Source organism: Lacerta agilis, chromosome 9 (genome assembly GCF_009819535.1).
Source record: "Lacerta agilis isolate rLacAgi1 chromosome 9, rLacAgi1.pri, whole genome shotgun sequence".
Taxonomy (NCBI): Eukaryota; Metazoa; Chordata; class Lepidosauria; order Squamata; family Lacertidae; genus Lacerta; species Lacerta agilis.
Window position 1 is genome coordinate 48,949,642 of NC_046320.1, and position 144,179 is coordinate 49,093,820.

General features: G+C 42.3%; 2 protein-coding genes across 22 annotated transcripts in view; both read left to right on the forward strand.

Moving 5' to 3' along the window:
* Positions 1 to 40,774: 40,774 nt before the first annotated feature.
* Positions 40,775 to 75,391, forward strand: ARSJ (arylsulfatase family member J). Its single transcript, XM_033160497.1, has 2 exons — positions 40,775 to 41,141; positions 73,961 to 75,391. Exons 1-2 carry the CDS (start codon positions 40,819 to 40,821, stop codon positions 75,351 to 75,353), a joined length of 1,716 nt encoding a protein of 571 aa, XP_033016388.1. The 5' UTR covers positions 40,775 to 40,818; the 3' UTR covers positions 75,354 to 75,391.
* Positions 75,392 to 105,065: 29,674 nt separating this feature from the next.
* Positions 105,066 to 144,179, forward strand: part of CAMK2D (calcium/calmodulin dependent protein kinase II delta) — a 184,494-nt gene continuing 145,380 nt past the window's right edge. For 4 of the 21 annotated variants that reach the window (XM_033160037.1, XM_033160017.1, XM_033160018.1 and 1 more), the window contains exons 1-2: positions 105,072 to 105,611; positions 107,178 to 107,272. In XM_033160037.1, the coding sequence (XP_033015928.1) occupies positions 105,547 to 105,611; positions 107,178 to 107,272 (160 nt within the window). In that variant the 5' untranslated portion in view covers positions 105,072 to 105,546. Of the gene's footprint in view, positions 105,612 to 106,473; positions 106,496 to 107,177; positions 107,273 to 144,179 lie in introns of those variants that run through there. The other 17 variants (XM_033160015.1, XM_033160031.1, XR_004427321.1 and 14 more) reach the window with 14 other exon arrangements.

Genomic DNA, 144,179 nt, shown 5'->3' on the forward strand with positions numbered 1-144,179 from the left:
GCTTGCAAGCAATGTCTTCTTGCCCTAATAATGATTGCAACATTATTTTTGTCAGCTGCATGCTGTGAGTATGCTTAGGCTTCCCAGAAAACGTTGTCACCCTTTTTACTTGGCAATTCGGTGGTCTCTAACAATGCCAGATTTCATCTGCCAGGGCTGCAGTTCTATCTTTATCCATGGAACAGTCGGCAGCAGCACAAGTCTTCTTGCTCTTTCCACTCTGCCAGGAACAAGTGATACACGAGTACAGCGCTAGAATAAGCAGACAGATGTGCCTCCACATTTACAACAGTCTCCTTTGTGAATACCGGCAAATGTACAATTCTTCACGCTAGTTTATGGAATGAACAGTTCTTTGTATTAATTTAATTTGGGGGAAGCTCACAACTCTGTGGCAGAGTATCTGCTTTACATGCAGAAGGTCATAGGTTCAACTCCTGGTATCTCCAAGTAAGGCTGGGAGAAACTCCAGTCTGAAACCGTGGAGAGCTGCTGAAGTCAACATAGACACGGCTGAGCTTGATGGACCAGTGCTCTGACTCAATAGAAGGCAGCTTCCTATGTTTTCAAAAGTAGGGGGTCCATGGCTTGGCTTTTGAAAAACAAGGTATCCACAGTACTTAGCTAATTGGGAACAGCTGTTCTGTGGCATGGACACACTCTAAAAACTTAACTGCAGAGAGACAGTGTTTAAACATAAAAAAGGACTTATGTAGGTTGCAGATCTAAGCATCCTTACTTTGAAATAAGTTCCATTGTACTTCATGAGACTTCCTTATCTCCAAGCAATTCTAGTTCCAGCATTTGGATGAGATGCTGTCAGCGCATTTTCTCAATGGTTGAGACTGAAATAACTCCTTTAGGCTTGGCCATGCCCTATGAGATTGCTTATAGAATAGCTCAGTTGGTTAGAGTATGGTGCTGATAATGCCAAGGGTAAAGGTTTGATCCCCGTATGGTCCAGCTGCATATTCCTGCATTACAAGGGGGTGGGCTAGATGATCCTCAGGATCCCTTCCAACTCTACAATTCTTTGATTCTATGAATAATAACAAATTATTTGTCTTTTGCATAGTAGACACCCATGCCATATCACAAACTGTTCTTAAAAAGCCTCTTGATTTTGAAAGTTATTTGCTATATGTGCCATAGGATGCCGTTGTTTGAGCAACAAAAGCTGAAAAAGCACCATTGGCTGTGTGAAATGAATTGTACACTTCTTTGCAGTGCTATAGGCCAAGATCGAGACAAGTTGCAACAACAAGCCACCAATGTGAACACACCTTTTCTTTTATTAAACTTCTTAAATTATTCAAAAGGTATTTTATCAGTAATGTTCTGTTTATGCAAAGTGTACATTCCATATAACTAAAGCCATAATAAAGCTGTTTTTGAAATCTTCAGCATAATCTCGTATTTTGGCATATGTCAAAATACACACACAGATGGTTCTTTATCCATGCAAGTGGCAATTCTTTAAAACAAAGATTAATCCTTTAAAGAACTGGTATGTGGCCTAAGAGTGTTTATTTTCATGCTTAAGCAATGACTTCATGTCAAGATTTTATTGCATAGTCTGGGAATTAAAAAGAAAGGACCAATATTAGAAAGTAATGTGAAAAACAGGTCTATAACTGTTTTGGTGTCTTGATCTCAAGACAGTTTCAACCTTTTACAGGCAACATCTTTGGACAGGATTATCAGCTACTCTGTGTACTGCTGCGTGTGAGAATTTTGATTGTGTGTAGAATAACATTTTTAACACTCCATGTAAGGGCTTAAATAAGCAATGGTTGCAAATGATCATATCCATGTGAGATAGCAAAGGCTTAGGCTGTGTTTGGTTAGAAATGAATTTGGCTCAATTTATGCCCTCTAGAAAACAACTGAAATAATATTTTCAAGGGGAATTCACATTTCCTGTAGACAATGAAGCATTACACCACAAGAGACAGGCAGAAATTCTTGCCCATTTTTCAACATTTAATTTATTTAAAATATCCCCTATAATCAGAAAGAATTTATTGCTGTGTTTGTTTTACTCAGGACCACAGCAGAAAAACATCGCAGAGAGATAGTTGTAGTCTCCAGAGTTCATTCCTGTTAGCTATCTAGGATCTACTGAAAAGTTCCAGGATGTTCCATTCTGCCAAAGGCAAAGCCCCAGAGCAGACATCGGAAAACTATCTGGAAATAATTTTGAATTAAGATTGAGATCAATGTGTTGACTTGTGTCTCCCTTGAAACATACAGCTGTGTGCTGCAATTATTTCCTTAAGTGTGCCATTTAGGGCCCAATTCAAATTGCTGGTTTTCATCTATAAAGCCTTAAACGGCTCAGGGCCACGATACCTCAAGGACCACATCTCCTCATATGAACCAACCCAGACCTGGTGATCATAATCCGAGACCTATCTTTGTGTGCTTTCTCCACATGAGGTCTGAGGGGCAACAACTTGAGAATGGGCCTTTTCTGCATCGGTTCCCCAGGGAGGTTTGCCTGGCATCTTCATTATGCACCTTTAAGCTCCAGGTGAAAACATTCTTCTTCAACCAGGCTTTTGGCTGATTAACATTCTATGTCCTTTTAAATGTTTATTTGACTTTGTTCTTGTGTATTGTTGTGCTTTTATTTTGTATTTTTAAGATGTGAACTGCCCTGAGATTTTTCGGAAGAAGGGTGGTATACAAATTTAATAACAGTAATATTATTATTTGTATGCCACTTTCCCATAGTTCAAACCGTGCTCAACGCATCTTACAACATAAAACATACATAATTACAACATAACAAAAGTAGTCATAAACCATAAAGAAAACATCAAAGAATACACAGCCAAAGTGAACAATTTGCACATAAATTATAATAGGATACAAAATAGGGGGGGGAATAATGTCAATAACTGCAACCCCTAAACAATATCCCGACAAAGAGTCTGTTCAGCAGTCTCAGCTTTTTGTAGCTGTAGTCAGTCAGGGCTCCATCCTCCCAGACAGGGTGGGGAAAGGCCAGCAAGTCAGGGATCACGTTTTCCTGGACTCACAGCCAAGATCACTGCAGCTCAACTGGACAAAGATGGCATGAGACTGGGTGATGGTGAAATCAGGGCTGTACTGGTGCACCAACAGAACTAATCCAGTGCCCCCAATAGTGTGCCTGTGCATCGCTGCCCCATACCCATCCAGGTAAACTGCAGAGATGTTCATGTTGGGAGGGTGGCTCTACAGCCGTGCCCCACCACATGGGCTGCTATTGGATAGAACATTGTTTGAAATGTCTTTCTCAGCCCTTCTCAAGATGCTACCTGTTGTCTGACTAGCTGCCTCTGATATGTCTCATAACACTGTTCTTTATGGCCAGATGTGGCGGTGCTATCAAAGCCTAGCTGCTTGCTTGCAACAGATATATAGTTTAGTTTTAAACTGTCAGCACAATATGTAGAAATTGTTATTCACACCCACCCGTGGTGTAAAACTGAGACTCAGAAGTAACATTGGCATTTCCCAGCAAGCTGTTGAAACACAGCTGCAGCAATATCTAAGAGAGTGTCTCTTTTTTGTGGGGGAATGTTTTGAGGTCTGTTGAGGAATGTGGTGGTGATCATGATTTGTGTATTACCATTGGATTATCGAAACAAAATAAAAAAATTCCTTCCAGTAGCACCTTAGAGACCAACTAAGTTTGTTATTGGTATGAGCTTTCGTGTACATGCACACTTCTTCGGATGCATTGAAACAGAAGTCACCAGACCCTTATATATAGTGAGAGAGTGGGGAGGGGTATTACTCAGAAGGGTGGTGAGAATGGGTGATTGGCTGATAGGTGTGGTAAACCTGTTGATGACTGTTAACGACTGCGATTGCTCTTACAGGAAAAAGCAAGGGGTGAGATGTCTAAAAATAGCTTTATAATGTATAATGAGATAAGAATCCAATGTCTTTATTCAGACCAGGTGTCTCCAATGACTTTTTCCTGTAAGACCAATTGCAATCGTTAACAGTCATCAACACTCATGTACCATTTTGTGGTATTATGGGGACAGCACAAGATCTACTGGATCTGGTGCAGGCCCTGCTGCTGTCATGTGATGCCAGTAGGCCTGATCTGGGCTTCTTTGCAGCACCAGCCTTGGAGCTGCTGTAGTGAAGGGGCTTGCCTTACAGACCTCCCACCATCTGCTCTGGCTGGTGTGAACACCAGGGCTGTTGATGCAGTGCCAGTGCCTGTGAAGCAGCTAAATGCAGGGATAGGAAGTCACGGAAAAAGAGGAGGAATGTGCTATTTTATTCAGGTGTAGTTAACTGTGGACATCTGCATTGTACTAAAATTTTATTTCGTTGGTATTTTGGATCAAGATGCTATATTCTACAAGCTATATCCCTGAAGTCAGGTGCCTCTGTTGACACTGAGCTGCTGCCATTTTCCACATTTCCACACTTCATTGCCTCCTGAATAGTGAGAGAGAAAGAGACTTCCTGTACAGTTCAGTGTAGAAAAGAGAAGTTGGCAGGTGTGGATTGTCATGTTATTGTGCTACAGGAGTGGGGGGAAAGCTATACCCTCTGAAATTCCTTTTTCTAATGAACTAAATGCAGAACTGTGTCCTCCTGGCTGCCTCTGATTTCACTACCGCATGAATAGGGAACTCCTTCCAGGATGGGGGCCACATTTTCTTGTGGGGAATCTTCTGGGTATTGCATGCTGGCAATGGTCAGGACTTGAGGTCATAGGACATAGAGCAATGGATGCGACTCTTACTTTTGTATAGTAGTGTACATTCCTGGCATTCAAAAACCAGAGGGTTCTACACACATATACATACCCCTCGATTCATGGAAGCAAGAAGCATTGTCACAGTCCAAGGACACATTTCAACCAGGTATAAGAGGAAAATGCAGAATAGACCTCTGAGGAGGGGGAATGCCCTATGGAGGATCCTACAGGCCAGATACAGAGGCCGGGGGGAGGGCAGCATTATGCCCCACGGCCTGTGGTTCCCCACACTTCACTTCTTCACTTCACTTTTAATTTGTATATTGCCTTTCTACATTACTAGACACAAGGTGGTTTGCAAACTGAAGAAACAAAAATATATACAGCAAAGATCACACACCTTATAACAATCTGATCCAGTACAAAAAAGTCATAATAAAAGCATAATTTTAAAATAAACAACTTATATCAAATAAACTAATATTCCTATTAGAATATAAGAGTACAGTACACAATAAAGTATCAGTAATAAGAATTAAACAGAAAATCACTATTAACCATTACTGAACTATAATCAATAAAAATAACAGCAAGTCACAATGCCTTAAACTCCACAATATGTACCAAACCATATAAAAGGGTCAAATTGTGAAACAAAGACACACACCCTACACATCTTCCCACCCTGGAAATGTCATTTTCCATCATGATATGTTCTTCCTCCCATATCAGTTGTTTCCTTGCAACTGAAACCTCAGATTCCCACTTCTGCCAAGGCTTTCTTACCATTACTGCTTCTGCTTCTTCTGCTGGCCTTCTTGGTGCTGCTGCAGCTGCTCTCTGCTCATTGACTACTACAAAGAAGCACAGTAAAGTGTGGTAGATGGGAATATCTCATGTAGCACACAACACTTGGTAAAGGTGTACAGAGGCACAGGACATGGCAGCATCACTGGATAATGGTGGTGTGCAGTACATATTTGAAAGTCACCAAAAAGTTCAAGAGTGGGAGCAACTGAAGAGTGAAACTACTATGCATTTTGGCAAGGGTTGGAGCCCAGCAGTACTACTACTGGGAAGTGCACCCACAAGTGTTAGATAGTAAGGGTTGTTGTTGTGGTGGTGGTGGTGGTTGTTCAGTCATTCAGTCGTGTCCGACTGTTCGTGACCCCATGAACCAGAGCACACCAGGCACCCCTATCCTCCAATGCCTCCCGCAATTTGGCCAAACTCATGCCAGTCACTTCGAGAACACTGTCCAACCATCTCATCCTCTGACGTCTCCTCCTTGTGCCCTCCATCTTTCCCAACATCAGGGTTTTTTCTAGGGAGTCTTCTCTTCTCATGAGGTGGCCAAAGTACTGGAGCCTCAACTTCAGGATCTGACCTTCCAGTGAGCACTTGGGGCTGATTTCTTTAAGAATGGATAGGTTTGATCTTCTTGCAGTCCATGGGACTCTCAAGAGTCTCCTCCAGCACCATAATTCAAAAGCATCAATTCTTCGGCGATCAGTCTTCTTTCAGAGAGTAAGGGAGGTGGCTGCAAAAATAACTAGAGAAATAAGCATTTGTGGAGCAAACAATTCCAAAATAATGTGGTGGGGTGAAATTGGGGTGGCCACAGCACTAAGTCATTCATGAAGTATCATAAAAACTCCATAATGTCACTAAGACTTGGAGAATGCAGTCTGCTACAATTCATTTGTCTCCACTCCCTTGTCAATTGATATAAGGAGAGCTAAAGGCTAGTTGAATTTACCTGGAAGTACAAATAAACTGAGAGGACCAGAGTAGCTGGACAGCTCATGCAACTTGTGGCAAAAGTTGCAACCAAATCGATTCCAGAGACCTTAGTGGCTGCCATTCTTGTGAAGTTAGCCAATAATGCCAAAAGAAGACTCAAATGCTATCTCCAGATCACTGTTCAGGTATTTGCAGACAATCACAACGAGGGTGCCTTTGTCCTTGCTTTCATCTTGAGAAGCAGTGCACAGCTAACATCTTAGGGGGACCAACATGTGCTTGGTAAGGGGCAAAATGGACGCTTGAGACCAGTTTCAACACAGCCTTAGATTACATCCATGTTTGTCTTGGAATCATTTTGCATGAAAAAAAAGGTGGGCAGATGATCTTTGCTTTACACTTTCACCGGTGTTTACTTGCAAGTGTTCAATATGTTTTTTAATATAGCAGGAGAATACAGTGGTGCTTTTCCTAACACTGTAATTAAGATTGCATCGACTTTTCCATTATATAAAACACTTTTTGTGAGGTTTCAGACTCAGCTGTAAAAATTCATTCCAGTTTGAGACTTGGCAAAGGAAGCCTAGGCATGGGGTGTGCTTCTTTTTATAAAATATGATAAAAATGTACTTGGTCGTGTTTATAATTTTACAGGCCATGTAAAACACTACAGGTTAGGCTTTTAGGAACACTGTATGCTTTGAAAGTCAGACTTTGAAAGTCCTAATGGACCACCAGATGAACTGGAAATCTGGATGGTCTGTGTGCTTTAAAAACCAAACCCTGAACAAACCATGAACAAAATTGACATTTACTATTACTAAAAAGTTCATTAATTTATATCAATGTTGCACAGAAGCTGGCTATATTCAGTCTTCTTGTCCTCTGAGGAAGGAAGGGGGAAAATGGTTCTGTGATTCAGATACACTGAGCACTGAACAAAGATAGTATTGAGAAAGTTGCCTTGTTTGCATGACATGGTGAATCAAACAATAACTTACTGGGGTTGTGCAAATGTGCAGGTTCCAAGAGAGAAGCTGACAGCAACTTTCCTCCTTTTTTATAATTGCAGTGCCATTCTGAGCTAAGCCAAAGTTGGACTCCCTGCAGCTCATTTTCCCAACTTCTTGAGCTGAATATTAGGGGGAAGCACTTGGAGAGTTGAAGGAAAGTGATAGGTGGACAAAGGTTCTTCACTCCTCACCCATGTCCCACCACATCACGTGTTTTCTGTTCCATTGAGATACTTCCATTCTTAATCAACAGAATGGCCCTGGTGGGCTGCAAGGCATAGTCCCCAGGGGCCAAGACCTACCATGAGAATACTGGTAGCATATTCATGAGAGAGTTTTCTGGAACCAACACTTAAGAATACAGGTCTTGTTTCACTGGCACAAGCTCCCAGTATCACATTGTTTTAGTTGAAGCAAATAACTTTTTAATCATAGTTCACCACAGAGTTATCTGTCTTTAAGTCTACATATTTGGCCACGGATGGGACTTAACTTAAGTAATGTTCATAAACATAACAACTCCCGTGAAGCACAGGACTGCCAACTTTAGAAGCAAAAGTTTCTGAACAGAAACAAACATGCATGCACAGCTGGTGTGTGATCCAAACAGTCACTTAGTGTGGAATGACAATCTGCTGGGTAACATTAGAATATTATAAGCTCATTAGAAACAACACACTTGTCCTATATTTGCTCCCATAGCATGTTGTTGTTGTTGTTCAGTTGTTCAGTCGTGTCTGACTCTTCGTGACCCCATGGACCAGAGCACGCCAGGCACCCCTATCCTCCACTGCCTCCCGCAGTTTGGACAAACTCATGCTAGTCGCCTCGAGGACACTGCCAACCATCTCATCCTTTGTCGTCCCCTTCTCACTGCACTGCTATCACAAGCAAAGAGCAGTCAATGTTTCTAGTAGGCTATAGGAACATAGGAAGTTACCTTATACCAACTGCCTTATACGAGTCAGGAGCTGCCTTTTACCATATCAAGCCATTGGCCCATCTCCCTCAGTATTGTCAACACTGACTATCAGCAGCTCTCCAGAGTTTCAGACAATGAATCTTTCCCAGCTCTACCTGGATATGCTGGGGACTGAACATGCAGAGCACATACTCTACCACTGAACTATGGTTCAGGACAAAAATAGAGTCATCAAGGTGGCTTTCAGGAACAAAGGAAGCCATCTTGTCCCAACTCAATCCATGGGTTCATCTACCTCAGTATTATCAACAAAGTAGTATTCTACTACTGAGCTACATTTCTTCCTTTACCACCAAATTGTCTTGTCTCTCAGGGTTGGTTGCGGTAACTATTATTATTATTAGTGATGCCACTAAATTTCATAGTTCCAGGATTAGAAATAAGAATCTCATAGTGCTCACCACAAATAGCATTGTGGTCCCTAAATGTATTCCATGGCTCAGGTTTTAGCCCAAGACAGAGAAAGTTCACCTTCCCTGCTTCCATCCTACTAATATGGCAGGGCACAAATACTTCTGTTTTCCACCTGATTTCTTAGTCTACTGAGAGTGATTTATCCCTTCTGAGTAGGATTTTCTTACAGAAGTCTTTAATGTTTTTGTTGTCCTGTGTTAGGTTTATTGCCAATTTTGTTTTTGTTTTTAAAATATTTTATTAAAGATTTTCAAAGTAGTACAATGTCTCTCTCAAATTTTTCCATATAACATTTTTATAAGTCAGTGTGGTGAGACATTAGAAAAGAAGGGAAAAGGGGGGGGAAGTGGGTGGGACGGGGAGGTAGGTAGGGTGGGGTGATGATGTTTCTTTTTACTTGATATGAGTAGGGTTTGGTGTCAGTATTGTTTATGTAGGTTCTCCGTTGTTTGCTTGTGCTCCGTTGGGCGGTGAGAGAGGTCAGAGTTGGCATGGGATGTGGTTGTTCGTTTGTGGTTGGCTGTGGTGATCTTGGTTTCCTGTGTGAGTGGGGTTGGTGGGTATTTTGGGTCAGGTTAGCCATATTGATTTGTATGCTGTCAGTAGATTTTTGTCATTGTCTTGTTGGGCTGTGTGTGTGATGAAGGGGAACCATACTGGGGTGAAGGTGTCTTCTTCTGTTTGTCCCTGTGTCAGTTTCAGTTTACTGGTTAGTTTTTCTAGTAGGGCTGTTTCCCATACTACTTGGTACCATTGGTCCATGTTTACTCCTGACAGGTCTTTCCGATGTCTGGTTATGATGTTTCTGGATGTTGAGAGTAGATGGATTATGAGTTCTTTGTGTTGTAAGTGGGCATTATTGTCTTGGAAGATGTTTAGTAAGACCAATTCTGGGGTGATTTCTAACACTTGCTTGGTTATTTTACATATTGTATATTACATATATTACAGAATGTTTGGATTTTGGGGCACTCCCACCACATGTGGGAGTATGTGCCTGTGGAGGTGCACCCTCTCCAGCATTTTGGTGAGGTTCCTGGGCGTATCAGCACTAATTTTCTAGGCGTTAGATACCACCTGTAGGTTAGTTTTAGGGTATTGCCAATTTTGTTTTGTTTTGTATTCTATTAGCTGCATATTTTAAATTCTGCAAGCCTTCTCTGAGTGCCTTTTGGTAGACTGGAATAAAAAATATCTAGAAAGAATAAATATAACTCATCATGCATGTGTATCAAGACTTGAGAAGACGGCAAAGTTCTAAAAATGCTAGATTCCTTTAGAAATCTGAGAGTTTGCTACTCTGTTGTGGAATCAAGAAATAAGTGATAGAAAACAGAACATAACCTCCACAAAGAAAGCAGCAATGGAAAAAGAGAATGAGTACAGAGCATCAAGTGTAGATAGGAAATCATGTCTGCCTTCTGTTTGTACAACTGCCCTTTGGTGAGAGCTCATACATTGTCATGCACATGGTGGACAATGGAAAAGCCACTTCTGGAACTATAGTGGAATACAGTGCAAGTTTAGTACTCATTTCTGTGTTAGTTGCTTTCAGGGGGGGGATCCAATTGCAAATAATATGTAAATGTGTGCTAAACTTGCACTATAGCAGTGTTTTTCAACCACTGTTCCGTGGCACACTAGTGTGCCGCGAGATGTTGCCTGGTGTGCCGTGGGAAAAATTGAAAAATTCAAGAGAATTACTTTATATATAGTCAATATAGGCACAGAGTTAATTTTTTTAACATTTTCTAATGGTGGTGTGCCTCGTGATTTTTTTCATGAAACAAGTGTGCCTTTGCCCAAAAAGGTTGAAAAACACTGCACTTAGTTTCCAGAAGTGACTTTTCCACCGTGTGAAAGCTCAAATATATTGTAGAAATGAACAGCTGGGGAGGGTGAAAGGTTGTTTTCTGCTGCTCCAAGAGAAGCGGACACGGGGCAATGGATTCAAACTACAGTACAAGAAAGAAGATTCCACCTAAACATTAGGGAAGACTTCCTTACAGTGAGAGCTGTTTGGCAGTGGAATTTGCTACCAAGGAGTGGTGGTGGAGTCTCCTTCTTTGGAGGTCTTTAAGCGGAGGCTTAACAGCCATCTGTCAGGAATGCTTTGGTGGTGTTTCCTGCTGGCAGGGGGTTGGACTGGATGGCCCTTGTGGTCTCTCTTCCAACTCTATGATTCTATGTTGGGGAAATGCAATGACTGCCATGTGAATGCAACCAGAGTGACTCAAGAGGGGAATGTGCACACGTACTCAATGCTGTCATTTGATAATATGGCAGATACACAGGGCAAGTCATGCTTTGTTATATACGAGTAGCATGGAGAACCCATTAAACATTTATTTCAGCTGGCATCCACATTGCTGGAGTGATGTGTAAAGTCAGCACTAAGTGGCAGACAAAGAGGAATTATTGGCTATGGGTCTGATAGCTTTGGTCTCATAATTGATTCCATCTTCCATCACTTCTTATTATAAAAATAACTGATATTTTAAAAATAATTAAGTATGGCATTAGCTGCATGCAGCTGGGGTGGGGTGGAATAGAAGTAGTTTTTTAATAACTCGCCTTCTGTGTTGCAGGTGGGTTTTTCATTTAAGACTTCTTCAGTCCTTTGGTGATATCCCACAACGAAACCATAAAATTGTACTTTTGATAACACTGCCTGTTGCTATGGAAATAATAATAATCATTCTTTGCCTTCATTTGGGAATCCAAATATATCCATATGCACTGAACAAACATGAATTAATTTGGTCTCGCATCAGCCATGGGCAGGAGGCTAGGATTTTGCAGATGGGAAGTATTAAGCACAGAGGAAGTTTGTAGCAGAGCAGGGAATAGAATCACAGTGGTCTGTCTCTCAGCCCTCTTCTGTAAGCACCAGACTTATTGCTTTGCCTTACCCTATGAACGTAAAACTGTCATGTTAGTACAGGCTGAGCGTGAGGTTTCACTTGGTTTACCATCTCCAAATGGCTAAAAATCAACGGCCCAGGTCATTTGTAAAAGATGTGCTCCAACTGCTCTTACCAGGGGCATCTCCTATTTTTTGTCCCTGGTAAATCTCACCCCTATGTGCCTTTCAGAGTTTGTTCATTTTCACACCGATGTGCTAAATTATTCACGTTTCCCTTATTCAGGGAGTTCAGCGCAATGTAAAGGAACCCACAGGATTGCTGGATTGGCTTGTTGGGTGTTTGCACTGCACTGACCTCTCCACCACCTTGCTCCTCCCATTCCAATAGCAGCAGCAATTCAACTGCTGGGAGGTCAGGCGAGTGCTGTTGCCCCACAGTGTGTCTGCTACTGCTACGAACAGAGGAAGAAGCCTTTTACAAAGTCATACCATTGGTTCACCCTAGTATTGCCTACACTGACTTGCAGTGTTCCCCAAGAATTCGGGCAGGTAGTCTCTTCCAGCCCTATCTGGAGATGCTGGGGATTGAACCAGGGACCATCTGTACGCAAAGCAGATACTCTACCACTGAGCTACAGCCCTTCCTGAATGCAAAACATGTGCTCTGTTTTTGAGCTATCCCCACCCCACCCCTGGGAGAAGAGTAGGTGCATCTTGACTGCAATATGTATGACTTTGTATATAGACTCATAGCTGCAACAATTCGGTGCACGGCTTCCCTTCTATCACCTCCCTCCCATCTTCTGTCTAGATTGAAAATGTTGTTAAATGGTGTAAGTAAAATCACATGCTTTTAAACGTTATTGTAGTCATCTTCTCCATGTCCTTCTGCAATCTGGAGTCAGAGGACAGTAGGGATGGTTGTTTTAAATGGATTTATACAAGGAATTCAGCAATTTTGACCAGAGTTTTGATCACATCAGACTGCCTCTTGTATCAAACAGCTGTTTATGTCTAGTTCACTTGTGCATTATTGCCTTTTTAAAAATCCCAACTAACCATGTGCAATATGTGTAATATGGGGAAGGGAGCTGTGCCCCATGCCATGTTATATTTTTACAGCATAATTTTATGGATATTAATGCATACATATTTTATATAGTTGCAAACACTCTTATATTAATCTGTTAATTTCTGGTAACTTTGGGAAACTTGGAATGTATATGCATATGGTATTATAGGTATAATGAAGAGTATACTAAGGGTTGTTTTTGTTGTGAGAGGATCTGGTCAGAGAAAAATCTCACTTCTTGCTGGGATTAAGGAATGATGCGGGAATCTTTTTTAAACAAAAAACAAAAACCTATGTGAATAAGTTATTTCTTTTTTATATTTTGATTTTATTCTGTGAACCACCCTGAAACCTGTGGGTATACCCACAGGTTTCAGGGTGGTAATTAATTAATTAATTATCCATCCTTACGGTGAGGGTCTTTTCAACTGTGGCAATGGGTCAATGTTTCACCCGGCACCAGGCATAAAAGAGTTAATTTCTTCTTTTCATGTTTTATCTAGATTTTGAGGGTTGCGGCTCCTTTTGCTAAGAGAGATGGGGGGAATAGCTGTACACATGCTTTTTAATGATTTTAATGATTACACAGACTTTGTGCAAAAAAGACAGCAGTCTTGGGTCCGTAAAGATTTTGGGTCCTTCCAAAATTGAACAATTTAAACACACACACACACACAATAAAAAGGTAACTCCAAAATGTCTAGGCATTTTACATCTCTGATATGACATTAAGTATTGTACAGTGAATGTGCCTAGCTGAATTTCATTAGCAGGCACCATATGGATTCCAAATGACTGATAAGCTTTAGTACGGCACGTTTTTCCATCCCACACCTTATACAGGATATTCATGTGGCCATTCTGAACATTAAATTGTCTAATAAAATAACAGATGAGGAAGGAGGATTTGCTGGTAGGAAGGATGGTTGCTTCTATAAGCTGTTTTAACGTAAGAAGAGCTTGCTGGATCATTGTGCAGCATCCTGCTCTCACGGTGACCAATCAGATGCCCGTAGAAAACCTGGAAGCAGGACCTGAGCACAAGAAAGAGCAGTCTTCCTCACTGTAGCATCCAGCAACTGGAATTCAGAAGCATTGCTGCTTCCTAAGCTTACTCAGGAGTTGTTGGTTAAGTACTTTGTCAACTGCTTTTTGACCGTCCACACATACTATGTCAGCTAGTCCACCTTTATATGCCTGTTGACATGCTCAAATAACTCTAAGAGAAGTTCTGCTCCAGGAAGGCTTGTATTTGTATATGCTTGTCTATTTTATATTTAACAATACTTTCCATTAGTTTACCTGGGGAAGACATTAATCACCTGGACTGCACTTTCCCATTCCTCAGGTATGGAAGCTGATTCTAGGGACAAGTTACTGGAGAAGTTTGTTACTACTCTGTGCAAGCTCCCTGGTCTCATCAGAAATAAAGTTAATTAACCATTAACTCAGCTTGTAGTTAGTTTCTACATAAACAGCTGAAGACAGCACAAAATGGGGTATGAAAAGGGTGATATTCAACATTAGTCTGCTAGCAATTCTAGAATACTATGAATATCCTCCCAGAATGGAGTGGAGAGAAGAGGATTGAGACTGAATGAAGTGCTGGGAGAGTAATAATTTCATTCTGCATATCATGTCTAAAGTCTGAAGATGGTGTGTAAATGTCTGTAAGGGGAAAAAACTCTTCTAGGAGAGATCACAGTTTACAATGACCTCATCCAGGAGAAATCTAAGTGCCATATGTTCTGCTGGCCTGGTTTTAATTCAATGAATGCTGTTCAAATGCTAATATTCTTGGAGGAACAAACTTTTTCGTAAAGCAAGAATGCCTCCTCCTATGTCTTGTTTTGCTTGTGCTAATTTTTAATCAGCTCCAGATGCTGGGATCCACACACGGTAGTCCTACATTTAAAGAAAGAGAGCACACAGTTACATAACTTGCTCTTATTCGGCCAACACAACAGATCTAATGGGAAGCCAGAGATGGGAAATGGATAAGTATCAAGACACCTGTGTTCTTTAAGAATCCAAGAATTGGACAATACTGAAAACAAATCCCCTGAGATGTTCAAATTAGGCTGTATGCAATCTTTGGCAATCTGGACAGAATCCCTACTATTTTCATTATGTTGCTTTTCATACTCACTTGAGTCATCGGGACTTCTTTTTGTGTGGACAGGCAGAGTCCCCCAAACCCCAGGCGACCCCTGAGCGGAATAATGACACAAGACAACGTGCTATGGGATTAAAATTGTAGGGAGACCTTGCCTAGGCATTGGGCATTTATCCTTCCCAGCCCCCAGCCGGGGATCTGGGAAACTTCAGGGTTATCCAGAATGTGTGGGGATTGGGCTGGCTCTGGAGAACATATGTTCAGGCAGAGAGCCCATCCCCCCATTCACCGTCGCTGGAGGGGGAGGGCAATGACAACCTCTTGGCATATGGTCAATGCCTCCCCCCCCAGACCCCTTTAACGGGGAACCCTGGTATCGCCGCCTCCCCATTTAGGAGAATGACTAAAGCCTTCTATTGTGTGGGCTGGGTGGTCCTTCCTCTTACCTGGCCAATCCCCCTAGCAACGTTTCCCCCAGGTGGGATTGGACACTGGCTGAGGTAGGCAGGGACCACAGGTATCCAGCCTGGGGAAGGCGACGCCAGCCCGAACTGGCAGGAGCCGCTCTGGGATCCCACACAAAAGCCACTCCCCATTTAATGTGGGAAACGGTCATTTTCTACTTTGACACCTTAGACTTAATGGACCCGGTTCTCTTCTGTCTCTGCTTTGGCACCAAGGTGGGATTTAGGGTGGAGTTAATCATAAGGGAGCAATGGTGTAGAGGATCCACATCACTTGCTATAAATCTTGGTCTTTTTTATGCAGCTGTTTAACAAGTCAGACAATTTGCAATACTATTTTTTAAAAAGATTGATAAACTACTAAATCTCAGGTCATGAAAGAAAGTATGAACAAATATGAAATCTATTTTAAAATATGCAAGTAAAAGAACCCTGTTTCTCCCCTGCATGCTACCAGAGGTGACTCAGACTTTACTTGAGTCTATGAGGAAACATAAAGAAACAAACTGATTCTAAGGTATATAAAGAGGCCAACCTATTCATAATCCATGCTATCTGGCCCTAAAGGATTACACTATTGTTGTTGTTTTATCCCTCTGTATGTAGTTTTCTGGTGTGGAATTAATAGAGGGCATAGTTCAGATAGAAAGGCATTCCATTCCATTCCATTATACTCACAGGCCTTATCAAAGGTAAACTGAAGCTGGGGAACCCAACATCTACTTTCCATGTGCGTCTGTTATTGTGAACAGTTTCCCATAGTTACCTCCGTTTTCTATAGACAAAGAATATTCTTATATCCAGGCTTTCTACCTTAGAGATTCTTTCGCCTTATAAGCTCTAGCATTCCATACTGGAGACTTTCCAATAGTGTGTTGTGTTTTATACATGTTGCTCTGGGCATAACTTTAAAAATGGGAGTAATTATAGTCTGTATGGTCATGCATGTAGAGCAGTTTTATCCACTGAAGAAAGGGAGGTGTTTGTTTGTTTTTCAGGTTGTTCCAGAAACTTAAATCCTTGGTTGATAAGAACGTAAGAAGAGCCTACTGGAGCTGCTGCATGGCTCATGTAGTCTAGCATCCTGTTCTCACAGTGGTCAACCAGATACCTGTGGGGAACCTGCAAGCAGGATTTGAGCACAACAGCACTCTTCCCTTTTGTGGTTTCCAGCAACTGGTTTTCAGAAGCAGTGGCGGAGTAAGGCTCCGCGGTACCCGGGGCGGCAAAGGAAACGCCCCGGGGGCGGGGCATCGTGACATCACATTGTGACGTCATGACGCTCCGCCCCCAGGGCGTTTCCGGGAGTGCCAGCGCCGCTTCTGCAGCCCTCTTTTAAGCCGAAGAGCTCGCTTTTAAGCTCTCCGGCTGAAAAGGAGGCTGTGGAAGCGGCGATCCGACGACAGAGTGCACCTGCGCATGCAGGCGCACTCCGTCGTCGGGCCGTGCGCTGCCGCTCCCAGGGTGACGGAGGGAGCGGCAGCGCGTGGGAATGGTGGGAGGGGCTGCCTCTTGTCACCCCCACGTGCCGCCGTTCGCTCCGTTGCCCCAGGAGCAGCAGCACCGCACACACCGTGCGCTGCTGCTCCCGGGTGGACAGAGCGAGTGGCGGCGCGTGGGGGTGACAAGCGACGGCCCCTCCTGCCACTCCCCACGCTGCCGGTCACCTCAGGAGCAGCAGCGCTGCACGGACAGGGTGCTCGCTCGGCCGTGCGCTGTTGCTCCTTGGGTGACGGAGGGAGCGGCAGTGCTTGGGAATGGCGGGAGGGGCTGCCGCTTGTCACCCCCACGCGCCGCCGCTCGCTCCGTCGCCCCAGGAGCAACAGCGCACGGCCGAGGGAGCACCCCGTCCGTGCAGCGCTGCTGCTCCCAGGGTGACCGGCGTTGCCTGGGGAGTGGCGGGAGGGGCGCCGCTTGTCACCCCCACCCGCCGTTTGTTGCCCCCGCCCGCCGCTTGTCGCCCCTGTCGCCCGGGGGCGTACCGCCCCCACCGCACCCCCCTAGCGACGCCCCTGTTCAGAAGCATTACTGCCTCCAGCTGTGGACTAATGGTATAACAAGAAGAGGACCACTTTGAAGATGGGGTGGTGGGTGCCAGGTAGATAGGAGAGAAAGAAAAAGTAAGTTTGTTCTTAAAGGGCAAACTAACCCAATCTGCACTTTCTAAAACAAGATGTAAACTGAAACACAGCCATCCTTCGAAAGCTGCGCTCAATTATGCAAGGTTGTTCTCAAGCTATGTGTATTGCATAAGTTAGGGTAAAGTGTGTGTGTGTGTGTGTGTGTGTGTGTGTGTGTACAAACACATACACACATAAGTTAATTAAAATACAGTGAGCCCACGACTTAGGTGTATTTAACTTGTGCACATTCAGCTTTGCACATGTGGCAAAAGGAGTGGTGGTGGAAAGGGTGCAAGGTTCTGGGGGGAAATGACTTTGGCAATCCCATTCACCTTCTGTTGGAGGACAGAGTTGAGTTTGTTTTGTATTTTGTCCTGCACCACCATCACCAGCCCACTGTCCTCAGATGTGGAGGACACTCTCTTGTGGCTGGTTACTGAGATAAGCCTCAGGTACCTGTCCAGTTGGCTTCTCTTCATGGAATGGGAGGCGAAGCTATATGTCTTTCACCTCAAGTGGCAAAATGTATTGGGAAAGAAGAGTTTGCCCTTCCAGAAATGGCTGCGGAGAGCAGCTTCTCAGGAGACCTTTGGAGATCAGATGACTGTTGAGGAACCTTACATCTGCCGCAGTTGGGTAGTGGTGGTCTCTGACTGCTGCTGTCATTTATGTGTTGTTTTATTACGCTGTGGGGATTGTGAGAGCTGTTGTTTTGATAGCTTTCAATTGCTTTGTTGTTGGCTGTTCTGAGCCCTTGATTTGAGGAAAACTGGATATATATTGTTTTCATATATATATATATATATATATATATATATATATATATATATATATAATCTCCTCAGTTTCTGCTTAGTTTCAGGATTGGCAAGAGTGTCCCTGTTTTGCATTTTTCGTTACTGCAGTTTGCCTACAGCTTCCCCACTTTTCATTTAAATTCTACTTCCTTCCTCTCTTATAATCTTGGACAAGAAATTAAAGCAGGGTGTGGCTCATCATTTCTCATTTGGCAAAAGACAGAGAGAATGAGTACCTGCCTAGGAGCTGTTGGCTGCAAGGAGCTGTTGGCTGCCAGATGGAGGAGAACTCAAGGATCTTAGCTGCATTCCTGATTGTCAACCCATCTCAGCAGGTACAAAGGGGCAGGCAGTAAGAAAAAAACGCAGAGAACTGGCAAGGAGTGAGATTGCAACCAGCAGTTTTATTCACCTAAGCTTTGATCTGAGTTAGACCCTTGAAACGAATGGATCTAACTATGTTGTGTCCATTAATTTCAGTGGGTCTAACTTGAGTAAAACTTACTTGAGTACCACCCCTAGGTATTCTCTCTCTTCTTAACAAATGGGCAGTTCAAAAGTTTCTGCTCCTTGTCCGTCCATTTTGCCCACCCACCCAGCCTCCCTGCCTGCTCTAGGGCATAAGGAATTATTAACCCTGTTGGATCAGACCAAAAGCCTAACCTTTTTTTCCAGTCTGAGAGCCACATTCATTTCTGGGCAACTTCCAAAGGACTACATGCCAGTGGTGCGTGGGGCAAGAAACAAAATTGGGCTGAGTAGCGAATTCACATTTTAGTTCTGTATAGTAGGCTACACCTCTGTCTCTACTCTCCATCCAGGCAAGCAAGAAGCATTGTCAGAGTTTAAGGACATATTCCAGCCAGCCAAAGAGACACTCAAGCAGGCAAAGCAGGGCTGGCAAGCAGTGTGGTTTGGGAGGGTGTGTAGCCTCGGGAGAGTCCCAAGGGCCACATTTGGCCCCCAGGCTTGAGGTTCCCCACCCCTGGCCTGGGATGCTAACCGAGCATCATCCTGTTTCCCACAGTGACCATGCAGGTGCCTATGGGAAGTCCATAAGCTGGACATGAGGGTGATGTTGCTTTCCTGCTGTCGTCTATCAGCTGCTCCCAGAGGCATGCAAAGCGAGACTTGTATTTTCTTGTAGCAGCTGAGAAGGAAGTGTGTGTAAAAAGCCTGCAGGGTGGGCATTGTGAGAGGAGCTGTAGATTCTTAGCGATTTTAAAACTTCACTGATATTCCTCTTTTTCAGGACAAGAGTTGGGGGTCCACTAACAACCCCTTATGTAGGTTTATGATTATATTGTGCTGGTGGCAAGGCATCACCAAATAACAGCACAATTAGCAAACCCTTTCTCTGTTCCTCAGTTGTTACTAGTACTAGTACAAGTACTAGTACTAGTACTACTACTCCTTTATGTAAATGCCCTGTGGGAGTCAGTGGGTGTGCTCCAGAAGAAATTCTGAAGGTTTTAGTTTTTGAAAAGAATGCAGCCTACTGAAAGGGGTTATTCAGTAAGCAATGCCAACAGTAGTAATTTCTGAAGTAGCTGAATTTTATGAGAGGCTTACAGGATGTTTGTGGTCGCTCGGACAGACAGTAAGTTACAGCATACAGGGCTGCTGCTTCCTTTCAGTGGCCTAAATCTCAGCAGCTATTTATATTCACCAGCAATCTCACGTAAATGTTATCTGACATACCTGTAGCACCTACCAGCAAAGGGAACTTTGCCATTGTTCTGGCTGTTGGGCAACATTCTTTCAACCTTGTAAACTACCTCCACTGGAATTACTTCTGGCCATGACTGAATCTAACAGGATTTTTGCTCCTGAGCTCTGCAACTTCATACTTTGTGGAAACTGCTTCAACAGGTAAAATGCCCTAAGAAACATGCAAGATCTGGCCTGTTCCTTGGTCGAGCTGTTAAGACTCCAGACTCCCCAACTCTGCTCCAACAAAAGCATTTAGCTTGGGCCTTTGAACATTCAAGGCACAATTCACGTCTTCCACTAACAGCTTGGGCTTGTGTTTCTTTAAATACAAATATATATGTAGTGCCCACTCATATAAAATACCAATGCAATACACAGTAATATGTAAAGATGCAATGGAATGTAAAATGCCATTACAAAAATACAGAATAATTTCTAATATGCAGGAAGGTGAAGTCTCTAATATCCTTCGTCTGCCAGTATGACTCTGTGTGTCATTAAAAACAAGCATGTGAGAGATGTTTGGATTTGAAATGCTGTGTTCTGGTCAACTCATGTAAAAAAAGAAGAAGATGTTGTAGAGTTGCAAAAGGTTCAGTAAAGGGCAACCAAAATTATCAATGGGTGGAGCAACTCATGTATGAAAAAAGGCTGCAGCCTTTTTAGTTTTGAGAACAGGGCAGTAAGAGATGACATGACAGACGTTTATAACATTGTGCATGGAGAAAGTCGATAGAGAAGCATTTTTTCTCCCTCGTAACACTACAACTCATGGATACCCAATGAAGCTGAATGTTGGAGGATTGTGGCAGATAAAGGAAAGCACTTCTTCACACAACACATAGGGCTTTCCATACTTACGGTACATTTAGCCCAGCTATTTCCAGGCACAGGTCAGTGCTGAAAAATGCCATGCCTGAGTGTCATTGTTTTTCACCTCAGAACTTTCCCTGTGTAAACCTGCTCTTTAATGCTCAGTCACAGCAAATACTAATTCAGGCTTTAAGTGGATTGCCATTTGCTCCAATTGAGCACTAAAGAGTGGGTTTTCACGGGGAAAGTTCCAGAGCAAAAGAAAAAGGAAGCTTGGAAACAAAGTTTTAAAGTTCAGGATGTTTCTGGAAAGAACAGAGGAAAGGTAAGTGTGCATAAGCCCTTAGTTAAACTATAGAACTCACATTGTTGTTCTGCAATAGAAGTCTTGAAGTCTTAAGGCAATATTCCAGGATTACTCAAGTATAAGTTATTCGTAGAATGCAGTGCAAATTACATTCCTTGAAGCTTCATGGAAACAGCTATGTAAAGTTGTCACAATCTTGTTGTAAGCACATATATGTGCAAGATTTTGACTCATCCTTAATTGATGGCAGAATTCAAATGTACCTGTACAGACTGCAAAGGTAATGCAGGCCAAAGAGTAAGAGGTCTTTCTTCTAAACTGTGAGTCCTATCAAAAGAAAATGAAACTATTGCCTGTGTAAACAGGAGCTCGTTTCTAACAATGAAAGCTTTGAAAATTTTGCCTCATACCCCCTGCTTCCTCTGCACAGGATAGGTGCCCACGCCCCAACACAACACACAGTGTTAGGAATACCAGAAAATGCATTTTGCAGCATAAAAGTATCACTGTTCAGAGTGTAAAAGGATTTGTCCCTGGTGGCGCTGAGCTTAATGACACTGTCAGTAACACAGAGTTGGCAGTGAAGTATCTACGTGGGTAATTCATCCCAAATGGGGAAAGGAGGCTACATGAGGTTTTCATTTCAATTACTGCCTATCCATACTGAAGGAAATACTAGCCCGCCTGAGAAGACTGTGTGATTTTATTGCATGACCGTGTCTATCCAAACCCCTCCTGGGGGAATCAGCTTGTACAAAAATAACTATTCTGTAGTGCCAAATTTGTTTGCGGTGGTGGTGGGAGAGTATTTAATAGAGTATTGATAAGAATTAAAGCGTGCTATGGGTGGGAAGGGGGCAACAGACCTCTATTGATTAATCCCAAAATTATCTACCTGGGATGAAAAAAGGTGTGGATTTGTATGAAATTCAGTCGGAGATGCTCTGCCCTCTGTACCTTCAATGTAAGATTACAAGGGGAGAAACATCTGCCACCTCAAGCAGGACAGCATGGCACAACCCTTTAAAAATGCTTTCTGGGCACCTTTTGAGGGAATAGTCCTGAGGAGATAAAGCCAGTAGGGGCCTCAGTGTGCAAGGAGGGAATACATGTCGTCATAATTACTGCTAGAGAAAAGAAAAAGTTTTAGCCGAAATAATGGATTTTATTTTAGAAGTACTTCAAGTCCAAAGGCTTACATAGTGGTTTTACATACAGCCAGGGCTCATCCAGACTTCCCTTTGCCCATCCGCTTTCCTCCAGGGAAACCCAATCTTTATCAATGAATGAGAGGGAACGCCAATTGGGTTTTATCCAGATTGGTGTTTGCTCTGCTTTATCACCAAAGAGCAGGTTTCCCCAGGGAAAGGGGTGGGGAAAGGGCACAACCGTTCAGACCCATGCTTTCTAGGCACGGGACAAGTGCAAGTCTGGATGCGCCTTCAGTTAAAACAAGACCATCCCTGCCCACAGGCTGCTTCACACAACACACAAGGGGATAGGGGGGAAATCAAACTCTGGTGCCAGTTCTTAAATAGTAGTTTTTATAATGACCAGCTGGCATAGAAGCAGCTCAGGAGCCGGAAGGGTCTGGTGGATGGTGTTTTGGCAAAGCTGGTGGAATGAGCCCTGCTTCTCATTTCCCCCACTGAGACACCCCGATGGAGTGGCTGCTTCCAGGTGAGAGCTGAAGGAGAGGAGGCCTGATGGAGCTGGTCTTCCAGCACACGATGGAATGAGCCCTGCTGCTTACCATCTCTATAAGCCAATGTATAGGCTGTGGAAGCTGACAGAGCAAAGTGATAACTTGGGAGTGGCAGTGTGGAAATTCTACTCTGCCCACTTCCAAGTCCCACTCTTTAACTCTTTGCTAGAATGCTAATAAAGACTCAGTTCATTGTATCTGCTTAGCCAGCACCAGGAAGGGAACAAACAGGAAACTCAGGCAACCCCCATTTACGCGGGGGTTACGTTCTGAAGCACCGCGTGTTTTAGGGAAGTCGCATATATTCGGAACACTATTGGAAAAACCTGCAGACACCACAGTCACTCCCTCCAAACCTCCGTTCTCAAACTCCAACTCTCCACAGGCCGCAAAGGTCAGTGCAAGAGCTCCTGGATTGCTAGATGCTGTTTTCTTGTTTTTTTGCCCCTTTTTTGTGTCACTGCTGGGTTTGCGGTGATACAGGCAGGCGTGGTCATGCATGCCTTGAACACATGTAAATGGGGAGTTGCCTGTATTAAATTAGCTCTGTTCTCACTCAGCTCCACTCTCCAGCTTTAACCAGGGGCCAGATTTTTTAAAATCAAAAGCTAGATAGGCTAGGTATCGCTGATACAAGATCGTCTTTAAGGAGTACTGTCTGCATGTACCTGTAAACCAAGCGATTCTGTTGTCACATTCTGTACCCCCTCCCCCGCATTGGAATTTCATTTCAACCACAACTATGTCCGCAAGCTGCTGCCTCATATAATTTATGAAATATTGCATAAAAAAATAACAATCCACCACTTGGCAAACACTTATGGGGTGTAGGCAAGGTGGAGAAGGGAGGTGGAATGAAACCAAGTAAAGAAACATGTTACTGTACATGTATTGTCTTGAAGCTATGTGCTGCTATAAGAGGCCCCAAGACATCTCTGACTTACTACTGATACTTACACAGCTGACGTAGTTGGTTATCGCCACCTTGAACAGAGACCCAGTGGTCGTATTTCATTTTTAGAATAATTTATGGCACATGTCCCTCCTTTAAAAAAAGAAAAAAGCCTAAGCCTTTGGAACATATAGCTGCATACAAATTTCATATCTATGTGAGACAACTGTATTTTCTTGCAGCCTAAATCTGAGGCACAGTGTCAGCTCTGTTATTCATTTATTTTGATGCTTAGTCCACCTTGTTCGGAGGATTCCAGATGGGTAGCAGCAAACTGTCATTTGCATCCTTTGTGAGGCGCCCAGAAAACTCCTGTTATATAGAAATGTAGTGGGTTAATAAATAAGAGCTTGCCTATAAAGTTGGTGACCTTCCCTCCACCTCCAAGTTTTGATTTTTTTTCTTTTTCTTTTCTTTGCATGGCTGCTTTTAACCTTTGGTTACTTAAGAAAAGAACACTCCGATTTGTTTTAGAAAGCATAGCCACTGCCGTGTTCAGTACATCTGTCTTGCATTTTGAGCTGAATGGCAAACTGTATTCTGTTCACAATCGTCTTCCTGTGAAATGTTCTGTCTTGCACACCTCCACTCCCACTCCCATTCCCATTCCCATTATGAGCCACTTTGCAGGGAAGGGTGGGGCATGATTACTTTTCAACCCTGGTTGATTTTAAATAGCTCTCTGGACAGTTGAATAAGAGCTAGGAATGAGATAAGTGCTGGCAAAAATACAAAGTTTTTCTTTTACACAATAGGCTTGTTTATTTTATATGTTGATCCATCTTTTAGTCAATTCCACTGGGTCATAGTTCATTACTTTGTGGCAAAAGACCTTTGTACCCCACAACCCCCAAATTTAATTCTTCTTGTATCATATTCTGCATGGTCTACTAACCTCTCCATTTTAATCATGTTTGTACACTAACTCAAATTCACTGAATTTTCTTTCTTCGTAACATACAGAAAGGTGTTTTTTTTAAAAAAAAATTAAAAGCCAAGGTTACAATCCAACATAGTCCAAGATAAACTGAAATCAGTAGAGATTTATACTGTAATGCGCAAAGCTCTCCCCTATCCATTTAAATTTTTCTTGCCTATATTTGCTATTAACAATCTTGCATCTCATCAGTTGCCCTGCTGCTAGTGTGGGGCTGGTGGGCCTTCAAAGCAGCGAGAGAGCTAACCAGGGCGAGCTTTCCCAAAATTGCTTCCACAGTTATCATTATTTGCGTACAGCCTTAGTTTCTCTTCGCTGACTGCCACTACAGCTAAAAGGGAGGTACTCTCCTCTTAATGAAGGAAATTGTGCTGGCTGGTATAATTAATATTCCTTCAGTAAACAGAACAACATGTGCATACAGATAAGACAGGGAAGCCTGCCTCTGGGTAATTAGTTATCACAAACCAGTAATCAGCAGCTAATTAGTTTTATTTCTGTTCTTCCAATACACTGGATGGCTCATTCCCTGTCTGCTTCCCACTCTCTATTTATGTAAAGAATCTAAACTGGAATCTCTTTCTCACCTTTTGCTAAACATGGGAGCTTTACATATTTCTGTTTGATCTTTCAAAAAAAGGCCTTTAATGTGCCCCCTTCTCCCTTTCCATTATACTCACTGCACTGTTAGCATTCCAGTAATGTCTCCAGCAGATTATATTATTGATGGAATTGGTACTTTTGCAATTGTGGTTGCCTCACCTCTAAAGTTGGAAAAGGTTCAGATAAGGGCAGTGCTTTTTTCTGGGGGGACGCAGGGGGATGCATACCCATAACATAGCTGTCAACTTTCCCTTTTTTTGAGGGAAATTCCCTTATTCCAGCGCTGTTTCCCACTGCAAAAAAAAGGAAGGTTGACAGCTATGACCCCTAAACATATTGTGAATCTAAGAGGGGCAGTCTTTCAATATGAGTAGGAAAAGGAGAGTACCCCTAAACCTTTTTTTAGAAAAAAAAGCACTGGATAAGGGCAACCAGAAACATAGAATTGTAGAGTTGGAAGGGACACTGGTGATCGTTTAGTCCAATTGTGCACAGTATTCCAAATGTCGTTGCACCATATATTTTCATTATGGCATTATGATATTGGCAGTTTTGTTTTCCATTCCTTTCCTAATGAGCCCTAGCATGGAGTTTTCCTTTTTCATGATTACCACACACTGGGTCAATACCTTCATTGAGCTATCTACTATGACCCCAAGGCCTCATTCCTGGTCAGTCACCTCCAATTCAGACTCCATGTATGTATATGTGAAATTAACATGTGTTTATTGGCCCACCATGCCTCCTCGCTTTACACTTGTTTACATTGAACTGCATTTACCATTTTACTGCCCATTTACTCAGTTTGGAGAGATCCTTTTGGAGCTCTTCACAATCTCTTTTAGTTTTAACGACTCTGAACAATTTAGTATCATCGGCAAACTTGGCCACTTCACTGTTCCAGCCTAACTTTAGATTGTATATTTTAAACACTAATGAACTTTCATGGACTATTAAAAAACAAATCACAAAGTGATTTGTTTTGTGAGTGGTACAATGTGGCAAGCTGAGTTTAAGATTATAAAAATGAGCAATTGTCCATCCCTACTTCAGTATTTCTGGAAATAACTCTCAATAGTTAAATTGTTGCAGAGAAGTAGTACCAGTGTTTTCTTGGAAGCACTTCACTCATCAGACCCAGTGGGAGCCTTTATTTTGACTGCTGTCAAAAGTCAACGGTGCCATTACTTGAACAAGGGTATTCAATTTATTTTTGGGGAGCTAAACCAGTTTCCCATTATCATTTGTGAGTCTAAACCAGTGTAATGGAAAGCAAAGGAGCTCAAGTGTCTTGCAGATGAGATCTTTAAAGCTCCCTGATTATATAGTTTTGGAATAAGATACTGAACAGGGACCATATATAAAGAATGCTGTACTAAAGCAAAAACCTGTCATGCATGGACATAAAGAAATTAAGGTACCAGGAAGCAAATCAGTAGGTTTACTGGGAGATGAAAAGAAGGTTTCCCAAATTCCCATACTAAATTCCCTTCCCTGTAGTCATCAATTTTAATTTAACATAAGCCATGATAATAAATACATTTTATTGCCTCTCTCATCCCTTTCTTATGGGATCTGCAGATGCAGACTCTCTGCTAATGCTTTTGACTGAATTTAGTTCATGTTACTATAATCATCACAGGTAAAATATAAGTATTAGTGTTTTTAAATTAATGAACTCTCTTCTTGTTGGCACACAACTTGAAATGTTGTTGCACTTAATTCCAGATAGATCCTGGGGATATTTTTTATCAAGCCAGGCAGATGCTTGATTTTTTTATTAAGTGTCTTTTTTTCTAACACAAAACATTCAAAAAGTTGCTTTTTGTACTATTTCTTTATTAAGGTTTTATTGGTGCTACAATTTTTAATGGAGAGATTACTGGGTGCAAAGAATATATCACACAATAATTTTCATATTTAAAATTTCCAAAAGCTTTTTATTCTGTGCAAAATGACACCTGGGGTTGCAGCGGTTGGTTCCTAGAGAGAGAGCATTTCACACAGGAGATAAAGGGATACAATGGTGTAAAGAATTACCATGTTTCATCAACAACTTTTGATTCATAAGTGAATTTTTCCAGTAAGGCCACATTCCACCCATGGTTATATTAGCTCTCTAAAGAGCCAGGGTTAAGATAAAGGTAAAGGGACCCCTGACCGTTAGGTCCAGTCGCGAACGACTCTGGGGTTGCGGCGCTCATCTCACTTTATTGGCCGAGGGAGCCGGCGTACAGCTTCCGGGTCATATAGCCAGCATGACTAAGCTGCTTCTGGCGAACCAGAGCAGCGCATGGAAATGGCGTTTACCACCCCACCAGAGCGGTACCTATTTATCTACTTGCACTTTGATGTGCTTTCGAATTGCTAGGTTGGCAGGACCAGGGACTGAGCAACGGGAGCTCACCCTGTCACAGGGATTCAAACCACTGACCTTCTGATCGGCAAGCTCCAGGCTCTGTGGTTTAGACCACAGCACCACTTGCGTCAATGCTAATTAAGCTGTGGCTGTCAAGAAGATTATCAGATCTTTTCAAAGAATGTTATACTTGTCAGCCAATAACATTAACAGTGCTAATCTGGGATCGTGTTCAGTAATTTGCTTCTCTCCACCCTCACCCCCATCTTATTTACTTATTTTGTTGCATCTGGGTAGGCTTGTCTAAACAGGAATGTTTTTAGCAGGTGCCGAAAAGAGTGAAGGTGTCTGCTTGATCTCAATATGCAGGGAGTTTCAAAGTGTAGGTGCTGCCACACTAAACGATCGAGTTCTTACAAATGTGGAACGGGTATTACATGGCACCTGTAAAAGTGCCAATTCCGTCAATCAAAACAGTCAAGTTACTTGCTAAGTTCTGCAGTCTTACACCCTAGCAACAAAGCAGACACACTCCTCTATTCATATGATGCAGTCCTGCAGGCATTAAATATCAACTGTCTGCATTTTAAAAAGCTGACTCTTTTCTATTTGCTGAAGCAGTGCACATTCTCCACTTATTCCAGTCACTAACTGGAACAGGGTCACAGAGATCCACCTTCCACACAGCTGACTTGACTGTTGTTGTTGTTGTTCAGTCGTGTCTGACTCTTCGTGACCCCATGGACCAGAGCACGCCAGGCACCCGTATCCTCCACTGCCTCCCGCAGTTTGGCCAAACTCATGCTAGTTGCTTCGAGAACACTGTCCAACCATCTCATCCTCTGTCGTCCCCTTCTCCTTGTGCCCTCCCCTTGTGCCCTTCTCCCCTTCTCCTTGTGCCCTCTCAGCAAATAGCAAAGAGAAAGATTTTGACGTTAAGACAATACTCACATTTTTAGAGGTAAGCATTCTAAACTAGCCTTCTTCAACCTTGGGTCACCTGATGTTGTTGGACTACAATGCTCATCATCCATAACCATGGATTAAAATGGCAGCGGATGATGGGAGTTATAGTCCAACAGCATCTGGGGACACAAGCTTCAACAACTCTGTTCTAAACTGAAAGGAAGGAGGTGGGAGAAGAGAAGAGTGGGGCTGCACTCCTGGCTAATGGCATCAAAATGTCTGCATGAAAGTTTTAGCTAGTGATTTAGAAGTGTTCAGCTGTTCCTCACTTGCAGGCCCCTTTTAATGCTGAAATCGGATCCTGCACCCCTCACTGTATGCATGCACAAGACAGTGTTGGGCTTCCATGGGTAGGGGTATGTCAAAGGCAGTGTGCCCATGACCCAGACCGTTCCCTTCCATCACACAAATAGCCGTAACCACTGGGTTGTTCAATTCATAATTGTTTATTAGCAGCAGTGTGTTCCTTCGCACTCTTTTTATCTGTTGAATATCTGCTGGTGAGGGGTAGCGTAAGGCTGCACTTTTAACCTGCTACTCCCTGAGCTCCTTCCCAGCACCTTCTTCCTGCTAGGCTTTGGCTCAGCTGGAACTCAAATCAAGCCATCTCTACCCCTTCCCTTCTTTTCCACTTCACTTATAAGGAACTGAGACCTCACTGTCATCAACCGTTCCTTCTCTGTCTTCTCAGACCCCACTGCAATGAAGATAAGTGGCATGTGTTGCCTGGCTGTAGTCTTGCTGCCCAGTGATCCTCCACAATGTGGGGCAGTAGGGCACTCCCTGGCAGTCTTCCACAGGCAGGCATGCTATTAACCCAACAAGACAGTCATGGCCTCATCTAGTTTGGACCTGAAAGCATGAGATTGGCTGGGCTGGGCTCTGTGGTGGTTTGAAATGTGAAACTGGATTTTGGTTCTCTTTTGCAAAGTCTTTGGTAAAATCAAACAAGGGATTTGTTGCTGTGAGGAGCTTTTATGGCTTGTGCTGAGGATTTCTGAAAATTCATCTGTTTTTATTGCTGAGAGTGCAAATAGTAGAAACACACAATGAACATGCAATTCTGGAAATGGTGGCATATAAAGTTTCCGCATATGGCATGAAGTTCCGACTTGGTATGGTACAGATGGCTTTCGATGGTGTTTGTAATATTTAACACCTCCTAAAAATATGTTCATCTTTAACAGCAGTAAAACAGCACTATTTTAGATATTATTTCATATATTCCAGTCTCAGTCACAGAGCGAAAGAGCAGGCAGGAAAGGCTAAGCTGAAGGCAAGGCTAGTAAGTTAGTGTTCCTCTAGAGGAGGAAGGTTCTTTCTTAATAATTTTTTTTCTAGGAGAAGAGTAGGGCTTATTCACTGCTCTCAATCCCTGCTCGAGACTGAAGCCAGCAGTCTTTTCTTTTTCCTCACAGACATTCACACGCTCCCCCTGCTCAGTTCCTAGGTAGCTGGTAAAGGAAGGGTGTTTTGCATACTGCTCAACAGTCCCAGTTGAAGCAGGGCATCCTGGAATTACAGGAGCCATTCCGGGCTTCTGATTGGATCCTGGAATGTCCCATTGCACCGGACTAAAAGGCATTCAATATGTCCCCCTCAAAGTGGGACGATTGGCAGGTATGAGTTTATTCACATGGATTTTTCTTCTCATTCTACTGGTAGTCTTGCTCTCTGACCTCAGTGAAAAGTGAGTTAAAAAAGGAACCATTATTGCTTATTATATGCATGTTATGCATTATTACAAACATTATTATGCACATTATATGCATATAATAATTATGTGGTTTTAATTGGTTGAGTAGCTTGTTTGCCACTCCGGGAAACCTTTCATGCTGAAGAGAGGGAGAAGCATTAATTAATTCTTAATCATCCTACTGCAGATGTAGCCAGCCAACGTCATAGCAGGCTAAAGTTAGATTTTTATTCTTAGGGTCCTCATAAGCTTTAATTTACAGTTCAATTCAAACTAGCAGAGCTGATCATTTCTACTATGGGTATATAGAGCGTGCCACTGCAGTTTTTACGTGTTTCTAATACCTTTCTCAAGACAAAAAATTGCCCCTGTTTTTTTTTGTTTTGCTCCGGGTTTGTAGGTGCCCTGATTTCCCTGGGTTGTGGATGCCCTTACTTCCTCTGGATTCCTGGGTTTGATCAGTGCTTTAAGAATTAAGAGGAGTCGACTGGCATTTGAGTCAGCAGTGTAAAGATGCTTTTTTCAGACCAGGGCATCACCAGGAGATAAGATTAAGGGTAACAAAGGCTGATGATGGCCATCCATCAACTCATCAGGGAAGTCATCAATAGGGTTAAGCCTATGTGAGACAGGGGAGGTGTGGGGCTCCTCCTCCAGCTGTGTGTGTTAGTGGGCAGGGAATGAAAAAGTTCAGGGTTTCAGCTTGGATGATATATGCTGAAGGAAAATTTGGTGTTCTGCAAGAGGTTTGAAAACAGGGGAGAAGGAGGACCAGCAGAACCCTTGGCCTGCTGGCTAGAACAGGCTGTAACAAAGAGACCAGCAGCATGGCTGATTCCCCTGTATGTAGATCTGTGCTGCTCCTAAGAAAGAAGCAAAGAATCATCCTGAGATGTGAATGCTCTGAACCCTTTTTTTCCAGTGTAGACTCAGGTTGTATATATGTGTAAATAAACCATATACCATAAAGACACTATAGTTTCCACTACGCCTAATTTTGGAAGGAAACCCAAACCCTGGGTAAGCGCCAAGACCTCTGGAATCTCACACCACTCAGGGATTGGGGTGACATGTAACAGTTTGTTGAAAAGTAAGGTGATAATATTTCTGATTACAGTACGTTTTGACCAGCACAGAGCTGCTAGAAAAACCTGTTTACATGTTTTTGTATTCTTTTGTATTTAAGTACAAAGTACTGTTATATGTACTTTGGGTTATTTTGAACTAATTTCTGCTCAGAGTTAATGAAATCAATGGACCTAAATTAGTCATATGTATTTGCTTCAATTGATCTACTCTGAGTAGGACTAGCATTGGACATAACCCTTTGTTTTAAATAATTCTGCACATTTTTAAATAAAAAAGTACTGCATGAAATGAGATGGTCATGTCCTGAATATTGGTTATGTGCTAAATGAGCACATACCAAATTGTACCTGATCCTTTGACCCCGGCTGCAAGTAAGCTGGGAACAGGATTACCACCTAAATAGCAAAATAAACAGGAAAATCTACATTTTGACTAAGTTTTTGAGTTGTAAAATAGAGGCAATCCAAAAGATTCATATTAAGTCCCTCTAGATTTACGCCCTTCAGTGATGCTTACATCAAAATCTGGCCTTGTGCCTATAAACTCCCATAGAGGTTTGAAGAAAAATGCAATATAATATTAAACAAAATAACAGACATAGCATGGCTTATGTCATAAACCACAGAGCAATTCACTGGTGGAAGCTGGTAGTTCATGAATATTTCTTCTATGAATTAATTACCAGGCTTCACCAATGACAGCAAAAAGAATGAAGTCACTCCCATGAATCATCAGATTTTTATTCATACTCGTAACACACTGCTTCCTGCAATGATGGTCTGGCAGAAAACCTAACATCCACTTGGGAAATGGGACTTCTTGCTGAATTTACTTGGGTACAATTTCTATTTCCATGTAAAGTAAGATCAAAGTGAAATGGTGTGTAGCAATTACAAAAGGTTAGCAGAAAATGAAGCAAAGAGAAATGACCCCAGTATTCCTCAATCTTTTCTAATTCCTGAGTAAGATTCACTAAGTGCTATTCCTGCATGCCTATTCATTTTAATAAGAAAGATGAGTGACCTGAAGTTGAAAGCCCAGAGGAACTCGGTCTGATGAACTGCACGCTGAGAGCTTTCAAACCTAGAACACGTCCACCCGAGTTATAAAATAGTCCACTTTACTAAAGCTGTTGTTTGACAAATCAAAGCTGAAGATGTCAATCATGCACTCCATCAGTACTCTGAAATAACTATTGTGCATGGCAACCTGATATGCAAAAAAAGTGTTTTGAGCTATTCAGTTCCTACTAATACAAATTCCTTTTAAAAATGGTTTCAATTTTGTGTTTTGAAATGACAATTCTACCATGTGAGGGTTTTTTTTTTTATCTAACTCACTAAATTTTCATATTCATCTCAACAGATGTGATCCAGAATAGATGACATCCTCCATCTGTTCTCATCACTTACCGGTACATTATCAAGCATCTCTGAGAACTAGATTGAGGGTAGCCAATGTTCAGATGCTGAATACTTCTGGGAGCTCTAGTTCAAGGGTTTTGTGAATTGTTAGAAGACTATAGTTCCCAGGTCATTTAACAATCAATTCCTCTTCATTGGGAACTCTGGGAACTGTACCTCTGTGAGTTGAATAGGGGCCTCTTAACAACTCTCAGTGCCCCTAAACTACAGTTCCCAGAATTCTTTGGGGGGAAGCCCCAGAGTAGGGTTAATGTTGGGGCTGTTGAGAGTTGGAACCCAACAGAATGAGGGCCACAGGTTCTCCAGCCCTGTTTTAAGGAAGGCCTTTTGTCTTTTAGGGAGTCCTTAGTTCTGCTCATCAAACATATTAGCAACCTCTTTGTTTTGATTTGTCAATGTTTTATTTCCAAAGTTAACCATATTCCACTGATTTTCTCTGTTCTGCTAGGTTTCTTGATATGCCTCTTGTATCTGTGTTCTTATAAAAAGTATTAAATACTTAATTTCTCTCAACTAACGTAGCAGGAAATGTAGTAAGTTCTATGAACTTTTTCAGCAAAAGTCTTTTTTAAGGGAAAGTTTTCTTACCTTTCTTAATAAAATCTATTTGTCATGCTGGGTTTATTTCATAAATCATTCTTTAGCAGGTGACAGCTGCATTTTTTTATTATTGAAACATATATATTAACTTATTTCTCTCATATCAAGGCTATGGTATTGCCACATTGACAAACCTGTTTTCTTTTGTAAAAAACACTGGGAGCAGGTTGATCAAATATAATGAGAAATGGCAGCCAAGTTGTTGTAGGACCTCCATGGAATGTTTCCAAGGCTATGAAGTACTAATGGAGCCACTATGATAATGCAAGACAAGAAGAATGCTAGGTGTAATCTCCTGTCTGTCAGTGTTTCCATAATCACTAAATCAAATGATAAAATGCCACCAGTAGAAAATAAGGATGGACTCTTTATTGAAATGTGTTATCATAAACCGTGCTTCCTCTGAATCTCAGGAGTGACATATGGGTTGGATTTCTTTTATTTAAAAAAAGGATACAAAATATTGTTGAAACTCTTACTGCATTCATTCCACTAACAGTTTGAGATGAAGGTCATTTCACCTTAATGTTCATCTATCAGCATTCAAGAACTCCAGCTGTTGTACTGACTCATGTATCATGACCCTCTGGTCCGCTTGGCACACAGCATCGACATCCTCCCTCGGGAAAAACCTAAAATCAATGCATAATAATAGCAGAGGGAAGGCAATCATTCCTCCTCTACCACTTATTCTGTTAAAATACTTATTTATACTGCTGTTGTGGTCAAAATCTTAAGTTCTGCATGGTTGCGTATATTCAACTCCCAAGCATATCTGAGGATTTATTGAGGTTTTAGGGGCTATGTTACAAACTCAGGCCACAATCAATGGAGGAAAGGATGGCCATGCATCATGTGAGCACAGCTGTGTTTGTGGATACAGCCATAAACGGGAGACTCCAAACTACCAAATGACATTTACTTGGCCTAAAACTTTTCATTGAGAATTTTATAGGGGCAGTCATATTGTTCATTAAAGTCTGTCTTTAATGAACGAAAGTTTTGTATCTTGCAAAAGTTGATCCAGAACTAAATAGATATTAGTAAATAATGCCAACCACCCCTGGACTGACCCTAGTTCATAGTACAATGCATACATTTTAGTTTGCGAATACTTCCTGCAATATTTGCCAAAGTAATAATTCCTGTTTTGTTTTTCTTCTGAAGTTCAACATACATTTTCCAGCTTTTTTCCTCTCTCTAATATTCCAGCAAATAAGCACATGTGCATACTTTGGAAACTTCCCTAGTTGTCTATGTATTAGTTTCTTTTGTTTTCCTGTAAAATAACTACAATTAAAGGAAGGAGCTCCAATAATCTTTGGTATGTTTGCAGTATATTGTTGATGAGTGGTTAGCAGACACCATATTTAAATATGATAATAAATAAAAGTGCACAATTTATCTTAAAAGGATGGGCATAGAGCATAGGAAGCTACCTTGTATCACATCAGATTATTGTCCAGGTATTGTCTGCTCTGATTAGCAGAGGCTTTCACAGGCCTCAGGCAGACCTCAAGTTTCACATCGCCCGCTGCCTGATACTTTTTCACCTGGAGATGCTGGAGTTTGAATCTGGACCTTCTCCAGAAAAAGCCTGTGCTCTGTCACTGAACTGTGATTCTTCCTTCACGGTATGGGGTGGATTTACGGTATTCATTTTGGAGAAGTAGCACCTTTGTAAAATAATGAAAAGGTTAGTTCCTAATAGAATATAAATACAATTCCAGCAAAAGTGCTACTCAACTCACCCACTGAGAAAGAAAATGCAGTAAGATAATGAGCCTATCATTATTTCAGAACGTGGTGATTTTGGATGCTGTTTTATCACCCTCATGCATAGTATTTATATAGCGCATTCCCTAAGTCAGCAGTGAAGAATCTCCAGTCCACAGGCTTAATTAGGCCTGCCAGGGCATCCTGGCCAAGCCATGCACATCGTGATCAGCTTATCAGCAAAGGTTTACACATAGTGCCCTGCCTGGCTTTTTGCAATCAGCTGACCACCAGGGCTTCAAAGTATTAACTCTCTGCAAGCACTAGCGGATCAACTGGTGCTTACGGAGAGCAGCGCATATGCTTTGAAGCCCCAACAATCACTGATTGTTGGGGCTTCAAAGAGTAGTGCACTGAGAAGGATGAAAATGGGTCGCCTGGCTTCACTGTGATGGCAGGTGAGTGGCCATTGGCTCATTGTGGGTGGCGAAGATAAGGATCCAGCCCACCAACCAGATCCAGTTCCTCACACCTTTGCTAAATGATCAGCCTGGTAGTCCATAAAAGCTTATGCCACTATAAAACTTAAGTTTTCAAGACTTCACAGTTCTCTGATATTTTTGCTCCAACAAACTAATCCTTACACCAGCTCTTTCAGAAAGATGGAGGCTAATTATTATCTGTATATGAGAGCCTGGCTGCTTAATCTGAGAGACAGTGACTTGCCTAGAGATAGACAGTAGACATGGCTGACCTCAGATTTCAACCAGAGATTTCCATATCATAACTCAAGCTCTTAACTTCTCCTATATGATCAGTTAAGAAGGAAAGGCTGCAGCGAAGAGATTTAGAAAATGTGGTGTATAAGATCGATCAGGTCCAATCAAGGCCATTTGATTACATGGAAGAGCACTTCAGCTCAACGAAATAGTATTGATGTATACATACATTTCTAAGAAACCAAGTTGCTAATATTTTAAAGTTACATTTTCCAGGCATATTCTTCAATGGCACCAGAATGGGCGGCAGCAAATCAAGCCGGTCTGTGGTTGAAAATAGATCCTGTGCTTTCATATTTTCCAGGTTTTGCGGTGGTATTTGAAATACTGCAAACAATATTTTTGCAAAGAAAGAAACCTCTACAAAGAGATGCTAAAATGGCCTGTCAAGAGACATGGCACCAGCAATGTGAACCAAGTAAACTAAAGAAAAATAACACCGTGTTTGTAAGGGCATGGCTATGGAGATAAAATAAATTGTAACTCTATGGCTTGGAACATGGGCATGGCCAACAAAATTAAGAATAACGGGGGGGGGGGACATTTTTTAAAATTGCAGACATATGTGGAGCACAATCCTACGCATGTTTCCCTTGGAAATAAGTATATATTTCATAAGTTGGGGTGGGGAAGAAATATAATGCAATCCGCATTTAAAGGTGAAGCTACCTAATTCATGCTTTCCCAAAAAATAGATGAAGCAAAACACAGGCATCCTTCAAAATTTGCATTTGCCCAAGTTTTGCAATGCAGGTCCCCAGCCAAATAATTTGTACAAAAAATGCATATACTAGGGTAAAGTGTGCATAAAATGCATATATTTGTGAAAATGATATACAAAAATGCATTAAATTAGAAACTATTGCCTTACAGAAATGTGTATATTAGGCAAAAATTGATACGAAACTCTGTATATTAGGAGAAAATCATGGATGAATTTTCATGAGGACTTAAAAAAATCACAAGCTGATGTGGAAATGTGAAGTACTGAACTTGAGATTGTAAAAAGGAGAAATAAGAGAAACCAAAATTGACAGATTCACCCATCCTACTCATAAATCAAGGAAGGATGATTTCTGTAAACAATGGACAAGAGGTGTTAAAAGGCTTGTAAAATCATGTCAATATCTACATGTAGAAGGGGAAGGGACATCAATGGTGATTCAGTTGTTCGGAATGTCAACAGGCTGCATTGGATATAGAGCTATGCAACCATGGAGTCAAAAGGGTGATACAATCTGAGAACAGCAGAAGCACAAGGAAAGAATGGTGATGAACAAACTGGATGACTCCCCTGGCTTGGGGAGGCAACATGAGATCACCTTAAATCTGATCTTAAACCAGTGGTGGCCAAACTTGGCCCTCCAGCTGTTTTTGGATTACAATTCCCATCTTCCCTTACCACTGGTCCTGTTAGTTAGTTTGGCCACCACTGTCTTAAACCAAAGGTTTTCTTGAGCACTGAATATCTATACAAAGTGACCCAACCAATACATTGCCAGCGCACTTTACAGCACAGATAAAAAGTTAAAGGACCCCTGGATGGCTAAGTCCAGTCAAGGGCGACTAAGGGGTTGTGGCGCTCATTTCGCTTTTAGGCCGAGGGAGCCGGCATTTGTCCACAGACAGCTTTCCAGGTCATGTGACCAGCATGACGAAACCGCTTCTGGCGCAATGGAACATCGTGACGGAAACCAGAGCACATGGAAACTGCTGCAGCGGTACCTATTTATATACTTGCACTGGTGTGCTTTCGAACTGCTAGGTTGGCAGGAGCTGGGATAGAGCAACGAGAACTCACCCCATCACAGGGATTTGAACCACTGACCTTCTGATTGGCAAGCCCAAGAGGCTCAGTGGCTTACAAAAATTGGCTTTTATGATATTGCTGCTGAAACAGACATATGGTAAAATGAAACGAAAAAAAATGTTTTATTGCCAATTTGCGAGCTTGAGACTGTTGTGCAATTAACCTGTAGGATTTTCTTCTACATTTGCCATTTACTGGTGTGAGTAGCTGCAGAATTGTAGCAATTGAATAGCGATTTGTGATTTTAGCGATTGTACAGTAACTTTTGCGGGCTTGCAAGATCAAAGTCTTAAATTGGCTCAGTTACAATTCTACCAACCGCAGCGATTTGCAGCCTATAACCCAATTTTAAGGGAGCGGCTTATATTCGGGTACAGTGGTACCTTGGATTACATACGCTTCAGGATACATACTCCGCTAACCCAGAAATAACGCTTCAGGTTAAGAACTTTGCTTCAGGATAAGAACAGAAATCGTGCTCTGGCGGCGCAGCGGCAGCAGGAGGTCCCATTAGCTAAAGTGGTGCTTCAGGTTAAGAACAGTTTCAGGTTAAGAACGGACCTCCGGAACGAATTAAGTACGTAACCAGAGGTACCACTGTCAGGGGCGTAGCAAAGTAAATTGGTACCCAGGGGCAATTTTTTTTTGTCAACCCCCCCCCCCCCGGCATGGGAAGATCAGGTGGTACCCGGTGCGGAAAATTTCTTGTCAACCCCCCATTGATCCCCCCCCCCGCCGCAAAAATGGTTTTACGTTATTTCATATTTTCTTACAAAGGAATAATAACAAGTAATAATAAAAAAACCCTTTTATTTATATCCCACCCTCCCCGGCCAAAGTCGGGCTCAGGGTGGCTAACATCAGATAAATAACATTGGTATAAAATCAAACAATAATTAAATTACCTCCTAAAAACATTTCAAAATCAAATTAAAGTCTAATTAGATGGCTTTCCACAGGGTTAGGGTTGGCAACAGTAAGTGTTCTCAGAACTGAAATTTCAGCCTTCATGACATAGGAAAACAGCCAAGTGAACAGCTATTTTGGTGGAGGAGGGTCAAGATATTAACCGATATGCATGAAATTTCATATATAGCTATATAATCCCTAGTATAGTAAGATAAGACCTTCGGAGCAGGCATTTTCAAAAAAAAAATCAACTTTTTTTTCAACCCCCCCCCCAAAAAAATTGTTCCTTGATAATTTGTCAGCCCCTCCATTATGGAACATGGGGCGGACCGCCCCCCTTGCTACGCCCCTGACCACTGTATTGCCTCCCCCCCCCCCGAATGTTAAAAGTGTGGCTTTATTTGCGGGTGGGGCTTATATTCGGGCCAATACGGTAACTGATACTTAAAGCTCCTACTGGCTGCCCACATGCTACCAGGTCAGGTTCTCTACAAGGCCCTTAACAACACCTATCCTGGATACCTTAAGGACCACTAGATTCCTTATATTTCTGTCCAATCACTGAAGTCTGGGAAGTGTGGGAATCACTATTTGTGGTTCCTATGGCTTGGATGGACGGCTGGTATCCACCAGGAGCTGTGTGTTCAGTTGTGGGCCCAATTCTGTGAAATTCCCTCTTAGCTGAGAGTAGATGGTCTCCTTCCTTATTAAACTTCCAGCACCTAGTGATTTCTTTTTTTCTTTCAGCTGATGTTATGGTTAATTACAACTGTTTTACCTGACTGTACACTGCTTAGTGAATAGCCCAATTTTTGGACTTCTGTAAATTTAATCCTTCATTATTGTGTTTGCTGTTTATGATAGATGCATTCCCATGTGCTATCATTTTATTTTTTGGATTCCTCTAGCTCATCTTATTCCCTCCACCACTAGCACACCCCATAGTAAATATGACTTCCTTTTATTTTGCAGTTTTATATGCTCCTACACACAGCCTCCTGCTGTCTTGTGGTTCCATCCCCACTGGTTTAAATGATTGTTTTGCAGCTATTCTTCCAGCGTGCATATGGTATTCCGACATATATCTATTTTTCCCTTCAGGGTGGCCTTATGCATAAAACAAAAACAGTTTTCTTTAAACTTTCAGGACTGGATAAAATAAGGATTTTTTCCGACTTCTGGAAGGACTCTGTTGAAGCCACGCCCTTTATTACCGGATCACGACAGATTCCAGAACTTTATTTCTGGTTCCGGTACTGAATTTATTTCAGGCCTGCTCAGAAGTGTCCTCCTGTGATCTTAAAGTCCTCAGATCCGTCTTGGAAGGAAACACAGAGACAAGAGGGCCGGGTGCATTCTGTACTTTCTCAGAGGCGCCCTTTACTTTATTACTTGGTACGCTCCAAGGCTGGGGCTAAACTTTCCCTTCTCCTAAGCAAAACAGCTGTGGGAACGGCAAAAAAAGGAAGCAGGGAGAGCCCATTCAGCTCGCCCTCCCCTCGGGGCTGGCCCAGTGCCTTCCTCGCCGGTCAATTCCAGCGGGAGGCGCGCGCGCGTGCGCCTGGGCTGAGGCGGGCCGGCGTTTTGTTTGGCTTTGCTCGCCCGGGATGGGTGGGGGCGAGGGAGGCGGCAGGAGGGAGGGAAAGGGAGCGGAGCGAGAGTTGCTCGCCGGCGCTCCTGCAGCGAGGGAAGGAGGGCGTCCTGTGGGCTCGCCCCTTCGCGCCCAGCCAGGCGCCCTTTTCGGGGAGACGGCTCCCGCTGCGGGAGACGCAGCAGATGGAGCTCCCCGCGCCTCCCTCCCGACAGCAGCGTTGGCGCCGCCTGTGCCCGCTCGCCTAGACGGGGGCCGTGCCTCTTCTAGGGTTAGGATGGAGTAGCGGGCAGCGGTCGGCGTCGCTGGCTGGAGGTTGCCCGGCCACCTGGGGATGCTTGGAGACGCCTAAGGCTGACCCGACGGCAGCTCTCCCCTCAGACGCTGACCTCGTCTGTCAGCATGGGCTCGCCCTGCCGCCGCTGCAGCAGCAGCAGCGGAGGGACCCCTTGACAGCTTGCCTCTTCGTGGACCTTTGCCTCCCCCCGGGAGGGGCGGGGAGGGGGCGTACGGTGCAGCTCTTGGCCCGGCTCTGCCGAGGGAAAATGCTAGCCGGGGGTTTGCTGGCCGGTTTCTCCGTGCTCAGCCTGCTCACCTACGGCTATTTGGCTTCGGACGCGGCTGGCGACCCCGAGAGCGCGGGCGCGACGGCCAAGTTGGAAGAAGGACCCGAAGCGGAGCCCGCCCCTTCTCCGCCACACCTCATCTTCATCCTGGCGGACGACCAGGGGTTCAGGGACGTGGGCTACCATGGCTCGGAGATCAGGACGCCCACCTTGGATAAGTTGGCGGCGGAAGGGGTGAAGTTGGAGAACTACTACGTCCAGCCCATGTGCACCCCGTCCAGGAGTCAATTCATCACGGGAAGGTAAGACGTTGGCGCCAAGGTTTTTTTTTTAGAGGGTGGGTGTCAATTTCAATAACCCTTGAAAACTGAAATTGGTGAGTTTCTGCGCCTGTCTTACCTCGCAAGATGCCTCTTCTAAAATCTCTCTTGCACAAGTATGGTAAATACGAACGGAGTTACTGTGGCATAAACTTTTGTGGACTAGGGTATTTGATGAAATAGGTCTGTTTGGCTTTAAAAGTGCCTGTCTGTCTGGATGTGCTATTGCAGACTTAGCACAGATACCCTCCTCCTCCTGGAACATCTGACATTTGACTTCGCTTGGAAATTTTGTCCTTAGCTGAGGTTTAGGAAAGTAGTGTGTTAATGAATGAACTAAAATCAGAACTTGTGCTTTGTTAACTAAGCGTTTGGCAACTGAGAGCTACCCACTTCATAATATTATGATAACAGATGATTTGCATGGATATACGGTGCATAAAAGCCTCTTGTCACTCCATTCATGTGGAAGCTGCCAGCAACTAGTGAGCATCATTTGAGTTCTGTTTTTATTAACACAGCTTTAGGGAGGGGGGGGTAGAATCAGGAGCTTTGAGCCAGCAGGAGAGCCTTATCTGGAGAGTCAAACAAAAGTTCCAAGGGAATGAATGAAAGCTCAAGTTGTCCCAGTTTGTTGTCATATGCAAGTCCCCATTCTTATTGCAAGAGCCAATCACTCAGACAGTCATTGGCCAATGCAAAAGATGTCCATTGAAACCTCAGTCCAATGAGAAAGCCAATTTGAGTTTAAAGCCATAGTAAGCACTTTGGCAAGAACTTCTTAAAGAATTTAACCACTGCATTGTTGACACTGCTCAATATTGTCTGCATCTTCAGCTGTTAATGTCATAGCATGATGTGTCCGCTGTTTCTCCCATTTCATACCATATTATTCCAATTCACAAGCTTGTATTTTAAAAGGCCATATTCTAGGATGAAAAATATGCTAATTGAATCACTTGTTGACATACTGTATTCCCATAGTATAATTCCTCCTTGTAGAAAGTTAGAAATGTGTTTTCAAGTATCACCAAAGCAGCTGAAAACAAATTTGTTATTTATAACACTTTAGATGTGCAGTCCATTTCACAACCTTTATCATTCATTCTGATAACTGTGTACAATAGTTTCGCCGTTACTGTAGTTTTATCATTGCCCACTCATCTTGGTTTTAAGCTTAGGTCTTTTAAGATCATGCCTGATATGGTGTCTGCTGCTGGCTGTCAGCTTCTGCTGGTCATGATTATATGCAGTGTTGTGATAACTGGCTACAGACAATGTATTCACATCTAAGATGCAAGTTTCTTTTTTCCTTGTCTGTTACTTTTATTGTGGCTACCATCATTCTACGTATATTACAAAAATTATAAGACACAAGTGTACTCACAGATATACAGTCTAATAAAACATGGCATATGAAGGAACCTTTTCCTGTTGTGGACCATTTCCAAGTAAATTGTTCTCTTATCCATAAATGAAACCTCCCACCTGGTGGCTGCTTCGGTAATTACGTATATTTCAGGGCTGAATCCACACATTTGTGCCCTGGGTGTGCAGGCATGTCTGAAGCAGGGTGGGTACCAAAATATTATTCCACAGAAAACGGAAATGATAACTTTGTGTGCCTGTATGTGTGGTGGTGTATGAAGAATCACAAAAGTTAGCATGGCGCATGAATGCAGGCAGTGGGGAAGCACCCTCCTTTCACTCATGTTAGTATCAGGAAGGTTGTTTTAATAAAATGGAAACTGTTTTTACTTCCGTTGGAACAGCTGGAAACAAAGTGAGAGCCAGAGTTATGGAGCCACCAGTGAATGCTCTGCAGAAAAGACCTGCGGTTCACAGTCTGTTAGGCAGTCTGTTCTGGCTGCATGAAAGTCATTTGTTCATCTGGCTATGGAGTGTTTCTGTCCAGGTGATGACCTGTCCCTGTTAAGTATAGAGCAACTGGAACATGACTCCGAACAGAACAAACCAAATCCAAAGGATCTTGGATTACCAATCTGAATTGCTAACTATAAACCACATACTGTTTAAATTAGGCAAGGAGCGAACTAAAACAAATAGATTGGGAGGAGGCTGAGGCTGCAGTTTTTTAAGTGGAATGTTGTGAAAAATTATTCTGAAAATCCAGTTACTGTATTTTTTGAAGTGGTTTTAGGAAAACTAAGATTTTTCATGTACTTCCTTCTGATTTTCTTTACAGTCTGCCAGACTGTAGTCTACAACAAAAGTAACAAAAATAAGAAATAGAGTAAGGATGTGACTGCAGAAGGGTTTGTCCAGAGTGGAATTAAGAGTACATAATATAGTTATTTCTCCTTTGTATGAATGCCAGAGATCGATTGTTGGAATTCTCCATTTGCTACTTCCATAATAAAAATAAATTCAGATTAAAATAGTGTGGTTTTTGCATTATGTGACTATCTGGTCTTTGTTGTTGTTGTTTAGTCATTTAGTCGTGTCCGACTCTTCGTGACCCCATGGACCAGAGCAGGCCAGGCACTCCTGTCTTCCACTGCCGCCTGCAGTTTGGTCAGACTCATGTTGGTAGCTTCAAGAACACTGTCCAACCATCTCGTCCTCTGTTGTCCCCTTCTCCTTGTGCCCTCCATCTTTCCCAACATCAGGGTCTTTTCCAAGGAGTCTTCTCTTCTCATGAGGTGGCCAAAGTATTGGAGCCTCAGCTTCAGGATCTGTCATTCCAGTGAGCACTCAGACCTGATTTCCTTAAGAATGGGTAGGTTTGATCTTCTTGCAGTCCATGGAACTCTCAAGAGTCTCCTCCAGCACCATAATTCAAAAGCATCAATTCTTCGGCAATCAACCTTCTTTATGGTCCAGCTCTCACTTCCATACATTACTACTGGGAAAACAATAGCTTTAACTATACGGACTTTTGTCGGCAAGGTGACGTCTCTGCTTTTTAAGATGCTGTCTAAGTTTGTCATTGCTTTTCTCCCAAGAAGCAGGCGTATTCTAATTTCGTGGCTGCTGTCACCATCTGCAGTGATCATGGAATGCAAGAAAGTAAAATCTCTCACTGCCCCCATTTCTTCCCCTTCTATTTGCCAGGAGGTGATGGGCCCAGTGGCCATGATCTTAGTTTTTTTGATGTTGAGCTTCAGACCATATTTTGCGCTCTCCTCTTTCACCCTCATTAAAAGGTTCTTTAATTCCTCCTCACTTTCTGCCATCGAGGTTGTGTCATCAGCATATCTGAGGTTGTTTATATTTCTTCCGGCAATCTTAATTCCGGCTTCTACAGTAAGTTAAATTCACACATAAAATATTCAGCAAAAACATGGTAAACTTGTGATATAATTGATCTCAAGTTTAAAGGCCCTTAATAACAGTTTCAGTTTTTGAGCTTGCTGTTTAAAGTCCTTGCTGTTTAAAGATGCCTCATGCATAGTAAACCCAGGATGGTTGTCTCAGTTACCAAGATTATTATGGAAGATGGGGAACAAGGGCTATGCATGTGGTCTTAAAGGCAGTAATTATTTTAGAAATTAGAATTGGCATCTTTAGACTTTGAAGGGATCCAATATTTTTGTATCCAATATTTTTGTAATGTGCTAAGATCCATCTGAACCTCATAAACAGTTAGCTAAGGCCCTGAGGGATAGTTCAGTTGGTAGAGCATGAGACTCCTAATCTAAGGGTTGTGGGTTCAAGCCCCACGTTGGGCGAAAGATTCCTGCATTGCAGGGGGTTGGACTAGATGATCCCTGTGTTCCAGATCTACAGTTCTATGCAATCATACACCAAACATATTAGTCGTCTTGAGGCTACGTGTATGGCAGAGGTAAAGTGCAAACCCTGAAAAAGTAGAGTTGCAGCCTTTTCATCAGATGGTGTTGGTGTAAACCATCCCTAGGCCTATTTGCAACTTGAAATTCCTGGAACAGCACTTGGACTCAGGAGCACCATTGAGTTGCAGAACTTTGTCACTGCAGAACTTTGCCATCAGTGACAAGAAACTGATAATAATAATCAGGGATAAAGGCTCCTCTTCCCCAAGTTGTAATTACTTCATGGATATCCGGATTCAACTTGAATTCACTTGCTCACACAACCATTTTCTGTTCAACACCAGAATAAATGAATGCTGTGTGAGACCTGGTTAATGAAAAGGAAAGATAAAATAGCTACTCCATGTGGTGAATTTCTGTTCTGGGCCACTGAAGCTCAACTGGGAGCATTTATTTTTCTGAATATTCCAAAATTGCAAGCATGTCCCGCTTTATCTTTTCCACCCTCTCCCTCCAGATCAAACCAATCCAGCTTCTTTAGCCTTCTCTCAAATGATGTTATAGACTCTTTCCCATGGCATGTACGTAATTAAAGCAAATTAATGTAAAAAAAATGTTTCTGGGATAAAACAAAATGGTCTTGTGTGGCAAAGTTGTCAGAAGGCATTGTGTGCCATGGAAAACAAGCATTTATGAGAGCCATAAAAGATTTAATAAGAAAGCTAACTTCAGTATTTTATATGATCTGTCCCACATGTCTATGCACATGTTTGGAGAGTGGTCGTATTTCATATTTTTATTTATTATTATTAATACTAAGTTTCATATAGAACATAAAACTGAGTTCTCCTGATTAGTGGTTGGATGTATTTTCAGCTGAGTAAATGGGAACGTTCAGAGACCATAGAACTATGCTTCCTGGATTACATTATTATCATTAATAATGATGATGATAAATTTATTACCTTTTCCTCAACAGCAGGTCCCAGGGTGAATTTAAAATTCAGATTTAAAGACAGTTAAAACAAATTGCAGTCACAGGTATAGAAATAAGAATACCAAAAATGTTATTATATTTAGAAGAAAAGCATTAATAAAAGTAGCCCAGATATATCACTAGATTTCTTGTATGATGTAATGGATTTCTGCTGATACCAGGCAGCAGTGTCACTGAAGATTGGGAATATAGATTTCTTCATCTCATAATGCTCATGAATCAAGCATCATTTCCGCAAGGAGATTTTCAGTTAGGTTGGAGTTTCAACTAAGCTTCAGAATATGCAGAAGTCAGCAAGGCATCCTCTAGGACATGTCTTTCCCCCAAAGAATCCTGGGAAATGTAGTTTACCCCTCACAGAGATACAATTTCCAGCACTCCTAACAAACTACAAAACCCAGGATTCTTTTTGGGAAACTGTAAGGTCCTCTAGTCGTTGCTCATGAATAAGCAGGCAAAACTCTGAGTTTCCTCTAATAGTTTTATTGTGCAAACTATGTACAGTGCAGAGCTAATAAGTTCATGTCTGTATCAAGCGTCGTCAGAATCCGGGAATGGCCCCTTCCGGTTCTGACCCCAGCAAAAGAGCTTCAGTATACAGAAATCTCACTTCCCATCCTTTCGTTTCACCCCTCAACGCCTTTGGGGCACCGGAAGCTGCGTGTCTCTTTCCTCGCCCCTTGAGCGAGAGGAGTGCGAGGTCTCTCCAGCATCCTCAGAGCCCTTTCCCTCTATACCCTGAAAAGCCTGCCCCTCCCCACTGGAAGCCTCGCTGCTCCCTCTGCTGCCAGAGGAGGTGCTGCTGGTCAGGTGGGACCGGGGCTCTCTGTAGCATCCCAAGAGCCCTTCCACCACCTTGCGCTGTGCCGGGGACAGTTCCCTGACAGAAACCATGTGCTTTAAATGTATGGGGTTCTATTCAGGTAAGTCCTATGCAGCTTCAACCCATTTAAATGAATGAACCTAAGTCCATTAACTTGAGTAGGTCAGTTCTAAGTAGGACTAGTGCAGAATACCACCTACGGTGTGGATGCGACCTAGGGTTTCCTAATTACCTTAGGAAAAAGACATGCCAAATTCTTATTTTTGTGGCAAGTTATAGGGAACAAGATCTTACAATGAATTTTTGTTTGGGATGGGTAGGATGTGTTTGATTCATTTAAGTTCCATTAATTTCAGTGGGACTTAATACTGTAATCCTATTGCTAGTGACCCAAGGCACTCATTTCAGAGTGGATAATGACTGTTGGTGATCTATTCCACTTGACTTGTGAGCTCTATTCAGATGTTTTAAGAAGATTCCGAACAGCACGGGTTTAGTAGGATGTCCTAAACCTGTGCCTTGTTCAAAAGCCCCTCACAATGCCAATGTTCCATCAGGGGATAGAAAGGTATTATTGGGCTGAAATTTTACCTAGCCTCCCATGAATGGCGTATCTTAAATATCCCTCTTGTTATGCATCTTGGGAGTTGCCTACACTGTAATCTGATATGTGGGCCTTCCTCATAATTCCACCTACAGCCCTAGTATGTGGAATATATTCCAGTTCCATACTTTGCTTCAAACTGCATGTGAGTAATGCATTTTGTTATAATTGTTAAAAATTATAGCTGTACACTTCCTTGACATTCCCAAGGAGCTGACTGTTGATTTATTTAGAGGTTGATTTTCTTTATTCGGGATGATTTAAACGAACCACAGATCTTTATTTGGCTGCACTGTACTTCTATATTTCCATGTTGACACAATTTGAACTGTATCTGTTCACAGCAAGCAGCTCAGAACTCTCTTCATTTCTTTCAAATGACAAATGCAACACACATGTAAATAGGGGAGACCTTGTGTAGTTATTATACAGCTGGACAGCTTTTGATAAAGTCCCATGGCAAAGATACCAGAGAAAAATGGAGTAAGAGGACACATTCTCTGATAGGGAATGTTTTTTTGTTTGTTTTTTTAAAGGAAGCCGAAGATAGGGATAAACGAACAGGTCTCATAATGGAGATCTGTGCTGGAACTGGTGCTAGGCAAGGCAAGTACTTTATTACGGTCGACGACCAGCACACACACACACAAAAAGACACATACAGAATCAATAATAAATGCAATTTAAAATTGATCTGAGATTTGATCTAAAAGGGGTTGGCCGTATTAAAATTAAAGTACATTAAAATTAATAATTATTGCTTTAAAAGAATAAATTTAGAAATTAATTAAAAAATCAACAATTCAGATTATTATAATACTTAAATCAAAAGAAGGATCAGGAGCCACCTAATTGTGCGGACCGAAGCTTAATAGCGACAGCACAGAACTTTGCCACCGCAGCTGTAACCTTAGGGTTGGCATCTGAGAGGAGCCAATGAGCGTAGAGGAGACTCACATAATAGCGGAGAGATAAGTTCATTCCGTGAAGCCCTATAAAAGCAGCAACGGAGAAGTACGTGGTCTGTAGTCTCTACTTCTCCGGAGTCGCATGGAAAGAGTCTGTCGCCCCAAGGAACCCCCCTATATCTCCCATCCAATACGGCAGATGGCAGGACATGATTTCGGGCCAGTGTGAACGCCCTTCTGTGGGATGGGACCTCAAGCTGAGTAAAATACCTAGCTGGGAGTTGTAAGTATCTCCGCTTCTCTGGGGTTAAAAAAAGAGGGACTTTACTTAAGTCATGTACTGTGTTCATCAATACTTTGAGGTCAAGGTCAGCAGTGATGTAGACAAATGTGCAGGTGCCACCTAAGTATTCAGGATGGTGAAATCCAAAGCATAGTGTAAAAAGCTGCAGTACAGTGAGTCAAAACCGAGTACAGCAAAATGGCAGACGAGGTCCATTGTTAGAAAATGCAAAATGGCACACAGTGGGACAAAATCAACAAACAGCCCTGCCTATAAGCTTATGGGATTCAAATGGTGCCCATGAGGGATATTAGGATCATGATAGGTGGCTTACTATAAACATTTATGACAGTAACTAGAACATTGGATGGTGGTAGTAGGGAGCAAATCACACTCTTTTCTTGCCCCAGCCTGGTGGGATTTTACAGTATGGCAGGGCCACTGCTACAGCCATAGCTCTGCTACAGTGGCGGCTGGGGCCACAGGCAGTGACCAGCAGTTGGCCAACAGAGGCCAGTAGGGCTGGCAGAGGAACACCACTGCCCCATGTAGGCCTAGTGTTTTGCAACAGTAAAAGAGGGAATAGAGGCAAATTTAAATATTTTAAGATAAGAAAGGAAAATTCACATCCTGTTTAAAAGGACAATTTTGAATTAAGCAAAACAAGAAAAGTAAGTGCTTTGAATAATTAATTTAATAATGTATCCTAAGCTTGTGGGGGTTTTTTGTATTGTATTTGCTGCTAAAAATAAAGTTGTGAATATTGTGTAGGAATACATCAGCCCAAACTCCTTAACAATTATGAAGTAAGTAGGTGTTAGACAAATATGTCATTTTTATGCTGCATAATATTACAATTTAAGGAGATGATAAATATTCCAGATAATATGACTTGGCAGTGTTGCCTTTCTTCTTCCGGATGAAATTTCATTTTATGTCATTTGGCAGAACTCATTTGGTCCCACCAGGACACCATAAAAGTGCACCAAGAGCTTGGGGTGCTTATTTATTCCAAGTCTGCACCCATATGACAACTGTTCTATAACTGCAAATTAATATATTTCCCATTTATTTAGCAGAGCTTTTGGCAGTTTGTGACAGTACTCCTTCTGCGTCAAATCAGAGGTCCGTCTAGCCCAGTTATCCTGTCCTAAATCATAGTCTGATCCAGCTTTTCAAGGGCGCCTATATAATAACACAACACAGAAAGTTTTCCTGGATAACATCAGAAATATCCGCTCATCTAGAGACTCGTGAGGGCGGGGGAATTTGCTGCATGGTGTGGCCATGGCTGGTCCAGGCAGGGGGACCACCTTCTTCCCACGCAGCTGGAGAAGAGGAAGGTTACTTGGCACCACCCTCCTCCAGTGCTCTGGACCACTGGTGTGGGTGGGCACTGGCCCGCAAACTAATTAGGCACAGGAGCGTAGGGTCGGACTGGGCCAACCCCTACTGTACTGTATTTAGATGGCTTGCCCGTGTTTTTTGCTGTTGTTGTTCCACTTGTATTCTTAACTGGCAGGCTTTGGGTTTGAAGTCTGGTTTCCCACACACGCCACTCAACCTTTTCAGTGCCAGGCTGTACAAAAGCAATTCTCCTGTGAAAAGTTACCAAGTAAAAAAAAATAAAAAAATTCTTATTCCACTAATCTGCTTCCAGTGTTCGATGAGTCATCTCTACTCATCATAGTAACAAAGAAAAGCCCAAAACAAACTAGCTGACTTCTTCCATGGGAATAACGTAGCAAAGCAAGAAAAATGAAGTATTTATGTTTTTCTACATCTGATGGAAACCACTGAATGTAAAGAAAGGGTCTGTTTAAATGGTACTTTATGGTGCTGACGGTTATAAACTAAAATTGAGCTGAGGACAATTAACACATTTCCCCACCTCCCTCTAAGAGATACAAGAGTTCACTGCAGTTTCCAGCAACCTTAAAAACTCTGGCAGGACAGATGAGTGTTCCACTGGTTCTTTGCATCTGGATGTGCCCACACATGGCTGGTGCACATCCAGACACGAATCTGCATCCAATCTGCACAGCTCCCACTCCACCAAAGGAATCTGCTGATGGAAGTTTGATTGAGTGCAACAGCTGATACAGTATCCATGTGTTATCACTTCATGTATTACATACTTTTTCCATGTTGTATAAGCACAAAGACCGTGCAGATCAGGAAAATAAGGAACCAAATTAGGTATATGTTTCAGGTAGGATTGGTTTTAGCTGAACAGAAAAGCAAAAGGAAGAGCTGATTTGTAAGCAGGTATCAAAAGACAAGGCCCCATCTGCACTGTACATTATAAAGCAGTATCATAGGATCATAGAATTTTGGAGTTGAAAGGGACCCCAAATGTTATCCAGTCCACTCTTGCAATGCAGGAATCTCAACTAAAGCATCCATGACAGATGGCCATTCAACCTCTGCTTAAAACCTCCAAGGAAGGAGAGTCCACCACACTCTGAGGGAGTCTGTTCCATTGTCAGACAGCTCTTACCACCAGGAAGTTCTTCCTGATGTTTCGTTGGAATCTCCTTTCATGTAACTTTAATCCATTGGTTCAAGTCCTACTCCTCGAGCAGGAGAGAACAAGCTGCCACATGTAACAGTCCTTTAGCTATTTGAAAATGGCTACCATCTCTCTTCTCAGTCTCCTCTTTTCCAGGCTAAACATAAACCAGATCCCTCAGCTGTTCCTCATAAGAACTTGATTTTCCAGACCCTTGATCTCTTGGTTGCCCTTCTCTGCACATTCTCCAGCTTGTCAATATCCTTCTTAAATTGTGGTGCCCAGAACTAGACACAGTATCCAGGTGTGGTCTGAGCAGGTAGAATAGAGTGGTACTTTTTTGCTGCTACACCACACTGTTGATATTCTTGCAACACCTAACACAGCCCAACTAGCTACATTTATATGCGAGAGCAGCCTGAGGTGTTTCAGCACCTGACACAAAATGTCCTGCTGTCGCCCTTGTTATAGGAGTCAAACTCCATAAGGGGTCTTACCTCCTCCATAAGGAGTCTTACCTGCCAGGAGGTGGATGGGACAATCCTTTTGGGTCCTCACACTTGCCAGTGGGGCTTGCATCAGCTATTCCCTTCAGCAGAAGCCAGTGCAAAGTCCCAGCACACCATGGGGTGGGAGGAGCAGGGGAGATCTCTCTCCCCCCCAGCAGCAAAGCTGGGTGACAGAGTACCTTCCCTCTCGCTGACTCGACAAGAGGGGAGGCGTTGCGCAGAGCTTTGCCACCAGTCCCTCTCTGCCCCTAGAGGTTGGAGAGACTGGCAGCAGAGCTGGGTGGTAGAATGGGCCATTCCACCCCTGGGAGGATGCCGGCCTGAGGCAGCCACCTCACCCACATCATGGGTGGGCTGGCTCTGTTTATATGGGAATGGGACAAATTGTTCAGAACATGCTGACTTTGTACAATGATCTCTTCTATAAGTTCCATTGTTTCTTTCCTCTAAGTTCAGTTAAAAAGGTGGCAGAAAGAAAGGGGCACCTTCTGCTATCTTTAATAAACCTTGAAATATGCAATTACCCCCAGACACCTGGAAAACGTTCAGAGGTATCTAATCAAATAAATATTGAGAGTGGGGATATAAAAATTAATCTGTCTTATGGGCTGCACTGCCAGATGAGGTTACCCAGTTGGGTTCACCTTTTCTTCAAATCAATCCATGCTTGGCTGATTACTACAGTCCTGGAATTCACTTCTTTGGTTACTGCAAGCTTGTCCTCCGCCATAAAAGTGTAATCCAGTACCCATTGCTCTGCAACTCGATATGAGATGAGAATGAGGTGTTTCTAGGGAAGCAGATGTTTGATTCACATGTATAGAATCCTAGATCCAAATCTTTCTAAACAATGGGTAGATTTGTTGAACTTGGCTTGTTCGACATGGCCAGGGGTTCCATTAAGCAGGGTGGAACATGTCAGTTTGACGGCAAGGTAGCCATTTGAGCATACCATGGAACTCCTTTGTGTAACAATCCCTGCACTTGTGTGTTTGCTGCTGTTAAAAAAAAAAAAACAAAAACAACCCTGCAGTACGGAAGAGAAAAAAAGTGTATGTGTTAGGATATGAGCCAACAATACTGAGCCTTTAGGATAAAGTCTTTCTGGAATGTATTACTTTATTTCCATTAGTATTTCACACTTTCCCAAAGGCCCAAGGCAAACCATAAGATGTGTTAAACACAATTACAGCATACTAATAGAAAACATAAAAACCAATGACTTATAATAACCCGATCCTTGCTTAGCCTGTATAAGTGGTGGCGCTGCAGGAAATGGGGGAGGGGAAATGTAGGACAAAATAGATTGTGGGGGTAAGCTCTGTTTTACATGTATTAATAAAGCTCTTGGAGGGGAGTACAGTAAACTCATCTGCTTGTTCAGCACCTGCAGTTTGAATGCTGTCCAGCCTTCGGTGGATTGTGTGAGTAATTAGGATGTATGCATCCTCCACACTTCTTCTGCTACTGTCTTAAGGCACAGGTGAAACACTGTGCTCTAACAGAAGAACAATCTGAAGAAGTGTGCATGCACACGAAAGCTCATACCAAGAACAAACTCAGTTGGTCTCTAAGGTGCTACTGGAAAGAATTTCCTATTTTGTTTCCTATTTTGTTTCGACTATGGCAGACCAACACGGCTACCCACCTGTAACTGTAACAGAAGAACAGTCATGCTAGATCTGACCGAAAGGCCCATCTTGTCCCACAGTGGCCAACCAGATGCCTGTGGGAAGCCCTCAATAGGATAGGAGTGCATCAGCCCTTTCATTCTGTTGTTCCTCTGCAGCTGGTATTCAGAGACATACTGCCTCTAGATCTATTAATTTGTCTAATCAGCTTTGGAATCTACCAGGGTTCGTGGACATTACTACTACATCTTGTGGTAGTGAATTGCGTGATTTAGCTATGCACTGTGTGAAGAAGCACGTCCTTTCCTCCTGAATCTTCCACTGTTCAGCTTCATTGGGTGACCTCCAGTCCTATTATTCTTGAGAGAGATAGAAAAAGTTCTCACTATCCACTTTTTCCATGTCTTGCATCATTTTATAAACTTCTGTCATGTTTCCCCTTACTTTTCTTTCCCACCTTAAAATTAAAAAATCCCCAAGCATTGTAACCTTCCTTTATGGAAGAGTTGCCCCTGAAAAAAATATGGAGTCTAGTTCTCTGACGTGCTTTGTTTTCCATTTTTTTGAGATGTCTAGAACCAAATTGTACACAATAATGAACGGCCTTTGAAGAGAGAGGTTAATCTTCAAGAGTGGGCAAATTCTCAGGACATGAAGGAAGGTGGGGACTAATGGGCTTGCCATTAAAGATGAGGTGGTTGAGGATTGCTCTCCAACTCCTTTAACATAGAGTATCTCTATCATCTCTATCTCTATCTCTATCATCTCTATCTCAACTGCCCTCAGCAACCTAGTGACATTCCCTTTTCATTTAGGATAAAATGCCCTATGGAAGCATCACTCCATCGTGATGTAGCATTGCTTCAAGGGCAGTGTTGTTTGGGGTTTTGGGGGGGGGGTGCGGTGGGATAGGAAATAGCTTCCTCCATTTCCCAATGGGTACATGATTTCATTACAAGCCTTCCTGGTTTAATATTGTGCATTGAGAAGGGAGAAGGAAAGGTGCAGGTGGTTGAATGTCATGTACAAGCCATTGGCTGGGACTGATGGAAATGGAGTCTGAAGAACATTGTGGAGGGCACCATGTTGACTAGTCTCTTAATGATGGCTATTATAACATTGATGGGCATTTCACAGGTTGAGGGGTGGATGATTTTGTATGGAAGCTCCAGCTCCTTCCACTTCTATTGCTGCCACTTTCAGACTTCCCCCTGAATCCACCCTGTTGCTACTGTTTAGCTGTCACTTTAGCCAAGAGTCCTAATTTATTTGTTGTTGTTTTTGAATGTTGGTATTGCTCCACCTTGGGCAATTTGGTGGAGAGGCAGCATCTAAGATAGACAGGGAGTTTAAAGTCTCTGTGTAGCCTAGCACTGCAGATTGGCATGTAAGACACGTTGAATTAACAAGCTAATTTGATCCTGTTTTCCTTAGGAGCTGTTAATTTGTGGTCTGCATATTTCTTAATCTGTGGCTATCCCAGAGGAAAAATGGCAACTATTACTGCAACTGCAAAGCTATCTATGACAGTTGGTGCTGATATAATACCAGCCAGGGAACAGTGGAATTAAAATATTTCAAATAGGCCTAGTGCTGTTTGCTTATCAGCTGCTAATACCAGGCATAAAATTATGTAGGTTATGTTGAGCCAAACTAAAACGATTTCCTTATATAAACTGTTTTTATTACCAAATTAATCTTTTGGGCACTTTCAACTTATAAAAGCCAACTTTAAGTCTCCTCACATTACTGGAAAGCCACAGAGGCAGACATTATGTTGCCCGGTACCCTTTACCAGCCACATTTTTGGGGCATCTGAGGCAGACAACCCCACAAGCACTTCTTTCCCCTCTCCTCCCTGGTAGTAAAAATACTACAACAATAAATTAAATAGCTAACCATTTTTGCCCTTTCATGACACCCAAATTATCTGCTTGAGGTGGCCTTCCACTCTACCTAATAGTAGGGCTGGCACTGCAAGGGGGCAAATATGCTCACATTTACACCAAGTGTGATCACAAAGCACTTCTGCCAAATAGTTACAGAGCGATCCTGTAGATCGCAGGAGGCATTCCGGTGGAGAAGTAGGATTATGTGGTTTGTGGAATAAACTACATATTTCCTGCTGCAACAAACAGCCGATATTTGGATGGAAGGCATGATTTTGCCCTGCGATAAGCAGTACTTGGGTGCAAAATAGTCATATATGGGGTGATGCTGAAAAACACTTGTTTGGGGGACTTAAGCAACCCCACTCTCTCCAGCTTCAGTCCCTCATTCCCAATATGCAATAAGGGGAATAATACTGGCTGGCTTACCTTTCACCATTGGCCTGATCCAGCAGGCTGTTCTCCTGTTCTTAATGGTGGGGAACCTGCAGCCTTCCAGATATTGTGGACTCCAACTCCCATCAACCCCAGCCAGCCTGCTGGCCAATGCTGGGGATGGTGGGAATTAGACTCCAGCAACATAAGAGGGACATAGAGGTTCCTTGTGCCACCCTTACAGGGTTGTTGTAGGAATTGCAACTACATAATGCATTTGAAGTGCTTTTAATACCAGGAATGATATACAAATACCACTGGCAAGATCAAGTACCTGGTAATAAAATTAATACTCATGCATTGTAGATGTACCAAAACAATACTGTGGCCCAAGATTTTCTAAGTTAGAAGAAAACAACAACACATCATGTATAGTTTATGGATTGTAAAATTAAAAATCATGTTACAGACTATTAAAATATATGATAGATATAAAATGACATGCTTCAGAACTTAATGCATTTCATAAAAATCTCTGCAAATTTTGCGTGCCCTGCTAATCTAAATCTCCTGGGGAAAGGGAAGGCAGTCCTGTTTGGAGCTGGGAACTATATTTTTAGGGGGGGTTCACCGCATAAACCCCTTCATGGATCACTGCCTTGTCGTGGCGAAGGGGCTTGAATTACTCAGGGAAGCTATGGACAGGTCAAGAAGGACAGGTCATAGTGGAGAGTTTGGACCAAACGTGATCCACCTGGAGAAGGAACTGGCAAGCCACTCCAGTATCCCTGCAAGAAAACTCCATGGACAAAGACAACAGGCATATAAAAGATATGACGCTGGAAGATGAGCCCCTCAGGTCGGAAGGCGTCCAACATGCTACTGGGGAAGAGCGGAGGACAAGTACAAGTAGATCCAGAGCTGATGAAGCGGCTGGGCCAAAGCCGAAAGGACGTTCAGTTGCTGATATGCCTGGAAGTGAAAGGAAAGTCCAATGCTGTAAAGAAAAGTATTGCATAGGAACCTGGAATGTAAGAACCATGAACCTTGGAAAGCTGGATGTGGTAAAAAATGAGATGGCAAGAATAAACATTGACATCCTAGGCATCAGTGAACTAAATGGACGGGAATGGGCGAATTCAGTTCAGATGACTATCATATCTACTACTGTGGGCAGGAATCCCGTAAAAGAAATGGAGTGGCCCTCATAGTCAACAAAAGAGTGGCGAAAGCTGTACTGGGATGCAATTTCAAAAATGATAGAATGATCTCGATACGAATCCAAGGCAGACCTTTTAACATCACAGTAATCCAAGTTTATGCACCAACTACCAGTGCTGAAGAAACTGAAATTGATCAGTTCTATGAAGACTTACAACACCTTATAGAAATGACACCAAAGAAGGATGTTCTTCTCATTATAGGGGATTGGAATGCTAAAGTAGGGAGTCAAGAGATAAAAGGAACAACTGGCAAGTTTGGCCTTGGAGTTCAAAATGAAGCAGGGCAAAGGCTAATAGAGTTCTGTCAAGAGAACAAGCTGGTCATCACAAACACTCTTTTCCAACAACACAAGAGACGACTCTACACATGGACATCACCAGATGGGCAACATCGAAATCAGATTGATTATATTCTCTGCAGCCAAAGATGGAGAAGCTCTATACACTCAGCAAAAACAAGACCTGGAGCTGACTGTGGCTCAGATCACCAGCTTCTTATAGCAAAATTCCAGCTTAAACTGAAGAAAGTAGGAAAAACCACTGGGCCAGTAAGATTCAATCTAAATCAAATCCCTTATGAATACACAGTTGAAGTGAAGAACAGGTTTAAGGATTTAGATTTGGTGGATAGAGTGCCTGAAGAACTGTGGATGGAGGCTCGTAACATTATACAGGAGACAGCAACGAAAACCATCCCAATGAAAAAGAAATGCAAGAAAGCAAAGTGGCTGTCCAATGAGGCCTTACAAATAGCGGGGGAGAGAAGGCAAGCAAAATGCGAGGGAGATCGTGAAAGATACAGGAAATTGAATGCAGATTTCCAAAGAATAGCAAGGAGAGACAAGAGGGCCTTTCTAAACGAGCAATGCAAAGAAATAGAGGAAAATAACAGAATGGGGGAAAACCAGAGATTTGTTCAAGAAAATTGGAGATATGAAAGGAAGATTTCGTACAAAGATTACCACAATTAAGGACAAAAGTGGAAAGGACCTAACAGAAGCAGAAGACATCAAGAAGAGGTGGCAAGAATACACAGAGGAATTATACCAGAAAGATATGGAGGTCTCATACACCCCAGGTAATGTGGTTGCTGACCTTGAGCCAGACATCCTGGAGAGTGAAGTCAAATGGGCCTTAGAAAGCCTGGCTAACAACAAGGCCAGTGGAAGTGATGATATTCCAGCTGAACTATTTAAAATTTTAAAAGATGATGCTGTTAAGGTGCTACACTCAATATGCCAGCAAGTTTGGAAAACTCAGCAGTGGCCAGAGGATTGGAGAAGATCAGTCTACATCCCAATCCCAAAGAAGGGCAGTGCCAAAGAATGCTCCAACTACCGCACAATTGCACTCATTTCACACGCTAGCAAGGTTATGCTTAAAATTCTACAAGGCAGGCTTAAGCAGTATGTGGACCGAGAACTCCCAGAAATGCAAGCTGGATTTCGAAGGGGCAGAGGAACCAGAGACCAAATTGCAAACATGCGCTGGATTATGGAGAAAGCTAGAGAGTTCCAGAAAAACATCTACTTCTGCTTCATTGACTACACAAAAGCATTTGACTGTGTCGACCACAACAAACTATGGCAAGTTCTTAAAGAAATGGGAGTGCCGGATCACCTCATTTGTCTCTTGAGAAATCTCTATGTGGGACAAGAAGCTACAGTTAGAACTGGATATGGAACAACTGATTGGTTCAAAATTGGGAAAGGAGTACGACAAGGCTGTATATTGTCTCCCTGCTTATTTAACATATGCAGAATTTCATCATGCGAAAGGCTGGACTGGATGAATCCCAAACCGGAATTAAGATTGCCGGAAAAAAATATCAACAACCTCAGATATGCTGATGACACTACCTTGATGGCAGAAAGTGAGGAGGAATTAAAGAACCTTTTAATGAGGGTGAAAGAGGAGAGCGCAAAATATGGTCTGAAGCTCAACATCAAAAAAACTAAGATCATGGCCACTGGTCCCATCACCTCCTGGCAAATAGAAGGGGAAGAATGGAGGCAGTGAGAGATTTCACTTTTTTGGGTTCCACGATCACTGCAGATGGTGACAGCAGTCACGAAATTAGAAGACGCCTGCTTCTTGGGAGAAAAGCAATGACAAACCTAGACAGCATCTTAAAAAGCAAAGACATCACCTTGCCGACAAAGGTCCGTATAGTTAAGCTATGGTTTTCCCAGTAGTAATGTACGGAAGTGAGAGCTGGAGCATAAAGAAGGCTGATCGCCGAAGAATTGATGCTTTTGAATTATGGTGCTGGAGGAGACTCTTGAGAGTCCCATGGACTGCAAGAAGATCAAACCTATCCATTCTCAAAGAAATCAGCCCTGAGTGCTCACTAGAAGGACAGATCCTGAAGTTGAGGCTCCAGTACTTTGGCCACCTCATGAGAAGAGAAGACTCCCTGGAAAAGACCCTGATGTTGGGAAAGATGGAGGGCACAAGGAGAAGGGGACGACAGAGGATGAGATGGTTGGACAGTGTTCTCGAAGCTACTAACATGAGTTTTGGCCAAACTGCGAGAGGCAGTGAAGGATAGGCGTGCCTGGCGTGCTCTGGTCCATGGGGTCACGAAGAGTCGGACACGACTGAACGACTGAACAACAACAACAACACCGCATAAAAATACAAAATAAAAACACAAAACACATAATAAAAACAAGACAACCAACAATGCCCCCCCCAAAAACCACACATTTAAAATGACATAGAATGTTAATCAGCCAAAGGCCTGGTTGAAGAGGAACATTTTTGCCTGGCGCCTAAAGGTGCATAATGATGAACCTCCCTGGGGAGAGCATTCCACAAATGGGGAGCCACTGCAGAAAGGCCTGTTCTTGTGTTGCTGCCCTCCAGACCTCTCATGCAGAAGTCACATGAAAAAGACCCATCCTAATAGATCCCCCACCTCTGCAGAGGGATAAAGATGCCGAAAGCATAAATCTCAACAGGAAATGATCTGACTATGACAAGGGCAGACTACAAACAGTGGAATTCCCAGCAAGAAATTGATGCTACACGTGCTCTGCACAGCATCATGGACTTAAGAGTCTCTGTCTATAATGGGCTTGACTCCCTACCAGAGCCTGTCTAGAAGAAAAAAATGTTGGTCTTTAGGAAAAGAAGCATATGCAAAGACAGGCACTTCTCAAGCACTCTTGAGGCTTGCAAGTGCTTGTTGGAATGTGTGCAAAGCTTCAAGCCCTTTCAGGATGAAAGGGATGGCAGTGACCCATCCCCATTACAACCTGGCAGAGAGAACTCTTGGAAAACAAATAAGGTTTCCCCTCCTTATGCAGTCAGCATGAAAGCTCATAATAATCAAGTTTACTTAACAACTGAGCCAAGGTTAGTTTGACCTTCACTAGCTTTTGGAGCAATTGACTCCTGCCTCTCTGTAAAGATGCTTAGGTAATTTCAAAGAAGCTCAGTAAAAGGAATTATAGGGCACAGATATTGCACCCATGTGGACAGCAAGATCTGGATGTGCAAGGGCAAAAAAGGGCACATTGTATTCCAAAATAGCCACTCTTTGTGGATAATGCACAACAGTGTTTTACACACCTTTTCTTCTACAAAGTGTGTTCATTTACCGTTAGTTAGGTGAATCACCCCAAATCTCTTTATGTTATGTCTTCTTAATTGTAAGTTTTCACGACCAGTCTTATGTGAAAGTGGTGCATCTACATGGTAGTTTGTTGCAGAATTGATGTTGGCAATGCAACAGCAAGGATCACTCTGTGTCTTAATTAAAGGCTAATTCTGTTATCAATAGTCAGCTAACAAAGAGGGAGGTGGTAGTCTTGTTTAGCAACCAGGCAGAATGGTGTGAACTCTACTGAGGTAGCATATTTTTAATTGGCTGTGTAGTTCGGTGATACTTTCCCCTCTATATGTTTCATTGAATGTCTCCCTACAAGGCCTGAACTAAGAAAGACAAAGCCTCTTTATAGCTTTCCCCTCAAATTATACACTGTTTTAATTCAGCTTGCTCAGTAAAGTGTTATCAGGTCTTTTCTCTCTCCTGGACTCCATTTGTGTTAATTAGGTGACTCTGCTAGCACTTGGTATTGCTTATGTATGCAATTTTCCCACAGGATCCACACAATGTTTTAATCAAAATGGCATCCCTTTCCCTCCTGCGCTGCCTGGATATAATACAGATTTACTATTCTATGGGGTCTTTTTCCTTACCAGATTTTCATGGAAGCAATATATCCTAACTGAATGGAAAAATAATACGAGACAGCATTTTTATTTTGGTGGCATCATGTGGACAAGGCACATCAGCAGCACCAAATTCGCAATAAACCCAAGGAGCCTCAGTCCCAAGTTGTACTGACTTGTTGATATTTCTACCTTAGAATCATGGGCAGAGCCATGGAGAAGCAGCTCCCACCCGAATTAACAACTGAAAGCAAGAAATAAAAACTATTATATTTTGGAAGAGGGCGCACTGTTTTATAAGAAATTTCTCTTTAATATGGGGCAGGAACACAGCTCCCCCCCCCTTTTTTGCATTTTGCACAAAGTTATATAGATATTCTGTTTTATCTCTATATTCGTAGCCTACCATCATAACACTATTCAGTGATGGCTTCAGGTGATGATTCATTTATAGCCTTTAAACACTGTTTATAAAGCAACTGGAAGAGACTGCCATAATTGGAAAGAGTTTGACCTTGTGTTTCCAAGAAGTCATATAAGCACATTCCTCAAGAGCTATGTAGGAGGAAGCATTTGTCTGGGAACAGCGAAAGAGTTTACGCAAACAAGATACTGCGCTTTTTGAAAAACTGAGCTCTTTTGTGTGGCAACCCTTGCTCACCACGATAATGAACCATTTTTAGAGGTGCTCTTCATTTCAGCAAGCAACATGCTCTGTGATTCCTACCTGTTCACATATGTTCTTTTGTTTCCAGAGGCATTTCGTGTTGTAGATTTCCATCACCATCTCATGAACACATGCTAAAAATCATGCATACATTTTAAAATGTTCTTAGGGAACATTTTGCACTTCACGCCAGTATTATCATGCCAAAAACACCTATATAAGCACAATTCATTTTGCAGCAATAAATCTCCATAATTTGTACTTCAAGTCTGGAAAAGATATGCTGTCAGGACAAGAGGGATGTCCTGATAAGAAAAGGCTTGTAAACATATATGAACATACATACATACATACACGTACACATATGAATCATTATAATTGTGTGTGTTTTACACCTGCGTTCTGGTTTGATGTTACTTTTCAAATGCACTATGAAAGGGAATGTGTCACAGATATGCCCCCTCCCCCAATAGAAAGCAAAACAGTATCATCTTTATCAGAGATCTTGAATTTGAGAATTCAATTAGACGTCTGGTCAAGTCAAATGTTCATTATGAACAGAGGTGAGTTGGGGAAGGCAGATGGGCAGAGGAGATACATAAAAGTCCAAGCCACATTCCATATCCAGTTTAGAAAGTAACATCAGATCTGGCACTGTGTTTAGGAGAAGAGTTTTTATAGATGTATTTCTGTCATATTTAAAAAAAGGCATTCAGGTTCCTCTAATTTAGCTGTTAGATTTTGAATGCAGTTGGAACTTTTCTGCCTTGTGGAGATGCAAAATGCTCTGCTGTTGCCACATGAAATTTACCACATGAATGGAAGAATGGGATTCAGGAGCTTAATTACTGTATACACCTTCTGCTAGCCGGACAAGATATGAAATGCAGAGATAAAGGCCTGGAAACCTTATGGAGGGCACCTGTCAGGAAAGTCTTTTGAATCTATGTCTATTTATCAAAAATACTTTATTTAGAATAGAGTATTTACATCTCACTTCATAGCCTTCAAAGGCTCCAAGTGGCTTACTAAATATTTGCACAGTACAAGTTATTGTATTACAATAATATTTTAATAGAAATCTAGGTGCATTTTTCCTAGAAGAACAAACTAGAAGACAACCTTTTCAATTTATGAACTTGATTATGATGGAGATGGGATACCTGTGGGTTAGGTTGGACAAACTTGTTTCAGATAGCAGAAAAGGAAAGAAAACCACTTAAAACACCAGTAAAGGAACACATAGCATGCATGTTATATACTGTATGAAAGGAAGGGTCTGTTGTGAAGTTGGCGGTAAAGACCACAAATCCATGATTGCCCAGGCTAGGAATCAAAGGAAAGCACTCAAGAAGTTTAGCAACATTCTAAAATTGCCCATGTTTTTAAGTGACGTTTGTTCCTTTTTCCACTGTAAAGTTGGTCAGGCTGAAACAAGCTCATCCAACTGAGCCCATGGTAACCTCTTCCAGCCATAATAAAGCCCCTAAACTGAAAATCTCTGGCTTTAGCTTGCCTATTTGATTGTTGAAATCAAACACCATTACTGGTCCCAACAACATCAAACACACCATCTCAGGACTATTTAATTGCTCATCTTCCAACATTGTGTATGCAATCAAATGCCAACAGTGCCCTTCAGCTCTCTATATTGGACAAACAGGCCAAACCCTACGCCAAAGGATAAATGGACATAAATCTGATATCAGGAATCACAAGACAGAGAAACCAGTAGGAGAACACTTCAATCTCCCAGGACATTCTATAAAAGATCTCAAAGTAGCTGTCTTAATACAAAGAAATTTCAGAAATAGACTGGAAAGAGAAGTGGCTGAATTGCAACTAATCACCAAACTTAAAACCATGGAGAAACCTGGTTTGAACAAAGACATTGGATTCTTATCTCATTATACATAACAAAGCCATCTTTAGCCATCTCACCCCTTGCCCTTCCCTGCAAGACTAATTGCAGCCGTTTAGAGTCGTCAACAGGTTTTCCACACTTATCAGCCTATCACCCATTCCCACCACCCTTCTGAGTAATACCCCTCCCCACTATATTTAAGGATCTGGTGACTTCTGTTTCAGTGTATCTGAAGAAGTGTGCATGCACACGAAAGCTCATACCAGAAACAAACTCAGTTGGTCTCTAAGGTGCTACTAGAAAGAATTTTCGATTTTGTTTTGATTGTTGAAAGACTGTTCTGGTTATTCGGCAAGCCCCGTGAGAAATGCAGACTTACGTTGCACCAGATCTTTATAGTCCACAGCAGTAGCGCTGCTGGCTGTCTCTAGATTGCTTGCCGTGCTCCAACTCTGGCTTCTCCCTGGGGACCTGATTTAACTGGCCTTCTTTCTTATGTGCTTCCCTGACCTGGAGGGCTAGAACTGTGTCCAGTAGACTGCCTGTAGTTCCAGTCTTGGCTTGTTTCAGCATATGTTCTTTGGTGCATCGTTCTACAGAAACCATTGGGAATCTAGTTTGATTTGCTTTAGGCTTTCTTCCTGGCTCTGGCTCCAGAGCTGTCTTGCCAGCATGGTGCTGACAGCCCTCAAGTGGCAGATCTCAACTTTAAGCCTTTGTCAGCAGACACAGTGCAATATCTGCATGGTAGATCCGTCTTAATGCTGCTTTATCTTGACAATGCCAAGTATGGCATTTGCTGTTCTGTTCTTCAATGTGAGCCATGGGGTTGGATTTCTTTTTGCTGCTTCTTGGTTTTGTGTGTGTGTGTGTGTGATTACTCTTTGTTGACTCTAGAAGATATAATGAGTCTGTAATAACACAAGAGACATAACCCTGGAAGGAGAAAGCCTAGATTCATCCCATGGATCAGTGATGTATAATTCCCAAAATATTTATGTACTGCTGTATAAATAAAGGGGGAAATGGAAGCTTATGAGACTTAGCAGAAAACTGACATGTCAGCATCAAGTGTTCCCATAACCAAATTCAGTATACATTTTTCAGGAACAAGGATATTCTTTCCCCCTCTTTATATTTTTGAACTTATTTCGGAATATACTATATTTCTCAATATACTAATGACAACACATCCCTTTGGAACTGCTTCCTTGTCCCTACACCATGTAAATGAAACCAATGTGGTACCTGGCGTTCCCTGCCTCTGATGCAGTCAACAAACGGTAACAAAGAAAAGGCAGCTATTGGCAGTCCACCTTCTAGCATTCTTAAATATCTCTGGACCACATCTAGGCAATTACCGAAATAATAAAATGTTCAAAGGTCATGAAAAGAAGAGGCCTTTTATTTAACATCAGGTATACAGTGACCCTAGTCAGTGTGCTGTGTCATCACTTCTAAATTAATTTGATGATAATTTACATTTCGCCTTGCATAAATCTGTTTGAATGCCTAAGAGGTATATTTAAAAAAAATTGTCAGGCAGAACCAAATGCCAATGTGCTCTCTTAAAAAACCCCAACAACAACAGAGAAGTAGCTTTATTAATAAGGACACCTGGAAAAATCTGGGAAGGGAAGGTTAATTGATGGCCAAAGTTAATGTCAGTTGAATTCATTGCAACTAGGTTGTCTTGTATTCCTTTGATGTTTCTGGGATCCCCAACTGTTGCTTGCTGAAGGTGCTTGCTTTTTGCTCACCTTGTGACAAAGAGCTTTTCATCCAGAAAGACTTGCACTGAGTTTAGTTAAAGGCTGTCAAGTGATATATTGGTGATGGTTTTGGGTTGCAGTTTATGTTCTCAGTGAGCCTGAGTTGGATAGCTGGAACTAAAATTTTTACAATTGTGACTGACCCTAAGATTGGTTAATCTGCCTGGGTGTTTCCAGCTTTTAAAGCAGCAGTTGCTCCCATTTTTCTATCTCTCTCCCAGCTGCTAAAATATAAAACTTAGTTTCCAGAATGTTTGCAGCTCAAGGCAAGGAATCTGAAGGGACTTTCCAAATCACTTGTTATGTCAGTCTAGCCCCTGAAAAATTTGGACTGCTCATTCCTTGACGTTGTTTGAAATGAGCACCACTGTGGGCCATCCTGTAGGTAAATTAATTGATAATGGATGGAGAAGCACATTTTCTGAGAATTTGCTCCTAAGACTACCCAATGAAACTTAGAATATTGTACCTCCTGACTAGCAGCCAACCTTTTGTTACGAAGCACTCTGCCCTTCCCCTAGCCCTAGCCTTAATCTTACCACCTTTTTCCTTGGGTATCTCGTCCCCTCAGGAAATAAAGTCTCCCCACAATAGACCATGGTGTCTTTTGCTTCAAAGCTGTTCCATGTTGCAGTTTTCTCACTCAGGCTTCTAGCCTGGTCAAGTTCATGGAGCCTTCACATAACCTAATATCTCCCTCCTTGCCTCCTCTTCTCAGTTCCCTTGCCTCTACCCATGTTTGTTATTTTTCCTTGGGCTGGTTAGGAACCTTAAGGAAACGCATAAAGAAACTTGAACCACATTGGAAGGGTTTTAGGATCCCAAACTAATGCTAGATATAAAGGCATAATGCAGTCTCCCCCGTGGTGTGGAATGCTTCTGGATAAAAGACTTCAAAATATCATGCCTCCACAGTTACACATGCAGGCATGTGTGTTAAAGTGTGATTAGGTACATGTCCAGGCTTACTGTTGGGGAAGAGCTATAGCTGAGTGGGAAATCCACGTTCAGTCCATTGCATCTCCTGGTAGGGCTGTGAAAGGCCTCTGAGAGCCATTGTTAGTCAATGTGGACAACACCAAGCAGTCAGTTCTGAGCCAGCTGGATAACTAATCTAACCCAGTACAAGGCAGCATGTCAGGCGTGCTTTGACCTTAATTTCATAACACACGTGAAAAGCATGAATGTTGGTTAAAAACCAGCATACACATTTGTCACACTGAGTATTAAAGACACACACCCTTCTATTCATATTGAAGCTTTTCGTTCTTGGAAGCAAAATTTAGTTTCTTTTAGAAGATTATGAACTAATTTCTGGCATGAATTCAAACTTGGGTACCTGTTGTTGCAATAGCATCTTCTTTTATTAGGCTGCCAAGAGTATACTCAACATTTAATACTGAAAGTACAAAGGCTTTTGTGGACACCATAATCTTATGCACAAACCTTTATTATTTTGTGATAATCACATATATTTTTAGACCTTCGAGGAAAGCTTACTTTGATTTCCTTATTTGGAGAACAACACAATACAGTACAGTATGGCAAGGGCAAGTCAGGATTAAAAAACACAGAGGGCCCTTGTTTCTGATCTACTCTTAGGCAGCAAAACTTTCTGTTCATTTAGATCAGAGGGGCACAATCCATGGGCCATATCAACCCCCAGCGTCTGCTTTCCATGTGTCCTCTCAAGACCCCTCCCGATTTAGGAATTTTAAAGATCTGCATTTTAAGAATTTAAAATGCATAATACTGCCTAAAAGCACAGCTAAGTTATCCCCCCACCCTGCAAAAAAAAAAATAATGGATCTAAGCTGGTTTAAAGGAAAATTCATCAGAATACAATAGTTCTCAATAAACAACAGGATAGATATTTCTATGCCCACCACTACTCAAACCAGCAGTGGAGAATGTTCTGGATGCAAAGTAAATGGGAGTGTGTACACAGCCACAGAATATACACTACTATTGTGGCTTCTAAAATGTAATTATATTTTTTTTAAAAAAAATTAATTAAGCTACACATTTCACCCCTGGGATATTTCAGCAAAACATTCACATGCATGCTTGATAATTACTTCTATCCTGTCTATAAATTATGAAGTTGTCGCTATTGGCTCATTCATTATTTCAGTCAGAATGCCTCCAGAGGCATTTGCGTATTAATTTGAATTTCTAACCAGCCCTGTTCGTAGGCTTAGAGTTAAAAAAAGAACAACCCTCCAACATCCCAATAGCTAACAATATCAAATATGCTAAAAATGGAGATTCAAAATGTACAACCTAAAAATTTTCCCATGCCAATCCCCAGTAACGGAAAGCATGCTTAGTGAAGTCTTAAATAGTTTGTGGGAAATTCATGTGTTCATACTTCAGCAGATCAGAGAGAGTGAATTCCCAAGACCAGAGATCGTCTGCTGAGCAAACCCTTGTCAGACTTGTGTGATGGAGACCAAGGAGCTGCTTAAAGGGCTGCTTTCCGCAGTAGTGGGAAAGGAATGAATTATGGGTAAGGACTGTTAGAACCAAGCCATAGAAGACAGGTAATACCCAGCACCTTGGGTTAGGGACATGGGGAGCTGCCTGATGCCGAGTCAGACCATTGGTCTCTTTAGTCCACATTGACCGAGAGTGGATCATGAGGTTTTCAGAAAGGAGTCTCTCCTAGCCCTACGTGCTGAGGATTGAACCCAAGACCTTTTGCATTAAAAACATGTGCTCTGTGACTGAGCCTCAGCCCGTCCCAAAGTATGAGATTATGTTTGAGAGGCACACAAAGCCTCTGATGCTTCTGGTAATTCCCTTGACACGATTAGGCAGTGTTCTTTATACCAGATGTAAACTTCAAGCAGCTAAGACAAGCACTGCACAAAACTCATCGGAACAGACTCTCTTTAAGGGAGGGTGGTGGATGGTTGCTAGATCCCAGATTAGTAGGGAGGGTTACTGCTGTCTTTCAAGACTAAGCAAAAGGCATACTTGACCATTGCCAGTAATGGAATTGTTACATTATTAAAGCAGGAGCAGTTTAAGTAAAACCACAATGATCATGCATATAAAGTATATCGTGTCTGTTTTGCCACTTAGCAGTCAGCCAAAAAGGTCCTCTGACATGTCCCAAAATGCTCCTTTCTTCATTGGGCAGTTGCTCAAGCCATTTGATCATTTTGGTTGCCCCTTTTCTGACCCTTTTCCATATCTACAGCGATCCTTTTAAACAAAAAAATGTACACAGTATTCCAAGTGTGGCTGCACCATAAATCTGCGTGAATACATGGGAATAATACACTAATAAAAATGAAACAGAACAGAACAAAGGTGACATTGGAAGGTCTCTTTTCACATCACAGGAAGCCTAAAGTCTGTTATCTTAAATCATAGAGTTGGAAGGTACCCCCAAGGGTCATTTAGCCCAGCCCCCTGCAATGCAGGAATCTTTTGCCCCAATGAATCAGTTGGCAAGTCTGTTAGGAGGATACTCCCTCTCTAAAGGAAGCTAGTAGACTTTGGTGTTTATAACAGCATTGAAGTAGTATTGGATATAAAGCAGCTTTTCCTAACCATCCACATATTTTGGATTGCAGCTCCCATCATCCCTGACCATTGGGCATACTTTGGCGGGGGCTGATGGGAGTTGTAGCCCAAAACATTGGAAGGCACTAGGTTGGGGGACGCTAATACAAAGAATGGTTCTGGTACTCATAGCACTTGTGTGGCTTCCATGCCAGGTTCCCTTGAGCGTTGGTGTCATTCATGTTGTGGAATGATGGCAGGCCTGCATTTTGCCAAAAAGATGCATATCTGCCCAAATGGCCTACCTGCAGGCACACATGTTGATAATTAAGGAAACGGGGGTTCTTTTAAATTACTTTAGACATGCCAGCCTTCATTTTATGAGGCTTTTTATTCATGAGTTCACAGTGCAAGGACTTCATAACCCAAGCTTTTGTTTCTCAGATTGCATATGCTCACGTTGGACAGAGAGGAAGATCTGCTTTTATTCAGAGTTCAGTTTTCAGGGGAAGTGGGTCTGTGCGTGGCAAGCAAAGGTTAGGTTCCCTCCAACTTTCTCTTGTGCGTGTGTTCCATCTGTATAGATTTAATATAAGTTAAGAAAGCTGATTATGCAATCAGGTTTTTTTCCTTTCAGAAAGTGAACAATATTAATGGTAAGGCTGAGAACATTAGCTTCAGTTTTACAACTGCGCCAGAACTTAGAGCAAATAAAACAATAGCCACATACACATGCTTTCCATCTGTTACGCTGTCATTGCCATTTATGTAGTCACAGTGATAGCAGATGAAATAGGCTGTCATCCAGAGCTCCGTTGGGCTCCGATGCTCCCAGAGAGCTTTGCATTTAGCAGGGAATGCGCAGCATCCTCAGAGATAGGAAGCAGGGCTCATTTCATCCCGTTCTGCTGAAAGACCCGCTCCATCAGGCCTCCCTCTCCCTCAAGAGTCCCCCTGACAGCAGCTACTCCATCAGGCTCCCTCAATAGGAAAGATGCAGTTTGCAAGAGATATTAAAAGTATCAGTAAAGTTAAAAGCAAATAATTACAGCATTTATTTAAAAAAAACCAATTAAAATCAATGATAAACTAATAATAATAATAATAATAATAATAATAATAATAATAATAATAAATGTTTGAGATTGTAAGCATCCAGGCAGGGTCTTATTTTAATTGATTGTATGTAAGATTGCATCCTGAAGTTGAGGCTCCAGTACTTTGGCCACCTCATGAGAAGAGAAGACTCCCTGGAAAAGATCCTGATGTTGGGAAAGATGGAGGGCACAAGGAGAAGGGGACGACAGAGGACGAGATGGTTGGACAGTGTTCTCAAAGCTACTAACATGAGTTTGGCCAAACTGCGGGAGGCAGTGGAAGACAGGAGTGCCTGGCGTGCTCTGGTCCATGGGGTCACGAAGAGCTGGACATGACTGAACAACAACAACAAAAGATAATAATAAATTTATTAAAACGGTCTCAGACCAGCTCCAAACAACAAAAGATTGCATGGGAGCCTTTTTGGCTGAAGAGCTCTAAATAAATTCCTGCCAGTATTGGGATATGCCTCCTTATACCGTGGCATAGAACAGGCATGTCCAACTACCAAGAGACTGCGATCTACTCCCAGTATTTAAAAAACTGGCAGTCATCTACCCATTGTCATTGGAGGGAGGAGGAGCGTGCATGGGGTGGGTGGATTGCCCAGAGTTGTTGAGCTTTTTTGGGGGGGGGTGGATTGCACAGAGTTTTTAAGCTCCCCCCCCCCGTAACTTTTTGTACATGATAAGGATCCCGTGATCTATCAGGATCAGCCGGGGATCTACCGGTAGATCGCAGTCTACTGGTTGAACATCCCTGGCATAGAAGATTCCTCAGAAAAGCATTAAAGTGACTGATCTAACTCCTGCTTGAGCAAAGTTTCATGATTATTACATTGGAAGTTTTCTTGTTCTCCTGGAGTTGCTGGGTTGATAAAACAGTGGGAGTTAAGTAAATATTTGTTTAAAACACACAGCCTGGAAGAATCCTGTTTAGCATCTTGATTAAGTATCAAGGTATGATAGGAATAAATATTGTCACTTTTCAAAGTATTTTTAACTCCACTCTTCCATCAACTTTCAAAGCAGTTTACAGATCAATAATAATAACAATAACAAGCAATCCCTCAGGCATGCAATTTGAAGGACATCACACAAAAGAAAAGCAGAGAGAAGGAAAAAAGCAATCTCCAGCGCCTATCAGTGTTACAGTTCTTTGAATGACCAGCTGGGATGGAAACAATTCAGCTAGCCTGATTGAATGGCTTCTGCTCAGTGGGCAGTAGAAAGCATTATACAGTTTCGAAGCACAACCTGACTTTCACAGGTACAAACCAAGGAAATGGTGCTGTTTCCTGCCCACCTGCTTCAGTGTGTACCACCCTCCTCTACCCCTGTCCCCCCTTCCCCTGCATTCAGATTATGTGCCTGTGTGAAGGACTGTGCACACACAAAGGATTATGGGCAAAGTTCCTCTACATTCAAGGTAAACTGCATTCTGGGTAAGCAGATAATGGGGGGCATTGCTTTGAAATGCTCCTGTCAACTTGCATCCTTCAGTGGCAAGTAGTTCTGTTCTTTCTGTGGCCATGTTTAAAAAGGCAGCTTCCCATTGGAGATCCTGAGAGATACAAAGGCCGGGGCTGATGGTGTTGGGTTGGCATCTGTCTGTGGCAGGAGTGTGGAACTTGTGGCTTTCCAGATGGGTGTTGGACTTCAACACCCATCAGCCTTGACTATTGGCCATGCTGGCTGGAGTTGATGGGAGATGCAGTTCAGCAACACCTGGAGGGCCAAATGGTTCCCCACCCCTGGTGTAAGGCATTTCTGAAAATGAGCCTATTGTTATTTCATAGAATTGTAGAGTTGGAAGGGACCATGAGGGTCATCTAGTCCAACAGCCTGCAATGCAGGAATCTTTCACCCAACAACCCTGAGATTTAGTCTCATGCAGGGCTTAATGTGGGGGGCAGGGGGGCCATAGCCCAGGGCACAGAATTTTGAGCGGCACGAATGAGGCACCCCCATGCAGAAACCATCGTACTGCCCTGCATGCCGCTACTCTACAAATTAAGTCCACCTCAAGTTAAGCAGACTTAAGCCCCATTGTAATGAATGTGTTACAACTCTTTATCTTAGCTTGGTTTGGGATGTAATTTTACATCCAGTTGTACATGATTGATCTGCGTGCAGGCCTAAAGTCATTTGTTAAAAAGCTTGTGCGATCTGGTTGGCAGAAACAAACATCACTTTTTTACTGTTCGCATCACTTCTTTAACTAAATTTCCATGTGCACAGAAACCAACAAAGTCTAGCTTAACATCTGCATCCATCTGGGAGCAATATTATGGTACTGTTTCTGCAAACAGTTGTGCCATTGAAATTAATGTAAAACAAGCTTCCACTATTGTTGAATAAATATTGTAAACCTCTCCTTATGTTAAATAAACGTAAGCCTCTACTTATGATAGATTAATCTAAGTTTATATTGGATTAGTGGAACCGGCATAACTAGCACAATCGTCAAAAAGTCCTGGCCAAGAGATGGGTCTGAGGCAATGAATAATCTAATTAAATACAATTGCCCAAAATTTATATTACAGATACAGCACAAATCACCCACCTCTTAACAGCACTTAAAGCCTGCAAAACTGTTGTAGGATTTGTTACTAGATCATTAGTTAGCATGTGCTTGTTCTTTATAAATGGTGTCTAATTAGCTGTGATGATGAATTCAGTCCATTCAGCAAAATTCTTCTGTTTTGGCTTGCAGATTTAAATCTAAACTCTCCCCCCCCCCATATATCCAGTGCTTTAGGGATCAGCTATAAATCATCCATTAAGATTTTAGCAAACAGACAACATGTTTCTTGTCTTCTGTTGAATCCCAAAAGCAACCTTTGTCAGTAAGCCGCATAGTTCAGTTTCGTAATCAATTTGTGTACAACTGCAGAGCATTTGCTTTAAGGATACTGATGCTGGCAAAACTTGCAACTTCTGCCCATGTGGTAAGGCTAGAATTTATAGGGGTGCATAATATTAGAATGAACACACACCCAGATGGGGCAGGCATTGGTAGCTGGCAAATAAGCATTTCACCAAGATCAAAGCATTTGTGGAAGTCACTGACATTGCAGGGAGCAACCACTGCACAATTGCAATCACACCACTCCAGAGAGCATCAGAATTGGGTGATAGTCGCTTTCTATACAAGTTTTCATTCAGTCACCCTTTGAGTAAATGCATGCGTTGGGGGAAAATAATAAAGCATGCTTTGGAATAATTAGGGTGTCAACTTGGAAATAACAAAAAAATATGCTAATGTCCTTGTATTTCTAGATCCACAAGTAGTTGCTTAATTTCTTCAGGAGCATGAGCATTTGTTTAAAAAAAAGAAGAGAAAGGAAACATGAAATGGTTGATGCATAAGTAGTGTCAAAATGTGAGAGAGACATAAGCCTTCGTGGCATTATGTAGTTCTTAATATTTTGTATGTTTTCTCACTAATAGAAAGACTTCTGTGGCTTAAAAATACCTTATTTTCTGAGCCAAACGGGTGTTTATTGATTTGGCTTTGCTGTACTGCTTAGTAATTGTCATGTTGAATCTATTTTGTATTCATGTGGGTGACATATGTTGTTGTTGCTGTTTAATAGAAATTCCACAATTACCCTAAACTCTGATTGTATTTCAGAACATTTCATATATTATAGATACCATTTCTAGGCTGCAATAGTGATAACAAGTGTGTAGATTTATCTAAAAGGTATTATCATCCTCATAATGCAATCCTATACTTACTGGAAGTTAGTTCCAGTCTCAGAACCCAGTACTGTATTCTCACTATACATGTGAACAGCTCTGAGAGTCTCTCTCTCTCTCTCTCTCTCTCTCTCTCTCTCTCTCCCCTCTCTCTTGTTGAATAGTGAGATAAAATGCAAGTAAGAATAAATGAATGAATGAATACTGGTTTCAACATCAATTGGTAAATGCAGATGCCAGTAGGGATGGATAAATATTTGGCCAGACCTGGATTGTGGTGCGCAACACAGAATCTCCACCTGACATCTCTCAGATCACCAATTTAAAGCTTTACTCCTGTGCATTGAACCAAGTGGCGCTTACTTCCAAGTAAACAAACATAGGCCTGTGCTTCATGGTACTCTGTGCACTCCAGGTCCTGACTTTGTAACATATATGCATTTTACATTTTTCTCCTTTGTCTAAAATGTGTCTTTCTCTCTCTCTCTCTTTCAGGTATCAAATCCATACTGGTCTTCAGCATTCAGTCATAAGGCCCACTCAGCCTAACTGTTTACCGCTGGATAATGTGACACTACCTCAGAAGCTGAAGGAAGCTGGCTACTCCACCCACATGGTTGGCAAATGGCACTTGGGCTTCTACCGCAAGGAATGCATGCCAACACAGCGAGGGTTTGATACCTTTTTTGGCTCTCTCTTGGGCAGCGGCGATTATTACACTCATTACAAATGCGACAGTCCTCGGATGTGCGGCTACGACTTGTATGAGAATGACAATGCTGCATGGGATCATGACAATGGCATGTATTCGACGCAGATGTACACGCAAAGAGTGCAACAAATCTTAGCCTCCCATAACCCCAGGAAACCCATATTTTTGTACATTGCATACCAAGCTGTCCATTCTCCACTTCAGGCACCAGGCAAGTATTATGAGCATTACCGATCGATAAATAATATAAACCGACGTAGGTATGCTGCTATGCTGGCATGCTTGGATGAAGCTATCAACAATGTGACTCTTGCATTAAAGAGGTATGGTTATTATAACAATAGCATTATCATTTACTCATCTGACAATGGAGGGCAGCCCACAGCCGGTGGAAATAACTGGCCTCTCAGAGGAAGCAAGGGGACATACTGGGAAGGAGGGATCCGAGCAGTTGGCTTTGTTCATAGCCCTCTGCTTAAAAACAAGGGGTGCGTGTGCAAGGAGCTCATCCACATAACAGACTGGTTCCCTACTCTGATCATGTTAGCTGAAGGGCAGATTGATGAGGACACCGAACTGGATGGCTATGACGTGTGGGAGACCATAAGTGAAGGCCGACGGTCTCCAAGGATGGATATTTTGCACAACATTGATCCTATCTACACCAAAGCCAAAAACGGTTCCTGGGCAGCTGGCTTTGGACTATGGAACACTGCGATTCAGTCAGCGATCCGTGTGAACCACTGGAAACTATTGACGGGGAACCCAGGATACAGTGACTGGGTCCCTCCGCAGTCGTTCAGTAACGCTGGCCCCAGTCGCTGGCACAATGAACGAGTTTCATGGACCGCTGGGAAAACCGTGTGGCTGTTCAACATCACGGCTGACCCATATGAGCGAGTGGACCTTTCCAGTAAGTACCCAGAGGTGGTAAAGCAGCTGTTGCGTAGGCTTTCGCAGTTCAACAAGACTGCTGTCCCCGTCCGATACCCACCTAAGGACCCCAGGAGTAACCCCAATTTTAATGGAGGCGTTTGGGGCCCATGGTTCAAGGAGAATGAGAAGAAGAAGAAGCCCAGCAAAAACAAAGCAGACACTAAGCAAAATAAAAACAAAAACAAGAAGAAACCTGACAGAAGAAAAGGACATTCCCTGAGGTGCTATGCAGGTGGATAGTTTCAGTGGGGTCTTATGCTACAATCCTAAGCATACATACTGAGAAAGTCTACCAAATGTAGTGGCAGCTTCCAGGTAACTGTGTTTAGGCTCAAGAGCCCATTGCTAAACCAGAGCAAAACAGTCCCCAAAATTCATAATTTGCAGACATACCAACACAGTAGAAGTGCCATTTTCCTTTGGTCTTGCATTGTAGCATTTAGCAACAGAGACATATGTCAGATGCAGTTGTCCTCACTACCTTATCTTCCATACAATGGAGGGTTACTCACACAATATTGCTCACACCATAGGGGAAAGGCTGCGGCTCAGTGGTAGAGCAAAATTGTTCCATGCAGAGGATCCTCTGTTCAACCCCCAGCCACTCCAGGTAGGGCTGGGAGACTCTCCTGTCTTAAAGCCATGGAGATCTGCTGTCACTCATCGCTGAAAATTCAGAGCTAGGTGAACCAAAAGTCTGACTCGGTATAATGCAACTCCCTGTGGCCCTATGCTGTCTCTGTACCCTACTTTTGTAGAACACATGGTGATATGTGTTCAAATGCACCTGTTTATTTTAATAACCATGTAAAAAGCTATACTGGTAAAATATTCTCCATTGCTGGGAGAAAATAAAGACCAGAAAAGGGATAAAACATTAAAATGAGTTGCCCCCTTATGTTATCTTGATGAAGCACAGCCAACCATTAAGCTACCAGAAATAGCCTGAATAACTTGTGAAAAAGCTGCTTCTAATTAAATTTTGCCTAGCTTTCAACTGGAAAGGATTTTTTCCTTCCCAGAATGTGCCAGGCTACAATTCCTTCCAATAAAAACAAGCTATGCACACATATACAAAACTGCTAATACATGGTTATAATTACAGAAAGATGTAGAGTTATAGATTGAAACTCTTTGCTGGATTATGTGTGCACAATCCCATACAATATATGCACAGAATTGTGCACAGAATTGCAGCCTTATAAAGGTATTCACCAGGTGTTACTGCTGAGCACCAGCAGTGCTTGGTAGATTGCATACCAACTGTCTGAATCCAAAAGGCTGTGTGCACTCCAGCACATATGAAGCTTCAGATAAGTAGGCTATCTCCATTCATTTTAATAAGTGATTTGTGTGCATTAACATGGCCAGACTTCAACCATGAAGCATATATCAAAAGAAGGTCTTACTGACTTAGCAAGAGGTTGCTTATATGTATGGGTTGTAGCCAGCGGCAGAAAGAGCCAGGCATGCAGCCTGGTCCCATTGTTGATTGGAGAAGGCAAAGATCCATGAACACAAGCCGTTCTGCAGCTGATAATGAGAAGAAGCTCACTCAGGATGCCCAACTGATGAATGGATGGGCATAGTCTAAATAGGGTTCACAACTTCCTCTGTTGAAGAAAATACGGTAGTTCTTGGCAAATGCCTTAACCGCAGAGGTTTTCAACCTTTTGGAGTCCACGGCTCCCTTGGTCAATTGCATTCTTTCTGTGACACCCCTGTGGGGCTCAGGAACCCAGTTATGTCACCTTAAAAAAAAACAAAATACAACCCCTCCCTTGTGGAGTATCCTCTGACTCTTCTGCTCTCCCCTCTCCTTGGGAGTCCTCTGGGCAGCTGCAGCTGCCCCCCCCCCTGCCCAAAATAGAGTTGCTTACTCACACTGCCTCACAGATGCCTGGGAAGCACCACCTAGCCAGCCAGAGGCACCATTTGCCTGGGTAGCTTGTAGCCAGGGCTGCTGCAATAAACAGCTGTGCAAGCCTTTGGGAAGCAGAGATGCAAGAGGGCATCAGAGCCCAGGGTGCCACAGCACACTGGTTGAAAACCACTGCCTTAGCCACACTACCCAAACCCCAACACCTGTAGTGGAAAACAAGAGAAGGACTTTCACTTTCCATTTCCAGACTTCAGAACTTCCCATTTAGGGTGCTGATATAAGGCCAGCTCCCACTATTCCAAAGAGAGGAAACCTGTGACCCTCTTGATGATGTTGGACTGCAGTTCCCATCATCCCTGAACTTCATTGGCCATGCTGGCTGGGCCTAATGGAAGTGGATCTGCCACAACATCTGGAGGGGCATAGGTTCCCCATCCCTTCACTGTTCACTAGTCCATGGGTAGTCTCACCCTGAAACAACAGTCTGTAATAAGCCCTGTTTGTGAAGGAAGCTCAGCAAGGGAAGAAGAAGCCTGAGACAAGGGGAGAACAGTAACAACTGTGACAGGTTGGTAACTTGGCAGCATTAGCGAGGTGAACAAGTGGAAAACCTCAGCTTGTAATACATACATGACATAATTTATTTTGAGGTACAGCACACCAATACCTTTTTGCTCCCATTGTTTTCTTGCAGGTCATTTATTAGTCCACTGTTTTTCCTAGGAGAATGTTGTTTCATGTAGTAATATCTGCAAATACTGTAAAATCAGAAATAACTGTAAGAGGGGAAGTTATTCGGGTGCATTCTTTCATTCTGTGTTTTGTCTGCAAGCATTTTAAGTGGTTATCTGGCTGTGTAGTCACACACTTTTCTTCATAGAAGCAAAACTCTTGGATGTTTAAAGAAGAGGGAGGAAAGGGGAATGGGGAAAAAGGTAAACTCTAAACATTTTATTTATGTATCTATTAAAAATAGTTTATTTTTATGGTGATAATCAGAATCGCCTCTGTTGTCTTTTTTTGATAAAAGTTTTTTAAAACAAGAACAACCTACCGTATTTTTCGCGCCATAGGACGCTCCGGACCATAGGGCGCACCTCATTTTTAGAGGAGGAAACAAGGAAAAAAATATTTTTCTGGTTTTCCTCCTCTAAAAGCCCTGTTTTGTTTTGTTTTTTGTTTTGTTTTTGAGGATCGGCTAAAAGTTTTGCAGCTTTTTTTGCAAAGGGAAAAGCCCTGGGGTTTTGGGGGGGGGTTTGGAGGATCAGCTAAAGGTTTTGCTGCTGTTTTTGCAAAGGCAAAAGGCCTTTTTTGAGAATCAGCTAAAAGTTTTGCAGCTTTTTTTGCAAAGGGAAAAGCCCTAGGGGTTTTTTTTGTTTTTGTTTTTGTTTTGAGGATCAGCTAAAGGTTTTGCAGCTTTTTTTGCAAAGGGGGAAAAGCAAAGCTCCTTTTGCAAAGGGGGAAAAGCAAAGAGGAAAAGCCCCATTTTTATGGGGTTTAACTCACATTTCTGAAAAATCTTAAGGAAAGGGAGCCATTTCTACTGTTTCCAGACAGATAATCTAATCAGCCAGTCACATGTCCTGGGGAAACAAACAACCTCCCTCTGCAGCACATTCAACAAAGGAGGGTGGGGCTGAAAGGGAGCCTGGACTCTTATCTCTCTCCCGATCTCCTGCTGATCAGCTGCTGAGCGGGGTCCTTTCAACACTCCCTTTTCTCTTTGTAAAATAAAAAGCACAATCTGCTTTTGGCCCCTGGGCAATTCAGCTCCAGGGACCACCATCCACTCCATAAGACGCACAGGTATTTCCCCTTACTTTTTAGGAGGAAAAAAGTGAGTCTTATGGAGCAAAAAATACGGTAGTTTTCAGATTTTGAAATGGTTTTGCAATTTTTATATGAAAATGGAAGTTGGACTTTTTGCTTTGGGCAGACACTTATCTCCACCTCACCTGGTCAGTAGAAACCTTCACCATTATCCTCACAAAGCAGGTGAAGAGCAGAAGATGGGTAGAAAGCCAATTGCAGAAGACGAAGAGTTTGGATTTGATATCCTGCTTTATTACTACCCGGAGGAGTCTCAAAGCAGCTAACATTCTCCTTTCCCTTCCTCCCCCACAACAAACACTCTGTGAGGTGAGTGGGGCTGAGAGACTTCAAAGAAGTGTGACTAGCCCAGCAGCTGCATGTGGAGGAGCGGGGACGCGAACCCAGTTCCCCAGATTACGAGTCTACCGCTCTTAACCACTACACCACACTGGCTCTGTTCCTTAATTGTGGTTGATCCTAAATCACTGGTAAACAAATACTTTACTGTTTTCACAAAAATGAATCTATAAACAACATTTGATAAAGGAATTTCTAACTCATTAACCACTCTTGCTATATTGTGTCCAGGACTTTCAGTGGGGACTGTGATTCCCCTTGTGTGTTTGCAAGGGCACATGAGAAAGATATTCTTGGGGGTTGGATCTCAAATTAACCCCCCCTTCCTTTCTTTTGGACACCTTCTGAGAGGGTAGGATCAGGTCTGTAAAAGAAGAACTACCATAGTCACACTAGTCTGGTAACACCAACACATGCATACCTTGCACAGATAAGAAATACTGTCTCTGCAAAATTTCCATTCAAGGTACAAAAGTCGTATTCTTGCATTGAGCCTCCAGATCCAAGGGTTCTGGAACTCTCTCCATTATCAACACTGCACAGCAGTATAAAAGGAAGGAGAGAACAATGAGATGAAAGACCACAACACGATGAGTTCGTACTCTACAAGCTGAAGCCTGGTACCGATAAATCCTGTTTATCCAATTAGTGTGTTCTGCAATAGTTATCAGCAAAATAAACCATGCAGTCTACTGCATTTATTTGAAACTTAAAGCTAAAATAAATTTCTGCAGATCACCATTCTTTAATATAAAATTAAGAACAGACCCAGTCTGGTGTAATTGACACAGTGTTTGCTGTGGAAGACTTAGGTTTGACACAAAGCACGCTAGGCAAACTTTGGCTAGGCTAAGCTCTTTCGGCCTAATCAATATCACCATGTTGCCATGAGAATAAAATGAGCAAATCCAATATACAACCACCTTGGAGGAAAGCCAAGCGATAAATTAAGACATATAGTCTCCTGTGTCTTAACAGCTACAGGAGTGCAACAAGTTCATGGTGCCTCAAGACACATTAGTTCATGTTAAATGCATACATAAATTTTGCCTTGAACAATTAAAAAGGATTAAAGCATTCTGTTGCCCTAGCACAACATATACATTTTTAAAAGGAAACAGACTTTTTGTGGTCAGGGACAGCAGGGAAATTCCTTGAAAAGAGTGGCATGAGCAAAGGATTAACGGGAAAGTGTATAAACACCCTTCAAGCAATTCAGGATGAATGCTCAATAAGCAGGTCAGCTGGCGAAACCTTAGGTAAAGGTTTTCAGATCACTGCATCTCCAATGGGAGGAATTGTTTGTCTTCTGCATTTCTGCTTCTCTAATAGGTTCTTTGAAAACACAAGTCCTGCCAGAAAAATTAGGCAGCCCTTTATGAGTTAAATTGACTCATCTTCGGCTCTAAATGGATTAGAAAAGACCTGGTTGAAGAGCATTGCCTCGAAAAGGATATTGTAGAGCTGGAAAAGGTTCAGAAAAGGGCAGTCAAGATTATCAAGGAGATGAGAAGGAAAAGGTGGCAGCATTTGATACATTTTCGTTTGGATGAAAGGTGAGTAAGTTGACATGATAGAAACATAATTATGCATGGCTTGGAGAAAGTGAAGAGTTTTTTTTCCTCAATAGTACTAGAACGCATGAGCATTCAGTGAAGCTGCATGTTAGAAGATACAGGACAGATGAAAGAAAGTACATGGTGCATTCCTAACTACGGAGCTTGCTCCCACTGGAGGCAGTGATGGCCACCAATTGGCATGGCAATTTGCAAGAGAATTAGACAAATTCATGCAGGGTAGGGCTATCAGTGGCAACTAGCCATGATGGCTCTGCTCTGCCTCAGTGGTCAGAAGTAGTAATGTTTCTGAATGCCAGTTGATGGGAATCAACAGAGGGTGGTGAGTGCTGTTGTGGTTTGGTCCTGCTTATGGGTTTCCCACAGGCATCCAATAGGCCACTGTGAGAACAGGATGCTGAATGAGATAAGCTGCTCAAATTCAACCGCAACACGTGGCTAATAAGCATTATTTTAAAAGGTAAAGGTACCCCTGACCGTTAGGTTTAGTCGCAGACGACTCTGGGGTTGCGGTGCTCATCTCGCTCTATAGGCCGTGGGAGCTGGCGTTTGTCCGCAGACAGCTTCCGGGTCATGACTAAGCCGCTTCTGGCGAACCAGAGCGGTGCATGGAAACGCCGTTTACCTTCCCGCTGGAGTGGTACCTATTTATCTACTTGCACTTTGACGTGCTTTCGAACTGCTAGGTGGGCAGGAGCTGGGACCGAACAATGGGAGCTCACCCCGTTGCAGGGATTCGAACCACCGACCTTCTGATCGGCAAGCCCTAGGCTCAGTGGTTTAGACCACAGCACCACCTACGTCCCTTAATAAGCATTATTAATGTATTGTTAATAATTAGATCATCCAAAATTTACAAATCATAAACATCCACATATAATGTATGTATAAGTCCATAAACAAGAAATGACAAACAATAAATTGCTATCAGGGAACACCACAACGAAGGCAGGATGCCTTTCAATAGATAAAGTCCAACAATATTGTAGTGGTTGGTGCGCCAACGTGTAGAATGCAGTAATGAACAGCCAACAAACTGGAACAGGATACTGTTTCTGGGATAAGTAAACTGTTTCAAGGATGAATCTTCATCAGCAAATAAATTCCAAATGAATTGTCCATTCAGGTACATATACCGGTAATAACTATAGACCAGTGCTCACTAACAAGTGTAGCCAACTGAATGAGATAAGCAGGCTTTTCTTATATTCATATTGCATCACCGTGTCTCTGGCTGAAGCTGCAAAAGACTTTAGACAAACAGATTAATAAGGATAAGTCTAGAGAGACAGACTTACTCTCCAGAAAAGGAATTGCTGGCCTATGAACTTGAGACGACTTCTCCAGATTGTTATCGGTATTAGAGAGCTGTGTAGGCAACCAAACAGAACTATGGTTGAACATAAATAGATGGACAGGCGTAGTTAATTTTTTTTTAAAGGAGAATTCAAAGGCTGCTATCCATGGCTGGCAACATGGTAAGGATATCATCTCTCACAAGATAATTAGATATCTAAAAACAGTCTATCGGATGAGCAAAAGCTCAAGTTGTTTTCAAACATGCTGATCTGATATCAGGGGAAATTGGTGCTTGAGTTCAAGGCTTACATTAAACCCAACCTTTAGCCCTCAAGCCTAATTTTAACATGAAAAATCAACCCCGAAGTGTGTGATGAGATTAATGCATACACACAGGAATATCCTACAGATGAGAAACTAGAGTAACTTTTCCAGACATTGCTCATCAAGGATATACATAATCATAGAATGCCATTCTGACCAGTGGAAACAATGTGTTCAATTAGGCTGCAAAAACAATAGAAGGCTGGGTTTCTGCATCTCACTGCGGCGAAGTCCCTGTGCAACTGTGCACACTCAACTAAAATGTGTGGTCAGGTGTGGCTTCCATGCTGGTTTCCGCTCTGGCATTTTCCTCTAATTGTTTCTTTTTTGTATTTAGGAATGCTTTGTGTAGGTTTTCAAATCTACATTTTGTTATAAACTACAATCTGGAACATTTTAAAATCTGCCCAGAGTTTTTACATTTTTATCCATGCAAATCTGCGTCGGATACGGACATAGGAAAAGAAAAAAGGATTACATTTGTTTGCACTGAATTGCATGTATATAAATGTGTCTCGAATGAATCTGGATTTGATTAAGTCACCAAACTGATGAAATAAGCCTGCGAAACTGAATATAGCCTTCATAGTGCCAAACTCTTTTCGCAACGCTGCAAATCACTCTGATTTTAATGTGCAAATATTGCAGCATTAAGCCTTTAAAACATTCCTGTTTATCCAGGCATTTGATAACTGAAATATACTGCTTCTGGCAACCTTGACATTATTAGGCATGTGATTCTTTTGAAATGTTTTTTAGATGTTAACTGTTTTAGGTATTTATTTTTTAAAAAATTTAGTTTTTGATTGGGTCGTTTTAACGTTTTGGTGTTTGCCACCCTGGAATCATTTGCAAGGAAGAGCAGGATAGATGTTGACATTGTCATGGTAGTTTCAGTTCTCCACCAGCTACTTATGGCCTTTGACTGATTGAACATTCTATGGCCTCTTAAAAGTGTTTGTGGGTAGGGGAGTTATTGAGGGTGATGGTGATGTTTGTTTTCTCGTTTTGTATTTTGATGTTTTGAATTGTCCTATGATATTCAGAGGAAAGGCGGTATGCAAATTAAATAAATAAATAAATAAATAAATAAATAATCATCTTAGAAAACAAACAAACCCCACTCCGACCCCCCGAGTAGCTTTTTTTGTAACAGGCTTCTGGATATTTGAGTGAAGCCAGTGAAGAAAGGATTAAACATGTTTCCTCCCCATCCTACTCTCCATCACTCAAAGTCTAACATCCTAAGGCTTCTCTTTATTTATTTTTTATTTTTTGAGGAGGGGACGACATTTGGGGCTTTGCTATATGTAACATGCAGATTCTTCTTGCAGCGGATAGGGATTGTGGGATAAACGTTTTGTAGGAGTGGACAAACTAAAACGTGCTCCATTTTAATTGTACAGGGACATTTAGAGATAATGTCCATCAAGAAGGCAAAGAAGGAATGCTGTCAAATGATTATCATGCGATTTCCATCGTTTACAAGGATTGTAATGGTCATTACCTTGCACATTCTGCAAAGAGGACAAGTTCTCAAATATTCTGTTGCATGTCAGCTTAATGTAGCAAATGTTCATTGCTTGGGCTTCTCATTTCCATAATTGTGTAGTTACACCTGATATGTCACAGTAGTAAAATTTGGAAGCACATACCTTTAAATTGCGGCTAGGAAATGCTCGTTTCAGTAAATGTCATATGTGCAATCAACTCAAAATTATGCCAAACAGAAGGCATGCACAGACTTTCGATGGTGTTTTCTAAACTTTGATTAAAAGGTCATTCATTTGCATTCATTATAGATATGCACGTAGGTATTTGTGTAGGGTTGTTGTTGTTAAGTAGCCCCGATACCTTTTTGGAAATAAAGTCTTAAAGATATGTGCTTTAGGAGCAGGCAAACACTTCCCTCTTTTTTAAAAGAAACCATGCAGTCACCCATGTTTGCCAAAATCTTGTTCAGAGTAATTAATCTGTTCATCTAATCACAGTGAGTCTGAATGGTCTTGCTGCATTTGAAAATGCAGTTGAATTAAACCCCCTTACAAACCAATTTATTGGGAGCAGTAACAATGGTGTTTATCTTAAGGGTGCTTAGTTTGATTCTTGATAGGATATAAGGGGATTATCCCCAAAGAATTGGAATTTGTTTTTACTTTGGATTGGTTTTTCAATGCTAAGAAAAGGGGGGGGGACACCATGAAAGAGAAGGATGAAACAGTTGCCAACCAATCATACTTTATGCTGCAGTACTGCAAAAACCTAATGCCTGACTCCCACACTACTGAATTAATCTGTGTTTGGCTATCAAGCTTTCCTTCAAGGAAACGATTTCTCAGTTGCTAGCTTTGGTGAATCTTCAAGGAAAAGGAGCTTCATGGTGCTGGTAGCGGAGATCATGGGGATCATGCCCCTCACCTGGCCTCTGGTTGGTCACATCACTGCAGTTTACAAGAAATTAGAGGGAGAGGGACAACATTATTAATGAGCTTACATGCGATTGAAACAGATTATTGTGACTTTAACATTTATTCCTAATGTTATACCACCTGTGTTATACCTTTTCTTGTTTAAGAGTAAGTATTCAGCTGGTGGATTGTTAATAAGTCTTGAAGATCAAAGTTAGTCCTGACTTCTGTGTTTGTCCTTACTTAGAAAAAGGTGACAGAAATCAATTGCCATGTCTGGACCTTGATTGAGGGGGATCTTGTACATGGGTGTAGCCGGGGGGGAGGGGGCAGCCGACCCTACCAAATCAAGTAAATCAAGTAAATAAAATACTCAATGAAAAGTAGAAATAATCAGATTATTTGAAACTGAAATGCTCACTGAGGTCATTTGGATGATGTTGTGGCGCATTCTAGCGACATAACTGGACGATAGGCGTGGCTTCCATGAACTGACCAATCGTGTTGCCAGTAGCTCTATCCTAAACACACAAGAATCGTGACCGGCTGAAAAATAATCACAACTCTTAACAATTGCACAACTCTTAACAATTGTAGCTCTATCCTGCCTCTCCCCCCCCCATCCTGGCCACGCCCATGATCTTGTGCCTTTAAAAGTCCCATGGGCGGTAGACTGGTGGCAAATGCAGGTTTTCCTATCATGCTACTACAAGGAGGGGAGAAGCTTCACTTGACAGATGTTTTCCCTTCTGGGCACCTCATAAAGACAGAGGAGTCCTCTTAATGACTACATCCAGCTGCCTTAGATAAAGTGCTTTATGTAATCCTATTACGAATTCATGTTGAGCAGACATAAATAAATTAGGGTTTCCTGGCTGTTTTCATGTTTCTTTCTGTTTACAAGAATTTCGTTCTTACTAGAGACGAGGAGGAAGCCTTCTGAGCTCCAGTGTTTCTTCTTTCTTCGATTCCTTTCAAATCATAGGTGTTTGTAGGCCCCCTGGCATCTCCCTTTCCCCCAGAAGGTGAGCTATAAAGAACAGAATACAATTGTCTGTAAATTAACAGCTCCCTGTGCATGTTAACTAACGAAAAAAAGAGAAAAGAACATTTATTATTATAATAATAATAAATAAAAAGCTGACAGGTCATGGAAATGGAAAATGTTGACAGCGCTCTGTTCCAGTTAAGGCATCAGTCCGACTCCTAAATAGTCTTACTCCGTAAGGGAATAATCCTAACTGAACAGAACAGTAGGGGGAAGTGTTAGGTCACAGCCAGGAAGTCTTGCAGAGATAGAAAACAACAACAAGCCCAGAAGTGGAGAAATGGGGAAATTGTTAATGGGTCTTTCCCTGCCATAGGTTATTAGAGATGAAGCAATGATTGACAGCTCCTTCATGGATCACTGCCTTGTCGTGGCGAAGGGGCTTGAATAACTCAGGGAAGCTATGAGCTATGCCATGCAGGGCCACCCAAGGTGGACAGGTCATAGCGGAGAGTTTAAACTAAATGTGATCCACCTGGAGAAGGAACTGGCAAGCCACTCCAGTATCCCTGCCAAGAAAACTCCATGGACAAACTCCATGCACAAGGAGAAGGGGACGACAGAGGACGAGATGGTTGGACAGTGTTCTCGAAGCGACTAGCATGAGTATGGCCAAACTGTGGGAGGCAGTGGAGGATAGGGGTGCCTGGCGTGCTCTGGTCCATGGGGTCATGAAGAGTCGGACACGACTGAACGACTGAACAACAACAATGATTGACAGGTGATTGCAGGATTGCTAATTTTTATACCTCTGATTATATAATGTGAAATTGTCGGTGTAATATTGCAGATATAAGTTCTAGGCATATGTGCATTAAGTTGCTCACCTTTCCCCTGCCCAATGTTCTGTAACTTTTCAACACTGCATGACAAGTGCAAATGTAAGAACATAAGGAAAGTCTGCTGGATCTAGTCCAGCATTCTGCTCTGACATGGGCCAACCAGAAGACTGGGAAATCCAGAAGCAGGAGCTGAGCACAAATGCACTTTCCACTCCTGTGTGTTTCCAGCACAGTGGAATCTCTATTTACAACCATAATCGGTTCCGGAGGTCCATCCAGAGGTCGAAACGGGTCACTGGGAGAGGCGCCGTTGTGCGCATGCGCGGGCGGCGATTGCCTGCTTCTGCACATGCGCAAATGGCAGCAAACCCGCCGGTTACTTCCAGGTTTGCCGCGGCCGTGACTTGGAATGACCGTAAGAAGAGGTGGTGGTAAGTAGAGGTTCAACTGTATTCAGAAGCATTGCTGCCTCCAATTTTGAATGGCAGAGCATAGTTATCATGGCTCGTAGCCATTGGTAGTCCTCCACAAATGTAACATTGCAGACCAGAAAGAGTCACATTCATTCATTCATTCAATTAGATAATTGTTGTATCACTTAATATTTCCGGGGGGGGGGGGGGGGAAGGGATCTCATAAGTGGTTTGCAACCTACCTTAAAATATCACAAATGCAACATTGCAAAACATCTTAACAAAACATTACAAATGAAAATCAAATACAAAAATAAAATCACACTTAAAGCAGCGTAATTAGCAGCAAAACAGAATGGCCTCATAAATGTCAGAAAGCACTACAAGTTAATAAAAACAAGTGCAATATAAATTCCACATGTTAAAGTACCACTAGTCGCCAAACCAAATTGCAAAAATGGAAGATGCGCCCACAGAAATGCTTGCCAAACACATGGCTAGCTCTTTCTGGCATGGAGACCTCACTCTGAGCCATTCCTACCAGCCATACCCACAGCATAATTAAATCTCCACATATATTAGCACATATTTATATATCTGTTCTTCTCCCATGGTTCCCTCGAGATGTTTCCAAAACAAGTCACAACCATCTTCGCTGCCAAAACCAGAAATTAACCATTTTTATTTTTTTTATTAAAAAAATCCTTGGCCTCTATGCTTGGACAATCCCAAAAATGCCAATGTGGGTATTGTTCAGGACCTTAACATAAGATGCAGACCTGTGTTATCTGCATGCCTTTGGCAGAGGCTCGAAGTTACTATGTCAAATCTGCTGGCCTGGGGCTAATGTGAAGAAAGAGAGGAAGCACTTGCTATACAGGAATGACACCACTAAACCTAGAGCACCCCCTGCTGCTCGAGTATAGGAATTTCACCCTTTTTAAAAATGATCCTACCACAGATAGATTGCTTGCTTTTTATAGGAAGGTATGTGGGTATCTGTTGTCTTTGTCCATGGAGTTTTCTTGGCAGGGATACTGGAGTGGGTTGCCAGTTCCTCCTCCAGGTGGATCACGTTTGGTCCAAACTCTCCACTATGACCTGTCCATCTTGACCTGTCCATTTTAATTGCTATACAATAATAAGTTTACCTTTGTTAATGTCTGTGTTATATACTGTGCATCCCTCTGCTGGGGATATAAATTGGTATCTATATAATACAGCACAGATGAATTATGCTTCATGCTGGACCACACTGAATGAGGGCAGGCAACATAATGATTTCACCTGGCCAAGACTCTCCTTTCTTTCACTCAAACAATGACAACTCAGCTTTGGTGAGATGACTAAATCCCATTGGACTTACCGGTACATTGCCAACCAGATTATGAGTTCCCTTAAGGCCAAATCCTTAAATCATTGATGGTGAGGAAGTATGTCTGGTTCTTATCGTCTTAGAATATTTGGTGGAGATCTCAAGAAGCTCTTCTTCTATGGAGGAGCAGCTATCTACCAGGGGATAATGGGAAATTTTGCTTTCTTTGGTACCCAAAGTCACTAGTACGTTGTCACAACATTCAAGGTGCCAGGAATGAAGGAGACATTCAGTTTCACCCCTGAGCTGTAGAATAACTCCTGAGGGAAATGCTGATTAATTTGTAATGGAGCCGAGCAAGTTCCTATTCCAAGCTTGGCTGTTGTGAACCCAGGCGGAATTGAAACTTCATGCCAATGAAGGTTACATTGCACATCAATATTGTCTCCCATGAATGACTTGTGGATGAGAAATCCCACCACCACTTTGTGTTTGTTTTGAGTTTTCCGCAACTGTAGCACAGCATTAAGGATAAAATGTGGGAACTTGGGGTCTGGACCTTTAAAAAAAATGGCTATAGGTTTGCTCACTTGCCTAATGCTTTTTCCCCCAACTTGGCTTTCCTAGCTTTGGCTAAAGTTCCCAAAACGACTCTCATTGTGTAATAAAAGTTTTGAAAGCTAAGAGAGCTCAAGCTCTTTATTATTCTAGGCAGCCATAAAGGAAAGTAGTTTAGATTTTGTTAAGGGAAATGGCTTGAGCGTGTACTTGGAAGTGAACAGGGAAAATATAGTAGCTACTTGTAAGTTTAAATGAATGTACAAATGACTGTATTTGAAGAGTACATTATACTTTATTTTTTTAAGAAAAGGAGAACCGACTGGTGCAAAAACTGGTGTCCAGCTATTTAAATTGTTGTTGTTGTTGTTGTTAACAACAATCATTTCACATTTGTTGGCCATAGTTATGAAGCTGTTCAGAAAATAACATTAAAATGATTAGCATGCACGTTAAAGTGTAGTTTCACATCAGAGTACAGTACCTGTTTTGCATGCATAGGGTCTCAGACTCAGTTCCCAGCATCTCCAGGAAAGGCTAGGAGAGGCCTCAGTCCAAAAACCTGTCAGTGTAGACAGTAATGAGTTAAATGGACCCGTGGTATGAAGCATTATAAGGCAGGCCTAACATCTGAGTGTTGCAGGAGCTGTAATCATTAGCAAGTTTTAGTGGAATGGCCATAAACATCCCTGGGCAGTCAGTGAACAGTTCACCTTGCTATTTAGATATGTGACTTGGTAAAGGTAAAGGTACCCCTGACCATTAGGTCCAGCTGCAGACGACTCTGGGGTTGCGTTGCTCATCTTGCTTTACTGGCCGAGGGAGCCAGCGTACAGCTTCCGGATCATGTGGCCAGCATGACAAAGCCGCTTCTGGCGAACCAGAGCAGTGCACAGAAACGCCGTTTACCTTCATGCCAGAGCAGTACCTATTTATCTACTTGCACTTTGACGTGCTTTCAAACTATTCTGGCTTGGTGTGATGGGGTTGTAATCCAAGACATCTGGGGGGCACCAAGTTGGGGAAGGCAGGCATAAACCCTGTTGAATTGTATTAAGTTTCATAGTAGCGTGGTACTTTTGAGGATTGGCTCCCGTGAGATAATGTAAAACCCATGAAAGTAAGAGTATAAGTAAAGTTCCAAACAAAACTCAATAAGGAAATAGTGTTGATATGTAATAGGAAAGTATACAGTAGTTTCTTGCCACTTCTTCTCTTTCTGGACTGTTTATTTATTTACTTAATTTCTTATTGCATTTCCATCCTACCTGTTCTCTAAGGAGCTCAGGGTGACCTACATGGTTCTCCCAGCTCCTCATTTAATCCCAACAACTCAATATGTCAACAACTCAATATGACTTGCCCAAGGTCACCCAATGAGTTTCATGGCTGAGGATTGGAACCCCAACCTCCCAGATCCCAGTCTAGCATTCAAATCACTCTAACCTGGGGAGACGTTTCTTACCTCCCTAGAGCACGCAGAGGAACTTTGCACGCACACACACTTCTCTGGACCATCCTGGCCAGCAAAAAGAACATTCTTTGTGTATAAGAATATTCCATACATAAGAGAAGTAAAATATGAGTTTCTTATCATTTGTTTTCTTTGGGGACAATAGCCCCATAATAGAAAAAAGTGTGTGCTGAAAATTAATTATATGGATGAATGCAGCTGTATTTATAACCTGGCATGCTACATGCGGAATTTAATCTATTTTGGTACAATGCAGATTATATTCAAGCTGCATTTCCATTCTGTTCATAAATTGGATATATTTGTCACAGTCTGCTGGTGGAACTACACTAGAGATGATAGGCCATGAATCTGCAAGGTGAATCTGTGTGGTGAACAAGACTGCACTACGTGGCCCCACTTGCCCATGCCTGGCAAAATTATAAATGTTTCTGAACTTGACTGTTATTTGTCGGGGCAACAACTATGTATATTCTTCCTAGCAACCTTGAAATTACTGGTTGTGAGAGCATGGGATAATTTTGCTTGTTTTCAGATGTGACTAATATTTTTACTTTTTTTATTGCTTTGAATTTATTCTTGATTTTATTGTTTTATCCCTTTTGTGTTTTCTGGATGAAGGCTGGGATAGAGATTCAATTGACTGGTTGATATTGATACCTGTACATTTTGTGCTGCCAGCAAAAATGCAATGCAATAAGATCGTACTTTTATGTCACACCAGGAGAAGCAGTGATGTTCATGGATTAGCTTGCTTGCAGACATGCATAATTAATTGTTGTTTATATGGAAACAGGAGCGGCTGGTTTTATGGACAATTGCCCAAGGTATACAACTCTTAGCATAAACACTACAGCTCTGACAAATATTCCGTCGTTCCTTTCATATCACTTTACACCAGTAGATGTGTACCTAGCCTATAAAAGAAAAGTTATATGAGCAAATGAAAACATAAACTTTGTGCAAAATAAATGCTATTATACACAGTTTAACTTGCTATTAGCAAACCATAATATAGGCTTAGAATATTGCAGCTGAAGATGACACATTAGTTAAACATTTTTATTAAAAAATTGCTTACATTAAAAAAAATTAAGAAAGGGATTCTATCAGGCCTTTTTAAATATCAGAACTACAGGCTAACAAAATAACTTCTCTGAATTTTCTTAACTTTGTTATTGTTTCTTGCATTGGCAGAGAGTTGGAATAGATTATTATTGAAGTCCCTTCCTCACTTTCTGTAATACTATTAATAACACTTTCTATAATGCTAATAGCAATATTTAATAATGACCCACTATTTGAATGCATTTAATTTTCAAATGCATTTTTGTTTGGATTATTATTATTATTTTCATGTTGGCTAATACAATGCAAATGTGTCAGCTTGAGTGGACCCTTCCCTCCTTTTTAACTTTACGATTCCTTTGCGATGCTCATTATATTTTGGCCTGAGCACAATAATGTTACATACACTTTCAAGGAAGATGTTTGTGGTTCCTTCTCTTGGGGGCCGACACTTGGCTTAAGCATTTGCTGGCATCAGCTTAATATGCAAGGAACATGCTAACATGTCTGGGGAGGCATTAAGGGAGGTGGTGTCCAAAGCAGCTATGAAAGCAAAAATGTTTTTGTCCTGACTGATTAAAGTGATTTCATCCAGCACCCTCCTTTGGGGGGGGGGGCAGCCTTTTCACACGACAGACAAAGAAAACTCCAGCCACATTTTATCTTTTATGAGTTATTTCCACAAGCCCACAATAGTGCAATCTCACATCTCAGCAAAATGGATGCTGCAGGAATAGTTTTGCCATTAGGGAACAGTCATGTTGCTCTTTGCCACTCCTTTTAAAAATGGTTCTCATGTTCTCCAGTGCAGCCTCCACTTTTCTTTAAGTTCACCAACTGCAGAAATGAATTTGCCTGCTGCTCCCTTTTTTTTTTTTTTTAAAGAAGCTGATAGATTGAAAGCTACAGCACTACATTTTGTATATTAGGGGAGCACACAGCCACTGAAGAAATTAAAAGGACTTGCATTTTAAAATGGAGTTCACTAAACAGGGCAGGCGTGGGGAGTGGGAACTGAGCTTTGTGGTGGCACACCGCCCCAGGCTTCATCTGGAAGCGGCTCATCTAAAATGAGCTGATTTTGATCATGCCCAGACTAGAGTCATCTGGCGACTGCAGCTCCAAAGAAGAAATGGATTCAGTTGGTCAATTCCTTGGTTTGTCCTGTGTGGGGCCACAGGGCTCCAGAACTTTATCTGGAAAGGAAGCAGCATTTATGGAGTGAGGCCTCTAGTCAATGGCTAGAATACCCAGACATGCTATGAAAATCAGTCAATTGCTCCAGGACGTTTCTGAGTCAACTTGGATGTTTGGTCCCAGCTGAAGAAGCCACCCGTGGTCCTGAACCCACACTTTTGATCTTTCTCCAAGGTGCTGAATTTAGTACTGCCTACTGTAAACTGGTCATCCTGCTTACTCGTGGAACCAGGACACATACCAGCCTCCCATTGCTTGGGCCATCAGCCCTCCATGGTGGTGGGCATCTCTTCTTTTTTTATATAATTTTTTTATTAATTTTCCACAATAAACAACAATTACACAAATACATAATACAAACACAATTAAAAGACACAACACATACATCAAAAAGAAAAAAGAAGATAAACATAAAAAAGAAAACTTATACATACCTAACACACGAACACTGGAACAATATATGCTTATTGATTAATTCTAATTTTAAATCTTATATGGGGACTTCCCCCGTTCTCTTCTGGTCATGACAAAAGTAAGGCCACAGCTTAGAAGATGATAGACACTGACAAGCTGAATTGTCCTTAAAGTTTGGGTGGCTTCCCCAAGTATTGAGTGCAATGCAGACTTCCGTAGTTTATCTCTCGATTTTTGTTCTGATAAAAAAGTCACTGCATTCCTCTCTTCTTTCACCTGTCAACTAATAATGGTATACGTAGTCTACTTTTCATATTTCCTTTAAAGTGTTCAAAGGTCTGTGTATATGTTTGTCTCCACCCTATTGTAGCCTTTGAGGTAGGTTAGAACAAGAGATGTTTATTGGGTCTTTCCCTTCCATAGGTTATTAGAGTGAACTTAGTGGCTGATTAAGGAGTTCAACTCATGTCTTCGCAGGCCTATTCCAGCACTGTAGCCCTTCACAGCACTGTATCTCCACATAGCTGCCTCACCCTTTTTCTACAGGAGAGCACTATAAGGTAGACAGTGTTTGCGTTCTCTATGTTTGTGTTTGCATTCTCTATTGAAAATAAAGGGATGGGGAAGCTTCTGTTGTTGTCCCCCCCCCCCCCCCCAAGAATAATACAGCCAAGGCCTGTGCATGCTTCAGTGAATGTGCCCTTTCCAAAGGAAGCATCTCTCATTCAGTTCATAGGTTTCTTGGCTTGTTTTCACAAAACGCCTGGGATATCTTGAACTCAAAGCTCATTCTATTTGTGAGTATGGAGGGTCCATTTTTGGGGTATTTTTTCTATGAAGAGAAATGTGTCTGTTTGGCTGACCTTAAGTTGGATCTGTCTTAAGGAAAATGTTAAAACTAGCCTTTGAGCCAACGTGAGATGCCGAGACCCAAAGAAGCTGTATCCAACAGCAATAAAATACTAAGTTCAGCAGATAAGGGCCCCCTGTGATTTTGCTTTGTCTGCAGACTACTTCAAGAAGTTAGCCTAAAGTAAAATGATCTCCTGTCATACTAACACTGAGAGAGAAGAATGTACAAATGGGGGGAATAAACTACAAAAACTACAGTGTTTTTTCCAATAAAAAAGCAAAAGACAAAAAAGGAGAAGAACAAACTTAAGTGGAAAGAAAGAAAGAATTCTTATCACCTGGTCTAACAGCTAAGATGGTATGAATGTGGGTGGGTGGGGAGGAGTAAACAATATTTGTGTTGTATAAATGTGAAGATTCTCTTAGCTTGCTCTGAAAGAGTTCATCTGCTATGGTGAATTTATAGCACTAATTTTAATCTGCATATGAAATACTTTATTTTGTATATGTTTATGCTGGTCTATCTCTAAAGCAATATTGAGAGACCATTACAAAGTTCAAATTGATCAGCGAGGATCAAACCCAGCCCTTTGTGGCATCCACAAAGAATAAAATATTGAAATTCAGCAGCAACTGTGAGAATTACTATAGCTTATAGGCACCCAGCAGAAATTCCTTTGACCATATTAAATTTGTTTGGGGTCAGGTTGGTACATTCAACTAAACACTAATAGAGGAAACTAAAGTGAATTACTTTATCACATTCCAGACTTCCAATAAACCATATGTATCTGTCTTGCTGTGAAATACATGAGTTCTTGAAATTGTGCATCTCTCTTCAAGAGAAATGTATAGGTTCTTACATTGTTCATTTCAGCAAAAGCATGGAAACAGCAACACACAACACACCCTTGTTCCTGTGTCAACTGTTCTTCTTTTTAAACACCCACCTATACTTTCCCACATGAAAAAATACTTATTTTCCTCAAAAGGGTGCCTCTCCTTTCATGATGTGTAGATCCTGTTTTTGCTAACAGTTAACTCCAACTTGCACTGTGTGATTTACTGCTGGGTCACTCCTGACAGACAATGGCTGCCTTTATGTTAGGTTGTTTTTTATTTTTGCATTTATATCTCACTTTTTTGACAGTGTGCACAGGAAAACCAAGCCTGCAAATGGACATGGAGGAGCTGATTGGCACTGCCAGGGAATCCCTTTGAATTAGTCCCCTGATGTCCTAATTATGTCAAGTGATTGAAAGATCATTCAAACATGATTCGTAGAGTATGGGCCAGTTCTCCACCTGGTCACCTGGGCATTAGAGGCATGAAAAGGTGAGGTGCATATATCAAAAGTTTCAAAAGTAGAGTTAGTCATTTGTAGAGATTGATTGACGTTTGTTCTTCTAGATTTTAAAGCAAGTTATTTATAGACATTAGCAATTTATAGATTATAACAATCATGGCACTGTCTATAAATGACTCACTCTAATTTTGAAATGATTACTTATTGTAATAGGTATTGTACTTAATGTAACAAGTATTGTAATTATGATTGCTGGAAAGTCACATTTTCACCATCTGTTACAAAGAGGAGAGGCACACATGCACTGTCTGGCTTTCCTGTCTGACAATACTCCCTCTCCTCCATCTTTATCCTGCAGGCCAGGCTGCAATCCTGCAGTCCCGTGGAATTCAGCGGGCCTTATTTCTAAGGAGACATGTAGGATTGTGCTGTTACGGAGCAATCCTAATGAGGGACCAGGTATGGGTGACCTACCAGCACCACATCATAGAGTACCCTGTTTTGTGGCATACTGCCAGCTTGGGTCCTGTGGGCAGCAGTTTGCATCCCAACTAAGCACAATCCTACCGCCCCCCCCCCCCAACATGAGGGTACGATCTCCCATCTGTTTTCTATTCTTTATATTTGCTTTCCTCACTGAATTCTGAAATGTGTTGTATTTGCTTCTGTTATTATAAAACTCAAAATAACAAAAGTATTGTATCACTTCATAAAAAGAAAACAACATTTTAAGAAAGTGTGTGAATCGTGCATATTTGAATTGTGCATCAGAAAGAAAAGATGTTCACTCCTTTTACATACAGTGGTACCTCGGTTTAAGAACAGCCCTGTTTACGAACGATTCGGTTTATGGACTCTGCAAAACCGGAAGGAGTATCCCGGTTTGCGAACTTTACCTCAGTCTAAGAATGGAATCCGAATGGTGGAAGGGCATTGGCGGCGGGAGGCCTCATTAGGGAAAGCGCTCCTCGGTTTAAGAATGGTTTCGGTTTAAGAACGGACTTCTGGAACGGATTAAGTTCATAAACCGAGGTACCTCTGTATAGTTATTATTTCAATGGTAATGTCTGGGGAATTAGTGAATGTGTTTCATCCTAGGGTTGAACCTACAGTACCTGCCTTTGTGCTGAGTGCTATATTCTGCTGCTGCCCTCAACATATCATTACCAGGGCAGGCCCAAGGCATTTTGCTGCTTGAGGCAAAGGACAAGATGGCACTCCTCAGCTCTCCCCTGCATTCCATGTAAAGGAGCCTAGTAGCCTAGCAGTTGAATCTTACTTCAACGCTGACTACAGGACAGCATTGTTATTGCACCTGAAGGAAGCAGTCTAGTCTAGGGAGTGTATGAGAGGCCCATGGCCCACACAACTCTGATCCAATGGAGGGGAATGGTCTGGGGGCTCCCGAGGAACAGTGGGAAGGAGGGGGGAAGCTGCTGCCCCTGTCTCTCAGTATCTGCCACCTGAGGCAGTTGCCTCACTCCTGCCTAATGGTAGGGCCGTCTGAGGGCTAGTGCTGAATCTTAGTGAAGTACTTTACACCCATGACTAATGATGATCTGGTTTTCAGGCCAGATAGGTTTCAAAGCATCAATGTAGCACTTCAAATTCCTCATTTCCAAATGTTCTTACTACATTTGCCCACTAAGTCTGCGAGTTAATATCTTCTAGGCAAATATTCAATGCTGCCTTGTGAACATATCAGTACTGAGATACACTGCAACAAACACATCTATTTTTTAATTTTAAAAATAACAATAACCTCCTGAGAAACTAGGAAGGGCAAAGAGAGCTGCTTTAGCGTGCACAAAAAATCTGGCTTGCAGCCAGCAAATGGTTACATTGCTCAGTGTCTCATAAATCTTCATGAAGTTTATGAATTCCCTTCTGAGGCTGAATAACCAATATGCTGCTTTTTATTGCCATTACTGCTTGCACTTTTTATGCAGTGAAGATTTAGACTCAGAAGCTTCAGGCCAGTATCTGCTATTACTGGTACAGAATGGGCTGGTAATCAGGTAGCTGTGCAGATGAACGGCCTCCATTTAGAAGTAAATAAATGTGCCATTTGCAAGTGCATGCAACACTAAAAAGTACACTGCGTAGCACTGATAAAATCCTAACTGCACGGAATACTTATTCCGAATATTGTGATTCGTATCCAGAAATGGATGTTATAAGCCAATGGGGAGCCATTTGGATGTTGATGTACTACCATCTTCCATCATGCCCGCCTACTGTATTGGTCACAACGGCTGGGGCTAATGGAGCCCCACTGCAGCTGGAGGGCACCCCATTGCCTCCCCGTTTCAGACAATCATTTCCGTGTACAATCCCCACAGGGTGTGCGTTAAAATCCATTCTGGAGGTGAACTTCAGCAAAAACTAAATGTTTTGCCAAATTTGTGGAGCCCATCTCCTGCAAAGCCTGCTGTACACCAGGATGGCAACCCTGCTTTTAAACATGCAAAGAATCGCCAATGGGTTTACCCCCACCCCAGATGGGGCAGTGACAATAGCTGTGAGAATCTGGGTCAACAATAAAGTTCATGAGCTGAAACCAGCACTTCAGCCAAGGTCAAATATGCCTCCTGTCCAGTCCTTAAGACCACCTGCTCTCTATCAAATTACTCCTTTCTTTCCACTTTCCACTTTCTCGTCTGCCTTCTTGCCACAGCCTCCCCTCTGCTCCGTCTCTCTGTTCCATCACTGATCCACAGTGGCAAAGCTTTTTTTCAAGGCTGGATCACTATCAGATCTACTGACATTTAAAGACTGAAAGAGGCAGCCACTCTCATGCCACACCACACACAACACCCAGGTCTTCTTATTTCTGGCATCTCCCAGCAACTGGAAGCAGCGATCCCATGGAGAAAAAGAGCCCAGGGATTGTGCTGCCTTTAATATATTTGCATTCTAAAGAAAGAACATTGCAGAAGCTGAGTGGAAAGAAGAGGTAGTGCTAGTTGTTTTGATGGAACATTCATTCTTTGCTCATCTCCTATTGACATCCTTAAGGGCTGTCACTCAGGGCAGAGCACTTCTCATTGCAGCATAAGCATTTGAGTGCCATATTCACCAGCTCCATGAAGTGCTTCTCTAAGTGGGTAGGCCATATACTGTATACCCTATTCTAAATAAATAAATAAATGTTATGCAAGAGACACATGTCAGTATGTTATGGAACTATGCCGACTACAAATGAGTGCATAATCCAATTGAATGAATCTAGGATCCAATGGAATCAAAATGAAATTTAAGCACACGGTTAAGTGTTTATTTTCTGTTGATTTCAATGGGATTTCCCTTTCCCTTTTCAATTGCATCTTTATTCATTGGCATATATTTTGTCCACCTTTATTTATTCTTTCATTTAAGGCAGGGGTCCCCAAACTAAGGCCCAGGGGCCAGATGTGGCCCAATTGTCTTCTAAATGCGGCCCGGGGACGGTCCGGGAATCAGCGTGTTTTTACATGAGTAGAATGTGTCCTTTCATTTAAAATGCATCTCTGGGTTATTTGTGGGGCCTGCCTGGTGTTTTTACACGAGTAGAATGTGTGCTTTTATTTAAAATGCATCTCTGGGTTATTTGTGGGGCATAGGAATTCGTTCATTTCCCCCCCCAAAAAATATAGTCTGGCCCCCCACAAGGTCTGAGGGAAAGTGGACTGGCCCCCTGCTGAAAAAGTTTGCTGACCCCTGATTTAAAGTTTCTGTCCCTCTCTTCTCCAGCTTACACACACTTAAGACCACAATATATACAATAAACACAGTCGGAGAATAAAAAAATTATCAGCGGCATACACTGTTGATACATAAAACAGACATGAATGTAAAACTGAAATTTTAAAACAGGTGGAAACATGAGCAAGTCCAGCAACAATACAAAGAAACACGGGAAGTTTCTTTTTCCATTTATGCCAACATTATAATCATCACACACACACACACACACAGAGAGAGAGAGAGAGAGAGAGAGAGAGAGAGAGAGAGAGAGAGAGAGAGAGAGATGCAAGCCCATGATAAAAATATAATCTGCAGAAAGCCTGTCATAACAACAGGTATTAATACTATTAAGTTACAAGCATTTTGTGATTAATTTGTGCTTCCTTGTGATTGGAACATTCCATTGTAGACATTATAGCACAAAAGAAGAAGAAGAAGAAGAAGAAGAAGAGGAAGAAGTGTAGAGATTATGTGCTGTGTCCAAACGGAATGAGTGAGCTGGTGAGTCCATGCTGCCCTATAATTCACAGTCTTGCTCCAGCCTCTATTATGGCTTAGCCACTGCCTGTGGATGCTAATGAATGGGCAGTCAGTGCTGCAGGTCATGTTGACCATTTGGATAGTCAGCTCACAACCACTTGCGGGGTGAGAGGAAGCTGTTAAATGAGACTTCCCACCAGAATGCAGAATCAAGGACAGCTAAATGGAGCCGTTTTAAGGGGAAAGTGGGCTGCTACAGCTGCTAAGAAATTTCTGCAGTAGAGTCCTTTTGGATTTACAGAGGTCAGGGAGTGGTGTTGTGAATCTAGCGTCGCCTGTCTTATTTCTGTCCCCGCTCAACCTGTTAAATGTTTGAATACAGATGATTAAAGAACACAGTAAATCTGCAGTGTTAACAGCTACAAAAGGAAAGTGAGTGAAAGGCTGCTGAGTGAGATGGGGACCAATATATGTACCGTGTTTCACTTGTGATGCTGAAGCTGATGACATTGTTTTTCTTAGCTGGTACAATGGTTTGGAATGGTTGCTCTGGGAACAAAGCAGTTTGCAGTCCAGCTTCTGTGCTGAAAGTAAGCACTGGCAGTTTATCTGGGATTATCTGGGAAACTTCTGAGGACTGAAAAGAAGTCTCGGGGGCTAGGAAGCTAAGGGACAGAAAGGCAAAGGCAAGGGGTTGAAACATGCTGCTTCCATTCAGGTTATACTATACAGGGTTATATACAGGTCTTTGGCAGGTTTCTTAATACAGGCCTGTAGCAGGGTTTCTCTTTGCCCTGGGAAAAAGAGGAGGGGTGGGGCAGAAGGTTAGTAGTTACAAAATAACCACTTAACTCCATTAATTTCAGTTGGGTCTGCTCTTTGCAATCCAGGGTTGTTGTTTTTAAATTGTGAATCACATTTTATTGATTATGTAAACCACCCAGAAAACTTGGTTGGATGGGTGATATACAAATACAGTAAAATGAAACAAATAATGGAATTATTTCCAAATATTTACAATCGTTCACCATGCTGTCTGAAAGCCATCCATTTTAATGTCTATCTCATTGCATGACTGGTTACAGTTGACAATAAAAGCAAGGCCCGTCAAAATAGGTCTTGCTGGTTTTTAATGATGGAAAGCACTGGTAAAGTGTTGCTTTCACAGCATTTATGAATAGTGTTTTCTCTTCAGTACCAGTTTATGCCAATGATTAGCTATGCAAAGTAGCCAAATGCAGTTGCAAAATAACATTACAGGCAACCAAGGCAGTATGCTTTTTTATTTTAATAGGCTTTCCCTCCCCAATTAACTCACATTAATAGAAAGACACGGGCATTTAACTGCTGCACAAATAACAGTCATCAACCTAATGGTATGCTATACTAATCCCTCCCTTGGATTATAAATCACTTTATATATACTTTTGTAAGTGTATGAGAGTGTCTCACTTGAGCCAAAAAAACATTAAGATGATGATAATGACTGCATAATATGATAACATTTCCTGTCATTATTAAAGGAATTTAAATAAAACAATTTCTGCATAAAAGAGAATGTCCAGCACTAAAAAAATGTTTCCTTTGCCTAAAATACAGTTGACTCTCAATTTACATTGTGGTTACATTCCAAGGATAGTGCATAAAGCCAAAATCGTGTGCAGTCAAAACACACTCTCCCTGCACCTCTGACTGCTCTCCCAAGGCCACACTCTCCCCCACTGCCTCCCCCAAGGTCACTGGGCCCTCTTCATGCACCTCCAAACACTCTCCCAAGGTAAGTGCAATGGCAGGTGGAATTACCAACTCCCACCCACTTTTAATTTTTAAAAATTTTCTCAGCCAAACGTGTAAAGCTTTTTATATTATTATTGAAAGAGTAAATAAGAAACAAGAAAAAAAGAGGAAGAAAAACAAAAGCATACAGAGTGTAACAATAACAAGTACCGTCAAAATATAATTAGAATTACAAACATATATAATGTATACATACATGGATAGACTTATTAAAACCCTCGTGTGTACCTCAGTTCATGATTTACTATGGTTTTAATAAATACTTTCCAAATATCATTAAATTTGTCCATAGATCATATTTATCTGAAACTGATCCGTTCATTGGTTGCAAGAGTTGTCATATCTTGTCCATTGATCAAAGGAAGGCATAAAGCTGAATTGCACAAGATGAATGCACATAAGTAGCGAGTTAGCTGTAACAACAACAAATTACTGCTTGACTCCACACCTGCATCCAGACTTTAAACTAGGAGTGGCTACCCTGCAGACTGCAGTGAGTACATTCCCCCCCCCCCGGAAAAAAAAATATTTGGTGGCCACAATCACTGGGCATTTTTTAAAAAGTAACTGTGATTTAACCTTCACCAGGTCTTGCCCAAGTTTCTCAATGCTATTTTCAGGTGATTTCTTTTAAGTTCCCACCCCAAAAAACTGCTGCTTCCATGTTCACAGGGCTTCCTGAGCTCCTGTGAACACTGTGTGCAGAGATGTAGCCTTGTATTTGGCTGTTTCCACCATGGCTGTGATGCACCAGCTGCCAAAGTGGTGCATAGGTATGTGACAAACCAGTCCCAAGAACTGCCAAAAGCACCACAGTATTGGGAGGTTGAAGAACCACAGCTGGAAGCTGACAACATCAAGCTGCACTTGAACACATCCGTAAATTCAGAGGTGAGCGCCAAATAAGAATGAGAGGGGGGATTTCTTCATGATTGTCAAATGGAGCAATTTATGCAGATGGCAATGAAATAATTTGGGGTGGGAGGGAAGGTGGAACATAAACTGGTTCATATGGAAATAATTTCTTAGGGAATGAATGTGGAGGAAGCAAAAATGATGAGGAAACAGAGGGGGTGTTTTCTATGATGAAATGAATGGATTCAGGTAGAAGGTAAGGTATAATATTTTAGGGTGGGGTGTGGAAGCTTAAGCATAAATGGATTTAGTTGGCAAGCAGCAAATTATATTTTGGGGTTGGGGAGGAAGGAGGGAGCATAAGTTCCAGTATTAGTACAATCATACCTTGGATCCCGAACGCCTTGGTACTTGGACATTTTGGCTCCTGAACACAAAAGTGAGTGTTCCAGTTTGCAAACATTCTTTGGAACCTAAACGTCCGCGAGGCTTCCGCAGCTTCCAATTGCCTGCAGCCAATCAGAAGCTGCGCTTAGGTTTCAAAACGTTTTGGAAGTCGAATGGACTTCCGGAATGGATTCTGTTTGACATCCAAGGTACGACTGTAGTTGATGAGGTAAGATGGAGACCACGGCCAGCATTTATAACTTGGGGAGGGGGGATGTATGACTTTCCTGCTTTGGCTGCACCCATTGTTTTGCTTCAGCTATGCCAATTTGGACATGTGGGCCCCAGAGCTAGCCCCCAAAAGATTATCTACTTTTGCCTTTAAGCAAACCATTTAAGCCCCATCTGCATGGCAGGTTTGCTCAAAGCACTGCTTTGTCCAATGGAACTTGCTCATCCTGAATTCACTCGGACTTTCCTGCATAATGCTGAATGCTCAATGAACAGGTCCTCTGGCGAAACCCTAGGTAAATGTTTTCAGATCAATGCATCTCCATGGGAGGAATCACTTGTCTTCTGCATTTCTGCTTCTCTAATAGGTTCTTTGAAACAGGAGTGCTGCTAGAAAAATTAGACCGCGGCAGGATTGTAGCTATGCAAAACAATACACACTTCATCCATACTCCTAGCAAACAAGCACGGGATAGCAGTTTCACTAGTGCAACCCTCTAGGCCAGAGCTTGCCAAACTGTGTGTTGCAACACAGTAGTGTGTCGGTTGCAGTGTGTATGTGTGTCAAGCGAAAGCTCCCCGTGTTCCTGGAAAAGGGTTAGCTTAACCTCGTTTGCTAGTAAAACTGAATTACTGTCTCACAAAATGATGCATGTCTAAAAAGTGTGTCACCAACATGAAAAGTTGGGAAAGCTCTGTCTGCAGAGGAATAAATCCCACTGAGCTCACCGGGAGTTACACCCTCCCCCAAGTCAGTGTGCACAGATTCACACCCATGGCATGCTGGTCTACCCTCCCCTACATTTGCAGGAGACTCAACATTTGAATTGATGCTTTTGAATTATGGTGCTGGAGGAGACTCTTGAGAGTCCCATGGACTGTAAGAAGATCAAACCTATCAAATCAGCCCTGAGTGTTCACTGGAAGGACAGATCCTGAAACTGAGGCTGCAATATTTTGGCCACCTCATGAGAAGAGAAGACTCCCTGGAAAAGACCCTGATGTTGGGAAAGATGGAGGGCACAAGGAGAAGGGGACGACAGAGGACCAGAGGGTTGGACAGTGTTCTCGAAGCTGCTAACATGAGTCTGACCAAACTGCAGGAGGCAGTGGAAGACAGGAGTGCCTGGGGTGCTCTGGTCCATGGGGTCAAGAGGAGTCGAACACGACTAAACGAATTTTTATCTATAGAGCTAATGTATCTGAAGAAGTGTGCATGCATACCAAGAACAAACTTAGTTGGTCTTTAAGGTGCTACTGGAAGGAATTTATTTATTTAGAGCTAATGCTGTTCATTGAAACAAAGGCAGAACTTTCCCCATCAGGACTCGGAATGTGTGTGGGGTGGTGGTGGTGGTGGAGGATGTCATCATAGATGAGAGCCTGCTATCCTAGCTCATTCTGGATGAGCAACATCCAAAAAGCGCCTCTCCCCGCTTTAGAAGAGCTTGCATTATCTCGCGACAGGTCGGAAACTGCGTTCTGTTCTCTCCCGCTCTCTTCCCTCGTCTCTCTCTCCCCCCCCCCCCGCGTCTTTTCCCTGCTGGAGACTGGCTGGGTAGAACGCACGAGGTAGCGTGTCGATTGTGACGCCACTGGATGGAACGCTGCGAAGGGCGGATGGAATCACCCGGGAGGGTGGGGCGGCTTCCCTCCCGCGGCTTCGGCTTGGGAGAGAAGCGGGGAGGGAGAAGAGCGGCCCCCAAGAGTCTCTCCTCTGAAGGCGGGCTCGGCTAAACGCCGGAGTTTAAAAAGGCATTAGAAATATATTTCACCAACCCTGCAGTTAAGGGCGGAACGGAATATTTCGTTTGGACGAGTGCGAGCACACGGAGTCCGCAACGTCCCTTCCTTTGCATCCGCTGAGCGGGGAAACAAAACAAAACAAAACCAACCAAAGCAACCCTCGCCCATTCAGACGACCCTCTCGGGAGCATTTGCGTGTTCACACGCCCTAGAGACAAAAGAGTCGGGGAGGAAGCGGGATTATCGCTTTGAGCAAGAACCTTTCCGGTCCCCTCCTGCGTGCGTGTAGAAAGCCTCGGAGGCTTAGACGAAGGAAGGGCGGTACAGCGAGCAGGAGCGGGAGAGGTCAGGCGAGTCTCGCCGTGCCCTGCCGGGCGAACGGGCCTGCCTAGCTGTCGCTAGAGGGAGGTGTGGCACAGCGCAGAGCGGCGGCGGCGAGCGGGGGGAGCCGCCGGGGCGACGGCTGCCGGAGGAAGAGGGCGAGAGAAGGGAGGAGATAAGAGGAGGAGGAGAAGCGCCCGAGCCACCGCTTCTTCGCAATTCGCGGCTCCCCGCCTGATGCGCTCTTCTGTCCGGAGCGCAGCCCTTCCTCGCCCACGGAGAAAGGCTGATCTGTACCAAGCGCAGAGGCGCCGCCCGGGCAAGAAAGGCGTCCGAGTCGCCCTCGCTTCTCGTTTTCCTGTTTCCCTCTCCGACAACCTCGCCTTCCGATCCCTAGTAGCTGCTGCTTAATAAGCCTGTTGAGGCTCCTCGTGCAACTCTCTGTGCCTCTGCCGTCGCGTTTGCGTCCTCCCCGTCGGATGGCACCTTTCCCCTAGACAGCTCGCCCGAGCTTTTGCCAAGGAGGAAGGTCGCGGGGACTGAGGGGGGAGCAGCGCGCCTCCCTCCCTCCCTCTTCTCGCTCTCCTTCCCCTCCTGCTCTATAACCCTTGCAAACAAACAAGCCAGCCGGAAAGTGGAAAGGAGCTGCCAAGAGGGAGCGTGGCAGAGAGGAAGAGGAGAAGAAGGAGGAGGAGAAGCGCTTCTGCCCTCCCCCGCCGCGTCCTGCTCGCGCCCCCTGCCGAGCCTACCTTTCCTCCTCGTCTTTCTCGGTGGCGCCAGCAGGAGCGAGCCCTCCGGCGGACGATGGCTTCGACCACCACCTGCACCAGGTTCACCGACGAGTATCAGCTCTTCGAGGAGCTCGGGAAGTAAGTCGGGGGCGAGCTGGCTGCGGGAGGGCTTGGGGGTGGCGAGAGGAGCAGGGCATCGAAGGGGGGCACGCTGTTGACAGCTGAGAGGAGAACCACACTGGCGGCGGCGGCTTGGCACGGGGGGGGGGGAGGTGCGTTGATCCCTGTCTTAGGTCAGCGCGTTGCAAAAGGGTCAGCGCGTTGCTAAAAAGCTTGCCGCTGAATTTTACGCACACAAACACACATCGGGTGGTGCGGCAGCTTGAACCGCAGCAGAGTTCAACTCCATGGCCAGATCTAGTAGAAGGGGAGGGAGAAGCAGAGATGCATATTGGAAAGGAGACGCAGCTGTCTTCCTTTCTCTCGCCCTTCTTTTGCATGCAAGGTCCGTGTTGTGCCTCGGAAGATTTGGTGCCACGTTTATTGATGCAGAAAGTTCAGCCCTGTCAGTAGAGTGTAATATGTGTAATATAACACACAAGCACATGTATACACATACACAATGCATTTAGACAGGAAGGAAGGGCAACCCTGTCAAAACAGACTGGGCTTCCCTGCGTGGGTATCTCCCCCCCCCCCCGCCGCTTTGTTAATTAGGGATTTGTGTTCTTACATCCATCAGTATGGTTGGGAACAAAATAATGGCACAAAATCCCCCCCCCCTTCTCTCCCGTGTTCCGTGCGGAGGGGCACAGGGGGTGGGAGAGAGCCACAGATGACTCAATTTGCCCCTGGGCAGCGTGGGTGGCTCAAATTTTAACGTCCAGGAAAACAACAACATCACAATTTGAAAGGGGGGGGGGGCGCACACATAGAGACTGCACCCAAGTGTTAGGAAACGTGAAGAAGCATGCTTGTTAGTCTTCTTATAACCAGGGAGTGCTTAGAATTCAATCCAGTAGGTCCTTCTGATTTGCATTTCTCTCATTTTCTTCCATTTTTTTTAAAAAATGTGCAAATTCAATACGGTGTGATTTTGTTATATAAATTGACTTGAAAATGTTTGACCGGACGGCAGGAGTGGTATTAACATGGTGAACATGTCACGAAGAGCAGTCTAATTCCAGTGCTCTTCATCTTCAAGGGAATTGCAAATGAATGCTCTTGCTCAGGACTGTATCTATTAAGATTTATTGGGTCCTAGCCACTCCAGTGTGACATGAGTGTTTATGCTTAAATAAACACAAAGTGCCGTGTTTACAGGATCATAGGACTGCTTAAAAAAAAAAACAGTACCTAAAATAAGATAAAATTCCACCACAGGAATATATTCAGGCTACACCTTTCAGTCAAAACTCTGAAAAACACACAATTCCTATGTGTCAATACTGCCACTTATAATGAGATGTACATTTATTCAGTCTCTTAATGATATGGCTTATGCTCACATCTTAAATACAATTTACTGTTACAGTCCATCAAATTAGGGCTGATTGCCATGTTGTGCTCATTCTCATGCCTTCATATATTGACACTGTTCAAATTGGTTAATGCTGTCTAAATTACTAGACCATTTCTGAAGTAGCACAGCTGCCTCCCCCCCCCCATTTGAAACTGATGGTTCTCTGATTTATTGGCTTACAGGGGAGCTTTTTCAGTGGTGAGAAGATGTATGAAAATCACTACTGGACAAGAATATGCTGCCAAGATTATCAACACTAAAAAGCTATCAGCAAGGGGTGGGTACTCCCAATCTGATGTGAACTATTTTGTATTTATGCAGATCTAAGCGAATTGTGATATAAAACAATGTTGATTGCATGGAGTGAAAATGAGTGCCCCTCTTTCCCCACTGTGTGTGTTTCTGTGTTTGGGAAGACCATATTTAACTTAGTATATTCCTATGATACTGCTTAGAGATTGCCTGTAGTGCTAATTAGACAAACTACTTGGAGTTGTAATTTCCAAATGAGCTCTGTTATTGCATTTTGAGGAAATAAATTCTCCTTCCTATAGCTTTTACTGGAGAAAAGGAGGTCAGATTGTAATTGAATTGCACACTCCTGTTTTATTTACACATGAACTTAATTCACTCTGGCATATTTAACATGAAAAAAACCCTTGAGAGGAAAATTCCCTGCTTCTTCTACACTCATGTTTTTGGTTGAAAATAGGTCTAATTTTATCAGATGATCTGTGAGACAAGTGGCCATGTTTAAATGAATTATCTTCGCCTCCGTAGTGCATTGTTTCTCCACTTCACGACTTCCAGATTTGGCTGTTTATTTCGTAGTGTTTTTATATGAGCTCCATTGTTTTGGGTCCAGAGCTTTCTCCAAAATGTGTCATTCGTGTCTCCAAAGCAAATTGGCTGGAAATTGGACATGGGGCCGCTTCCCATTCATTTCAGCAGTGCTGGTCTAGGAGAAGTCGGAACTATATGTGTGTGCTTGGCTCTCTCAACTAATGAAAGTAGGCCTTATGGTGGTGTATTCTTGGTAAATCCACACTGAAGTGCTTGTATGAGGATTTTGAGAATTATGGATTATTCCCTGTTAACATCTGTACTTTCCATGTTAATTTCTGGCCTCTTTGTGCACGTAGAAATGAACTGAAGTGTTTGTTCAGTGTGCAAACCTTCCATTTATGTCCTGTTTTTAAATATATATATATATTTGGGGGAACTATGGGGCAAGAATTTGCTTGCCTGGGTGTTGTTGTTGTTTTTAGCTAATTTTATGTGTGTGTCATTACATGTACCTTGAATTCCTAAGGCAGCTCAAACAGTTCTAAAGAGTAGTGTTCATAGACTGCCACCTGCAACCTGCCTGGCAGTCTAAGCCAAGGCATGTTTACTTAAAAAAAAAAAATCTTTATTAAATTTTATAGAACAAAAAACAACAACATAATCAAACATAAACACAACAATACAATTATTTAAAAACAAACCTACAATAATAACAAACCTACAATAAAAACAAACCTACAAAAAAAGAAAAAAATCTTATTTATTATCACTAACAACTGTCCTTCACATTGTATATTGACTTCCTCCTATCTCCTCTTCCTGCGTTCCTTGTCTGTCATCTTTAGTAATTTCTAAACATCTTGCAAAACCTTATTTACACTCATATTTCATCTGTCTTAAACACTTAACCTAACTCTACCTCTACAGTCTAACTTTTCTTTCAAATTATATCTAATTATCAATAATACAATCGTTTTTTAAGTACAGTTTAAATTTCTTCCATTCTTCTTCCACCGCGTCGTCCCTCTGGTCACGAAGTTTCCCGGTCATCTCTGCGAGCTCCATATAGTCCATCATTTTCATCTGCCATTCTTCAATCGTTGGAATTACTTCTGTCTTCCAGTTTTTAGCTATCAAAATTCTAGCTGCTGTTGTGGCATACATAAATAAAGTTCTATCACATTTTGGGATTTCTTGGCCTAGGATGCCCAGTAAAAAGGCTTCTGGTTTCTTTTTAAATGTGTTTTTCAGCACCTTTTTCATTTCATTATAAATCTTTTCCCAGAAGTCTTTTACCTTTGGGCACGTCCACCACATATGGAAAAAAGTTCCTTCTGCTTCTAAGCCAAGGCATGTTTACTCAGGGGTAGGTCCTATGAATTAAATGGGATCCTTTTATATGTTTACCAGGAAGTAAGTTCCATTCCCTTGAATGGGATGCATCCCCAGGCAAGTGTGTTTAGGATCATAGTCTTATTCTTACTGGGTATTTATACTATAGTGAGTTTGGGGGCTGCAATATTACATTATTGGAGTTTTCTTTGTCTTTTAAGTTCACATATTTTGCAGTGGCTTTTATGTGCTGTATAAAATTGAACAGAATTAGTGTACTGTATATTTGCTTCAGCAGCTCACACATGTTTGCGTTTAAAATATATTATTAATCCTCTGCGTGTGTAAACATTAATGCAAACATTTTAAAAATTGCAGTAGATTTTGCAGGCTCAAACTATGTAGCACTGATGTGTATGGAATTTTGCTTGTCATATTTTTAGCAACCATTGTGTTGAAGGAACAATAAGGAATTTCCAGTAGATTTCGGAGAATGCTTAAATACCTAGCATAGACAACTGTTGTTGGGCTAGATGCAGGGAATAAAAAATCCCAATAGTTAAATACCTGAGCTATAACGAATTGCCTGATAAAGAGCTATGTGTAACATGAAAGCATAATTACACATCAAAGTTGGTTGAGTGAAAGATGCCATCACCCTTGTTCGTTCTGTAATTCACGTTCTCACCAATATAGTTTTAAAATTGTAAATCGGAACTGTTTGTTGATTACTGCATTTCGTGTAGCACTTGAACTATTCCTCACCAACACCCTTAGTGCTGTTAAACTAGGAGTGTTACGTTCTTAGGAATTCCATTTTGTGGCTATAGTGTGCAAATCCATAGCCTTTGTTTTTTGGATTTAAACCCAAGTGGTGTAATTGCAGGCATAAAGTTTGCCTTCTGCTTATGTAAATCTCTTATCTCTCCCTGCTATGTGTGTGTGTGTGTGCGCGCGCGCGTGTATGAAAGAGAGACAAAAGTCTTTGTGTGGTACAAATCTTGATACATTACCCAAATGTGTTAAAAGGCACAGAATATATCGTCCTTAATGGGTGGCATCCAGTTATGTCACACTCTTAGATGCATTGAAATGAATGTATTTAAGTTAGCCGTGACTAACTGAATTCCATTCCACTGGGTCTACTCAGTGTAAGATTTAGTAGCATACTAACCAGTGTTTCTAAAAATAGTTTATTGGCTTGAAAAAGAAAATAAGGCGGTCACGTGACAGAAACGTAGCATATTTTGATTGGGAAAGGGGCGTAGCTTAGCAGCATGTGCCTTGCATGCAGATAGTCCTTCATTCAACCCCTAGTGTCTCCAAGTAGGAGTGAGAAGGTCTCCTGTATGAAACCCTAAAGAAGATACTGCTAGGCAGTGTAGACAGTGTTGAAGTAAATAGACTTTGTCTAAAACAGCATCCTTTGTTCTTTATGATGATGATGATGATGATGATGATAATAATAATAATAATAATAATAATATTTTTCACATGGAATTCTATCTAAAGATGGGAAGATATCAAAGGCATGGAGATGGGTAGAGGAAAGGAAGATAAAGGAACGGAGAAGCAGAATAAGGGCTAACGCCAGCTAGAATCATGATGAGAGGATGATAAATTCCTGGTTTTAGGTAATTGAGAGTATGATACATATATACAGGCCTTTTTTTCAGCCAAAACTTGCCGGAACTCAGTTCTAGCACCTCTCAGGTGGGTGACATTGCCATTATCAGAGAACAAGAAGAAGTGCCCATTATGAGTTTGGGCATTGCTTTTTCTAGAAAGATAGCACTGCACGTATATTTGTTTCACATAAGTTATAGCTTTCTTGAGGTGCTACATAATACCGTATTGAAGAACTATTTAGTTATCTTAATCCTTAGCACGCCCCTTCAAAGAAGGACGTGGCACAAATATTGATGTGTATGAAGGATTTTAAATGTTTTGTGACATAGAGCATCGTCTCTGTGTGCCTGCTATGTAGACCCATTTCCGAATAGAAACCGGCTTGGGTCCAGCCAGTATGGGGATGAGGGTTCTGTATCTACCACTCTGAAGCCCTTGAAAAAGGGGGCAGGAGCATAAATAAATAAGGAATCCAAATAAATAAAGAACCCGCGGCAAATTATGACCCTATTACCCAATTGTATGCATTTGTGTCTATAGTGATCTTGAATCACTTAAGAGCCAGTTCTACAAAACACATAAACACCCCAGCATTTTTAGGGATGTGATTTGCCGAAAGAAACGTGGGGATGGACTCTTATTTAAAAGCATTTTATTTGAAAGTGTAGGGAAGCTCTCGCTGTAGTACTTGATTATCAAGTGAGGAACATACATTGCAGTCATCAAGTGGTGTACATCAAGTGGTAAACTGTGCATTTTAGCAGTAGGCGGCAGCTGTACATGCAGGCTTGTGCTCTCAGGAACGATTCATCCTTAAAGACTGGCATTTCTTCTGTTACATCTCTCTCTTGCATATTTAAGTGCATCTCTCTTGACAACATTTCAAGATTGCCTATTTAATTCACACATTGTGGGCTTTCTCGCTGAGCACAGTGGAAGTCAAACAGTAGCTTGTTTGTCATGCCATGAATGTTTTCTGTGATTCTAAAAATGCCTTCTCTTTCACATGCAAGACAGTTTGAGGAGGAAAAGGGAATAGAACCTGTAATTTATTTTTTGGCATCCTGAGGGCATACTTTCTGTGACTCTGTATGGCTAGAGGCAACTTTGGAAATCAGATGGGTAAATCAGCATTCTGGATCTGTTTCTTCATTGGCATTCTTGGCTTGTGAATTTCAGGTTGGTGAGTGATCTCAGCAACACCTGAACATGTACAGTTTTGTGATATGTTTTCTCTCAAGCACTTGGGTTCCTACAGTAATCGCCTCAATGTGAATTGCTGCTCATGTCTGTCTGTCGATCTATAGTTGTTTCAGTGCCTCATTTTTGAAGAATAATAAAATGCTTTAGTGTTCCAAGAATAGTAGCTTACAGCTGTTTAATTCACAATTTAGTAGCAATATGTAGAAGAGGTAAAGATAAAGGTAAAGGGACCCCTGACCATTAGGTCCAGTCATGTCCGACTCTGGGGTTGCGGCGCTCATCTCGCATTACTGGCCGAGGGAGCCGTCGTACATGTGGCCAGCATGACTAAGCCACTTCTGGCGAACCAGAGCAGCACACGGAAACGCCGTTTACCTTCCCGCCGGAGCGGTACCTATTTATCTACTTGCACTTTGATGTGCTTTCGAACTGCTAGGTTGGCAGGAGCTGGAACCAAGCAACGGGAGCTCACCCCGCCGTGGGGATTTGAACCGCTGACCTGCTGATCGGCAAGCCCTAGGCTTTGTGGTTTAACCCACAGCGCCACCCGCGTCCGTAGAAGAGGTACTTTTATAAAATAAACAAATATTTTGAATCAAATAAAAAGGCGTATGAGTGAGGTAAGAGAATATTTCTATGGGACATAATGATTAAACATGTAATGGAAGCTGAAGCATATATATATATATATATATATATATATATATATATATATATATAAATGGATGAGAGGCGAGAGCAAATAGAAGTTGCTTTACCTTTCCCACTTGTCCTGTTCAACAATGCTCAGTGCTGCTCCACCCCACCCCAGGCTTCACTTTCTTTATTACCATACTTTAGTAGCTCCCAATTAGCTAAATACTGCAGACCCTGTGCTTTTTCAGAAGCCAAGCAATGGACCCCCTATTTTAGATTTTTTTTGATATCTCTTTTGTAGTTTTGGTTTTCTGAATGGTGCCACAGACTGCCTGGGTGGCTCACATGGACCGCCTGGGGTCTATGGACCACCAGTTAAGAACCAATGCTCTATTTCCTAACCCTAACCCTAACCCTTCTGCTTGGGAAAAGAAGCACATTCACTTTTTAATAACCCTCACTGGAGATGCCTTCTCCTACTCCATTGGAACGAATAAGGAAAGGGACTCAGAAGGAAGAGAGTTTACCTCTCCTACCCCTAGTTGTTTCTGGGATGGTGGGGCTCTGAGCAGGCTCATCCACCTTGTGGTCCAAAATTGATTGTGGCAGCTTGATCTGGGCATTGGTTTTCTCTAAAGCACCATAAGGTCTTGCTTGCACAGTTGTTTGCAGAGCAAGAGGTAGCTATGCCTGCTCAGATCCTGCCTGTCCCTGAAAGGATCAGTGTGCAATGTATTGAGCTCAGAGGAAGTTCACCACAGGATGTGTTTCTTTGGAGACTGCTGACTACACACCTGGTGTCTCCTTCAGGAGCCAGACTGAGCTTGCTTAGCCGGCTTCGGTCTCCAAAGCATGGTCATGAGAAGAGAAGAGCCTTGCTGGCTCAAAACAAAGGTCCAGCTAATTTAGTTTCCTGCACCCCACATGCTTTTGGGAAGTATACAACAAGAGAACGAAGGGAACAGCACTTGCCTGCTGTTGCTCCCAAGCATCTGGTATTCAGTGGCATATTGCTTCTCGTCATGAAAGTTCCAGATGGCTGATGTAGTTTGGATAACGTTTATTAGCTCTCATCCATTGAATTTATTTAATCCCACCTTGTTCCTGCATGAGGAAAAACAAGACAAGTTCCTTCAGCCCAAATAACTTCCTGGTTGGCCAGATCAAAGTCAGCACCAACATTGGAGGTGATATGCATCTGAATACCAGCTGCTGAGGAACATACAGTGAGCTGAAGAGGATGGCCCATTTGGTTTCATCTAGTAGGGCTCTTGTGTTCTCATAGTTAATACCTGCATGTTGCCATTTTTATGGGACTATTTCATAATAAATATGCGTCTCCACCTCCATCAGCCTGGACCACTGAGGTCCACCTCTGAGGGTATTCTGGCAGTTCCCTTGCTGCAAGAAGTGAAGTTACAGGGAACCAGGCAGAGGACTTTCTCAGCAGTGGCTCCCTCCCTGTGGAATGCCCTTCCATCAGCTGTCGAGGAGATAAAGAACTACACAACTTTCAGAAGACATCTGAAGGCAGCTTTCTATCTGCAAGTTTTATATTTGACATTTTATTATGTTTTATATGTGCTAGAAGCCACCTAGATTGGCTGGGAGAAACCAGCCAGATGGGCGGGATATTATTATTATTATTATTATTATTATTATTGAGGTGGCTTGCAAATTCAAGGGGTTGTGTCCTGCCACAGCTTCTCTTTTCATTCTTTATTATTAATATTCAATTTCTATACAAGTGTTCATCAAAAGTGTGGGATTTAATCCATTGGCACAGTCAAATGCAACATTCCTTATTTCCCTAGAGTGGGCAGAGGCAGGGAGACATCCAGTCAGTGTAGCTTCCCCACATAAATATATCCGGGTGGTTTCACAAGATACTTCCTAGCAGACCTGTTCTTCCTTGACTGAAAACCAGGACCACAGCTTGCAATAGTTCCAGAGGCCAAGGGTTGTTTTGCTCCAAGTAGACCCATTGGAATGAATATCCATTCATTTCAATGGGTCTCCTCTGAATGTGGCTAATATTGGGTTGAACCCCAAGCTTCTTGTCACAGTTGCCAACTCGGTCTCCCATGTGGAGTTTAGACCACCTTCTCCTGCTTCTTCCCTTGCGTACCTGTGTGGGCTGGAAAGAAGAGACAGAGCTAGTCTTTCATCTGGAATTGTCTGGGAGCCACACCGAAGTATGTTGGAAGCCTCATGTAGTCAGAGTTTGGCCAGTTCGGGGGAGAATAGTTCCAGTGCTGGGGATGTTCTACCTCCCAACAGTTCTCATGGAAGGAAAACAAGCTTCTCTTCCATCTGTGTAAACAGACGGCTCTAAGCTGGGCAGCTTTCTGTTCCAAAGATCCTACAGTTTAACTGTCAACAAGGAGGGAAGACGAGGGACAACAAATGCTGTTGTACACATACACTTAGCTTAATGATGGAACATAACTCTTTCTCCAGGCCAGCCGCCAGAGGAAATGCAGTTCGCTCCTACCAGGATACACTTGCAATGGATAACCTGATGCGGAAAAGGATACCCTGGGACTACCAACTGGTATCTTTCCAATCAAATGGGGTGTGAGGGAGCAGTCATGAAGTTGTTAGGATTTGGAATTACTGTGTTTGGACTATGAACTGTATGTAAGTGTTTGAGGCAAGAGCCTTGGTCGTTGGAATGGACATCCGACAGGTCATAGTATTAAATTGAGAATATTACGAAGATATGCACCAATTGTGTGCCTGTGAGGCCTGCGTTCCTCAGGCTGAGGAGAGGATGCAGCAGGGCAGCTGCTGTGTTGGCAAGTGTTCATTGATTGTTGAAACCGGCTTCAGCTTTTTAGAATGGGTATGTAATTTACAGAACAAGACCCTGACTCATACAGAGAGCATGGTTGGATCAGACCAAAGGCCTATCTAGTCCAGCATCTGTCATCCCACAGGGGCTAACCAGATACCTATGGGATGGCTATAAGCAAGTCATGATGAGGGCAGTAACCCTCTTCAGCTGTGGTTCCCCAGCAATCAGTATTATCTTCAGGTAGTGTATAGCCATCTTGACTTCTGGCCAGCCTTGAGTCTGATTTAAAGAATCCATTTAGCAGGGGATTTCCAAGACAGAAAAAAAAAACGCTTGTGTGCCCCAAGGACAGGGCACATGCAATTTAAATATGACATTTAAGAAGACACACTGCAAGTCTAGCAGCTGGGGGAGAAGATAATTTGTGGGGGGCGGAGACTGATAATTTGTGATGGGCGGGAAGAGAACCAGACATTGCTTCATAACTGCTAGATAGTAGGTTATAAAATTAGAGCAATCCTGCCACATAGCCCAGTGTTGCTATTATTGTCCAAGATCGCAGGTGGGGGAGTCTTACAACAAACCTGCTATGTATTTCACAAGCTACTGCACTCAATCACTTCCCTGCTCATCCACAGCACAGAAACGCCCCCTCCAGCCTTTCCCAGTCCTCTTATTCAATCAGCCCACTTCCTTCTTGCAGGGAACCCCCACTTGTCTCTTATCTGGATTTGGCTTACTATGCAGCCGAATAGGACTGGTTGGAAATGGAAGCGTCTTGAGTGGCAGTAGCCTGTTCTCAGATGGAATCTTCCACTTGCTGGGCAAATGCAGGTGCCACCATCTCTGCCACCCTGCACCCTCGATCATGTGCTCACTGTGTGCAAAACCTGGAACAGCAGCCAATCAAAGGGCAAGGTTTTCCTGCACACAGCAAACACGGGAAGAAAGGGAGTGCCATGTGGTTGCTTGCCTCAGCGCTACAATTTCCAAGTGGCATGGCTTTTGAACTTGCCGGGGGGGGGGGGTGTAGAAAAACTGCATTGAATTGTATTTGCCAGCCTGTTTTCAATTCATGCTGGTGAGAGTTTGTCCATTTCCACTAAATATGGTCTTCCTTGGGTGGTGTGTTGGAGGTGGCAGACAGAGTGCTAAATTTATAGTTGCAGAAGTTGGATAGGAATAATTCCTTTCTAATACATTAAATTAAATTGGAATTGTGTTCCTGGCAGCTGGTGGATAAATTGTCTGCTGAAAACACGTAATTTCTGTAAAGCCAATTCCATTTACTCTGCTATCCTACTCTGGCTGAGGACTGTGAGCTATTAAAGACTTGCCCCTAAAGTACTTTCCTCTAATTTTCCGGAGCCAGAGTGCTGCCATTGGAAATAATATTTCTCAGAGAAACTGTTCTAGGCTTCTTTGCTTGATGCATATCCTTAACTGCCTAATGGCAATCAGTGCTCAGCTTCCTCCCTAATTTCCAATTAAAGCAAGACAACATCTTCCCTCTCATTAGGCTTTCTGTCAAGTAGGTGCGTGGAACACAACCTTTTTTTTCTATTCCTGCAGCAATCTTAACTTCACCTTTTGTGAGGGCAACTTCTTCTCAAAATACATTTGTGTGTTTGGGAGGCAAATTGTATCAGCTGCCAATAAGGCTGAGTTAAAGACATCCTTTGATGGCCAGCCACATTCCATCATAAATCTACATTGTGGTAATCGGTCATTCTCTACTCCCAAACCTTGGAATCCAAGGCAGCACTGTAAAAATATTTAGGTTCTTGGGGACTTAAGCATCACATTTTTGGGAGGCCATTTGTCCTGGCACTCATGATATTTCATCAGGGCTGAGAACAACACTTGTTCACAGCATGATGCAAACTTTTTGTTGTCTTACTTAGGTATATCTGTGTTTGGGCAGGTGCAGAATGGAAATAAATGTGTGTGTGTTTGCTAAGGTGAATCAACATTTTATAACCGTATGTTACTGGAGCGGGAATCATACATGTGTGTTTGTGCCTAAACTCAGGAACGCTGTATATTATAGTGAGTTGATTTCTTGGATTGTATATAAAAAGGTAAAAGGTAAAGGACCCCTGGACAGTTAAGCCTAGTCAAAGGTGACTGGGGTTGTGGCGTTCATCTCGCTTTCAGGCTGAGGGAGTCAGTGTTGTCCAGAGACAGCTTTCTGGGTCATGTGGCCAGCAGGACTAAACCGCTTCAACAGTGCCCAACTTTCATCACACACAACCAAGAAAGCGTATGGTTACGTTATCTACAGTAGTCTGTATTGATTAGATGGCCAAATTAATTTTTTTGGAGCTTGGGACACTTGTGTCCAGAGCAGGAATGTTCTAAAATGAAGTCAGTTTTGTAACAATTTTGAACTCACTGGAAAGGAACAGGCAGCATAAGGTAACTGGATGTGTGTAGAACTCCTCTCTCTCTCTCTCTCTCTCTCTCTCTCTCTCTCTCTTTCCCACTGTTCTGTGCTTCTGTGAGGCGAAGCAGAACTAAGTCTGGGTGCAGGGTGAAGTCCAGGCTGGTTACAGGGTCTACTGAAGCAAAGTTAGATATAGAAGGGTTCAGACTGAATGTGGGTGTGCACACTGTGCTCTACGAACACAAAGCTCTTATGTTGTTTCCACAGGGAACAAGCTGAGCCTCGGCCCTACATAGTAGCATCATAGCCAATGGCAGATTTAGAGGTACTGTATGCACAGAATTAGGGCCCCCTGTGGCTGAGTGTCCCCCCAAATAGTAGTATGTAGGCAGTGACCATTTTGTGTGTTGGGGGGGTGTTCTGTTCCTGGTCCCGTCGCATGTTGGCAGAGGATGCATGAGCCCACCCCATTATGCCCTGCCCCTCTTCCTGCCTTCTTCAGACCCGCATGTGCAAAATGTTCCCCACCTGTATACTGTTAACCTTTGAAAGATGACTACAGGTTACCTTTGAAAGATGACTACAAACAATGAATTGCCATGGTTGAATTTTGGTATTTTAGTTTCTTGGGTTGTTTCTGCCTCTCATTTCTCCTACTCCACTCATCAAGGTCAACGGTTGTCTGGCTTCTGTGTCTGGCCCTGTGTGGCCTGTGTTTGAGCCCCCTGCTCCATCACCTGAAGAGGAATCTGACTCCTGGTCCCCACCATGGTGCACCAAAGGGAAGTGAGGACCTATCCATGAGTCTGTTGCTGCAGCAATTATTTTTAGCTTTTGCTGTCGCTTGCATTTCCTGAAACTGCTCTGTGTTGTCAGTGCTGAAGGCGAGCTCCTCTTCACTCTTTGTCTGAGAGAGAGGGTCCACCACAGTTTTCAAGGCACCATTAGACATAATTGCAAGCAAACCCAGAGCAGAGTATTTTGTGGGGGAAATGAAGTGAGCTTTGGAAATATGGGTTTCACATCCTAACAGTGTCCCCCCCTGACTGCCAAGCACGTTTGGGAGACGCATCTTAGCGTCACTGTTTAGCTTGAGAGGCAAGTGTTCCCCCAATTCATTCCTCTACCCCTTCCCTCCCTGTTTCCTTTTGCTCCTACTGATTCTGAAAAAGTATCTTCTCATCCCCTGTGGTGACAAACAGAAGATGTACTATTTTCTCAACCTAGTTTCTCTTAAGGTGGCAAATGGCAGGATGTGCCTGTAAAGTAAGAAAGGTTCTGTTCTCAGAAGTCTCCCTCTTGCTTTGAATTTCTACATCTTGCCATTGTTTTTGATTGGCTGCGCAAGGAAAGGATGGCCAGACCTGGCTCTGCATGCTACCCAAAGGGCCAGCTGGAAACCTTGTCTCTTGTTGTCCTTTTCTGAGGCTTGACTGGGACTGTTGTAAATCCAAGCCTTGGCCCTGAATCAGTGTCAGGCTTACCTTTTGAGGGCTTTCTTTTTCTTTTCCCCTTTCTTTTCAAATGTCTGCTTCCCTTCTCCGATTCTTCCTTCACTCCCCACCAGCACCAGATCAGGCTGCAGGATCTAAGTGCAGCCGTGGATTAACGTGTTCTTGAATTTTTCTAATCTTCAGGAACAGCATGTTCCTTTAAAAAATGGAAAGAGCCAAGAACAACTAAATGCAATTTTGTGTTGTGACAATGCAAACAGCCGTGTAGTCCTGAGAATCTCCATAGATGTTGTCAGATGATGTGGCACCTGTAGAATCCTGATATCAGTTCTCAGGTGTGTAGGAGAAAAAACACAAGTGCAATATGCAAATAAATGAGCATGTTGTTATAAGGGGTGGGGGGTGGGGAAGCAATCCTGTTTAGAAATTTCTCTCCTGTTTGTTTTTGTTTCTAAATTTCTGGTTATTTAAGGCTCAGCGTACCAGCTTCCCAGTTCTTGCTGTTGTTTTTGTGATGGGTGAGGAAAACACAACCCACAGCCTCTTCCTGTAACCTAAGAGCACCTGCTCTGTTCCACAGCCTGCTGCTCTTGACAGATGGCCCCCAAACCACAAATGTTTTCATTATCTCTGTGTGTGCAGACGTAGCAAAACGAATGCCAGTATTTGGCCCATTTTTTTCTTTGCACGCCCTTGGATGCTTAAGTGAGAGACTTCTCCATTCTGCAGCCTTCTTTCTGCATCATTACCTGCCACGTGTGAAAAAAAACAACTTTGCATGGGTAGTTTTGAGGGTTACAAAGGATTATACGGAAGAGGACCAAATATTTGTAGCAAGTGTAACCTCTTTTTTAACTGTTTTTTAAGTTGATCAGGCCTCAAAGTTGAATGAAATATCTTTGTTGTCAGAGAGCACTATAAATCTATGCTGTCAGTTTATGCTTGGAAGTATGGTGGAACCATCCATGTATTTATATATAGGTGGATATTTATAACTCTCTTTCTCTTTATATAACCCCAGTGGTTTTGAAAACCTTTTGTACACCGGAGTCTTTGTGTACACAATAGCAGCTGTAGAGCATGTTGTCTTTTGTGTAGAATAATTTGATAGCTGGATTCTCCCCCTCCTTCCTTCCATGCGTCAGAAGACCACAAAATGGTGACTAGCTTTCAGTGGTACAAGTATTGCTGTAGCAATTTTCATATGCAAATGCAACCTACCAGTTTCCTTTCTATGAAATAATAGCATTTGATTATAAATGAGACCAGGAACAAATATTACTTTGAATGCTGTTTGTTTGTTTGTTCATGAAGTATCTAAAAATCTATGCATTCTGCATATGTGCTTTAAAAAAAAATTCCCTGTCTTGGGGTAATTACCTAGCAAAGTAGTGCCTTGTTGAGAGTAAGTGTGGTACAATGCTTAGGATATCAGTCTAGGACGTGAGAGTTCTGGGTTCAAATCCCCACACAGCCAATAAGTTCACAGGGTGATCTTGAGTTAGTTATCAACTCTGCCAAACAGGTTTGGGGGTGTGGCTGTGGGACAAGCAGGAAGGGGGAAGGCATTATATTCGCATTTCTAGACCAATCACCTTTCATGGCACATAAGAATCCTTTTTTTAATTAGAAGGGGTTGTTCAGAAGCAGATTGTGTTATAGCATTATAGGAAAAGGTATCTGCTGTTCAAAAGGGAGGAGGAGTCAAATATTACATACATTAACCTATAGACATGCCTAAAATAACTCTTTGGCTTCAGGCCAAGGACCCTATTTAGTGTGAAATATTTGGAGGTGTGGAATGTTGCTTATAACCAAAAACAAACATGTTTTTAAAAGACTAAATTTGTCGCTACTTTAATGCTGTGAAATATGAACATCAAGCAATGTCATTCATAATCTATTATCATTCAGTGAGCATGTGCCATTTTAGAAGCCTTCAACATTTCCCCCATCCTAGTTTAATCACAGGTAGTAAGTAGCTGCATATAGGAGGGCAATATTCTGCATTGTGATTGCAGGTGTCGCCGTGTTGATTATCTTGCATATTCATGTATCTTCAGGAACAGATGGAACCACATAATATCCATATTTGATGATCTGGTGGGATTTGCTCAGCCTAAGCTCACATTTACATTTTGAACTCTGAAGGAGATGTGTTGGCAATTTAATCAGGCAAGGAAAGCCTTGGAGTTGCTTCTGCCGCATGTCAAGCTCCTCACAAAGTTCTTGACATTACAGTAGATGAGATGGTGAAACCTGTGTCTGAACTGTACAGATTGCAGGTGCAAGACTCAAGACAGAGAATCATTCTCCATGGGGGAGGAAAGATCCTTGTACGTTTAAAAAGAGAGAAGGCTAGGCTTCTCTCTACAAATACCTTTTCCACATACGCTTGCCCCCAACGAACACCCCCATTCCAAAGCAGCTATTTGCCCCACAGGGGGAAGTGTGCAGTTATCACATGGGTACCTGTGAATCCCCCCTCCCCAAATACAGGGCAAATAGCAGCTTGGGAGGAAATTGATGGATTGGGGGGGGAGATAATAAAGAAAACAGCATGGGGCTAAGGGGTAATCCCTACCCCACCTCAAAGAACACAAACATAGGTGCATATACAAGATGTCAGTAGTACCAAGCTTAGTCAGGCTCCCCTGTTGCTTAGAGGATTGGATCATGGATCTCTCCCCCCAATTTCTTGTTTGGTCTTTATACATAGGATTACCACTGCAGCTGTTTGTTGTGACAATTAGGCCCCATGGCAGAGGTGTCTCTAGCAGAGTGCAACTTGGGCGCAGAGCATCTGGGGTGCTGCAGTAAATGCCACCACTGTTATGTCCAATGGCAGGCGAGAGGCAGGGGGCAGATTTTGGCGTCGCACATGGCGTCACTGGAATTTGAGACACCAAGGCCCACCACTGCCTATGGCAGAGGTGGGAAAGTGCTGACACTTAGTCCTCATCAAGCCTAAATGCAGCTTGGGGGGAGGAGGCATTTCAGGGTGTGTGCACGCAATTGTCTATTGTTATTATTATTATTATATTATATTACTCTGGTCTGGGCGGCTTACAGCACATATAAAAAAAAGAGTAAAACATCAGACATTAAAAATTTCCCAATATAGGGGTGCCTTCAAATGTCTTCTAAAAATCAGATAGTCTGGAGGGAAAGGCTCAACTCTTCCCTCTCGCTGCACTCCGTGGCTCCAGAAGGATGCTTTTGCTGTAGATTGGGGTGAGAGTTTGGATGGATCTCGGGGTATGTGTGTAGGGGAGTGTGGTGTGGCCAAACCCGCTGCTATCTGGCCACACATACTTTAATTTTGGTCCTGCCGAATGCTTGGCCATGAGAGGATACTGTCACTGGGCCAAAAAAGACCCCACCCCCTGCCCTTCCCTAAGGGAAGTTTTCTTATGATAAATGTATAGCTGAAATAGCGTTCTTCACCAAGTTTTGTATTTTGGGTATCAGCTTATTTGCTAAAGCTTTGCTTGGATTCCAGTGAGGAAGTGTTACTGTTTGCTTACTATTGTAAATCAAAATGTCGTCTATCATTGAGAGCGTCTTTATGACTGCAGACCTGCATTTTAAGGAGGGTTAGGTATCATCACTGTAGATAAATTAGTTTTCTATAGAGCCTCTTAAGCTGACATTTCCTTAACTTTAAAAATGACTAAATCTAGTTCCAAGACATTTCCTTTCTATTCCCGATCCTTTTTGAGAGAGAGAGAGAAAGAGAGAGTAAATTTACCTTTTGGTAAATGCAATTGCTGCTGCATTTATGCTTGTGCTACATAGCATTCTGTCCACAGCACAAAAAAGCAGGTGTTCACGTAAGCACTGCAGAGGTGCATTTTAAAGTTAAATCTGTATATTTTAGCCTCATTGCTTGCAAGTAAGAAGAGGGAGGTTTCACGAAGAGCACTGCACAGCTTCCAACACTGTGTACTGAAAGGCCAAACTTAATACATGGGATCAGAATGTTGCTGCATTAAAGAAGAAGAAAATAATGGTGGAATTAAGACCCTGAGAGAGAGAGAGGTACTGTATATGGTTAAAAATCAATACTCCTTTTTAAAAAAGGAGCTGAAATATATGTGTGTACAGTATGTATAATAGCTAGTCCTGGCCCCTCCCCCCCCCAGCTCCAGACATTCAGCAAAATCAGGAGTTTTTAAAAGCCATATATGATTGGTAGACGTCTTCTGGCTTAGTGGGTCCCAAACTGTGTTGGCCGGGCTTTCACTAGTCAGGCTTCCGTGACGTGTGATGACAGAGAGAGAGAGCAGCTCTGCTTTTGAAAGGCACTACTGCATATAATAGCAATTCAAGAAGCCATTGCCTCTGCTCCAAGATTGATGGAGAAGGGGGCTTAAGTGACGTAGGTAAGCAAAGCGATGCCTCTCCACGCTATCTCCGTGTCTTAAGAGGGGAAGCCAGACAAAAGCGGTTGTTTCCACCGCAGAAATGCAATTTGAGATTTTGACAGGATAGCTTTCAGCAGCCTGCTGCCACTTTCACCTCTGCACAAGGTCGAGTGGAACCTGCTATTTGGAGAGCCTCATGAAATGCAACTAAATGAGAAGGATTTCTGCTCAGCTTCAGGGTATGGGGGGGGACACATGACTCTCCAGATGTTGTGGGGCCTACAGCTCCCATCTCCCCTGATTATTGGTTGTGGGGAGTCCCAACAGCATGAGCGGGGAGGACGGCACGTTCCTCCACTCCTGGGTTAGACTGTTTATTCACATTAGATAATAGCTGAGGCTGGTAGAAAAATTCTTGTCCTAAGGCTTTGAAGAAACCCCTTCCAGTTCCTTTAAAGGAAAACGTTTGCTTGGGATTAAGCAGTATATGATATGCATGATGAGAGCTGTTGAACCTTCATGGTTCAGTCTAAGATTTCGATTCTTTTGTCAAACCTCCCAAAATCTATTGAGCAATGATGTGTGTGAACGGATTACTGTTTGAAGGTGATAGTTGGTAGAAGAACTGGAAAGCTTAGCCAGTTCTGCAGCATTCTGCAAATACTTCAAAGGTGTGACATTGAACTGATTGCACAAGTAAACACCGTAAGTATAGAGAGAATAAAGAGCAGGGGAGTTCATTATGGAGCAATAGCGGTCACTGAACGATGTTAGCAGAATTACCAGAAGCACAAGCTTTGGAATGCGCAGGAACAAACGTTACTGGTGCAATTGAGCATGGGCAAAACAAAGTGCTGTGAATTGAGGTGGATGTACTCAAGAAATTATAGCGTTTCGGGAATTAAGGTGGATTCCTGCAGAAGACCGTTCTTGGATATGTTGCTGGAAAGCCAGTGGTGGAGACTGCCTTCCTCCTTGCCTGACCTGGGGTTCATTCTACTTTCAGTTGAGGGTGGCTTTTTAAAAAGCCCATGATGTAACCCACGTGTTTTGCAAATATTTAAATGTAAACCATGTGCTTTGAAAATATTTAAAACCTTGGTGGAAAATTGGGTGGGGGTTGGAAACCATTCAAATATGAAAGGGACAAAAACATAGTCAATTTCAGGAAACTCACTAGGGCAGTGTTTTTCAACCACTGTTCCGCGGCACACTAGTGCAGTGTTTTTCAACCACTGTTCCGCGGCACACTAGTGTGCCGCGAGATGTTGCCTGGTGTGCCGTGGGAAAAATGGAAAAATTCCCTCGCGGGGGCTTGGGAACCGCCGCCTTTTTGGGGTCTTCTGCCCCAGTTTGAGGAGGCGGCGGCGGCGGAGGCAACGGAGGCGGCAGAGTCGGCTTCTTGAAATCCCCCATTCCTTCACAGCTCTCCTTCGCGGGATCCGCCATTTTAGCGGGCCCGGTTCTCAAAGCGTCCCCCCGTGGAAACCACTGCCGTCGCACTTTGGTTCCGGGAAGGGAGTCACCGTCTTCGAGGGCTCGGCCTTTGCACGCGCCCTCCCGCGGGGGTAAGTGGGTCCCGAGTTTATATGTTCGCGTGTGTGCCTGTGCGCGCGCTCTGCTACCTAAAGGCTGGAAATCCACATGGCATTTTTATTATTACAAGCGAGGGGGAGAGAAGAATGGAGGGTCGGGAGCGATATGCCTCTGGATGCCAGCTGCTGGGAGAGAGCGCCGCCGCCTCACTCAGGTCGCCCTTGTGGGCTACCCTCGGGGGCACCCGGCTCACCGGTGGCTTTTGAGTTGAATCAACAGGGCTCCTTGCTGCTCTTGCGGAGGGCTCCTGGTGGTGGGCATCCCGGTCAAACCCGTTTCCTTGCATGGCAGGGGTCAGACTAGATGGCCCCTCCGTCAGGACCCCTTCCAACTCTGCTGTTCTATGATATGGAGGGTGGTCACCCGAGAGACTGAGAAGGGCGCAGAAGGCTTTCCTGGCTGCCTTTGAAAGACCGTGTGTCTCTCTCTCTCTGTGTCTGTACAGGAAACCTGTGCACCCTTTGCCTGAGTGGAAATGTATTGGGCACGCTCAAACGACCTCTCCTTTTCACCTGGAGTAGCTCCCACAATGGGGCAGGTTTGCTTCACTTTGCAGGTGTTGTTGATTTTGTTTGAACCCTCAACGTTCTTGCAGCCTGCCTCTGTACTAGAAAGTCAGCCCACTTTCCCTCTGAGCCTCCTTTAGTATGTGTTGTTCAACTGTCACTAAAATGAGGACACAACTTTTGCAATACAGGGACACGGTGAATACTTGCAGTGTGCAGATACCTACTTACCTGCTCTCATATGTGAAGCAGTTCTTAAAACGACTTGCCTTTAGCACATATGTATCTGAATAAAGAAGCACCCTGCTGCAGCACAGCAACATTTTCACATGTAAATGTGCCAGTGAGGAGAATCTGTGCCCCCACCTACTCCTTTTGTCTGGTGTTCCCCAGGCAAACAATCTAAACCAGGGGTCCCCACCATTTTGGGGCCTGGGGACACATTGGGAAATCTAAGAAGTGGTAATGAGCATGTTATAAGAACTTAATGTCTCAAATATATAAATAAAATGTACAAGGTAAACACGTACACAAATATATCAACCACATGTCTGGAAAAGTACAGGAAGACAGTCCTGAAACCATTTTGACTCTCCCAAACTGACCTAATGTTTCTCTGCGAGGAGGGAGAAAATGGAAAAACCTCCCCAAGTAATTATAAAATACTTTCTTTGTGTTTATTTGATTCCTATTCAAGAGAATTACTTTATATATAGTCAATATAGGCACAGAGTTAAAAATTTTTTTAACATTTTCTAATGGTGGTGTGCCTCGTGATTTTTTTCATGACACAAGTGTGCCTTTGCCCAAAAAAGGTTGAAAAACACTGCACTAGGGTTATATAGTCCCTAGTGTGGTGTAGTGGTTAAGAGCGGTAGATTCGTTATCTGGGGAACTGGGTTCGCGTCTCCACTCCTCCACATGCAGCTGCTGGGTGACCTTGGGCTAGTCACACTTCTCTGAAGTCTCTCAGCTCCACTCACCTCACAGAGTGTTTGTTGTGGGGGAGGAAGGGAAAGGAGAATGTTAGCCGCTTTGAGACTCCTTCGGGTAGTCAAAAGCGGGATATCAAATCCAAACTCTTCTTCTTCCTCTTCTTCCCCTGATTCTTCCCTCGCTCCGTATCCCCCCTTGACCTTCTTTTCTCCACTCCACATTCCCATCTTCCTTCACTCCCGATTCACGCTTACATATTATAGCTGTCAATTCCTGCTTAAGTATATATGTAGATACTTATTTTAAAATATGGAGGTTTTATAGAAGGTTGGGACTTGTGCAAAACCACTGCATTAATTTTTTTTTAAAGTAAACAAAAGTCTGATTTATGATCTGCAAACAAGTCTTCATTCCCAATTCAAATCTGTTTGCTGAGTCCTGTTAGTATCTATTTTTTTTACAGTTTTAATACAGAAGTTGTGTGCAATAGCAGTCTTGTGCAGAACCTCTGTACTGTTTTTATAAATAAAAAATAATAGTAATAATAAAGGTTTGTTAACTTTCCTCAGCATGCAAAAATGGGAAATAAGTGTTGTTTCAGCCAGTGCAAGGAGCAAGTGCCTCTTGTACCTGCTGATTTTTCCTGAAAGGCCAATTTTATCTTTATAACACAGCTGTTTTGCACAAGAGCCGTTTTGCACAAAACAACTCTGTGTGTACACATGCGCGCATGCAACCCCCCCAACAGATCATGAATGTGCCCTTAGCAACAACTGGTGGAAATACAAATTTTAACAACAGCAAGTGTGTGAGAGCCAGTTTGGTGTAGTGGTTAAGAGCGGTAGACTCGTAATCTGGGGAACCGGGTTCGTGTCTGCACTCCTCCCCATGCAGCTGCTGGGTGACCTTGGGCTAGTCACACTTCTCTGAAGTCTCTCAGCCCCACTCACCTCACAGAGTGTTTGTTGTGGGGGAGGAAGGGAAAGGAGAATGTTAGCCGCTTTGAGACTCCTTCGGGTAGTAAAAAGCGGGATATCAAATCCAAACTCTTCTTCTTCTTCTTCTTGTGTCAAAGCAATAACAAATTTTTTATAACTTTTGTCGATAAATTGGGAGCTTCTATGTGGGTTCAGTTCTTATCCTCCGCCAAAGAATAAAAATGTCTTGCAGAGAGAACTTGCAACACACACATACACAGAGCAGAAAGATTAGCAATTTCGATGAAAACAAAATGCAATTTTAGTTAAACTTTTTTATGGCAGGCTCACTTTTTGCTCCATAAGTCTTCGGAATTCAGTCTTCTTCACTGGTATGCACTTTTTATGTTGCTATGCAATCTTATTCATAACTTTAGCTCTTCCCCAATAATGAATGATTTTTAAAAGATGCTGTTAAAAAGAAGCTGGAAAGAATAGCTTTTGGCTGTTGCAGGCTGGAGGGAGTCCAAGGACCATTGGGATCCTATTTTGTGTGTGTGTGTGTTAGCAGAATATCTGGTTTGAGATCTTGAGTTTCAAAAATGAAATCTTTGTTTGCTGTACTGCTTGTTCATTCCCATGTTTTTCATGAGTACTCCCAACGAAAGCTGCAGTTCACAAACCACTCATGCCGGGGTTCAGATTTGCCCCTTCAAAGTCGGTGAGCCATAACAAGTCTATGGGGGTGTGTGCTGAGGATTCTCTTGTTACTAATATATTGTATGTTTATTTTCTTTGCTAGTCACCCAGGCAGCTAAAAAGCCAGTATAAAAACATACACAGTATGTTAATACATAATAAAGACCATCATTTTTTAAAAAACAAATAATAAATACGTGGAACAAAGCGTGCCGGCCCACACACTTGCAAGTGGAATTGGGGAGCTTCACACCAGCAGAGTGGCATCACAACACAGGACAGCTGGGTTGGCCAGAAGAATGCCTTTGCCCAATCCACACACATACACACACAGCAAAGTGGGTTTGGATTGCATTGCTAGTCTTTTTTCCTGGGTATTTGTTACAAAACTAGTAGATTGTTTAATAATGGTGATGATAGGAGCAGGATTGTATCCTTTTGGGGATTGTGGTTTTAGCCTTAAAATGAGGGAAGAAAGCATTACATTTATAAAACGAACTGGGAAAACAGACTATTCTTCAAGGTTCACTGGAAACGAGTAACGTGGAATTCTAGTTTAACAACCATGGCTGTCTTTTTGCACTGAACACCTTTATCCTATCACGTTTCGCAGATACAGTCAGTATTTGTTGTGCAAGTAGCTGCCCCAGTAGATATTTATTTCAAACTTGCTTTCAGTTACAAAATATCCTACGCAGTTTGTCTTGTTATTTTTACGCTCAATTCAGCATACATTGTTTTTCTTAGCTTACACTAAAAGGCATCCATGGTTTGTCTAGAGCTGTCAAAATGTGATTGCATACAGGTGCTACAGGTCAGTTACAGTATACGGTACTTGTATTTAAAAGTCAATTAGATTTAAGGAAAGTGGCCCAGGAGAAAAGCATCACTTGCAAAATAGAGTCCCAAGCAATGCAGAATAATGTTATTAAGTAACTGTTTTCTTAATTAAATGGCTTTATTCCAGCCATAAGAAACTGCAGACACCTTAATCAAGGAAGTAGCTAGCAAAAACCCACCCTGATGCACTGGCGGTTCCCATCAGAAGCATGCCGGGTTCATTGAAGGAGGGTGGAGAAGCTCATTTGCAGTATAGCTCCTGAACTTCCACTAATCTAATCTATGCCAGCCTGTGAAAAAGTGTTCAGCAATGTGTGTGCATAGTTGGTTCCTGGCTTGCGAAGGTGGTAGGGCTTTCCTCGCAGACAGCACCATGCTTCCTTGAGAGCAGCTTTTCAGGAGCGTGAACTTTATTGAAAGGAAAACACTTGTGTAGGTGTGGCTTTATGGAGTGTTTCGCATTTCTAGTGACAGATGGGGAACGGCGTGGTTCAGCAAGAGCAGACCGCCGTCTTTGCACACCTTCTGACAAGGAAACTAAGACAGAAAAGAGTGTTCTCTATTATTTAAAAAAACAAAAACAAAAAAACCTGTGTGTGTCCTGATTTGTCGGAAATGAATATTTCTTGAGCTGTAGAATAATTCATCTTGGTTTTCCCATGAGTAAGTGGGAGGATGGTTGCTGTGGCATGAAAGGTTGCAGGGTGGACGAGAGACAGAAAGCTTAGTGGTAGAGCATGTGCAGAAGATTATCCCTGTTCGCTGCCATCTCCTGGCATCTAGAAACAAGGAGGAAAAAGATCTCTGCCTGAGAACCCAGAGAACCGATGCCAACCAGTGTGGACAATACTGATCTAAATGGACCAATGATCTGACCCCTTATAAGGCACATTCCTATGCTTATATGATAGCATTTGATGGAGGGAGGCTATTTTACAGTGTTAGTCCTCTATTTGAAAGGCCTTCTGGTCAGATACCAGTTTACAGATAATCATAAGAAGGGAGAGCAACAGGAGCCTTGAAGTTGCCCATTAAGTTAGCACCTGGAGCTCAAGCTGATCAGGCACCCTGGCCACACAGTATTTTCTAATATGGCAATATTTATTGTATTAAACTATATTATAATAAAGTACTTCTGAATTACTTATCTCTATACATCATATCCAGATTAAAGTAAATCTGTTTCTTCTTTTGTCCTTTTTGGGGGTAAATATAAAGGTAAAAAGGTAAAGGACCCCTGGACAGTTATGTCCAGTCAAAGGCGACTAAGGGGTTGCGACGCTCATCTCACTTTTCAGGCCGAGGGAGCTGGCATTTGTCCACAGACAACTTTCCAGGTCATGTGACCAGCATGACGAAACCGCTTCTGGCACTACGGAACACTGTGATGGAAACCAGAGCGCACCGAAATGCCTTTTACCTTCCTGCTGCAGCGGTACCTATTTATCTACTTGCACTGGTGTGCTTTTGAACTGCTAAGTTGGCAGGAGCTGGGACAGAGCAATGGGAGCTCACCCCGTCATGTGGATCTTAATTGCGGATCTTCTGATCAGCAAGTCCAAGAGGAGGGGTCAGCAAACTTTTTCAGCAGGGGGCCGGTCCACTGTCTCTCAGACCTTGTGGGGGGCCGGACTATTTTTTTGGGGGGGGGGGGAATGAACGAATTCCTATGCCCCACAAATAACCCAGAGATGCATTTTAAATAAAAGCACACATTCTGCTCATGTAAAAACACACTGATTCCTGGACCGTCTGTGGGCCAGATTGAGAAGGCGATTGGGCCAGGACTTCCGCTTTGGGTGGGAGGAAGATGGCCGAAAATTCCAACTCTCCCGAGTCTCACGGGGTAATTAGGGGCTGAGATGGGAGTAAATCAGCCTCCCGAAATCTTCCCAGGATCGGTGGGAAGAGCTGCCTCGTCCGCGATGCCCATTAACCCTGTCCCGACCTCTGAGGAGGGAGGGAAAGGGGGGTTTGGACGCATAGCCCCCGAGAGAACTTCGGCTCTCCCTGACGCCACTCTTCCTGCCCTGGGTTCCAGGACTTAAGTGAATAATTCGGTAATGTTTTGGACTTGCTTCAGACAAGAAGGAGAAGAGATATTTTGCTTAAAAATCCAGCCACCGAGAAGATAAGAAGAAAAGAGGACTGTAACATTCTATCGGTATGTGGGAATTGAATGAAGGGGGGGGGGAGCCTTGCTTCATGCTATGGAGTTTGGATATTTCTGTGGGCAAAACCCCCCTTGAAGAAACGCTCTTAGTATTTACAAGTGAGATTGGAGATAAACTGTGTGGAAAGGAATTTACGACATAATTACACCCCTGGCTGTTTGGTTGCCTCTTTACCTCTGTTAGAGACTTAGCCGACTTCTTGGAGTGTCTGGAGTGATTTATGACGCAGATTAATTAGAGGTCGACTGCAGCAGATCGGGCTGTGAAAGTCATAGAGAGTGGAAATGCCATAAACTTTTTTAAAATGTACGGACTTATATATGGAAAGGCTCCCACTCTTGGAAAGACTTTGAAGCAGCCAGAATGATTTAAGCAAGCGCAAAATATGGAATTCATCGAAGTTAAGTTAAGATGGCGACCGTTGAGATGGGACTTTTGGATAAGAACGAGAGGCACCGCGCCAGGGGGGTGGAAAAGAGTATGGACATAAAATCCACACAGTCAGGATGGATTTTGGTTGTTTTATCTCACTTGTGAAAGCACTCAGTGGCATGAAAAAAAAAATGAAAAGAAGGACAACATTAGAAAAGAGATGGAAGACACCGGACTACGGAAGGCAATGAAATTAAGAGGATGATCAAGATCCTGATTGTCTGAAGCAAGGGAAGTCTTAAAAGAAAAATCTAATAATTCGGCAATTTATTTGGACTTATTTGGACTAATTGGGTTATATGGATTAATTGATATTTATAAATATATGATGTGATTTTTATGATTGGAAAAGTTAATAAAAATGATATGAAAAAAAGAGAGAAGGCGATTGGGCCAGATCCCTTAGTTTGCCTACCCATGCCCAAGAGGCTCAGTGGTTTAGACCACAGATCCAGAGGGTAATATGTAAGTGGCCACCCTCGTTTTGAAGGAATGCACATTTAAAGAAAATTATCGCAATAAACCTTATGTGCACTTCGTTGCATGATCTATTTACCTGTTGAAATTATCTATAAATGCTTAACAGTACCAATGTACGAAAAAAATTTTTAAATAGCATAAAAGCACTATAAAAATACAACCCCATAGTATGGCAGGTTTTTTAGCATGTGCCCAAAGTATACAATCCTTAGTGTTTTATGTCCAAGGGAAGAGCGTTCCATATAGCAGTTGCCACCACATTGAAGGTTCTGATCAAAGGACTTAAAGCTAGAACTTCAATAGTGGGTAAGTCCAGCTGTATACGACCGTGAGGATTTTTCGTTAATCCTTCTTGGCTTTTGGAATGAGAATTTTAAGTCATCAGCCACAATCTAGAGAGTAATGCCTACTCATTGGGGCTTTGAATTAGCATTTATCAGCTGAATGCATCTGCCTCTGCAACCACAGCAAAACCAAATTTGAAACGTGAAAGAATCCAGTCTTTAGCTGGCACCTAAAGTGGCACGAGTTTTTTAATGTAACATTTAGAACTGGTCTCTAGCTGCCTAAATATGTAAACATCATGCTTCTATTTTGTTTTCCAGATATGTTTGCAAATTTTACTCTGTGCACAGCACACACCTCTGTCTTTCAGAAAAAATAACAATTGTGTAAGCTGAAAATTCTTGTGACTTTCTCAATACGTCTGCAGTCAGACTGAGCAATAAATGTTTGTGATATGTGTTTTTGCGCTTGTGTGTTACTATGTATTTCCAAAGGCATATGTAGTTGTAATCGTAACGCAAATAGCAGATTCTGCTTTTCATACAGATAATTTGTTACTTGTTCATTTGTTCCGCCTGGCATTACTATTTGCATTCTTAAAAAAAAAAAGATTAAAAATTGATTACATATCTGCTCACATTTTACAAGCATCTTAATTCTGTTGGCCTCAGCGGCCTTAGACCCATATAGCCTTGCAGAGGCTGTCCTTGCTGCTGCTTTGATATGCATGTCTGTTTGTATCAATTCACCATTGACACACGGACTTTTTATGCAGTGTGATATTTCATAGAATGCCATTTAATTTTGCGCGACGAACAAGTATTATTTCAAGGGTAATTTGCTCTCTTTGGTATTCAGTTATTTGTCCGTGTCTGCTACCAGAAGCAGCAAAAAGAAATTGGACATACAATTTAATTATGTTGCAAGTTAACATTGGAAAGATAGGTTCCAGTTGCCGGGGGTTTTGAGCTGTTGGTCTCACGTCCTGCTTATGAACTCCCCATTGGTATCGACCTGGTTAGCCACTGCAGGAAAAGAGAGGAGATAATCCTTTGGTCTGATCCAGGAAGTCTTTTCTTATGTTTTTACTAGGCAGAGCAATGTCGCGAAGCCGTAGCAGAGTAGGAACCAATAAGAATTTAAGGGAGACAATATTTGTTGAATTTTTGAAGATTCAGTAGCTCCCAATCCCACTATCAACTGGGTTTTTATTATCTTCTTTCAGTGTGTTGACTGTGGTGTTGATTCTTATGTTAAAATGTTCCAGATTTTTTTTCCTGTTTACCCACGTCGAGAATCCATTAGTATGCGGTAACTAGGTGTGGATGCAAACACATTTTTGATATGCCTGTTTTAAGAAGATAAGGGCAGCAGTGTTGAAGATTTCCGGATCATGAGATCTTGTTTAAACAATAGAAGATTAACATTTGCAGAATTCTTAAAGGAATATTAAGTAGTGCATTCCAAGTGGAACTTGTTCATAGTTCTGTCTCCTTATCTGGATTGGGGCACATTTTTTTGTGTGAAATGCTTTGATATTGCTTTTCTAGAGTACGCTCAAGGCAGATTTACAGGGCAATATACCGTAAACATTACATGTACCGGCAATTAAACAAGCAGCAATATTAAAGTTATCAGTATTTTAAAGTGAATTGGAATGCTACTGTATCAATTAAATTGCTAAGTGTAGATTGACTACTTTTGACCATTGTAATAGTATAACCAGTTATCTCGGAATAAGGACAACAAGAGTCAATGGAATTTACTTCAGAGTACATTAAAGGATTGTGCTATGAAACAATGTAAAGCAATTGGGAGCCATTTTGATCTATTGGGAAAAGCAGCCTAATTTTTCAAAATAAATAAAGCATGGCTTTACAAGCTTTGTCCCCAAGAATCTGCTATCCAGAAATATACTATTCCTGAACATGCTCTGTTGAGTAGTCATGGTTAAATAGCTATTGATAGCCCTACTCACAGTGAAATTTGCTAGTTGTTTTAGAATTAATTATTTTTTTATCTATTTAGACAAGCCGCACAGAAAAACAGCACAGAAACAGTTTTTCCTTCTACTTTTCCATATTTAATCTCAAGATTGCCTATTCTTTTTGGGTGCCCACAATTGCTATAAGTTCAACTGAAAAACAATGATGGGTCAATTGGAGTCTGGTGTTAGTGAATATTCCACACACACCCTGGCTTTCAAATACATGCTTAAGGACCATTGAGTATCTCAATAATTTCTGCACCAGTTGCCCAAATTCTTGCTGGGTTAAATCACTGCGTGCTAGCAGTCCTTTCCCCACCACAATAACACTTCTAAAAACCCATTTTCACAGTGTTGTGCGCAAATAGTTTTGGGATCCTAACAGACTGAAATTGCAGCCACAGAACTTTACATGTAAATATGAATCTCAGTGTCCTTAATTACCTAGCTGCAGTTGTGACTACCAGATGCAAGTGGTTGTCTTAGACAATTTGATATGCTTTGATAGCATATTCTCTAACCTTAATGATAGTTTAAAAAAGGAAAACCTGTTAGAGAAATCCATTCAAGTGTCCTTGTTTAATATTCTGTTTCTAGCATGCTTAAAGTATAAGTGGAGTTTCACATTTAATGAGACATTTCTGTAAATCAGGCAGAGAGATTTGGAACGTGAAGGAGTATAATAAATATGTGAACAAGTTAATGCTGTTAAATGTCACAGTCGTGTTGTTGGTATTCTGCATAGAGGTCTGATTAAATAATATATTCCTTACAAATCTTCCTGATCACTTTTGCATGTTGTAAAATTTCCATATCTGTCTGACTATGGTACCAACCTTAGTCATCCTAAATCCCTTGGTCCTGTGAATCTGAGTTACCAGTGTTGAAAATCTGCAATGTTCTCATAACATCATAGCTTGATGCTCGATTATTAGGGAACCCCAAACTATTTATGTGCTGACAAAGCATCATATTTTTCAGCTTTGTATTGGGTTTTCCCCTTCACAGTGATTCCCAGCAGGTATTTGTAGATGCAGTATTTTGCAGGCTTAGATCCTTAAATGCCCTTCTGCAAATGGAAAGGTGCCTTTGGTTTGCAGAAGGGCCTTTGATCTGGTGGATACACCCAGTTGGGGAAGGAGAGGAGGCAATTTTCAGAGATTCCTCCTTTCCCCTACAGTCCCAAGTGCCTCCCACCATGTTAGTCCAGGGGGACCATCAGCTGATTATAGGGGACACAGGACAGAAGGGAGAGTCATTAAAAATCTGTGCCCCCCCAATCTTCTGTCAGCAGGAGTGTCCCATGAGTGCACACTCATAGGATCTAAACCATTGTTTGTGCTTTATTACAGAGCTAACCATTTACTCATCTTCTTATTTATTGAATCTCAAATATAACTGGATGCTTTGCTTCTTAATAGAGCACCTGTATCCACCTATGGACTCATCATACACAGAGATAATTGTGGTATATGTATTAATCCCACTATGTTGTCACGAACTGGCAGGACAGTGGGGAGGAGGAAGGGGATCCTGGCGAGAGGTGTAGCTGGGACACACCAAGGCAAGCAGGGGATGGGGAAGGAAGCACAGAGCGATGGAGGCTGGCGAAGGGATGGAGGTCATTGCACAGAAACCAGAGCAGCAGAACCCATCACCAGAGCCACAAACGCGGTGGGCTCATGAGGTGTAGCAAGCAGTGGGCAGGGCGCTTCAGGAGGCTGAGGCAAGCAAGGGCCCCCAGCCCAGCTCCCTGGCTGGCAAGGTATGGCTTGTTAGCTGTGGGAGGAGGGATGTGATTCCTCAGCTGGAGTAGGCCTGCAACAGGTGAGGGTCACCTGCCTCATCAAGCCCAGATGCTGCAATCAGCAGGCAAAGTACCGAAGGGAAGCAGTGCTGAGGGGCTGTGTCTGCTGGTCTGCCCATGTTGAGGGCAGTTTGCATGTTCCAGGATCTCTGTGGGACTGTGCTTCACTTTGGACACCTGGATTAACCCTGGACTGGGGATTTGACCTAGTGACTTGCCGCCAGGTAGGCCAGGGGTTCAGGACATATGCACACAATTGTATCAAGGAGGTGTTGCATAGTAACTACCTAATTTTGCTCGCTCTGTGTGTGTGTTTTAACTCAACATAAAACCTTATTTTTATGTGGTTAGTAGGAAGAGTAGCTTCTGTCCTATTTTAGAAACTGTGTTTAATGTGGCTTAGTTGGGTTTCACATTATTTGAATCTTCCTTAATTGGTGGGGGGGAATGTGAGGGGAAGGAATATAATAACACCAACAGGTGTTCTCTCTTGCTAATATTCCCACCTGGGAGATTCTTCTCTGTTGTGTCATTAAGAATAGCATATTTCAGGCTCTGAGGCCCACAATAGAAATGTGGCAAAAATATGATCAGTTAAGTAGCTGATAATCTAATGGTTGCCCAACTGCCACCTAAGATGGCTGACTTACTCTGCTTAAGCGATACTGTGAGCTCTGGTCTGCAGGTGGGTTGGGACATGGCAATAGCTTGGCACTACATGGACAGAGTGAAAGCCTTTTGTCAGTCCAGAAGAGGCCTATGGGCCATTTGCTAAGGACACCTTTACATTGCAGGGAACATCACTGCATTATGTGCAATTTGGATTGCATTGTTTAAAGCAGGGGTGGCTAACGCCGGGCCCTGATTTGCTTCTCCCCAAATTAGCCCCCGAGAACTTTACTGCAGTTGTAGCGCAAGAGTGTTGGAACAAGATTTCATTAGTTGGGTTAAGACTAGTGTGATTAGGATTGTGCCACTACATTAAAAAAAAATGTGGGAAGATAATTTGGGGGAAATTGGAGGGTTGTCCCCCAAGAGTCGGCTGTGGCCACAAGTACAAATCCCACCCCCACCCCAGTATGCATGTGTTCTGGAATAAGTTTGGAGGAGGATAGTGTGGCCCTTGGGCAGAAAAGGGTTAGCCACATCTGGTCTAAAGCACATTGCCACGCCTTCTGCATTTCCAGTTGATCCCTTTTAAGAAGAACATATTGGGAATGTATAGGGAAGTTTTTAATGTTTTATGTTTTACTGTGGTTTTATAATTGCTGCCCAGAGTGGCTAGGGCAACACAGTCACATGGGTGGCATATAAATGATAAAATTATGATGATGATCATCATTATCATTTATTATTATTAATAATAATAATAATAATAATAATAATAATAATAATAATAATTGCTGTTGTCTAGTTATGCAGTCTCACCATGTAGCAGCTGTACAATTGTAAACCCATGACAGACTTCAATGTTTTGAGGGAGAAAAATGGATTTCCTGTCTACTGCTGGCAATGGTAATCTAGGAAACTTGACCTTTCTATCATGGGTTGTACTATGTAGTTTCTTGCTCAGTGTTTTGTGAAAGCCTGCCATATCATAGAAATAGTAAGTGTTCATAGCGATGGGTTGTTCATCTCACACTTTACAGTGGAAAAGAGCATCATTTATTTTGACTGTAGTTGCTGCAACCAGGGGCTGAGTAACCACAGGGAAGGATGTAATTTTTTGTTCTGTATCTAACTGCTGGAGAGTTGACAGGAAAGGTATTTTAGATAGCCATGGAGGCAGTTTGAGATCCACAATAGCTAGCGATACAATATAGTGGCTTTCCTGCTCTTCCGACAAATCCAATTGCTTTCTTACAGACTTGTAGTGTCATAGAGTTGGGGGGGGGGGGGCGGATGGGCGTTGGATCTACAGTGTAGGATGCAACTACTGTTCTTGTTTGACATGTCATCTAACTTCCCCACAAACAAATTATAATGAATGCTCAGTAATACCTGATGTTGGTTCCTTCTAAATTTAGTGCAAACAGTTCAGGGTGAATGCTCAATAAACACCTTAATTAGCACAATTTTTTAATTGGTTGCTTCAAATATAAATTTAAAAACAAGGTGTTCTTTTAAAAAAAGTTGAGGAGGACTGGACAGATTTAAAGAAGGTAATTATGCCGTGCTGGATATTTAATCCAGAATAGTCAAGGAAACACAGTTTAGTGTATAGAAGGTGTCTAAATATATTGCTATGTAAAGTAGACGGAAACCAGAAGGAACGGCTGCATTGCTGTATAACTGCTTGTTGTTGTATGCAATAGTCAAGGCGTCTTTAATTCCTTCTGCTCTGATCCATTAAACTGTTAGGTATGATCTAAAAGCCAGAATATTAACATGTGACTCTTAGCATCTGACACTTTAAATTGAGCTGGGAGCCAGCAATTAACAAAGCCTTTAAATAGAAGTCATATCTGCCTAGTAGCCAAGCATTAAGCAAACTTGTTGCAATATAATCAAGACTCTTCTGTTGAGGAGGGCGTGATATTAAACTAATTTCAGCTGCTCCATTTGGAAGTTATGCAGGGGTGATCAAAGCTGCATGCTTAAAAACAAGAAGGGTTTCATGTTTATTTTCTGTTTGGTTTATGAATCATTAGCATACTGAACAAGCTACTTTTATGGAAAATGTGGGCATTGCAACCTGAACTATGGGTACCCATAATAGTCTTTCAATGTACATTAACATTTTGTGTTGCTTTTAGGAATGAGATTCTTAGCTCAGAAATGGAGATAAAGTTTTGCTACATATGAAAACGGATAAATGATAAATCAGTGATAAAATGTATGCATAGCAAAAGAAAATACAAGCTGTTAGAACCAATTCACAGCAATATGCTCTTTCAGGAACCTATAGCTTCACATTTCCCCCTGCATATTTTATTCCATTATTTTGACCATGTTTAATCTTTAAAATGTTGTCAACATGTTGTTTCAACTCAACATAGTTTGAAGTTTTCCCTTCGTAATACAGGGATTAAATTTGGTATATCAATTTTGTTTTACGATAGCTGGCATGAAAATACAGCATGGACACAGCACCTGGGAGATAGCTCAATCTGTAGAGCGTGAAATTCTTAATCTCAGGATTGTGGGTTCGAGCCCCACAATGGGCAAAAGATTCCTGCATTGCAGGGGGTTGGACTAGATGACCCTAGTGGTTCCTTCCAACTCTACAATTGTATGCTTCTGTGATTTGATCAAATCGGTGTTGTTTTGCTTTCAGTTGGGGGTGGGGAGCCTGTGTCCCTCCAGATGTTGCTGAATTACAACTCCCATTGACTTTACTAACTGGGGATGATGGGAATCAAACAGCATTTGGGAGAATCACCATCCCTGCTATAAGCATATAACATTTTCCTAAACACTGCAGATCAGTAGGGCTGAAGGCACATATAACCTTTAAAGAGACTTGCATTGATTCACACTTTAATGCTATATTTAGTTTTGTAGGTTTAGGCAATTAGTTTCTCCCCATACATTCATCTCCCAGTCCCCATTTTTCTTTTTGCAGCACAATCTTGTGAATTTGCATTGCACCAGAGTCCTATGAAGTGTCCATATTTCATTGAGACACTTTGTTTAATTGTGTTGGAACTGTGATTTCTATGTGTTATGCTGCATCTGGCCATCTGTCTAAGGATATTACTTATTTACCACATCTACATTCCACCTTCTTCTCAAGGTGGTTCTCCCCCAACCTTGTTTAATCCCCACAATAACCCTGTGAGGTAGGTTAGGCTGAAAGGCAGGACCTGTCCAAAGTCACAGAGTGAGCTTTATGGCCGAGTAGAGATTTGAACTCTGGCTTCCCAGATCCAAGCCCAACACCACACAGGCTCTTTTGGAGGGGCTGCTTTTCCAAAACATTGGAAATGGATACTACCGCCAAGTGTGAATGCTTTGATAGCTTGTATAAATCAAATATCCAGCTCTGAGGGCCTTCTAGTGGATCCCTCACTGTGAGAAGTGAAGTTACAGGGAACTAAGCAGAGGAACACCCTCCCATCAGATTTCAAGGAAATAAAACCACAATTATATGACTTTTAGAAGAATCTGAAGGCAGCCCTGTATAGGGAAGTTTTTTTATGTTTAATGTTTGATTGTGTTTTTAATATTCTGTTGGGCCCAGAGTGGCTGGGAAAACCCAGTCAGATGGGCAGCAAATGCATAATAAAGTAATATTTTTTAATTATGGTTTCTTTATAAAATGCAATATAGATTGCAAGAAAATCACATTGATTGATCTTTGTTTGCTATTGTAGCATAGCTATGCAGTCTATTCACATGAAGAACCACATGCTCTCTTCGTTAGGGTAGGGAATACTAACGAAGTCATCAGTCATTCATTACCTGACACAGAATCATGCAGTATCATATAAAGATGTCACTGTTGCGAGAAAGAAAGGTGGCAGGTCTTTCATATGCCCTCTCTTGTAACTTCTCCAGTGGAGATACTGTACTCCAAATGTGTCACTATTTGTTTTTTTTCAGATACGTTGACAGGTTTCTCCCTTCAACAATTCCTGCATTGTTTTCCACTGTAAAACATGTTTCCTCTCAAATGAAGGAACGAAGCACAAATGTGGATAGAATTCTTAATCTAGGTTTGCTCCTTGGGAATTATCCAATTGAACCCTGTCTGTTGATAGTAACATGCAAAGCCGTTTGTGGAAAGCTTAAAGCTATTTGAGGATTTGACCCATTGATCTTTCTTACTGCTAAGGCAGGATGGGCCGTTAATTGGCTGAGGAAACCTGATAAACTTCCAGTTGCTTAACAACAGGAAAGCAAACAATAACTACCATGTGTTTTCACTCTAAGCTCCTTTATGTCCAACATAGCCGCAAGCATGTCAACTGGAAGGATGGCTAAATACAGTTCGGATAAGTCGTACAGATAACTAATATTAAACTAAAATGAGGTGTGGACAATTATTTGTGGTTTATACTTTCTCTGACTTCTGTGTAGGTGTTTTACATGGATGTGGTTCAAGAGTAATCATCACCTACTTTATCGGTCATTGCTTCTTCTTCTTCTTCTTCTTCTTCTTCTTCTTCTTCTTCTTCTTCTTCTTCTTATTATTATTATTATTATTATCAGCTATGCATGCTGCTCTTCATCCAAAGATCCCAGGGCAGCTCACAAATTGATAATCTCCGGATAAAATTTCTGTTTTAAAAAGTTGCAGTAAAATTTAATGCAAAGTACTTTTCTCTCTTAAAAAAATTATTTATAGAAGGGGTTTACCTAGTGCAATAAAATTCTAGCTTAAACTAGAAAAGATGTATTATATCCAGGAGTCCTCTACAATAATGTCTCAGCATTGTAAGGCAAGGGATGTCCACAGTGAGGAATTATCTATTTATTATCAAAAGTGCACTTACAATGTAGGAAAAGACTTGCCCATTGGTCCTACATCTCTCAGCTACTCCTAGGTGTGCACCCAGTGAGGTAGTCGAAGTAACAGAGAGGCCACGCCCCTTACCTCCAGCTTATGTATCTCCCCCTGGCTGCTATTCTTCATAGAATTGTAGAATTCTAAAGTTGGAAAGGTTAAAGTTAAAGCTGTGGTTTTCCCAGTAGTAATGTATGGAAGTGAGAGCTGGACCATAAAGAAGGCTGATCGCTGAAGAATTGATGCTTTTGAATTATGGTGCTGGAGGAGACTCTTGAGAGTCCCATGGACTGCAAGAAGATCAAACCTATCCATTCTCAAAGAAATCAGCCCTGAGTGCTCACTGGAAGGACAGATCCTGAAGCTGAGGCTCCAAAACTTTGGCCACCTCATGAGACAAGAAGACTCACTGGAAAACACCCTGATGATGGGAAAGAGAAGGAGACGACGCAAGGAGAAGGGGACGACAGAGGAGAAGATGGTTGGACAGTGTTATCAAAGCTACCAACTTGAGTCTGACCAAACTGCGGGAGGCAGTGGAAGACAGGAGTGCCTGGCGTGCTCTGGTCCATGGGGTCACGAAGAGTCGGACACAACTAAACGACTAAACAACAACAACAAATGTTGGAAGGGACCCTGAGGGTCATCTGGCTCAATTCCCTACAATGCAGGAATCTCAAGTGAAACATGCACAACAGAGGGCTGTCCATTTGTCTGTGGTCATCCCAGCCATGCAGTGCATGTATGGAGTGCCTCTGGACTCCTTGACTGGGGCTGGTGGAACTTGTAGTCCACAATATACGGAGAGCCACAGGTTCCCCAACCCTGTTGCAGTGGATGTAAACATTGGATTTTTTTCTGTTTTCCTTTTTGGCACAGTATGTTTATTATCAATCAAAAAATGACTGCAGTCAAATTGGTTCCCTCTGACTCTGGAAGCTGTAGGTTCAGGTTTTTCAAATAGTTGGAGGTCAGTAATCACACTGACAATAAAGTACTTAAAGCTTGATAGAAAATGTGTTGATTAGGGGATAGTTTTGTTACTTTGTCCTTTGAACCACTGTGTCCTGATATAAATATATCTGCATTACTCCCATCCTGCCCGCATTTCTCCAATTTTAACTAGCTTAAACGTTTTGTAGATTCATTTTGTGCCTATCGGGACACTCGGCAATAGGTAATTGTAATGCCTGAAAGTTTATTGCTAGTCAACTTCCATGCAATTAAATAGAAACATGATGCACAGTAAGAAATTGCCAGTAGTTTAAAAACACATGCTGAAATGACAGCCCTGCATTCCTGTGGTTTCTCGGGTCGCATATAAACATAGTAATGATGACGAAAATGACAGTTGTACAGTCAAGTCAAGAATAGGTTTTCCATTTGCAAATAAATAAAATAGCGTAGAATCCATTCAAAGATAACTTAGCTGGATGAGTTGTTTTCATTAACATGGTTGATATTGGCCCAGATATTAAAAACAAATGCATGGTAAGACAGCAGGTGGCTATAGAAAGAATTGATAAAATTCCAAAAAAATAAATAAATCATGATAACTTCGTATTGCTGACAAAAACACAGGAATAATGAAATTTGTTTATTTGGCTTATTGTCTTCCCGAAAGTATAGACTTTACATAGCTGAACTGGGCTCAGGGATTAGTAAGACGAAAATTGTAATGAAGACCCAGAAGACGGTACAAAATGTGGTCCTGTATATCTGTCTGTGTTGGAATTAGTGGCAGCAAAAGTCCTGCCTTTTGAGCAACCAACTTCGGTTTCACTTTTTTTACTTGTAAATGCTTAAGATGGCATATACTGACTGTTCTATCTTTGTGCTTTCAGAAACCAGTGGTGTTGGTACAGGCAGCACCCCAACCCCCATTTATGTGGGGGTTACTTTCCGAGGCACCACATGTGTCAGTGAAACCACTTATAAATGAAATCCATTGAAAATCCCTGCAAAAACCCCATTCTGCCAACATTTCGTCCTTTTAGTGATGTTTCAGTGATGTCTTTATGACCTTTCTGGGTCACTTCTGGGTTTGGTGCGATGTGCGTATAGATGGTCGTGCACATATTGAACGCGTGTAAACACTGCCTGTTTCCTAAAAATCTTTGGAACTAATGATTGAAAGCATACATTTTTAAACGTGCCTTAGTGCTTTCGTTGTGTGAAATGTCCCAGTTGCGACACTGTTTCCAAATCATGATGAGATCAAGTAGCGCTACCCATGGCTTTAGTTCTTCATCCTGAATTAGATAATCTCTCTTCATAGATTTATTTCCTCAACATAGACTGATATTTTATCAGATAGAACAGGCTTCCTCAACCTTGGCCCTCCAGATGTTTTTTGAACTACAACTCCCATGATCCCTAGCTAGTAGGACCAGTGGTCAGGGATGTGGGGAATTGTAGTCTCAAAACATCTGGAGGATCAAGGTTGAGGAAGCCTGAGATAGACCCATCTGGGCTAAAGTGGTTTG

Bases quoted from the DNA above. Each gene is read 5' to 3' on its own strand.
- ARSJ (XM_033160497.1), top strand. From the start codon at position 40,819: ATGCTAGCCGGGGGTTTGCTGGCCGGTTTCTCCGTGCTCAGCCTGCTC. The intron at 41,142-73,960 runs GTAAGACGTTGG...TCTCTCTTTCAG, and splicing joins AGTCAATTCATCACGGGAAG to GTATCAAATCCATACTGGTC.